The sequence below is a fragment of the Eretmochelys imbricata genome, chromosome 12 (assembly GCF_965152235.1).
Source record: "Eretmochelys imbricata isolate rEreImb1 chromosome 12, rEreImb1.hap1, whole genome shotgun sequence".
Lineage (NCBI taxonomy): Eukaryota > Metazoa > Chordata > Testudines > Cheloniidae > Eretmochelys > Eretmochelys imbricata.
In genome coordinates this window covers 1,745,155-1,889,034 of record NC_135583.1, presented here as the reverse complement: position 1 = coordinate 1,889,034, position 143,880 = coordinate 1,745,155, and the positions used below count along the sequence as shown (strand labels likewise).

The following is a 143,880-nucleotide window of genomic DNA, read 5'->3' as shown; positions in this document are numbered from 1 at the left end:
AGAGCGACATCATGCTTTGACTTTGAGAAAGGGATCGAGAAGACTTTGTCCGTTGGACCATATGAACTGGAACCATAAACTCACTGAACGTTAAATCTCACCAAATGAGGGTCAATCCATCATAACAGTATCCATTCATATTCCACACCTGAATGTAGCCATTATATGAACAACATATCCTCATAGCTCAATGTCTGTACTTTGCCCCGTCAACCTTTTACCCCCAATCAGGGATATTGCAGCTTATGTATTCCTTACGCCACCCGATCTTAAACTGAACTTTGCACCCCTTGATAATCTGTGCATTATTCCGTGATAACCAGAAACTTCTATGCTTAAACTCTGTACTGTTCATTTTTTTTAAACATCATCTTAATAAAATTTTTATATCTCATTGAAAGGTGACATAGGGCCAGAAAGAGTTATTAACTCACAGACTGACCTGACCCATGGCCGAACTTTGAAGACCTGTTAGGAAGATATGTAAATGAATAGAGCTTTGAAATGCAAGCCTGCATTGTTAGAGATAGAAGGGTAGCTGTTTGCTCAGGTCTTGTGATGTAAGCAAGCAAGTCTTGTCTATTGCCATGGCTTTGATTCAAAGATCAAAAAAGGAGTATTAACATTTAGGAAGACACTTGAGTAAAATAGTATTATTGTCTATATGTCTTGTTGAAGGTTGTGATAACCGGTGTCTGAACTGTTTAATGGATAAATTACCCTGGGCTAATTGCCATGATGTTTGGGAGAAGGAAAGTGAAACCTATTGTTTTCTCAGGCCAAAAGGCTGCTGGAAATGTATAAAAACCCGGGGACGTGATCCTTCTTCATCTCAGATCTGTTTGGGTTTCAAGAGGGAGAAACCTTAAATCACAAGGATTGAGATCCCCAGTCATCCCTGAATATGAACTTTGGACCATAACCTGTGGACTATTTGTAAAAGGACTTCTGGCAACTACAAACTCGTCTCTGCTACGTATCTGAACCTCAAGAATTGAATTTGTCTGTATATTGATCTTTTAACCAACACTCTCTTTTCTTTTTTTAATAAATTTTAGTTTACTTAATAAGAATTGGCTATAAGCATGTATTTTGGGTAAGATCTAAGTTATCATTTGACCTGGATCTGGGGCTTGGTCCTTGGGATCAGGAGAACCTTTTTTCTTTTACTGGGGTATTGGTTTTCATAACCAGTCTTCTGTGTTTGGCTGTGTCGCAGGGCTTCCCCCTGCTTCCCTGTAAGGTGATTGGGGGCATGGCTGAAACCCTTAGCAGGGAGCCCAGCTACAGGCCCTAACAAGGGTAGGCTCAGGGTGATCTGCTAAGCCAAGTGGAACCAGCTGGGTTGAGGACTGGGCAGGCATATAAACCCAGGGAGGAGCTCAGTGAGGAGAGGCTAGCCAGGCAGGAAGGTAGAAGGGTTGTGGCTCTATCCCTGCTGGCTGACACAAGCCTCAAAGGCCAGAGGGCCCAGTGAGGTGTCGGGGGGGAAATTGGGACTGTACAATCACTGTAAATAAAGAAACATTTGTGAAGCACCTGCAAGAGGTGTCTAAGACCCTTTCTTTTGCCAGCTCAAGCGCAGGGTGCAGGGACAAGGGGGAAGAAACCTGTGACACCTTGTGACAGGCTGGTTTGGTTTGCTCTGGTGTGCAAAGGAACCCCAGCCTGGGGCTGTGACTGCCCTGCTCTGAGCAGTTTGTCCTGAATTGGTACTCTCACTTGGCTCCCACCAAGGGCAGCATCGTTACACACACGTCAAAAACATGTTCCCAGAGCAGCTTGCTGCAAGAGGCATCTTTTGGAGATACCCAAGGAGCTGGGGGCAGGACAGGAACCCCTCTCCTGAAGTACTTAAGGAGCAACTAGGCAGCTGCTAGGCAACTGCCCTGCAGTGCGAGTCCAAGTCAGCGGCCAGAGTTCTTCCTCCTGTTGCACGAGCCTTAGTATGACACACATGGTCATATACAATCACATAACACACTCCCAGCAAAAGGAAGGTCACATGGCTCCGGAGATCTGCCAGCTCTGTTGCAGACGCCATGTGATTTAAACGAGTCAGTCTATCAAATGGGGATAATCCTTTCTTTTTCTCCTCCCCTCCGTCTGTCTCTCATCCAACTGGACTGCAGGATCTTCCAGGCAGGATCTGACTCAGTGCCTGTAAACGATGTGCAGCACCTGGCCCCATAGGGATTTAGGTGCCACTGGGACACACACACTGTAGAGTAGAGTTCAAAAACTCATCACAAGAACTATACAGTTGTGAGGTCAAGCTCTCAAGAGTCAGGAATTCAAGTTGTCTGTGCATCCATGGAAGACCCCTCATTACATGATATCAAATAGGGAAAGAAGAAGTGAAAAATGACTTAGGGCCTGGCTACACTTGCAGATGTAGAGTGCTGTGAGCTAAACCTGCCTTTGTAGAGCACAGAGGGAAAGCGCTGCAGTCTGTCCACACTGACAGCTACAAGCTCAGTGGAGTGGCCACATTTGCTGCACTTGCACGGCATTGGGAGCAGTGCATTATGGGCAGCTATCCCACAGAGCACCTCTTCCCATTCTGGCGCTGTGGCTTGTGGGAAGGAGGCAGGGAGTGCGGAGCATTCTAGGTCATGTCCCAATGTCCCGTGATGCATCGCTTCGCATCCCAGCATTCCCTGTGCTTCTGGCCACATTTGGTGCCATCTTTCAATGTTTTTTTGTACTGCGTGCTCTGTCTTCTCTTTTGTTCTGTGGGAATGAATCCCGAAGTGCTGAGGAATATGCTGATGGGTCTTGCCAGCACGTCACGTCTGGCAGTTGAATTACTCCTTAAGCTGCAAACTGACAGTGAGGAGTCCAATGATGATATCGACTAGAGTAACGCATATGACATGAGTTTGCTTGTGGCATTCATGGACATGCTCACCACCATGGAACACCGCTCTTGGGCTTGGGAAACAAGCACTGAGTGGTGGGATCACATCGTCATGCAAGTCTGGGATGACCAGCAGTGGCTGCAGAACTTTCGGATGAGAAAAGCCACTTTCATGGGACTGTGTGAGGAGCTTGCCCCCACCCTGTGGCGCAAGGACGCGAGATTGAGTGCTGCCCTGCCAGTGGAGAAGCGGGTGGCTATTGCGATCTGGAAGTTGGCAACTCCAGACAGCTACCGATTAGTCGCTAACCAGTTTGGAGTGGGAAAGTCAACCACTGGAATTGTGTTGATGCACGTTTACAGGGTCGTTAATCGCATCCTGCTCAGAAGAACCATGACTCTGGGTAACATGTGTGACACTGCGGCTGGCTTTGCACAAATGGTTTTCCCTAACTGTGGGGGTGATAGATGGGATGCATATTCCAATTCTGGCACCAGCCCACCTAGTCTCCGAGTACATAAATCGGAAGGGGTATTTCTCAATGGTTCTCCAGGTGCTTGTGGATCACTGTGGGCTTTTCATTGACATTAACGCAGGTTGGTTTGGAAAGATGCATGACACATGCATCTTTCAGAATACTGGCCTGTTCAGGAAGCTGCAAACCTGGAATTTCTTCCCAGACCAGAAGATCACCGTAGGGGAAGTTGAAATGCCCATTGTGATCCTTGGAGACCCCACTTACCTTTTAATGCCATGGCACATTAAACCCTACAGGGAGCCTTGACAGCAGCAAGGAGAAGTTCAACAACAGGCTGAGTCAGTGCAGAATGACTGTGAAGTGTGCTTTTGACTGTCTAAAGGCCGCTGGCGCTGTCTGTATGGGAAGCTGGACCTGACCGATGACAACATCCCTAAGGTTGTATCCATGTGCTGTACCCTCCATAACATTTGTGAAGGGAAGAGTGAAAGATTCACTCAGGCATGGACCTCGGAGGTTCAACCCCTGGAGGCTGAATTTGAACAGCCAGAGAGCAGGGTTATCAGAGGGGCTGCAAGGGTTAGGGATGCCTTGAGGGAACAATTTGAGGCTGAAAGCCACCAGTAATGTTTGGTGCCCTGCACGGGAATGAAGTGCAGTGGTTCCAATGTTAGTAGGAATCTGTGTTTGCTATGTATGATACACTGACTTGCAGTGTCTGTTGCTTTCCTGGGCTAAGGTATCTTTTACATTATGCACTAATAAAGAATGTTTTCAAAGCCAAAAAATGCATTTATTGAAAAGAAACTGCTTTGGAAACACAAAGGGCAAGGGGGTGGGATGGGGAACGGTACAATCACAGATTTGTGTATGTCCTGTTATTATACTCAGCCTTCCTGTCTGGAGTGCTGTGCAATGAGTGCTGCACTTCTGGCTGGCTAAAATGCATGGTGATGAGGGTTGAGTGCAGTGAGTAACAGTCACAGTTTGCAGGGCTGGGTGGTGAAGCTACAGGTGTTGGAGGCATCTGGTGGTGGTAAGAACCCGGATGTTGGGGAAAGTGGGTTGGAGGTGACATGGGGGCACAAGGGAAAGAGTTTTGGGACAAGGGCTGTGGGGGGTGGGGTGGAAGTGCTCCGCCTGCATTGCTACGAGCACCTGTATCGAGTCCACTTGGCGTTCCATGATGCTTAGCAGCTGCTCCGTGCTTTGGTGCTGGCAATCTGCATTCTGCTGGCGGACCCTCCTTTCACTCTTCCACCACTCCTGTGCTTTTTGATTTTCTTTAAGGGACTGCTGCATTACTTCATGCAGCATGTCCTCTTTGCTTCTACGTGGCCGCTTCCTGATTCTTTGGAGTCTTTCAGCCATTGATAACAAGGATGGCTGGGACCTCAAGGTTGCAGCTGTAAAGCCAAAATGCAACACTTAACACAGGCAGCATTGTTCAGACTAGACAGAGCACTGATTCCCCCATACTTAAGGGCAAGCACAGTCTACACACTAGCACATAACCCACAGGAGCCCCAAAATGGTGAGTAAGCACAGGGTCAAGTGTGACTGATTGTTTCACGGCTGTACTGTCCTCTGGGGTTCTGTGCCTTGGGGAGAGCCAACAGTGGCAAGGGGCCCCTATACTGAACCTGTCCCCACATTTTCCACAGGCATTCCTCCTGGAAGATATTTCGCTGCTGAGGGTGACCAGGGAAGCAAGGGAGGGTCTTCTACCACAATGCGGCTTCCGCCCTGGCCCATATGCAGCTTGCCTGTGTGCAGCAATGGTCCCCCTGCCCTTCACCGCACAGTGGTGTGGACAAGTTAGCCTGACTGGGACAGGACTACAGCTGCTCTCCCGAGAAACCTGTGCAAGCGCATTGCCCAAGTGCTGGCTGAGACCTTTGAAGAGATCACTGAGGCTGATTACCGCAATGTGATAGAGCACTTCAACACCCTATTCCGCATCTAGGCATGAATGCAGCCCTAACCCTCCTCACCCCAAAAGCCTGCACCAAACAACGTCCTTCCCAAAATAAAAGCTGCTTGCTGGGCACCTCCTTTGGTGTTTGTTCTTCCCCAAGCACCGGGTGCTGTGACTGGTTCCCTTCCTCCTGGCTTGAGAACAGCTCCTCGCTGCATGCATCTAGGGATGCTGGGGTGTCTTCTTCCGCCTCAGCACCCTTGTGCCCACTTTCCTCCTCCTCCCACCTTGTTGCACTGGGCTGTGACGTGTCCATGGTGGTCTTCGAAGTGGAGGTGGGGTCACCCTCACGTATTGCGTCCAGCTCTTTGTAGAAACGGCAGGTCGTGGGGGCAGCACCGAAGCGGCAGTTCGTGGTAGGCATTCCGCAGCTCCTTCACTTTAACCCTGCACTGTAGTGCATCACATCATGGCCCCTTTCCAGCATGACCCTTGATATCTGCCCGAATGAATCATAACTCCTACAGCTGGAGCCCAGCTGGGACTGGACAGCTTCTTCCCCTTAAACACTGATGAGGTCCAGCACCTCACCATCCATACTGGGGATCACCTGGTGCCTGGAGGCATAGTCACCTGGAAAGATTCACTGAGAGCACTCCACACCTTGCTGAGCAAATAGGAAGGGGATTTTCAAAATTCCCAGAGAATTTGAAGGGCGGGTCTGATGGCTGGTCACCTGAGGGCAGGGCAGTAGAGTTCAAAGTGATGACCAGAGGGGCTAGAACAGGCATTGTGGGATACTTGTGGAGGCTGATCAGAGCGCATTAATAGACCAGGGCGTCCACACTGGTGCTGTGGTGCTCCAGCCGGGGTGCATCAAGCTTTATTCTTCTCATCGAGGTGGATCACCAGGAGCACTCCAGCTGCAGATTCCGGGCACTCTACATGCCTTGCTAGTGTGGATGCATCATGAGTTAGGGTGCCCAGGGCTGATTTAATGCACTCTAACTCGCAAGTGTAGCTAAGCCCTTAGACAAGTTAGATGTCTTCAAATCAGTAGGGCCTGATGAAATGCAGCCTAGAATACTCAAGGAGCTGACTGAGGAGATATCTGAGCCATTAGCAATTATCTTTGAAAAGTCATGGAAGACGGGAGACATTCCAGAAGATTGGGAAAGGGCAAATATAGTGCCCATCTATAAAAAGGGAAATAAGGACAACCCAGGGAATAACAGAACAGTCAGCTTAACTTCTGTCCCTGGAAAGACAATGAAGCAAATAATTAAGCAATCAAATTGAAAACACCTAAAAGATAATAAGGTGATAAATAACAGTAGGCATAGATTTGTCAAGAACAAATTTGGCTCCTTACCTGTAAGGGGTTAAGAAGCTCAGATAAGCTGGTTGGCACCTGACCAAAAGGACCAATGGGGAAAGAAGATACTTTCAAATCTGATTTTACAGAGGTGCTTCTTTTACTTTTTTTTCTTTATAATAAAGTTCTGTTTTTTAAGAATCTGGTTTCCCTATTTGGTTGGAGTATTATTCTCAAGCCTCCCCAGGAAAGGGTGTGAAGGGGCTTGGGGGGATATTTTAGGGAACAGAAACTCCAAGTGGTCCTTTTTCTAAATCTTTGTCTAACTCACTTGGCAGTGGCAGCAGTAGCCATCCAAGGATAGGGAAGGATTTGTGCCTAGGGGAAGTTTTTAACCTAAGCTGGTAGAAATAAGCTTAGGGGGTCTTTCATGTGGGTCCCCACATCTGTACCCTCGAGTTCAGAGTGGGGAGGGAACAGAGTCTGTATTGCTCTGATGGGGCTAAAACATTGTTGCGGGTGGTTCTGGGTACATATCGTCAGGCCCCCCTTCCCTCCCTCCCCCCCTCTGTGAAAGCAAGGGCAGACAATCGTTTCGCGCCTTTTTTCCTGAGTTACCTGTGCAGACGCCATACCACGGCAAGCATGGAGCCCGCTCAGGTAACCGTCACCCTATGTCTCCTGGGTGCTGGCAGACGCTGTACTGCTTTGCTACGCAGTAGCAGCAACCCATTGCCTTCTGGCAGCAGACGGTACAGTACGACTGGTAGCCGTCCTCGTCGTGTCCGAGGTGCTCCTGGCAACGTCGGCTGGGAGCGCCTGGGCAGACATGGGCGCAGGGACTAAATTTGGAGTGACTTGACCAGGTCATTCTCTTTAGTCCTGCAGTCAGTCCTATTGAACCATCTTATGGTGAGCAGGCAGGCGATACGGATTGCTAGCAGTCGTACTGTACCATCTTCTGCCGAGCAGCCATGAGATGTGGATGGCATGCAGTCCTTCTGCACCGTCTGCTGCCAGCCAAAGATGTAAAAGATAGATGGAGTGGATCAAAACAAGAAATAGACCAGATTTGTTTTGTATTCATTTGCCTCCTCCCCTGTCTAGGGGACTCATTCCTGTAGGTCACACTGCAGTCACTCACAGAGAAGGTGCAGCGAGGTAAATCTAGCCATGTATCAATCAGAGGCCAGGCTAACCTCCTTGTTCCAATAAGAACAATAACTTAGGTGCACCATTTCTTATTGGAACCCTCCGTGAAGTCCTGCCTGAAATACTCCTTGATGTAAAGCCACCCCCTTTGTTGATTTTTAGCTCCCTGAAGCCAATCCTGTAAGCCGTGTCCTCAGTCGCCCCTTCCTGCGTCAGAGCAACGGCAAACAATCGTGCATCTTAGAGTGCTGTCCAGAGCAGTCACAATGGAGCACTCTGATGGGACTAAAACATTGTCACGGGTGGTTCTGGGTAGATATTGTCAGGCCCCCGTTCCCTCCCTCCCTCCGTGAAAGGAAGGGCAGACAATCGTTTTGCGCCTTTTTTCCTGAGTTACCTGTGCAGACGCCATACCACGGCAAGCATGGAGCCCACTCAGATAACCGTCACCCTATGTCTCCTGGGTGCTGGCAGACGTGGTTGCTACACAGTAGCAGCAACCCATTGCCTTCTGGCAGCAGATGGTGTAGTACGACTGATAGCCGTCATCGTCATGTCCGAGGTGCTCCTGGCCACGTCGTCTGGGAGCGCCTGGACAGACATGGGCGCAGGGACTAAATTTGGAGTGATTTGACCAGGTCATTCTCTTTAGTCCTGCAGTCAGGCCTATTGAACCGTCTTATGGTGAGCAGGCAGGCGATACGGACTGCTAGCAGTCGTACTGTACCATCTTCTGCCGGGCAGGCAAGAGATGAGGATGGCTAGCAGTCGTACTGTACCATCTTCTGCCATGCAGGCAAGAGATGAGGATGGCATGCAGTCCTTCTGCACCGTCTGCTGCCAGCCAAAGATGTAAAAGATAGATGGAGTGGATCAAAACAAGAAATAGACCAGATTTGTTTTGTACTCATTTGCCTCCTCCCCTATCTAGGGGACTCATTCCTCTAGGTCACACTGCAGTCACTCACAGAGAAGGTGCAGCGAGGTAAATCTAGCCATGTATCAATCAGAGGCCAGGCTAACCTCCTTGTTCCAATAAGAACAATAACTTAGGGACACCATTTCTTATTGGAACCCTCCGTGAAGTCCTGCCTGAAATACTCCTTGATGTAAAGACACCCCCTTTGTTGATTTTAGCTCCCTGAAGCCAACCCTGTAAGCCGTGTCGTCAGTCGCCCCTCCCTCCATCAGAGCAATGGCAGACAATCGTTCTGCGCCTTTTTTCTGTGCGGACGCCATACCAAGGCAAGCAAGGAGGCCGCTCAGCTCACTTTGGCAATTAGGAGCACATTAAACACCACACACATTATCCAGCAGTATATGCAGCACCAGAACCTGGCAAAGCGATACCGGGTGAGGAGGCGACGTCAGTGCGGTCACGTGAGTGATCAGGACATGGACACAGATTTCTCTGAAAGCATGGGCCCTGCCAATGCATGCATCATGGTGCTAATGGGGCAGGTTCATGCTGTGGAACGCCGATTCTGTGCTCGGGAAACAAGCACAGACTGGTGGGACCGCATAGTGTTGCAGGTCTGGGACGATTCCCAGTGGCTGTGAAACTTTCGCATGCGTAAGGGCACTTTCATGGAACTTTGTGACTTGCTTTCCCCTGCTCTGAGGCTCATGAATACCAAGATGAGAGCAGCCCTCACAGTTGAGAAGCGAGTGGCGATAGCCCTGTGGAAGCTTGCAATGCCAGACAGCTACCGGTCAGTTGGGAATCAATTTGGAGTGGGCAAATCTACTGTTGGGGCTGCTGTGATGCAAGTAGCCCACGCAATCAAAGATCTGCTGATATCAAGGGTAGTGACCCTGGGAAATGTGCAGGTCATAGTGGATGGCTTTGCTGCAATGGGATTCCCTAACTGTGGTGGGGCCATAGATGGAACCCATATCCCTATCTTGGCACCGGAGCACCAAGCTGCCGAGTACATAAACCGCAAGGGGTACTTTTCGATAGTGCTGCAAGCTCTGGTGGATCACAAGGGACGTTTCACCAACATCAACGTGGGATGGCCGGGAAAGGTACATGACGCTCGCATCTTCAGGAACTCTGGTCTGTTTCAAAAGCTGCAGGAAGGGACTTTATTCCCAGACCAGAAAATAACTGTTGGGGATGTTGAAATGCCTATATGTATCCTTGGGGACCCAGCCTACCCCTTAATGCCATGGCTCATGAATCCGTACACAGGCAGCCTGGACAGTAGTCAGGAGCTGTTCAACTACAGGCTGAGCAAGTGCAGAATGGTGGTAGAATGTGCATTTGGACGTTTAAAGGCACGCTGGCGCAGTTTACAGACTCGCTTAGACCTCAGTGAAACCAATATTCCCACTGTTATTACTGCTTGCTGTGTGCTCCACAATATCTTTGAGAGTAAGGGGGAGACGTTTATGGCGGGGTGGGAGGTTGAGGCAAATCGCCTGGCTGCTGGTTATGTGCAGCCAGACACCAGGGCGGTTAGAAGAGCACAGGAGGGTGCGGTACGCATCAGAGAAGCTTTGAAAACCAGTTTCATGACTGTCTAGGCTAAGGTGTGAAAGTTCTGTTTGTTTCTCCTTGATGAAACCCCCCGCCCCTTGGTTCACTCTACTTCCCTGTAAGCTAACCACCTGCCCCCTCCTCCCTTCAATCACCGCTTGCAGAGGCAATAAAGTCATTGTTGCTTCACATTCATGCATTCTTTATTCATTCATCACACAAATAGGGGGATGACTACCAAGGTAGCCCAGGAGAGGTGGTGGAGGAGGGAAGGAAAATGCCACACAGCACTTTAAAAGTTTACAACTTTAAAATTTATTGAATGCCAGCCTTCTTTTTTTTGGGCAATCCTCTGTGGCGGAGTGGCTGGTTGGCCGGAGGCCCCCCCACCGTGTTCTTGGGTGTCTGGGTGTGGAGGCTATGGAACTTGGGGAGGAGGGTGGTTGGTTACACAGGGGCTGCAGTGGCAGTCTGTGCTCCAGCTGCCTTTGCTGCAGCTCAACCATACACTGGAACATATTGGTTTGGTCCTCCAGCAGCCTCAGCATTGAATCCTGCCTCCTCTCATCACGCTGCTGCCACATTTGAGCTTCAGCCCTGTCTTCAGCCCGCCACTTACTCTCTTCAGCCCGCCACCTCTCCTCCCGGTCATTTTGTGCTTTCCTGCACTCTGACATTATTTGCTTCCACACATTCGTCTGTGCTCTGTCAGTGTGGGAGGACAGCATGAGCTCGGAGAACATTTCATCGTGAGTGCGTTTTTTTTTCTTTCTAAGCTTCACTAGCCTCTGGGAAGGAGAAGATCCTGTGATCATTGAAACACATGCAGCTGGTGGAGAAAAAAAAAGGGACAGCGGTATTTAAAAAGACACATTTTATAAAACAGTGGCTACACTCTTTCAGGGTAAACCTTGCTGTTAACATTACATACATAGCACATGTGCTTTCGTTACAAGGTCGCATTTTGCCTCCCCCCCACCTCGTGGCTACCCCCTCAACCTTCCCCCCTCCCTGTGGCTAACAGCGGGGAACATTTCTGTTTAGCCACAGGCAAACAGCCCAGCAGGAATGGGCTCCTCTGAGTGTCCCTTGAAGAAAAGCACTCTATTTCAACCAGGTGACCATGAATTATATCTCACTCTCCTGAGGATAACACAGAGAGATAAAGAATGGATGTTGTTTGAACGCCAGCAAACATACACTGCAATGCTTTGTTGTACAATGATTCCCGAGTACGTGTTACTGGCCTGGAGTGGTAAAGTGTCCTACCATGAAGGATGCAATAAGGCTGCCCTCCCCAGAAACCTTTTGCAAAGGCTTTGGGAGTACATCCAGGAGAACCGCGAATGCCAGGGCAAAGTAATCCTTTCACATGCTTGCTTTTAAACCATGTATAGTATTTTAAAAGGTACACTCACTGGAGGTCCCTTCTCCACCTGCTGGGTCCAGGAGGCAGCCTTGGGTGGGTTTGGGGGGTACTGGCTCCAGGTCCAGGGTGAGAAACAGTTCCTGGCTGTCGGGAAAACCGGTTTCTCCACTTGCTTGCTTGCTGTGAGCTATCTACAACCTCATCATCATCATCATCATCTTCTTTGTCCCCAAAACCTGCTTCCGTATTGCCTCCATCTCCATTGAAAGAGTCAAACAACACAGCTGGGGTAGTGGTGGCTGAACCCTCTAAAATGGCATGCAGCTCATCATAGAAGCGGCATGTTTGGGGCTCTGACCTGGAGCGGCCGTTCGCCTCTCTGGTTTTCTGGTAGGCTTGCCTCAGCTCCTTAAGTTTCACGCGGTACTGCTTCGGGTCCCTGTTATGGCCTCTGTCCTTCATGCCCTGGGAGATTTTTGACAAAGGTTTTGGCATTTCGAAAACTGGAACGGAGTTCTGATAGCACGGATTCCTCTCCCCAAGCAGCGATCAGATCCCATACCTCCCGTTCGGTCCATGCTGGAGCTCTTTTGCGATTCTGGGACTCCATCATGGTCACCTCTGCTGATGAGCTCTGCATGGTCACCTGCAGCTTGCCACGCTGGCCAAACAGGAAATGAGATTCAAAAGTTCGCGGTTCTTTTCCTGTCTACCTGGCCAGTGCATCTGAGTTCAGAGTGCTGTCCAGAGTGGTCACAATGGAGCACTCAGGGACAGCTCCCGGAGGCCAATACCATCGAATTGTGTCCACAGTACCCCAAATTCGAGCTGGCAAGGCCGATTTAAGCACTAATCCACTTGTCAGGGGTGGAGTAAGGAAATCGATTTTAAGAGCCCTTTAAGTCGAAATAAAGGACTTCATCGTGTGGATGGGTGCATGTTTACATCGATTTAATGCCGCTAAATTCGACCTAAAGTCCTAGTGTAAACCAGGGCTGGATCTCTGAGCAATCAAAGCAATCTCTTACATACAATGCAACTCCTCCACCTTTCCTCCCATACCTGTCCTTCCTGAACAGTTTATACCCATCCATGACAGTGCTCCAGTCATGTGAACTGCCCCACCAAGTTTCTGTTATTCCAATCACATCATAGTTCCTTGATTGTACCAGGACTTCTGCTTGTTCCCAGGCTTCTTGCATTCATGTACATGCACCTAAGAAAACCTTCACTATGAAAACCTTCAGGATGTTTAATGCCGTTTGTTTTTTAGTAAGAGTTTCCTTTCACTTCCTGCCCAAGTGCTGGCCAGTGGGTGGGGGACCCTGATCCCCACAGTGCCCCCAGCAGCAGGTGCCTCAAATAGGGTGACCGAGTGACTGACCGGGCCGTTGACTGTGTGGGCCTACCAGGCTCCCTGCTGCTAGCTTCTGTGCTCCAATGGGAGCTGTGGGGCGGCACCTGAAGATGGGGCAGTGGGTAGAGCCACCTGGCTGTGCCTTCACGTAGGAGCCACAGGGGGAAACATGCCGCTGTTTCTGGGAGCTGCCCGGAACCTGCACTCCCTGATCCCCTTCCATACCCCAACCCCCTGCCCCACGCCTGATCCCCCTCCCACCCTCCAAATCCCTCAATCCCAGCCCAGAGCACCCTCCTGCACCCTAAGCCCCTCATCCCCAGCCTCACCCCAGAGCCAGCATCCCCAACCCAGAGCCCCCTCCCACACTCCGGAAGACCCCTTCTTCTGACCTCCAGAAGAAGAAGGGGGAATGTCCGGGTTCCAGCAACGTGGACACAAGTAACTAACCGCTTTCATGTTCTCTCCACAGGTACCTTTGCGGAGAGTGGACCAGATGATATGTCTGGGGGGAGAAAGCAGAAGGAGACTCCGCTGGTTGGAAGGCATGAGATGCACTGTCCTGAGATGCGGGGGGTTCCACGACCACCACTCCCAAGAGAAGGAGGCGGGTGGTGGTGGTTGGGGACTCTCTCCTCCGGGGGACTGAGTCATCTATCTGCCGCCCTGACCGGGAAAACCGAGAAGTCTGCTGCTTGCCGGGGGCTAAGATTCGCGATGTGACAGAGAGACTGCCAAGACTCATCAAGCCCTCGGATCGCTACCCCTTCCTGCTTCTCCACGTGGGCACCAATGATACTGCCAAGAATGACCTTGAGCGGATCACTGCAGACTACGTGGCTCTGGAAAGAAGGATAAAGGAGTTGGAGGTGCAAGTGGTGTTCTCGTCCATCCTCCCCGTGGAAGGAAAAGGCCGGGGCAGGGACCATCGAATCGTGGAAGTCAACGAATGGCTACGCAGGTGGTGTCGGAGAGAAGGCTTTGGATTCTTTGACCATGGGATGGTGTTCCATGAAGGAGGAGTGCTGGGCAGAGACGGGCTCCATCTTACGAAGAGAGGGAAGAGCATCTTTGCGAGCAGGCTGGCTAACCTAGTGAGGAGGGCTTTAAACTAGGTTCACCGGGGGAAGGAGACCAAAGCCCTGAGGTAAGTGGGAAAGTGGGATACCGGGTGGAAGCACAGGCAGGAACGTCTGGGAGGGGAGGGCTCCTGCCTCATACTGAGAATGAGGGGCAATCAGCAGGTTATCTCAAGTGCTTATATACGAATGCACAAAGCCTTGGAAACAAGTAGGGAGAACTGGAGGTCCTGGTAATGTCAAGGAATTTTGCTGTGATTGGAATAACTGAGACTTGGTGGGATAACCCATATGACTGGAGTACTGTCATGGATGGTTATAAGCTGTTCAGGAAGGACAGGCAGGGCAGAAAAGGTGGGGGAGTAGCACTGTATGTAAGAGAGCAGTATGACTGCTCAGAGCTCCGGTACGAAACTGCAGAAAAACCTGAGTGTCTCTGGATTAAGTTTAGAAGAGTGAGCAACAAGGGTGATGTAGTGGTGGGAGTCTGCTATAGACCACCGGACCAGGGGGATGAGGTGGATGAGGCTTTCTTCCGGCAACTCGCAGAAGCTACTAGATCGCACGCCCTGGTTCTCATGGGTGACTTTAATCTTCCCGATATCTCCTGGGAGAGCAGTACAGCGGTGCACAGACAATCCAGGAAGTTTTTGGAAAGCGTAGGGGACAATTTCCTGGTGCAAGTGCTAGACGAGCCAACTACGGGGGGAGCTTTTCTTGACCTGCTTCTCATAAACAGGGAAGAATTAGTGGGGGAAGCAAAAGTGGACGGGAATCTGGGAGGCAGTGACCATGAGTTGGTTGAGTTCAGGATCCTGACACAGGGAAGAAAGGTAAGCAGCAGGATACGGACCCTGGACTTCAGGAAAGCAGACTTCGACTCCGTCAGGGAACGGATGCGTAGGATCCCCTGGGGGACTAACATGAAGGGGAAAGGTGTCCAGGAGAGCTGGCTGTATTTCAAGGAATCCCTGTTGAGGTTACAGGGACAAACCATCCCGATGAGTCGAAAGAATAGTAAATATGGCAGGCGACCAGCTTGGCTTAACGGTGAAATCCTAGCGGATCTTAAACATAAAAAAGAAGCTCACAAGAAGTGGAAGGTTGGACATATGACCAGGGAAGAGTATAAATATATTGCTCGGGCATGTAGGAATGAAATCAGGAGGGCCAAATCGCACCTGGAGCTGCAGCTAGCAAGAGATGTCAAGAGTAACAAGAAGGGTTTCTTCAGGTATGTTGGCAACAAGAAGAAAGCCAAGGAAAGTGTGGGCCCCTTACTGAATGAGGGAGGCAATCTAGTGACAGAGGATGTGGAAAAAGCTAATGTACTCAATGCTTTTTTTGCCTCTGTCTTCACGAACAAGGACAGCTCCCAGACTGCTGCGCTGGGCATCACAAAATGGGGAAGAGATGGCCAGCCCTCTGTGGAGAAAGAGGTGGTTAGGGACTATTTAGAAAAGCTGGACGTGCACAAGTCCATGGGGCCGGACGAGTTGCATCCGAGAGTGCTAAAGGAATTGGCGGCTGTGATTGCAGAGCCATTGGCCATTATCTTTGAAAACTCGTGGCGAACGGGGGAAGTCCCAGATGACTGGAAAAAGGCTAATGTAGTGTCAATCTTTAAAAAAGGGAAGAAGGAGGATCCTGGGAACTACACGCCAGTCAGCCTCACTTCAGTCCCCGGAAAAATCATGGAGCAGGTCCTCAAGGAATCAATCCTGAAGCACTTACATGAGAGGAAAGTGATCAGGAACAGTCAGCATGGATTGACCAAGGGAAGGTCATGCCTGACTAATCTAATCGCCTTCTATGATGAGATTACTGGTTCTGTGGATGAAGGGAAAGCAGTGGATGTATTGTTTCTTGACTTTAGCAAAGCTTTTGACATGGTCTCCCACAATATTCTTGTCAGCAAGTTAAAGAAGTACGGGCTGGATGAATGCACTATAAGGTGGGTAGAAAGTTGGCTAGATTGTTGGGTTCAACGGGTAGTGATCAATGGCTCCATGTCTAGTTGGCAGCCGGTGTCAAGTGGAGTGCCCCAGGGGTCGGTCCTGGGGCCGGTTTTGTTCAATATCTTCATAAATGATCTGGAGGATGGTGTGGATTGCACTCTCAGCAAATTTGCGGATGATACTAAACTGGGAGGAGTGGTTAATATGCTGGAGGGCAGGGATAGGATACAGAGGGACCTAGACAAATTGGAGGATTGGGCCAAAAGAAATCTGATGAGGTTCAAAAAGGATAAGTGCAGGGTCCTGCACTTAGGACGGAAGAACCCAATGCACAGCTACAGACTAGGGACCGAATGGCTAGGCAGCAGTTCTGCGGAAAAGGACCTAGGGGTTACAGTGGACGAGAAGCTGGATATGAGTCAGCAGTGTGCCCTTGTTGCCAAGAAGGCCAATGGCATTTTGGGATGTATAAGTAGGGGCATAGCGAGCAGATCGAGGGACGTGATCGTTCCCCTCTATTCGACATTGGTGAGGCCTCATCTGGAGTACTGTGTCCAGTTTTGGGTCCCACACTACAAGAAGGATGTGGATAAATTGGAGAGAGTCCAGCGAAGGGCAACAAAAATGATTAGGGGTCTGGAACAGATGACTTATGAGGAGAGGCTGAGGGAACTGGGATTGTTTAGTCTGCAGAAGAGAAGAATGAGAGGGGATTTGATAGCTGCTTTCAACTATCTGAGAGGTGGTTCCAGAGAGGATGGTTCTAGACTATTCTCAGTGGTAGAAGAGGACAGAACAAGGAGTAATGGTCTCAAGTTTCAGTGGGGAAGGTTTAGGTTGGATATTAGGAAAAACTTCTTCACTAGGAGGGTGGTGAAACACTGGAATGCATTACCTAGGGAGGTGGTAGAATCTCCTTCCTTAGAAGTTTTTAAGGTCAGGCTTGACAAAGCCCTGGCTGGGATGATTTAATTGGGAATTGGTCCTGCTTTGAGCAGGGGGTTGGACTAGATGACCTCCTGAGGTCCCTTCCAACCCTGATATTCTATGATTCTATGATTCCGAACTCCTCAGCCCCAGTCTGGAGCCCCCTCCTGCACCCCTAATAACTCATCCCCTGCCTTACACCAGAGCCTGCACTCCCAGCCAGAGCCCTTACTCACTCTCACATCCCAACTCACTGCCTCAGCCTGGAGCCCCCACCCTCACCCTGAACTCCTCATTTCTGTCCCCACCCCAGAACCCTCACCCCCAGCCAGAGCCCTCACCCCCCTCCTGCACCCCAGCCCCTGAGCCAGCCTGATGAAAATGAGCAAGTGGGGGTGAAGGTGAGGAGAGTGAGCGACAGAGGGAGGTGGGGTATGGAGTGAGCGGGGGCGGGGCCTCGGAGAAGGGGCATGGCATGGGTGGAGTCTCAGAGGAAGGCAGAGCAGGGCAAAGGTGTTTGGTTTTGTGTGAGTAGAAAGTTGGCAACCCTAGCTTCAGAACAGGGCAGCCTTGTGCACCCCCCCCGGGGGTGAGGGCTTCTACTGGCCTGTTGGAACCTCAGCTACCCCTGGGGGGACCCACTCTCATCTCCCCACCAGTGCCGACCCCCAGGCGACTGGGATCATGTTCTCCATGGGTAGCCTCATGCCCTGGGACACACACCAGCAGAGTAACAAGCTCAGTGGTTAGACCAAGTGAAGATGCCCCAGGCCTGGTGCCTCAGGGACGCAGAGCCCAGGGTAGATGGCACCATCAGGGGGAATCAGGGTTGGGGGCTGGCGGTGGAGCAGGCCTCTGCAGCATGGCCACACCAGACAGCAAACCAAACACTTATGGGAGGCGAGTGGCAGCTGGCAGGATGTTGTGGGTGGAGATGTGTGCTCAGCCCTGGCCCCACTCATGCTGGGGAGCATCCTCTGAGGAGTAAGATGCTCCCTGTGGGCTGGCCCTGGCTCTTTTCTCCATTCATAGAATCATAGAATCATAGAATATCAGGGTTGGAAGGGGCCTCAGGAGGTATCTAGTCCAACCCCCTGCTCAAAACAGGACCAATCCCCAACTAAATCATCCCAGCCAGGGCTTTGTCAAGCCTGACCTTAAAAACTTCTAAGGAAGGAGATTCCACCACCTCCCTAGGTAATGCATTCCAGTGTTTCATCACCCTCCTAGTGAAAAACGTTTTCCTAATATCCAACCTCAACCTCCCTGTCATAAATATAAAGGGAAAGGTAAACCCCTTTAAAATCCCTCCTGGCCAGAGGAAAAATCCTCTCACCTGTAAAGGGTTAAGAAGCTAAAGGTAACCTCGCTGGCACCTGACCAAAATGACCAATGAGGAGACAAGATACTTTCAAAAGCTGGGAGGAGGGAGAGAAACAAAGGGTCTGTGTCTGTCTGCATGCTGCTTTTGCCGGGGATAGACCAGGAATGGAGTCTTAGAACTTTAGTAAGTAATCTAGCTAGGTAGGTATTAGATTATGATTTCTTTAAATGGCTGAGAAAAGAACTGTGCTGAATAGAATGACTATTCCTGTCTGTGTGTCCTTTTTGTAACTTAAGGTTTTGCCTAGAGGGATTCTCTATGTTTTGAATCTAATTACCCTGTAAGGTATCTACCATCCTGACTTTACAGAGGTGATTTCTTTACTTCTATTTCTATTAAAAGTCTTCTTATAAGAAAACTGAATGCTTTTTCATTGTTCTCAGATCCAAGGGTTTGGGTCTGTGGTCACCTATGCAAATTGGTGAGGATTTTTACCGAACCTTCCCCAGGAAGTGGGGTGCAAGGGTTGGGAGGATTTTGGGGGGAAAGATGTGTCCAAACTACTTTTCCCAGTAAACCCAGTCAGGGTTTGGTGGTGGCAGTGGAGATCCAGGGACAAAGGATAAAATTTATTTGTACCTTGGGGAAATTTTAAACTTAGCTGGTGAAAGTAAGCTTAGGAGGTTTTCATGCAGGTCCCCACATCTGTACCCTAGAGTTCAGAGTGGGGGAGGAACCTTGACACTCCTCCACTGCAACTTGAGACCATTACTCCTTGTTCTGTCATCAGCTACCACTGAGAACAGTCTAGATCCATCCCCTTTGGAACCCCCTTTCAGGTAGTTGAAAGCAGCTATCAAATCCCCCCTCATTCTTCTCTTCTGCAGACTAAACAATCCCAGTTCCCTCAGCCTCTCCTCATAAGTCATGTGTTCCAGTCCCCTAATCATTTTTGTTGACTGTAGCATTCATGCAAGGTTCATGCACTTGGCAACATTCAGGGCACACCCAGAGTGTTGTGTAGGAGCAGTGCACACACCGCTCCTCTCAAGAGCATGAACTTTGGAATCTCGCCCAGATGACATGAACCGTGGGAAGCCTCCCAGGACTGGGCTCAAGGCCCGAGAGCAAGGAATGCGGTAGATAGATATTGGTAAATAAGAATATTAAACAAAGCCAGAGTATTCCTTTTATCTGTTGGAGTATGTAATGCGGGGGGGGGGGTGGAGAGAAAGAATAAAAGAGAGGGTGGAAAGCTGACAGGGGACCAGCCCGTTGGCAGACCAGCCTGCTTGCTTGCTTAAAGCCTTGTTCTGTCTTGTATTTGAACTGCAACAACTGGTGCCCAAACGTGGGGCCCTCAGCACTCACCTCGCCCGGCAAGGGTTTCAGATGCGTCACTCATCCGCTTCGTATGGGATGCTCCCTCTCTGCTTTGCAAGTGCAACACCTCAATGAGCTACAGTATTTGCTGTGTAAGGCTCAGCATGACTGCCCCACTCGAGAACTCACTCTCCTGCTACAGGAGGTGAGTGCCCAATGCCCGTGGTACCCTGAAGCCAGAACCCTTAAGCTAGCGGACTGGGAGCGGTTGGGCCAGACATTGCACAAAGAGCCTCGGGCGCCCGTGCAGGCTTTACATGCCTGGCACCTCTGCCGCGACGCGATACAGCGTGTCGCCTCGGAAAGGCCCTCCCTCGCACCAATAGAGAGGCTGGTGATCTCGCCACCCCCGTCCGCTCCTGCAGCCATCCCCCCTCCTGGCGATGCAACACAGCGTGTCACCTCGGAAAGGCCCTCTCCCGCGCCAACAGAGGGGCTGCCGATCTTGCCACCCCCGTCCGCTCCTGCAGCCATCCCTCCCCCTGCTTCGTCCCCAGTGCCTCAATTACCGCTGCCTCCTTTGTCTTCCCCTCTGGAGCTGGTGAGTGGTCACCGTCCCCCTGTGGGGCCACATGCTCCGGGGCCCCCTGGGGGGTCATCCGCATCTGCTCAGGGGCTTTCGATGGTGCAACAAATGGTTCACGCAGCGAAGACTCGCCCAGATCTTACAGCAGAGGAATTAGCTGATCTGGTCTCCGTTTGCCCGGTGACCTGGCAGGATGATGGCCGGGGCAACCAGCTTGCAAACTGGGTCAGTTTGCCTTACTCGGTGATCAGAGAGGTAAAGAAAGTGATTTGCGAGTTCGGCCTCACTAGCAAGTATGTACGTGGTCTCCTTGAAGGGCTAGGTTCTGGGTACACCCTGGTCCCTGAAGATTGGAAGGCGCTGTTGCGCATGATGCTGACGCCCAGTCAGTATGTTATTTGGCTTAGTGAGTATCGGCAGATGGCGGAACGCCAAGCCCAGGTATATATAGCGCAAGGTGTTACTTATGAGCAGTTAGCAGGGGAGGGCCCGTTTGCTACCGTTCAGATGCAGTCTCAACTCCAGCAGGCCGCCTTCCCCATTATTTCTGCCTGCGCCCAGCATGCTTTCTGGAAGGTCCCGGATTCAGGCAAGCCTACCAAAAGCTTTGCCAGTATCCATCAGGGTGCATCAGAGTCCTTTATGGATTTTACCAACAGATTGCAGGAGGCTATCCTCCGACAGGTGGATAACCCTGCGGCAGCTCAGGAGATTCTGTTAAAAATGGCGGTTGAAAATGCGAACGAGGATTGCCGCCATGCTCTCCAGGCGGCACAAGCCGCTGGCATTCTAGAACTGTCAGACATGTTGCGGGCATGCCAAAACATCGGCACACAAGCACATAAAGCTGGGGTTCTGGCAGCCGCCCTGCGGAAAAGCGGGAAGGAGGGGAAGCGTTGTTATCGCTGTGGTAAGGAGGGTCACTTTCAGCTGGAGTGCCGCTCATTGACGGCGCCCGCCTGCCCCTCAAAGAAGTGCCCCAAGTGAGGGAAGGGCTATCACTGGGCTAATCAGTGTCGTAGCGGGTCGGGAAACCGCACAACGGGTCCTCCCCGAACCCAGGGCCAAACGGTGGTGTTCCCCACTCAGACAACTGTTGCTCTGCCTTAAAATCCATAGACTCCTTGAGGGCGGCGACTGCCGGAAGTGCAGGGCTTGATTTGATTATGCAGGAGGACGCTGATTTTCAGTTATCGGGGGAGGTTTGCGCCATACCTACACAGGTGATGGGACCTCTCCCTGCCGGATTTGTGGGTCTGGTTCTCCCTCGCTCACACGCTGGGAAACAGGGTTTTTTTGTCATCCCAGGGGTCATTGACGCCCATTACACTGGCGTTATTAAGGTTCAGGTGTGGACCCATCTTCTGCAGTCGCTCCCGCGTGGACGGTCAATTGCACAATTGATTTTAGTCCCCTATCAGGCGCCAGCCGCAGAGGATTGAGCCCGGGGTGGAGGTGGCTTTGGATCGACGCTGTCTCAGTCGCCGCCTCACGACATGTCCTCTCAACTTGTTGCTCTAACAATGTCGCTCTGCCCCTCGAAACCTCAGTTAACACTTCTTTTAAATAATTTTCCTTTTACAGGGCTGGTGGACACTGGAGCTGACATTACGGTGATTCATGATCAGGACTGGCCTGTCAGTTGGCCAACAGTTCCTTCTAAAGAGTTGTGGGGGATCGGGGGTAGAAACCCGGGTGCCAAAATTTGTCTTGGATCACGGTCTCTAAACCAGGCCGTGCCCTTGCTACGATCCGCTCTTTTGTGCTCCCTGTCCACCTCAATATTTGGGGCCGTGACTTACTTGTAAAGCTGGACACCACCCTCGATATTAATATATAATGGCCCCAAACCCTCCCCCCCCCACCTTGCCCTCTGCATTACCATTGGTATGGCAATCCTTAGAGCCCGTGTGGATTGACCAGTGGCCCCTCCCCCTAGAAAAGCTGAAAGCGCTTCATTCGCTTGTGCAGCAACATTTGCATGCACAGCGCTTGGAGAGCTCCACTAGTCCCTGGAACACCCCCGTGTTCGTTATTAAAAAAAAATCTGGTGCATGGAGGCTGTTACACGATTTAAGGGAAATAAATAAACGCATCCAACCCATGGGCCCCTTGCAGTTTGGGTTGGCAAACCCGAATTTAATTCCTCAAACCAATCAGCTTTGTGTGTTAGATTTAAAAGATTGTTTTTTCACAATCCCCCTTTGCCCACAAGATTGCGAAAAATTCGCATTTACGGTGCCGGAATATAATAATCAGCGACACTCTCAAAGGTATCAGTGGAAGGTCTTGCCCCAGGGAATGCAAAATAGTCCAACCTGGTGTCAACTTTTTGTGGATCGGGCCCTTTCCCCTTTTCGTGCCCAATACCCCACACTAAAGGTCTACCATTATATGGATGATATTTTGCTTAGTGGTCCCCAGGTCAAGGCACAACAGCTTGAATATTTGTCTCAGATTCTCGGCCAAAATGGCCTGCTAGTGGCACCAGAAAAAATTCAACGCTCTTATCCCTACCAATATCTCGGGCATAAGGTTTTACAAACCTATGCTGCCCCTGTTCGCCCGGAAGTGGTCCTACCCCAACCCCTAACCCTTGTTAAATTACAACAAATTTTGGGTCATTTAAAATGGATTCGACCCTATTTCCGTCTCCCCACATCGATGCTGCAGCCGCTGTTTGAGCTCCTATGTGGAGCTCGGGCACCGGGCGCAGTTATTGCCATCATTGAGGAGCACATTGCCTGCATTCGACAGATCAATGCAGTGTTGAGTCAGCAGTTTGTGTATAGACTCACTGAGGTTCGTCCCCTGCGGTTGGTTCTCCTTGCCACCCCTCATACGCCTACTGTGGCTCTGTTTGTACCTCGTACAGACACAGCCGTCTCTATCATAGAGTGGATATATTTGTCTTCCACTCCTCCTCGGAACATTTATCCTTATTTAGATGCCCTCTCCGACCTTGTTCGTAAAGCCTGCCACCGTGCAGTGCAACTCACGGGCACTGATTTAGTTGCCATTGTTTTCCCCTTATCACGTAGTGAATTTGATTCCTTGTACCACACCTCCTTGGCCTGGCAGGTTGCTCTTTGTGATTATGTGGGAGAGATCTCTTATAATCCCCCAAAAGATCCTCGGTTGGTGATCACACAAAAGGTGCCCCTAGTTGTTCATCGTCTTAGCCGCTCTCGACCTATTGTTTCAGCCGTCACTATTTTTACTGACGGCTCTCCACATCGCGGTGTTGTCACCTATCAATTAGGTGACCCCCCTCGTTGGCATTCTAATTTTACGCTGCCTCAGCGTTCCGCGCAGCGCTCAGAACTGGCTGCTGTTATTTTGGCCTTTTAACTGTTTGCTGATTGTCCCTTTAATTTAATTGTGGACACCCATTATGTTTATCAGGTAATTGATCATTTACCCCTTGCCCTCATTACCCCTCAGGTCAATGCGGACCTTCTTTGCCTGTTTTTGTCCTTACAGTGTCTCCTCACCACTCATAATTTTCCCTTATTTTGTTGCTCATATTTGCAGTCATACCCCTCTGCCTGGGCTACTTACTGAAGGCAATGCGTGTGCTGATCGCACGTTACGTGGTCAGGTAAATTCCCTCTTTTCTGACCCCATTGAAAGCCATTCTTTTTTTCATCAGTCTGCCTCTGTTTTGGCCCGACAATTTCACATTCCTGCTGATCATGCACGTTCTATTGTTTGTTCCTGCCTCCACTGGGCTGCTGCTGCCCCTACCTTTTCTTATGCCTTTAACCGCAGAGGTACCGCAGCGAATCAGCTGTGGCAAATGGATGTCACTCACGTGCCACAATTCCGTCCCTATTAGTTTTTACATGTTTCCATTGATACCTATTTGGGATTCCTCTGGGCGACCCCACAGCGTGGGGAAGCCACTCCCAAAGTTATTCACCATTTGCTAGCCTGTTTTGCTGTTATGAGTCGCCCGACCCAGATAAAAACGGATAATGCCCCAGCCTATTGCTCTACAGCCCTCTCCACCTTTTGTGCCCAATGGGACGTCCATCTTAAACACAGGATCCCTTATAATTCCACAGGCCAAGCTATTGTTGAACGTGCAAATCGCACGCTAAAAATCTTGCTTGACAAACAATTAAAACAAGGGGAGCTGCGTCTCCGAACCTTAGGAGACATTCAGCAACAATTGCATGTCCTTTTGTTTACTTTAAATAATTTAACACTGAATACAGATCAGCAGACCCCCGCGGATTGGCATTTTCATAAGTCCGAGGTACTGGAAAGACAACGTGTCTATTACCGTCAGCTGCCCGATCCGCAATGGTTGGGCCCAGTACCTTTAATTACTTGGAGTCAGGGATATGCTGCTGTGTCTCTCCCTGCAGGACCGTTGTGGGTTGCAGCCCGGTGTGTGCAACCGGCACTGAAACAGCATGGCGTGGCACCAGGGGCTGTCGAACCCCATACCGGAGTTTCAGCTGACCTTGGAGGAGAACGCGGTGCCTCCTGGGTCGACAATGGCGGGACGGAGACGGAGGAGACGTAGCGTCCCAAGCCAGCCCGTGACATGGGGAGCAGTGAAAGCATTGGTCGCTGCGGCTCAACGAAGACTGGCAGCAAACCAACAGCCAGGGACTCCTGAGACTCTATTTGTGGCCATTCTCGCCCAAATCACTGCTAATTCTGTATTGATTGTGTGCCTTATGTGCCTGCTATTTCCTGTAGGGGTTGGCTCGGGAGCGCTTCCTCCATTACGGGCCCGAATGACATATAACCTATGGGAAAGATTGGCTTCAATAGCAAATGTTACCCACTTTTGTTTATCTGATTTTGTAGCAGCTGAAGAATTGTTAGGGTGATGACATACTGGAATAAGGCACGTACCTGAGGAAATAGGGAATGAGATGATGCTCGCTGCTTACACGAACCTCTCTTCCCAGTACTCTAGCATGGCTAATTGGGACCCAGCCAACTACACCTTACCTTCTTGGGCTTATTTTTTGCTGTTGCTGTGTGCAATGTATTTTCTTTTTGTTAAGGCTTTGTCGAGACCCGCCCTGGCAGGCTCCACGAGTTATGACCTTGTCTGTCCGGGAGTTAATTGGCTTGCAAAAGCAAATTGATGGCTACCATGAGATGGCCGAGCACAAATAAACAAAAAAGGAGGGGATGTAGCATTCATCCAAGGATCATGCACTTGGAAACATTCAGGGCACACCCGGAATGTTGTGTAGGAGCAGTGCACACATGGCTCCTCTCAAGGGCATGAACCTTGGAATCTCACCCAGATGACATGAACCGTGGGAAGCCTCCCAGGACTGGGCTCAAGGCCCGAGAGCAAGGAATGCGGTAGATAGATATTGGTAAATAAGAGTATTAAACAAAGCCAGTGTATTCCTTTTATCTGTTGGAGTATGTAATGTGGGGGGGGGGGAGAGAAAGAATAAAAGAGAGGGTGGAAAGCTGACAGGGGACCAGCCCGTTGGCAGACCAGCCTGTTTGCTTGCTTAAAGCCTTGTTCTGTCTTGTATTTGAACCGCAACAGTTGACCTCTGCTGGACTCTTTCCAATTTTTCCACATCCTTCTTGTAGTGTGGGGCCCAAAACTGGACACAGTACTCCAGATGAGGCCTCACCAATGTCGAATAGAGAGGAACGATCACGTCCCTCGATCTGCTGTCAATGCCCCTACTTATACATCCCAAAATGCCATTGGCCTTCTTGGCAACAAGGGCACACTGTTGACTCACATCCAGCTTCTCGTCCACTGTCACCCCTAGGTCCTTTTCTGCAGAACTGCTGCCGAGCCATTCGGTCCCTAGTCTGTAGCAGTGCATGATTCTTCAGTTCTTCCGTCTTAAGTGCAGGACTCTGCACTTGTCATTGTTGAACCTCATCAGATTTCTTTTGGCCCAATCCTCTAATTTGTCTAGGGCCCTCTGTAGCCTATCCCTACCCTCCAGCATATGTACCTCTCCTCCCAGTTCAGTGTCATTTGCAAACTTGCTGAGGGTGCAATCCACACCATCCTCCAGATCTTTTATGAAGATATTGAACAAAACCGGCCTGAGGACTGACTCTTGGGGCACTCCACTTGATTCCGCCTGCCAACTAGACATGGAGCCATTGATCACTACTCGTTGAGCCCGACAATCTAGCCAACTTTCTATCCACCTTACCGTCCATTCATCCAGCCCATACTTCTTTAACTTACTGGCAAGAATACTGTGGGAGACCGTGTAAAAAGCTTTGCTAAAGTCAAGGAACAACACGTCCACTGCTTTCCCCTCATCCACAGAGCCAATTATTTCATCACAGCATGGATTCACCAAGGGCAAGTCATGCCTGACTAATCTAATTGCTTTCTGACTGTTCCTGATCACTTTCCTCTCCTCTAAGTGCTTCAGAATTGATTTCTTGAGGACCTGCTCCATGATTTTTCCAGGGACTGAGGTGAGGCTGACTGGCCTGTAGTTCCCAGGATCCTTCTTCTTCCCTTTTTTAAAGATGGGTACTACATTAGCCTTTTTCCAGTCATCCGGGACCTCTCCCAATCACCATGAGTTTTCAAAGATAACAGCTAATGGCTCTGCAATCACATCCGCCAACTCCTTTAGCACTCTCGGATGCAGCGCATCCAGCCCCATGGACTTGTGCTTGTCCAGCTTTTCTAAATAGTCCTGAACCACTTCTTTCTCCACAGAGGACTGGTCACCTCCTCCCCATGCTGTGCTGCCCAGTGCAGTAGTCTGGGAGCTAACCTTGTTCATGAAGACAGAGGCAAAAAAAGCATTGAGTACATTAGTTTTTTCCACATCCTCTGTCACTAGGTTGCCTCCCTCATTCAGTAAGGAGCCCCCACTTTCCTTGACTTGTTGCTAGCATACCTGAAGAAACCCTTCTTTTTACTCTTAACATCCCTTGCTAGCAGCAACTCCAGGTGTGATTTGGCCTTTCTGATTTCACTCCTGCATGCCTGAGCAATATTTTTATACTCCTCCCTGGTCATTTATCCAATCTTCCACTTCTTGTAAGCTTTTTTGCCTTTAAGATCAGCAAGGATTTCACTGTTAAGCCAAGCTGGTCACCTGCCATATTTACTTTTCTTTCTACACATTGGGATGGTTTGTCCCTGAAACCTCAATAAGGATTCTTTAAAATACAGCCGGCTCTCCTGGACTTCTTTCCCCCTAATGTTATTCTCACAGGGGATCCTGCCCATCAGTTCCATGAGGGAGTCAAAGTCTGCTTTTCTGAAGTCCAGGGTCCGTATTCTGCTGCTCTCCTTTCTTTCTTGTGTCAGGATCCTGAAGTCGACCATCTCATGGTCACTGCCTCTCAGGTTCCCATCCACTGTTGCTTCCTGGTTTGTGAGCAGCAGGTCAAGAAGAGCTCTGCCCCTAGTTGGTTCCTCCAGCACTTGCACCAGGAAACTGTCCCCTACACTTTCGAAAAACTTCCTGGATTGTCTGTGCACCGCTGTATTGCTCTCCCAGCAGATATCAGAGTGATTGAAGTCTCCCATGAGAACCAGGGCCTGCAATCTAGTAACTTCCGTTAGTTGACGGAAGAAAGCCTCGTCCACCTCATCCCCCTGATCTGGTGACTCCGACTCCGACCACGACATCACCTTTGTTGCTCACACTTCTAAACTTAATCCAGAGAAGGCCAAGGCACAATTGGAGTTGCAGCAAGCAAGGGATGTGAAGGGTAACAAGAAGGGTTTCTACAGATATGTTAGCAACAAGAAGGTGGTCAGGGAAAGTGTGGGACTGTTACTGAATGGGTGAGGCAACATAGTGACAGATGATGTGGAAAAAGCTGAAGTACTCAATGCTTTTTTTGCCTCAGTCTTCACAGACAAGGGCAGCTCCCAGACTGCTGCACTGGGCAACACAGCATGGGGAGTAGGTGAGCAGCCCTCAGTGGTGAAAGAACAGGTTAAGAACAATTTAGAAAAACTGGATGTGCACAAGTCCATGGGTCCAGATCTAATGCATCCAAGGGTGCTGAGGGAGTTGGCTGATGTGAGTGCAGAGCCATTGGCCATTATCTTTGAAAATTTGTGGTGATGGGGGGAGGTCACGGATGATTGGAAAAAGGCAAATATAGTGCCCATCTTTAAAAAAGGGAAAAATATAGAACCCGGGGAACTACAGACTGGTCAGCCTCACTTCAGTCCTGAGCAAAATCATGGAGCAGGTCCTCAAGGAATCCATTTTGAAGCACTTGGAGGAGAGGAAGGTGATCAGGGTCAGCATGGATTCACCAAGGGCAAGTCATGCCTGATCAACCTTATTGTCTTCTGTGATGAGATAACTGACTCTGTGGATATGGGGAAAGCGGTGGATGTGATCTATCTTGACTTTAGGAAAGCTTTTGATACGGCCTCCCACACTATTCTTTCCAGCAAGTTAAAAGAGTATGGATTGGATGAGTGGACTAAAAGGTGGATAGAAAGCTGGCTAGATCATCGGGCTCAACGGGTAGTGATCAATGGCTCCATGTCTAGCTGGCAGCCGGTATCAAGTGGAGTGCCCCAGGGCTTGGTCCTGGGGCTGGTTTTGTTCAACATCTTTATTAATGATCTGGAGGATGGTGTGGATTGCACCCTCAGCAAGTTTGCAGATGACACTAAAGTGGGAGGAGAAGTACATACGCTGGAGGGTAGGGATAGGATACAGAGGGCCCTAGACAAATTAGAGGATTGGGCCAAAAGAAATCTGATGAGGTTCAACAAGGACAGGTGCAGAGTCCTGCACTTAGGACGGAAGAATCCCATGCACTGCTACAGACTAGGGACCGAGTGGCTAGGCAGCAGTTCTGCAGAAAAGGACCTAGGGGTTACAGTGGACAAGAAGTTGGATATGAGTCAACAGTGTGCCCTTGTTGCCAAGAAGGCTCATGGCATTTTGGACTGTATAAATAGGAGTATTGCTAGCAGATCGAGGGAGGTGATCGTTCCTCTCTATTCTGCATTGGTGAGGCCTCATCTGGAGTACTGTGTCCAGTTTTGGGCCGCACACTACAGAAGGGATGTGGGCAAATTGGAAAGAGTCCAGCAGAGGACAACGAAAATGATTAGGGGGCTGGGGCACATGTCTTACAAGGAGAGGCTGAGGGAACTGGGGTTATTTAGTCTGCAGAAGAGAAGAGTGAGAGAGGATTTGATAGCAGCCTTCAATTACCTGAAGGGAGGTTCCAAAGAGGATGGAGTTTGACTGTTCTCAGTGGTGGCAGATGACCGAACAAGGAGTAATGGTCTCAAGTTGCAGTGGGGGAGGTTTAGGTTGGATAGTAGGAAACACTTTTTCACGAGGAGGGTGATGAAGCACTGGAATGGGTTACCTTGTGAGGTGGTGGAATCTCCTTCCTTAGAGGTTTTTAAGGTCAAGCTTGACAAAGCCCTGGCTGGGATGATTTAGTTGGGGATTGGTCCTGCTTTGAGCAGGGGTTTGGACTAGATGATCTCCCAAGGTTCCTTCCAGCCCTGATATTTTATGATTCTATGAAGGAAGACTCCCATGCACTGCTACAGGCTGGGGACAGACTGACTAAGCAGCAGTTCTGAAGAAAAGGACCTGGATTACAGTGGATCAGAAGCTGGATATGAGTCAACAGAGTGCCCTTGTTTGCAAGAAGGCCAAAGGTATAATGGGCTGTTTGAATAGGAGCATTGCCAGCAGATCGAGGGAAGTGATTATTCCCCTCTGTTCAGTACTGGTGAGGCCACACCTGGAGTGTTGCATCCAGTTTTGATCCCCCCGCTACAGAAGGGATGTGGACAAATTGGGGAGAGTCCAGCAGAGAGCAATGAAAATTATTAGGGGGCTGGGACACATGACTTACGAGGAGAGGCTGAGGGAACTGGGGTTATTTAGTCTGCAGAAGAGAAGAGCGAGGCAGGATTTGATAGCAGCCTTCAACTACCTGAAGCGGGATTCCAAAGAGGATGGAGCTCGGCTGTTCTCAGTGGTGGCACTATTTCACTAGGAGGGTGATGAAACACTGGAATGTGTTACTTAGGGAGGTGGTGGAATCTCCTTCCTTAGATATTTTTAAGGTCAGGCTTGACAAAGCCCTGGCTGGGATGATTTAGTTGGGGATTGGTCCTGCTTTGAGCAGGGGTTGGACTAGATGACCTCCTGTGGTCCCTTCCAACCCTGATATTCTGTGATTTTATGGTGAGAGACTGAGCGGGGACGTAGTGGCACTGGTAACACCTGTACTGCATGGGGGCCCAGAGAGGGACCAGCCTTTGGGTCCCTCTGGCCCTGTGTGGCAGCAGGTCTGTCAGAGTGTGTATTGCCATTAACGTGTGATCTTGATGATGGTTTTTCCCCCTCCCCCAGCACCCTCTGGTTTTCCATGTCAAAATAGGTCAGCCCTGTGGCCCCAGTACAGAATCAATGCTGCTTGCCTTGATTCTGGTGTAAGCAGTGTCAGGATGAGCTCCACCCTGACATCTGGTGGTGAGGTATGGCAAGTTGTGGAAAAGAACTTCAGGGGCTGATCTCATTTGCATAGGCACACCCACCCCGCCTAGAATGAGACCATAGCTGCCCAAATGGTCACTTTGGCTGCTGTGGGATCCCCAGTGTCTCTGTTATTGGGGCAGGAAGAATAAATTGTTATTACCCTGATTATGCGAACTGTGCTTGGAACTGTACTTGGCCTTTTGTTATGATGGAGGGATTCACCATCAACTAAGTAGCACTCGCTAGGCAAGGGTCATGGGTTCCAAAACTCTGTGAATTAAGGGAGGCTGGGGACAAGTATTAATATTTGGTGGTATGGGCCCCTTGGTGAGGGCCTTATATGCTAATTGCACTTCCTCCTCTCTCCACTGTGGAATATCAGAGCTAATTTTGATTTCATTAGAAGTCTAGTTATAGGCTGCTGAGCAGAATTCACTTTGGGCTAACAGTGCACCAGCACTGGGGCTCCCCTACTACAAGCTGAATTCACCAAAGAGCTGAAATCCCTGAGTGTTGTGTTAAGTAGTGGGGAAACCTGAAGATATATTGTGGAGCAGTTTGCAGGACGGCTGGAGTGCCTTGTGGACAGGCTGGTGAAGCAGTTCGACGGGGAGCAGTTTGTGGACGGCAGGAGCTGCTTGTGGGCCGCGGAGCAGAGCTGAGCGAAGGAGTTCATGGGGCGGCTGGCGGAGCGGAGCAGAGCGAAGCTATGGAGCTATGGGGCGGTCAGCTTCAGCTCATGTAAGGTGCCTCTTACCCCTGTCCCATCTCCACCCAGGTTGGGAGGTAAAGCTCCACAGATAAACTTTTGAACTCTGGGGCTGCCCTGACCAAGGACAGAGACTTTTGGGTCTTTGGACTTTTGGGACTTTGGGTTGCTGGACTCAAAGAACCAAAGGGAAAGGACATGCCCCAATTTGCTTGGGGTGGGTTTTGCTCATGGGCTGTGTTATGAATCCTGTTGGTGGTGTTTCCCCAACATAATGCCACATTTTTTCTCTCTGTTATTAAAAGGCTTTTTGCTACACTCAGACTATGTGCTTGCGAGAGGGGAAGTATTGCCTCTTGGGGGAGCGGTATGTATTTGTCCCAGGTCACTGGGTGGGGGCTCGAGCCGGTTTGCATTGTGTTATTGGAATGGAACTCCTAAATATTGAACCCGGCCCTTGTTGCTGCCAACTCTGACGGGCAGAAGGGTTACACTAGGATTTATCCCTGTTAGCGTGTGGTGTAAATACCCCTCCTGCGAGTGTTCCTGTGGGTGGAAGCAGACTTGCCCCCTCAGGTATCACAGGGTGCTGATAGCGGCTGGAAAGGGCCTCTCTTGTGATCAGTGCTGGGCTGGATGCAGGGTGGAGTCTGTGTTCCAGGTGCCCAAAGGCATTTTGGACCTTAGCTTTGAATACACCTCTAAGATTGTAGTTACAGCAGGTGGGCACAGGGTGGCACTAACACACCATGTCTCCCAAGGGCCCAGTCTGTTCTGGGGGCAACCTGCAGCCAGAGAGGGGGTACTGCTGCCCTTCCCCCCGTCAGACCTGATACACTGACTCTGGCCTGTGTTTGAAGGCACACTCGTGTCTAAGTTAACACACAGCACCGACCTGGGAGAATGAGCTAGTGGCTGAGACTGGGACCTGGGGGTGCAATGCTGGCTATTGGCTAGAGCAAGAGAGATGGGCCATCAGGACCTCTGGGTTCTAGCACTGGCTCCGGCACTGACCTACTCACTCCACTGAGCAGCGGCAGAGTCTCTGTATGTCGAGCTGCCAACTCCCCTTTCTGTTAGATTCCGACTACTCAGCGCTTGCCTGGCCCCTGGACGGTACCAAGTGTGAATAAAACAAAACAGAACCTTGCCAAGGCTTTTCCTGCTCCTTCTCACTCTTGCCCGCTCACTAGTTTTGCAGACTCTTTAAATAATAGGACCCCCCCCCCACACACACACAGTTGCACCGCTATCCCCACCTTCTGCCTGGGTTGGTAGATTTCCAGGTCAGAAAAGCGGGTCCCTCCTGCAGCATCTCTCCATCATTCACCCAGTAACCGCTGCATCCAGTCCAGTTGCCTGGGGTCAAAATAGAGCATACCCTTTAGAAAGGCCTTGCTGCGAAGACCCCACAGGATGGAGAATCTGCAGCTACCCCCACGTCCAGCACACAAAAGCCCTGTGTCCAAGGTGAGAAATAAGCTGCAGCCAGCTTCTTTAGTTAGGGGGAGGCAACCGCAGGGGTCAGCAGAGCTCATGGTGCACCGAGCTGCTGAGTCAGGAGCAGGCTTTCAGCCATGCCAGCTGCCTCGGCTCAGCCATGGCAGGGGCACGGGCCCACTGCACCTGGTGGGCAGGAAGGAGAGGGCTGGGCTGCGGGCAGGTCAGCTGCTGAACTCACTGCATGGGTGAGGGGCCATGGGCTGTTGCCCTGCACACCTCACCATAGGATGGGTTTGCTTCCATTTCATCCCTCTGCCCTAGTTAGACAGCAGCACGCCCTTGCCCTAGGGCCATCCTGTTAACCAGCATGGGCTACCCCTGACGGCTATTACAAGACATTATAGCCTGAACGCTAGAGGCCAAACCAGTAATTCTCCTCCAACCCCAAATCCACCACCATGCTGAAGTGCAGGCAGCCCCTGCCAGCCAGTTTGCTGGGCTGTGGTCAGCAGTTACACGGGTGAGACCCCCCACAGATGGACTCAGGGTTTCACACAGGATCGCACTTGGGGCGGTTCACCCCCCTGCTGCTCACGCCACCACCGCTACCCTTCATTCTTAGCGCTAGTCTGGGTATGTCTCTCCAGTGCCGATGCAGGCTGACTCATGGTTGCTCCCCATCTCCCCCAGTGATTGGCACAAGTCCAGGGAAAACCTAGGTACTCCCACCCCATTCATGGCCAACAGGGATGCCCAGACGTCTGAAGGACATTCAGTTCCCCCAGCTTTGCTAAGAGCTGCTGCTCTGCAGGTGCCACGGCTGAGCACTTTGCCTTGTCTCAGGGGACGGGGATGGAGGATGGTGAAGCGGGGAAAGATTCCAGGGAAATTCCTTCTAGAACTGCCTGCTTGGAGACATCTGAAACCACGCACCAGCACTGGTACCTAGGAACCACAGGTAGATGTGACATCATGGGGCTTCAGCCTTGGGTGTGGTCTCTTGTTAAGGTAAACCAGTCTAGTTGCCCTCCCTCTGGGCTGGGAGCATCCCAAGAAGTCACACATCCACACACTTTTTAAACATTTTTTTCAAAATATACAGTTTATTTACAATTATGTCATGTCTACAGTTTTATGGATAACTTTATTTCAAACCTTTAAATGTCAGCAGGAGACATTAGGGAAAAGCAAGTCATAGGATCATCAAAAGTAAGAGGCCTCTTAGCAATTATATTCATTGGAGTTTAAGTTTCAAGTAGCCAATGTCTACAAAAAACATTAACAGGATAAATCTGGCAAAAAAGATATTGTACACTGGGTTAGAAGAAGGCAAGACACAAACCTGCAAAACCTTTACCGCTGGCTCAGCTGGGCTCCCTGAGCAACTCCCTCCCGCCCCAGCTGGGATCCCCCCAGATCCCAGCTGGTGGGGTGGGGGTGACTTGAAAAAAGCCCCCTCTGAAGTGATCTGGTCAGAGTCACAAGTGCTACATGCCTCAGATCTTGGAGTGGGGAAAGCAGTGCCAGGGCACAGCCTAGTTTGCAATACAAGAGCAGTCATATGAAAATGAGAGAGGCTCCCACCAGGGGTTAGTCAATTGAAGGTTTGGCAAGCACATTAGCAGCAGCTTCCAGACTCTAGGAGCTTATTTAACATCAAGGTCATGAACACTGCATGATGCTTAACATTAACGTCCTGGATTCCTCCGACCAAGCTGGGGGGGAGGGGGGGTATTGGACGCCATATGAACACTGTCTAGCAGTCAGTGCGGTCTCCTGGGGGCGAGGACGCTTTGGAGGCGGCTAGCTGCACTTTGGATGCTCTGGCGGCTGGGTGCTCTTTCCCCGAGCTGTGGAGCAAGGTGCCGAATTTGGGGAGGAGACACATGGCAAGGGGACCCAGAGAGCAGCAGGAGACTGCTAGGCCAGCAAGGCAGAGGGAGAGCTAGAGAACATGTCCAGCCGAGGAGGAGCAAAAAGCAGAGTGGGAATGCCTGCAGCAGCCCCAGGAACAGGGAGGGCAAGAAGCCTGAGGCGGGCGCATGTTTGGCACTTCATCTATCAGGGCATGCTGTGCAGCAGATTCCACCCGTGCATCAGTGGCCCACCATGGGGGAGGGGAAGGAAAGTCTGGGGATCTAAGAATCCCCTACCTTGGCAAGTCAGCTGTGGACAGTCTGGCCCACTGTGAGAAAGGCAGAGTTCTCAGGGCCCCCCCCAGCCCACTGGCCCCAGCACCAGACGTTAAGCTAGTTCTAAGGGGAGCAAGACTTCTCCTGGAACTCTGCACACTCGCCCGCTGTCATGTGTCTCCAGGACGGGACTGGGCAGAGGTGGCACTCGCAGAGAACACAGACGGCACCTCTGCTCCTGTAACATCTGGCTCCCACAAAGAGCAGGGACTAAGCCAGATGCTTCTGAACCAGCCAGCAGCACAAGGGATCTGTGCTGAGCAGCAGACGCAGAGCAACCGTCTTGGGGTAGGACCCAGGGGCCAGGAGAGCCCTGGCAAAGGCTGCCGGCTCCATCACTTGCTTTGTGGCCAAATGACCGAGCCGTACAAGCCCCTTCTCATTTCCCTCACCCCTCTCTTCCCGCCTTACCGGAGGGGACAGGTAAAGGCGTGGAGCTGAGAGCCAAGGGGAAAGCGGAGAGGAAAGTTAAAGACAGCAGCACTGCTTTCCTCTTCTACGAGGGAGCCAACAGCCCAAAGGCATGCCACAGCACTGAGTGCCCATTGGGGAGTCCCAGCACCCCACCCAGGGGTCACTCGCTCTGTGTCTGTGCTCAGCTGCCAGTGCCAGCCACCGGGCAGAAAGGGCAGGGCTAATAGAGGCAAGAGACAGCAGGCGCTGCCCAGCCCGGATGGAGCTGGAAGGGCAGTTCCGGCTCCACAGGCCGTGCGGTGGCCCAAGAGCTCAGCCGGGTTCAGAGGGGCCCCCAGCGGCTCCTGGTGTCACCGGCATCCATATTCCAAACACCCCATCCAGCCAGAAAGGACACCGCCATTCTGGAGCCCCAGAGGAAAGCGCATGGCCCCCCAGTTGGGGAGGTCAGATGGGAAAGGAGGGGGTTCTGCTCCCAGCAGGCCCTAGGGCGGCCATTCACTGCAGCACCCTCCTCCTCCCCTGGGCTCAAGGACTCCTAGCTTCCAGTGGGGCTGGCCTGGATAGGCAGTGTCCCTCACTTTGGCTGTTACAAGGATTTGAGTTGGGGCAGGGAGAAGGAACATCCTACCCTGCCCCAACAAACCCGACAGACAGAGGGAAGGGACCTGAGCTGGGGCAGAAGCCGGAGTATCATTACTGCAATTCCTCTCCCGCTGGCCATCATGTCCAGAGAGCCTCCAGCCATGGGCCCCTCTCCACTCGGACACCAATGCAGGAGATGTGTCAGACTGGCAGTGCAGCGAGCTGGGATACTCTGCCCTCCGGAGGGCAGGCAACCCCCCAGGAAGAGGCTGGATCTCCTGGTGCTTTGGCACACGGTGGAGAGCAGGGGGACGACGGACTGGCTGGTTCCAAGGTGGGAGGGTGTCGCAGGCACGATTTTGCCATGTGGCACCAAAGCCAAAAGCTTTGTACCCAATGCACCTGTGTGCTGGGCAGGCGGGATTTTGACTGCACGGCCAGTGCACTGGGGAACAAATGGCAGCACACCTCCCACCGGCCCTGACTGCAGAGCAGGCAGTGAAGCTGCAGCCCCACCCCCTCCTCAGTGTATTGTCATGCTTTACTTGGAATTAACAAGCCCTCAGCGGTGGGGCCAGCCCCTGGCATTTGGAGAGCTGAAGCGTCCATCCCCTCACTCCAGTGCCAACAGCTGGGCTGCGTGTGCCTGCCAAGTCTTCCCCTAAGGCCCAGACTCCCCTTTTCCCACCTGTAATGGGGAGATGCCGCCCATAGAGAATACAGGTCCCAGCATGCAATGCTTCCCCTTGACCAGAGCCAGGTCAGCACTGGGCCAGGACAGTCTGATGTTGAGTGCAGTGCATCATGGGATCCGAAGTCTCCCTGGCTGCAGCCTGCTCTGGTGTTTACAAGGCAGGTTGCTGGGATAGTTTAGATGCACCTCTTGGCTTGGCAGTTAGTTCTTGTCCCCACTCCTCCCTCCCTCCTTGCTGACGAGCTCAGAGCAAAAGAAACCCAGAGCGTTTACACAGCAGCCACCTTGTCTCCTGGCAGACTCACTGCAAAAACACAAAGTTGCTCCTCCACACTGAGTGGTGTGACAACCTTTCAAGCATCATTAGAGAACGCTGTGCAGATCCCTCTTGGGACAAATACCTGCCTTTACCTCCCAGGAGCCAGGCAGAGTGCCGTGAGGTTGAAGCGACAAAAGCCAGCAACACAGGGCAGTCTTCTCCCTCTGCGGTCAAGGGGCTTTTACTCCCAGTCATTCAGTTCTACAAAGGTGGGCGCCCTCCCGACGTCCTGCGGCTGGTGGAAAGGGAGGTGGCAGCGTGATGCACCAGGGACACGGGAACCAGATGCCAAGCGGGGGAGCCACGGATGTTAATCCTCTTCCTCAAAGGTTTCCTCCGGGATTAGTGTTTTAAATGGACGGTCCCAAAATTTACTAGTGATGCCAAAGCCTTGGGGGAAGAGGCAGGAGAGGAGAGAGAAAGGCTGTGTGAATTGGCATTCAAAAAAGGGTCACCTGACCTGTCTTATATGGCCCTCGTCATTTCTTGTCTGAGCACCTCACTGTCATTAATGGAGCCCGAGTGGTGGGGAAGGGTCCCCATTGTAGAGCCTGGGAGGCACAGGATAGAGTTAGGAACTCGCCCAAGATCCCGCTGAACTAGGAATTGTCCCATTAGGACCCCTGCCCACCCCGCCTCAGTCAGTGAGAGCGGAGACGCCCAGGGAGCACAGACCCTGGGTCAGTATATGGTGACCCCAGGCCAGGTGCATTCTGGGTGGAATGCCGCTGCTCCTCAGAGGCGAATTTAGACTAACTGCAGCCACCAGCGGATTCTGAGGCAAGTAACAACCGAAGTGCTGGGCCGCCAAGGCGATGGGAGGGGAGTCAGGCCCGCGCGCCTCAGCCCCCAAGTGTGAGCTGCCTAGGAGCAGCTGTCAGTCTGAGCCTTCTCTGACACAGCATCTCGGGGACATTTCCCTCACACTGCCAGCTCCCAGGAGCAAGGGGTGAGCTGCCCACGCTGGTGCCAGGTCCCTGTGCATTCCCAGAGAATGTTTACCTGGCACAGGCACCGTATGTGGTGGCTCCTGTTTGGAAGGGGTTTTCCTGGCTCAGGCGGAGGGAGGGAAAACATTATGAAATCGGCTGCATCTCCCGCCCTCCCCCCAACTAGATATTCAGTATCGACAGTCAGGGAAGCTGTGGCAACAAGTGCTCTGCACCAGTCTGTCATGCTAAATTTCCATCCGTATCTTCAACTGGGTTTTGTAGTGTTCACTTCCTGCCTAAACTGCTGTGTGCATCAGCTGCTGCACTCTCCCTCAGAGGTGGTTGCATTTCAGTGGTGGGAGAAGGAGCCATAGCTCAGAAAGCTGCATGAGCACTAGTCCCCCCACCAAATGCAGGCATGTCTGAGTGCTGTTGAGTGCTGCTCCAAGGATCATTGCTGCTTTGCTGAACACGGCAGAGCGCTGGGGCACCATCCAGAGTGTTTGCTCATTTTGCATTTGAAGATTAATATTAAATTTAGTACAGATCCTCCCATGCTCCAGGCCCATGAGCCCACTGGGGATCCTGCGTATGTGCGTGGGTTGCTAGCCGGCGTCAGGGTTCATGCCACTGCATCTTCTGTGCCATGGTTACTCACAATACCCAATGAATATTCTGCACTGGACTAGTGTACAGGGCTGGGCCTCCACGCTCCCCACCGCTCCCAGTGGAGCGAGGGCTGTAAGGGGACTAAGGCCTTGCTAATGGGGAGGAATACCTTTGGTTTATGGAATTCATTCCATTTGAAAGAGACACTGGTAAGATGCAAGGGAGTTTTTTTAAAATCCAGCACTGGCCTTTGGGGCTCTGCTTGGACAGCGGGAGAGGCAGAGCGTTTCCAGGGAATTGCAGGAGTTCCTGGGGAAAGCTGGAGGGTTTTTAAGCACGTTGGTGACTAAAAGCAGCCATGGAATGAGAAGCAGAGGAGGGACCACCTCCCTCCCTCTGGGCCCCAAACGGGTCACCACTAACACAGCCAACCCTTGCCAACCTGAACAACCCAGGTCTCCTCTAGAAACAGCCCCCGACCGCGAGCGCTGCATGGATCAGAGAACCCACGGCCTCAGGAGAGGGGAGGAGCGCAGGGGCCAGCTGCCTGTGGGAGGGGAGCATTTGCAGCCAATGTCCTGCCGTCAGGACGGCAACAGCTACCCTATGTACAGCACTTTTCTCCTGCCTGTCTGGAGACCTCGGCCCCGCCGCAGAGCATGGCATGAGCAGCATGGTTTTAGGGTGCCTGTACTGTGGGGACAGTGTAGCCTTGGGAAAATCATTTAATCCCAGTGTGCCTCAGTTTCCCCATCTGGAAAATGGAGATAACTGCTGCGCTCCTGGGCCAAGGATCACTGGAGAAGCAGAAAGGGGTACCCTGGACCCTGACCTTTCCCCCAGCATGAGGCAGTAGGGATGTGCCTCTCTATCTGCATATCCTGCAGGCAGCTCGGGTAGCGCATCCTTACTGGCTAATGGAAGAGGAAGATGCAGAGAGCCCAGGGCTGGTCAGATAATGCTGGCTAGGCAATGCCCGAGGATATAAGCCTCATACTCCATGCTGCAGGCTACATCTGAGCTTTAATTTCTATAAGAACCTTTCACCCTAATTGAAACAGTGGCAGGCTACATCTACAGTGCACACCACCAGCGGCCGCAGCACATGGGACATATGTAGCTTCACACCACAGCGTGGATGCATCTTGTTTGTCACTGCGGCGTGTAGCTACATGGGTCAGTGAAAGGCTTTGGCATGGGGGAGGCAGCGAGGAAAGGCTCCGGCTCCAGCACCGGCAGCATCTACACTGCTCTTTGTGCGTGGACGAGTGGGGCATGCAGTGTATGTACTCGACACATCCCTATAAAGAGTGCTCAGAGGAGACGTAACCTCAGAGCTTTAACAAAAATTTGTTAGAGGATTGGGTCCTTCTCCCACCACTGAAATGCAGCCACCTCTGCGGAAGAGTGCAGCAGCTGATTCACACAGCAGTTTAGCAGGAAGTGAACTCTACAAAAACCCAAGCGAAGTTACAGGTGGAAATTTAGCATGACAGACTAGTCATCCAAAGGGCTATTTTAACCGGTCGTTGGGGCCAACACCCTGACCCCTGCCTAACATTTAAACAGGTGCTTTAATTACCAGAAGCAGTCAGGACTTGCCTTATACCCCATCAGAAAGGCTACAAGCCCAGTGGGAGAGTGCCCTTAGCACTGCTGCATTTTAGTGCCAATTCAGAAAGCAGCACCTACTTCTTAAAACCTTTGGACACACTTCTCAGCACCTAGATTTTCCCATCCACATACCTGTCAAGCCCTTGCAGAGCTGCAGCTGACTAGATGGCTTAATTTCTAACAAAGAGGAACATTATTGAAATCCACCCAGCCTCTACATGACCATAGCTTCATTTACAGGCTTAAAATCCTCCCAAGTGCAGAAGTCACGGCTGAATGCACCACTTTAACTCCGCCCTCTTACACCAATAGAATCACACAAGCTCAACTTCACCTCGCATACTAGGGCTCTGGTAACAAGGAAACTTTCTACAACTTCAGGTACACGTGTGCATCTGTGCACAGGCCCTGTTACCTATGTCTGCACACACAAGGGAGTAGCTAAGGCTTGTTTCAAATGTAAAAAGCTCTGAAATAGGATTCTTGGTAGACTAGGAAGCATCTGTTTGCAACTGATTCAAATTAATTTTTTATATATGTTTGTATGTAATTGTAGAGTATTAAAACCGCACATTTAATAAATCAAAGTAAGTTTTACGACTCAAGTACACAACTTGTCTTAATTTTTAACCATGTGCTCATATACTGTGCAGTATTAAGACTATTTCAAGGCACATACACACGGGGCAGAGTTAAGGCTCAGTAGAGTCAGCCATATGCACTGGAATTTCCTGAGCTTGATTTCAGCCCTGATTAACGTGAATCAAGAGGGGGAAAAAGCATCCCACGTTTTCTTCACACGTCAGACAGTAACTGGAGGAAAACGGACTGACAAGAGAAGGTACCACCACCATTTGCAAACCCATGGTGGGGTGTGGTGTGTGTGTGTCAGAGCCATAACCGCCAGTCTGGAACGCCTCCACTGAGTCCGATTCAACTTCTCCGCTGCATGTGTAAATCTCCTGGAAACTCAAAACTGGGCCCATGCTTTTAATCAGATGTGCCTAACTTTAGGTACCCACGGCCACATTTAGGCACCACAATAAGTGGTTGCTGAGAACTTGCAGCTTTTCTTGACCCCAGTAGGGGCTGCCAGGGCTCAGAATCTGTGAGGATCAGGCCATGTTTTTCTTTGCCTAAATGTGGCTTTGGGTACTGAAAGTTAGGCCCCTGTGATTAAAAGCGTGGGGCCAGTTTTAAGTCTCCAGGAGGTTTACGCACACAGGCGTGGAGCTCCAGTTGACTCAGGGAGAAGAGCAAAGACTGGGGGGGGTTAGGAGATGAACAATGGTTCAGAGACACGCCATCCCCAGCCCCAAGGCATGGATGATGCAGACCTAACGAGCACAGTCTGACCTCGGCTCAGCCATGTGGTCTCAGGCTCCCTGGGGATCAGTGGTGTTCGCTGGCCGCGTGTCTGTTCCGAGGCACAGCGGGAAGGAGGGGAAAGGGGCAGGTACCTGATTTTTGGTGTTCGAAATGGTGCTTCACATGATAAGCCTTCAGTCCATACAGGTAGGTGCCTTTCTTTGGCGAGCCATAGTGCAGATAGTAATGAGTCATGTCGTAGACGACGTAACCAAACAGCCCGCCAACGAACATGGAAATGCCGACTGCTTCAGGCAGGAGCAGGCGCAAGAGAGTGTAGAAAAACCCGATCACCAGCGATGCAGGCACGGGAGGGAAGACCAGACGGGAGCTGTCGAATGGAGACTGTAAGCAGAGGAGCACAATGGGCAGGGTGAGTTCCTAGCGCGTTTAAGGAATCCAGGTGGGACACTCTCCTGGTTCAAGCGACCCAGAGAGAGAGAGGGGGCAATATGAACAATTAGCATCAGATCAGAAGCTACAAACACATCTGCCTCTGCTCCTGTGGTCTACAACCAGCTACGGTGGAGCCCCTCACCGGTCAAAGGAGCTGTGTTTAAGGCATCATGAGGGAGCTTCCGAGCAGCGTCAGCAGCGTCAGAAGCGTCTACTAGCGCCTGTTGCAGGTGCAGGGGCGGTAGATTGGCTACGCTGGCCAGCTCCCAGGGGAAGCTGATTTGGATCTTGGCCCCTCCGCCTTTCAGGGGGTTAGGGTTCTTCTAGCTGCAGCAGTGGCCTCTTCTAAAGCTACTCTGCCACCATTCCCAACACTAACAAAGCTAGAGGTTGCCAAGGCAGCTCAGGTGCCCACAGAAGGGTAAGTTTGTTAAAAGCTACTTTTAACCATCTAAGTCTCAACTTGGTCAGACCCCTACCTGGTGCAGACTGGCATGGCTCCTTGGAGTTCAATCGAGTGACGTTGATTTCCACCAGCCAAGGAGCTGGCACTGCATTCATGGATTTGGGATATTAAATCACAAATCAACTCGCCCAACTTCTAGTTATCCGACAAGACTCAAGGCTTCCGCATTTCCCCATCACTAGGGCTAAAGCATCTACTGTCTTAGAAGGGACATGGCGCCTCACCCTGCTTTGAGTCATTGAGAAACAACCCTGCGTCTGCAGGTTTCACAGGTGCTAAAGCGTTTCCAGTCACCATTGAGAAACTCCAGGCAAACGCCCCTACATCTGGAGTCCTGCTGCATATGGCTTGAAATGCCACGTGCCAAGAGACTGGCAGGTTGCCACTGGAGCTGGCCCTGTGCGTGTCTAAGCACGGCTCTGCAATGTCAGTCAGACCTTGAATTTTAGCTTTCGTGGCAAAACCGTTGCTCTGGGCAAGTGTAATAGCACTGGGCGGTGCTCCTTTTCTAAGCAGAGAGAGGACACGAGTCACTGACATGCATGACTAGGTTCCACAATTCCCATGCCCGAGCCTGTTATCTCCAGAGATCCGTTGTGTCTCTCCCTACATTGCAAGCAGGGGTGAGCACTACTCACCTTGTGATGCTGGCCGTGCAACAAGAAATGCAGTGTGATGAGATAATAGTTACTAGCAGGAGGCTTCATGTGGAAGAGAAACCGATGGATGAGATACTCTACTAAGGACCACAGACACATTCCCAGCACGAAGATGAATGGGAAGAAGTACTTGTGCACAGGGATGGAATACTCTACATGACAAGGAGACATGCAGCTATCAGCAACCATGCATCACTACCACTGCTAGCAAGCAAGATAGGGGATCACGTCACATTTACTTTGTACTTCCCAGATTTATTGTATTTCCCCTTTAGCAGCTTCAGACATATCCATCCAGACCCTCTTGGAGAGCCAGGAGTCTCCTCTCCTCTCCCCTGCCAGCCAGGCTCTGTTCCGGCAATAAGCTAGCCTTACTGCTAAAGCCTGCTTCATGGCCATGGGTCATTTCTTGACTTGGCCACTGCAAACACCTCTGGTTTCTCAGTTCTCCACCCTCCAAATGCTGTCGTCAAGATTCTCCTCCTCCCCTTGAGCAGCACTGACCATGTCCACCCGCCCTGTCCCTGGGGCTCAGATGCTTTCAGTGATCTCCATTCCTTCCGCATCTCCTCCTCTCTCCAGACTCTGCCAGCACACCCCATCTCTTCCCTCGCACCCCCTGCGCCCTGCCCATTGCACCCTCTGGCTCCTTCACCCCCCCTTACTTCCTGATACCCCTCGCATTAGAAAGGGCCAGAGCCCCTCTCAATCTGCTTCCAGCAGCAGAACCACCATCTGCACCAGGGAGTCTCCCAGCTCAGACTGAACCCCCTACCCCCAAGCCAGAATTTTAATTGAGCAGCTGATGCTTCTGCCATCATCTTCTCTGGGCATTGAAGGGGAAGGTGGCATGGAGGCTGCTGCCAGGCTGGAGCGCTTTCCCATTGTTCCATAGACAGATCTGCCTCTATCAGGACGCCGGGAGCTAGGCAGAGCACATCAATGGGAGGGCTGTTTTCCCATGGTGTGGCTCAAACACGCATCTTCGTATGATCCCCAGTCATTTACTCTGCAGAAGCAAAGCTAGCTCCTTGGGCTGTGTGTGCGGGGGGGATGTTCACTGGATTATAGTGAGAGTCCCTAGCACTCGGGCCATGCGGTACCTACCCACTTCCCCACTAAATGCTGCTGTAGTTCGTACTTCTAGTGACACACGCAGCCCTCAGTCTCAGCCTGGAGTATGCTCCCACGGTGCCCCCCAGCCCCGTTCCCTAGGGGATGCTTCCTGCAGACAGCAGTTCTTACTGAAAAAGGAACAAGGTAACCCCCGCCCACCGACACAGACTGTTCAACTTGCTACCAGCTGAGGCCAGGAATCCGACTACTACTGGTCTGACACTTCAGATCTTTAAAATGGGCGTGTGACAAGCCCCTCCTCTTGTGACGGACGACCTGTCACAGATCAGGCCTCAGCCAACGGCACAGAAGACTCACAATTAGCTTTGGGGACGAGGGGGGGAAGAAGGGGAGAAAGCCTCAACCCAGAACAAATCGGTTGCCCAGGTGACTCTGCGAATGCGTAGCGGTGCTCTCCCTAGCTCTCCCTAACCCAGCAGAGAGCACAGCAGAGCGAACACTGCAGCGGGCGGGGGGCACCAACAGACACACATGAGGAAGTCTGCTTCGTGTCACAAAGCCTTGGCAAGAGCTGCTGCTGCCCCTCCTGGCTGGCTCCTAATGCAGGGCACTTGGATCCTCTCAACAGGCGGAGATCTAGCTACAGGTTTGACTGGACTTCCTGAGCCCTGCGTCACTGGCTGTTTGCACCAAGCTGTTCCCTGCCTCATGGTCTTTTCACCACAGCTTCATTTCACATCTGCCCTTCTCAGGCTCTGGCTCTTGCCCTGTCCCTGCTCTTTCCATTTAGCTGATCCCCCAGTCCCTAAAATAATAACAATTATGGCATTACCCTGCTCTAGGCTGCCATCGCACTGTTCACCCTGCTCATGTGTTCTAGCCCTTCCCCCACCCGCATTTGCCTGGTCTATTTCGGCTGTAAGCGCTGCAGGGCAGAGACTGTCTGCTACTGTGTTTGTACAGCACCTGGCACAGTGAGGGCCTGTTCTTAGCTGGCCCTTGGGCACTGCTGCCATAAACGCGATTGTTCATAACAAAGGCGCAAAGGCCGGCTGGAGGTGGGGCACAGGGGCAGCACTTCAAGCTACTTTTGACTAGCTTTTAAAAAAAACAAAAAACCCCCAAACCCCCCTCGATTCCAAGCTGAAGGGGTCCCTTTAAGACCCCAGCTAACAGCATTTGCCAATGATCTTCTCCAAATGCAGTGCCCCCTCCAGCTCACTGAGTTGCACCCGCGCCACCACGGCAGGCTCTGGTGGGGCATGGCCATATGACACCAGGTCAGCCTGCCAAGAGGAGGAGGAGGAGGAGCGCCCCCTCCAGCCTCCCCCTGCTGTTCAGCCGCCCCTGGCCACAGCCCACGCTGGTACCAAGTAGCATCTCCAAAGGAATGCAGCTCAGGGAGGAAAACAGCACATTGGAAACAAAGGCGGCAACATGGTCTGGCTGCAATTGTTGCTGGCAGGAGGGTGGCCAGTGGGGGATTTCACACAAACAAGCCACGCACTGTGCGAGGCTTGTCCAGCACCAGCAGCACTGCGGATGGGCTTGTTGAACAACCGAGCAGGGCTGCAGACTTACAGCGCTGGCTGTTTCTTTTGCTTCTATTCAGCTGCAGAAGTGGGCAAGGATGAGTTGCGAGCAGCATGCCCCACAGCAGGTTAAAGGCCACTGGAGATGGTCTCTGCAGCCCCCAAAGCGCCATAGTTGTGGGTCCCCTTCATTTGGGGGACCCCAAAAAAGTGGAATCTCAGCTTTTATGCAGCTGAATTTCTTGCCTTTTTCCTTGTAAAGATAACTAGACAGTGTCCATGCTGGAATTGTTGCAAACTCCTCCCAGGAGCTTGTCTCCAGTTCCTACTAGGAATAAGGCTACGATTTAATCATGGCGATCACGGCAGTCATGGATTCTGTGACTTAACCGGACCTCTGGGACTTCTAGGACTTCAGGAGGCAGAGGCGCACACCCATGCCCTGCAACTGGGGTTGGCTAGAACCAGGACCCTGCAGCCCCAGTCCCGCGGCTTCCGCCAGGAGCTGCAGCCCCACACCATCCTGGGCTTGGTGGGGGCTGCAGCTGGAGCCATGCACCCATCCTGCAGCTGCAGCCAGCTCCAGAGCGGTGGCTGTTCCCTCCCACCCCCCCCCGGCTCCGTCCCCTGCTGGAACTGGGGCTGTGCCCCTTGCTATGGCGTGGTGGGGGGGAGGCTTGGCCTGTCAGTCCCCCCCACGGGGCTCCATTCCTCCCCCCTACCTAGCCTTGTCCCCCAGTTATTTTTAGTAAAGTCATGGACAGTCATGGGCTCTGTGAACTTTTGCATATTACCCGTGATCTGTCCGTGACTTTTACTAAAAATAACCAAGATTTCAAGTTACAGAGACGCCACTATTTACAGGGTCAGACGGGACTGTACTTGGGTGCCTGCTGCTATTTTCAGCATGGTAGCTCCAGCAGAGTTAGCGCGTGAGTGTTTCCCCAACCTGGAATTACATCTCCCCCCTACTGTGTAGAGGCACCCGGAAGGGCTAGACAAGGTGTTCTAGTAAAGTGGGCCAAAGAGGAAATGGCTTGCATCTTTGCTCAGGATCCGGCCATAGGGAGCTGGATAATGCAGGCCTGCCGGGTGTGTCTGGAGTGAAGCACCACAGGAGCCGAATCTGGCTCCAGCGCTGCAGCCCATGGGCTTGCGCTCGGTAGGAAGCTTTGGGGGCTGGACAGACGACAGAGAAGCGTTGCGCGCTTGGCACAAGTCACTGGACTGGTACAATATTTTCTTCCTCTGATATGCCTTGCCCAAAAGCACCACCGTGATGGATGGATTACAGCTGCCCCAGACCACAGCCCCCAGCAACCGGACTTCTGCAGCAAGCCAGTGATCTGGTGCTGCTCACCAGCTGTAACACTTAGCCCAGAGCGTGGGATGGATGCAGGCAACCATGGCTGTGACTGGGTTTAAAGGAGACCGGATGTTATTTCTAACGCTGTACTTGACAAAAAGGGTTAATTTGCTACTGTTCCATGCAACTAATTGTAGCTTCAAACATGCACCAGTGTGGTGGGATGGTGGAAAGCAAGCCAGCCAGCCCCCCATCCCCATGGCCCTGCACACGCACAGATTTGACCCCTTCATGCTAGTGGGATAGCTTGTGCCAAAGTACATGCTAGTGACTCCCATCAGGAAAGCAGGACTGCTAGGATGCAGGTGAGTGCAATCGCCTTTCCGGGACTTAAGGGACCCGGATTAGACAGGGACAGGTGGAACCGTGCTGGAGTTGAGTACCTGTTGTGAATGACGAGAAGAGTCTGGTAGTTCCCTGCGCAAGAGATGTGTAGCAGAACCAGCTGAGATACAGCACCACGGGGATCCACACCATGATAACGATGTACCTAGAGGGTGGAAGAGAGGAATTCGTTTGAGCAAATTCACAAGCCTTCTCCATGCTCTACGGCAAACTTAGGGCTTGTGCACACTACCACTGGTATTGGTAGAACGTATGTCACTCAGGAATGGGAACAAGCCGCACCCCTGAGTGACGTAATTTACACTGAACTAAGCGCCAGTGTGGACAGTGCTATGTCGGCAGGAGAGCTTCTCCTGCAGACGTAGCTACTGCCTCTCCTGGGAGTGGAGTTCTTGCACCAGCAGGAGAGCTCTCTCCCATCAGCATCCAGCGTCCTCCCCAGATGCGCTGCATCAGTGCAGCTGGGCCACTGTGGCGTATCTAGTGCAGACTAGCCCTTAGCTATTCCAAACAGGGCACGTGCTTCGGGGGATATTTGGGCAGCTGTACCAGTGGCCCCAAGACCAGCGTTCTAGCTGTTCTACACTTCATAGGCCCTCACCTCCTGCTCAGGCTCAACAGAGAGAGGGAGGAGGAGACCCAATTCAAACTATTTGGGAGAACAGCTTTAGGTGGCAGCCATCCTACATCCTAAAGGAGCAGGCCCTGGTACCAGAGGCTGCTTTGCAGGGGAGTGAGCCCAGTGGCTTGGGCTGTGCACAACTGCAGCAGAGACTCAGGCTCAGTGTCCACGTCTCTTGCTTCCCATCCTAGGAATGCTGTGGAGGAAGCACTTCTCATTGCTCTGCAGCTGCTCCCCTTCGCTTCATCTCCTGAGGGGCACTGAGGGATGCGGGAGCAAGTCTCACTATGGTCACTGTGGACACAATATTGACTGGAGGATAGTAGGTGACAGAGTAGAGAGCGCGAGGGCTCCAGCAACCCCTGGATGCTCCAAGAAGCTCCCAGATGGGATGTGTCTTATTATCTGAGCTCGGCCCATTGTGGAGTCACCGCACTGAGCTGGCTTTCCCTGTCGGACCCCAGGAGCTCCCTGTGTATCCAACAGGCCCAGCTTCCCTCCCCTTTCCCTGGGGACATGGTCGCACAATGAACGTCTGTATTGAGATTCTGGTCTTGGAGGTGCCAAGAAGCACAAGCCCTGGGGGAGGGTCAGACAAGGCCAGACCTGCTGCAAGCCTCCCTCAGGCAACACTTACCATGCTGTTTTAGAGAGGGACTCTATGAAATCCGAGTGGAACAAGCGAATTGGCCGGTCCACAGGCTGATGCACCCACTCATCATATTTCTCCCCCAAATGGCCCACCTGCCAGAGCAATGGTTTGTACCAGTCCACGAGATCCTAGGGGAGCAGAGAACAGGGGGCAAGAACCTTTAGAACCAAGTCGCTAAGCCATTTTACATTCCTCACCTAGCACAATCCCTTACTGAGTATTACTGGGTGATGTCCATATCTCCCATGGAACATCAGGGTGAGCCAGACAGCTTATTCAACCTGCATCCAAGAACTTCTCCCCTATACAGAGCAACACCTAAGGGGCTTTACCCAGGCTCAAGGTTAAGATTGCTATATTAATATGAGCTAGGACACTTCCCCAGGCCGGGGAGCTGACCGGCTATGCAAATATTAAAAACGGTAACATTGTATGTCCATCATAGACTGAGCTGTTTGGTTCAAGGAGCTGAATCTATTAGAGTTAGGTGGGAAGAAAGGACCTCTTTCTTCCCCCTACTCCCCCTGCCCCACCAGCGACTCCTGCAGTGAAGCTCTCAATTGTTGGTAACCCAGGGGTCACTTTCATATTTGATTTTAAAAGCTGCCACCGAACTACCACAGAACTTTCATCCCTCTGCACAAACCCCCAGTGGCTGCAGAGGGAAAGACTAGGGGGGTTCGTAAGCCCAGAGGGTGCAGGAGAGATATCGTACTGCTGGCTAAACAATGGCAGCACAGAATTACAATCAGCTCTCAGTACTGGAAATGGTGAGTGCTGCTCACTTTAATACTCATGTTATTATTTGAGCTCCTCTGTGGGCCAGAATTTTTTTCTCCCTAGCATTAGAAGTATGGAAGTGTCCAGAGAGTTTTTTGTAAGACACTGTGTTTACCTGCACTGAGATACATGAGAGACACACACACCCCCCTCCCTCGCACTGTGATCAGACAGGCAGATCCCTGTGGCAAGCCGGCCCCCTAAATTATGCAGCAAAGCCCTCTGCAGCCCTTGGGGGTTTGTGCAGAAGGATGAAAGTTCTGTGGCAGTTGGTGCCAGCTTTTAAAATTGAATATGAAAGTGACAACTGAGAGCTTCACTGCAGGAGTCGCTGGTGGGGCAGGGGGAGTAGGAGGTTTGGCAGCTGGGTGGGGGACAGGGAAGACAATTTAGGGTGGGGATGATCAGAAGTGCTCTGTGCTGGCCTGATGTTGCTTTCCCTGAAGTCAGTGGAGCCAGAGCTCACTGGAGGCTGAGCACTTACTAACGCCCTCACCCTTGCTTTATCACAGGCAGTGAGTACAGGAGACCAAGGTATCGTGGCTAGATCGCTGGGGCTGCTCAGGTTCCCTTGCTGATTCTCTGTGCCAGGAGGTGCTGCACACCATAATCCTCCGAACTGTTTGAATGCCCGGATCTCACAGGAATGATTACACCCTGGTTTACGCTCTCCTAAGCGAGCTGTGCTGTGCTTTCGCTCAGAGATGACACTGCAGCACCTGCCACCTCCTGCTGTCCATCATGCCATCCTAGTGCTGCACCGGAAGTGAGCAGGAGACATGTGGGAACGGGGTGGACCAGCCATTCCAGGCTGCCACACACGAGAGCAGCTTACTCTGCAATGTCTTCATTCCCCCTTTGCAAAGATATTTGGTGCTTACCAAGAGCAGGCGAGGGACACATTCGGGAGGTATTGCACCAATTGGTGACTCCAGATGAACAATTACTGAAAGGACAGCTGGAGTGAGAGCTCCGGTGGGCGAGGAATGGAGCACAGCAGGGACAAGAGGCAGGAAGGGGAGTAGTGTTTTTTTACGTCCTGGGTGAAGAGACTGTAACAGCCATAGTGGAGTCACTCAGGCAGCCCTGGGTGTGCTCTACCACAGCACTGAGAGCCAGAGAAAGAAACACGTTAGTGCAGAAAAATCCAACTGTGTCTGAGAAACTCTGTTCGCATGGCATAGTCTGAGCAGCCTGAGACGGCAAGGAAACCCCTGGGCCCTTGAAGCCATCCATGCCCCCTGCAGAGGCATTTCTGTACCCTGGGCGCTAATATAGACCACAAATTGGAATTCCAGGAGATCTGAAAAACAAGACTGCAGCTGCTTCACGATGGCAGGTGGCCCACTGGCTGCATATCCAGACCCTGCCTGCCTGGGCACAGTCGAGAAAGTACCCCTTCACATAGAATCATAGAATATCAGGGTTGGAAGGGACCTCAGGAGGTCATCGAGTCCAACCCCCTGCTCAAAGCAGGACCAATCCCCAACTAAATCATCCCAGCCAGGGCTTTGTCAAGCCTGACCTTAAAAACTTCTAAGGAAGGAGATTCCACCGCCTCCCTAGGTAACGCATTCCACTGTTTCACCACCCTCCTAGTGAAAAAGGTTTTCCTAATATCCAACTTAAATCTCCCCCACTGCAACTTGAGACCATTACTCCTTGTTCTGTCATCTGCTACCACTGAGAACAGTCTAGATCCATCCTCTATGGAACCCCCTTTCAGGTAGTTGAAAGCAGCTATCAAATCCCCCCTCATTCTTCTCTTCTGCAGACTAAACAATCCCAGTTCCCTCAGCCTCTCCTCATAAGTCATGTGTTCCAGTCCCCTCATCATTTTTGTTGACCTCCGCTGGACTCTTTCCAATTTTTCCACATCCTTCTTGTAGTGTGGGGCCCAAAACTGGACACAGTACTCCAGAGGAGGCCTCACCAATGTCGAATAGAGGGGAACGATCACGTCCCTCGATCTGCTGGCAATGTCCCTACTTATACATCCCAAAATGCCATTGGCCTTCTTGGCAACAAGGGCACACTGTTGACTCATATCCAGCTTCTCGTGCACTGTAACCCCTAGGTCCTTTTCTGCAGAACTGCTGCCGAAGCATTCAGTCCCTAGTCTGTAGCAGTGCATGGGATTCTTCCGTCTTAAGTGCAGGACTCTGCACTTGTCCTTGTTGAACCTCATCAGATTTCTTTTGGCCCAGTCCTCTGATTTGTCTAGGGCCCTCTGTAGCCTATCCCTCCCCTCCAGCGTATCTGCCTCTCCTCCCACTTTAGTGTCATTTGCAAACTTGCTGAGGGTGCAATCCACACCATCCTCCAGGTCATTTATGAAGATATTGAACAAAACCGGACTGAAGAGCTCTGCCTTGGTACACGCAGCGGGGTTGCAGAGATGCAATCTGTGCAGTCAAAGGGCATGTCTACGTGGCAAAAAACAAAACCAAACCCATCCCAGTTGCAGTGAGTCTTAGATCCCGGGTCATCTGCCTGGGGCTCATGCTATCGGGCTAAAAATAGCAGCAGAGCTGCTCCCGCTCGGGCTCTAAGTCCCACCCGCCTCGCTGGGTTTCAGAGCCTGAGTGGGAACGGCTACGCTGCTATTTTTAGACCTGTAGCAAGAGCCCGCAGCAGCTGACCTGGGCTCAGACCGGCTGCGGTGGGGTTTTGGGCAGTACAGGTGCGCCCAGAGATGCTGCAAGTCAAGTTTGCAGGTTTGCTTCCAGAGCAGCAGCCTCAGAAGGGGCCAGTGGCTCTGACATTGGAGCCTCCTTTTCCGGCTCTAGGAGCTGGGAAGCCTGGCACACACCCGCTCCAGGCACACCTTAGCTCAGAGCTGCCAGGTGTGCTATACGCACAGGGTTCCAGGGCTGCCCAAATGAGTCCTTCCATCCAGTCCCGCACAGTGGCCCCTCACATCCTGCTCCACTGACACGGACAAGGTGCACGCAGCATGCCCAGAGCATCGTCCTTGTGCACAGACACACTCCATATGTCTGGCGAGGCCGGAGGGCTCTGCCTGGGTCACCCTGAGATGCCCATATCTAGTTGGGGCAGCTTGATTAGGCAGTGCAAGCGTGCAGCGGTTTCTTCTGTGGGACTAATGCATCTCACAGCTGCAGGGTGTTTCTAGATGGCAGCCCAGTAGCACACGGTCCCACCCAAAGCCAGCAGCAGTTTCATGCGTTAGCCAATTCTGTTATCCTTTGTGGTATTTGGGTCAGGGCAAGGAAGCACAGGTGGCTTGATGGTGCCAGGTGGGAGGTGGTGGAGGCCCACTGCACGTCAGCGAAGCCAACCACGATGCTAACCCTCTCTCCCACAAACAGCAGGGTGAGCCAGATAACCTGCGGTGCTCATGTGCAAACACAGCAATGCCTCAGGTGCTTTCCACAGGCTCAAGGTGAAAGCTGCTGGATCACTAGGGGCTGGAGCACATTTCCAGGCATCCAAACCCTGACAGGACAAGGAAACAAACTGACAGCAAAGGTGCCAAGAGCAGCCTGAGATGTTTCATTTTACAGCCACTTGAAGCAGTCAGCAGCCAGCACAACTTGAAAGAACCTCTTCTAGTGACCATTAGATTGGCCTTCCGGGACCCCAAGGAGAAGGAGCTTACAGCATTCCCTAGAGTTTGTAGTTTCTTGACTGCAAAGAGCTCCCAGCACATTTGCTGAAGGGACAGAGTTTGTTCCCCGAACCGTAGCTATAACTGTGTCGCCCAAACTGAAGGGCGCAAAAAAAGGTTACACATGCCAGAAGCAAGTGCCATGGGATTCGCTTCCCTCCGTGTGGGCGAGAGGCTCCATTTCTGAGACAAACCAGTAGTCAGTAAAAGAGCATGTGGAGTAGAGGTAACTTTGGGACTCTCAGGAGAGGAAGAGTCGAGCTGCCAGCACCCGTTTCTGCCTGCTGAAGAGAGCTGGTTAATGAAGCCGCCTGGCTGCTGACCATGACTCATGGTACTGACTGTGTGAAAGGCGAGTCAATCTAGGGAGATAAATATCGCTTCCTCCTTTATCCCTCCCATGCCTCAGGACAGATTCTGCTCCGGCCCAGCTACTTGGCTAGGCATTGCTCAAGGAAGTCAGAGTGTCGCTATGACAACATGGCATCCAAGCCATGTTATGAGTCATTCGGCTTATCTGATGGACTGTAGTGTCACATACCAGCTCATTACAGTGCCTGCCTGTGCCACTCCCCAGGGCGCCCTGGGTTGTGAGCATAGGCGGCAGATATTGTAGGCTGGAGAAGTCTGTGCTCCCCCAAACAGCCTGGTGTGGCCCTGCTTACGCTCCATCCCCAGGTCTCCTCCTGCCTGCTGTTCCCTTCTGTTGGCAAGAGCTGCGGTGCACACAAGACCCCCAGGCTGGAGACATGCCATGCCACCTGTCCTCCCAGTGCTGGAGCTGTGCTGCCTGGTGCTCTGGGGCCATACCACCTGGAGCTCTGGGGCTGGGGACAGGTGAGGGGGTGCTCCAGGGGTGGAGGGGGACAGATGGGGCGGGGCCTTGTGCAGACGGGGAGGGGCCCGGGGCTAGCCTCCCCCAAGGGCACGTTCACCCACCACCCACGGTTGGGAGGCACCTCGCCAGCACCTGCCCTCAGCATGAGACAGCTTTGTCCCCAGCCTCTGGTAGCACAAACCCTGCCTTCCAGAACTCCACAGGCCTCACTTTTTCTCTTCCCTCAGAGACAGGGAAGTGTTATTGCCATTACACAAGCATCTGGAATATCGCGTGGTGTTCTGGTCTCCCAAGTTTAAGAAAGATGAATTCAGACTGGAACAGGTGCAGAGGATGGTGATCGAGGAATGATAAACCTACCTTGTAAGAGGCGAGTCAAAGAGCTTGGCTTGTTTAGCCTCACCAAATGAAGGCTGAGGGGAGATAGGATTGCTCTCTATAAATACATCACATATACAAATACCAAGGAGGGAGGGGAGTTATCTAAGTTAAGCGCCAATGTGGACATAAGAACAAATGGATAGAAACTAGCCATCAACAAGTTTAAGCTTGAAATTAGATGAAGGTTTTTAACCATCAGAGGAGTGAAGTTCTGAAGCAGCCTCCCAAGGGGAGCAGTGAGGGCAAAAAAACCTAACTGGCTTCAAGACTGAGCTTGATAAGTTTATGGTGGGGATGGTGCGATGAGACCGCCTACAATGGTATGTGGCCCATCGGTGACTGCCTGTAGCAAAAGTCCCCAACAGCCAGAGACAGGGCACTAGATAGGGCAGGCTCTGGGTTACTAAAGAATTCTTTCCCAGGTGTCTGGTTGGTGGGTCTTGCCCACATGCTCAGGGTCGAATGGATAGCCATATTTGGTGTTGATAAGGAATTTTCCCCTGGTCAGATTGGCAAAGACCCTGGGGTTTTTTTTGCCTTCCTCTGCAGTGTGGGGCACGTGTCACCTGCAGGTTTAAACTAGTGCAAATGGTGGATTCTCTGTAACTTGAAGTCTTGACTTAAAGATGTGAAGATTTCAGTAACTCAGGGCTTGTCTACACTGGCAAGTTTTGTTGCCAAAAACTGCCTTTTGGTGACAAAACAGCAAGAGGCTACACACTACACTGGCTCTGTGAATGAGGGGAAAGCAGTGGACATGTTATTCCTTGACTTTAGCAAAGCTTTTGATATGGTCTCCCACAGTATTCTTTCCAGCAAATTAAAGAAGAATGGGCTAGACGAATGGACTATAAGGTGGATAGAAAGCTGGCTAGATCATCGGGCTTAACGAGAATTGATCAATGGCTCCATGTCTAGTTGACAGCTGGTATCAAGTGGAGTGCCCTAAGGGTCAGGCCTTGAGCCGGTTTTCTTCAATAACTTCATTAATGATCTGGAGGATGGTGTGGATTGCACCCTTAGCAAGTTTGAAGATGATACTAAACTGGGAGGAGTGGTAGGAGGGTAGGGATAGGAATCAGAGGGACCTAAATAAATTGGAGGATTGGGCCAAAAGAAATCAGATGAGGTTCAACAAGGACAAGTGCAGAGTCCTGCACTTATGAAGGAAGAATCCCATGCACTGCTACAGGCTGGGGACCGATGGCTAGGCAGCAGTTCTGCAGAAAAGGACCTAGGGATTACAGTGGATAAGAAGCTGGATATGAATCAGCAGTGTGCCCTCATTGCCAAGAAGGACAATGGTATATTTGGCTGTATTAGTGGGAGCATTGTCAGCAGATAGAGGAAAGTGATTATTCCTCTCTATTCGGCACTGGTGAGGCCACACCTGGAGTATTGCATCCAGTTTTGGTTCCCCCACTACAGAAGGGATGTGGAGAGAGTCCAGCAGAGAGCAATGAAAATTATTAGGGGGCTGGGACACATGACTTACGAGGAGAGGCTGAGGGAACTGGGGTTATTTAGTCTGCAGAAGAGAAGAGTGAGAGAGGATTTGATAGCAGCCTTCAATTACCTGAAGGGGGGTTCCAAAGAGGATGGAGTTTGGCTGTTCTCAGTGGTGGCAGATGACCGAACAAGGAGTAATGGTCTCAAGTTGCAGTGGGGGAGGTTTAGGTTGGATATCAGGAAACACTATTTCACCAGGAGGGTGGTGAAACACTGGAATAGGTTACCTAGGGAGATGGTGGAATCTCCATCCTTAGAGGTTTTTAAGGTCAGGCTTGACAAAGCCCTGGCTGGGACGATGTAGTTGGGGTTGGTCCTGCTTTGAGCAGGGGGTTGGACTAGATGACCTCCTGAGGTCCCTTCCAACCCTGATATTCTAGGATTCTAACTTGCCAACACAGGAGGCTTCACTCATGCTACAGTGACAACAGCTTCATGTATTGTAGTTGTCAAAGGGCCTGGCCACAGAGGAAATCACTCTCTACCTCCCCCATCCCTCCCAGTCCCAGTAGGTGAAACCTACAAGAACAGGAGGATGGGAAAGGCCCATCTGCACAAGACCAGTCCACGGAGTTCACGTCCAGAACTCCTCTTCCTGGCCCCTAGACTCATTTGTACATAGTCACTTGGCAGCGCAGTGCAGCATGTGTTAGCTGCCAGATCTCGGAAGCAAGTCAGGGACACTTGTTACTCAAATAGGGACAATTTCCCTCCCATAACCCTGGCCACAGAGAGGTTCACACAGTCTCAGCATAACTGCCATTGTTGCCCCAGTCAAATTTGAGCACCAATTTGATTTCCTCCAGCCCCTGCCTCTGACAGCAGTGCTTGGGGAGCAGCCAGTGGGACGGTGTGGGCGAGAGATGTGGGGAGGCCCACACAAGAGCTCAGCGCAGAGGAGGCAGATGGTGGAGCAGCGTGACTGTGGATGGAGAAGGGTGCTGGCTGATGGGAGGTGCGGATTCCATGGGCCAGAGTGCAGTGAAACAGGAAGGAGAAAGGAGATGCAAGGGGAGGACAGAGCCATAGGACAGCTATATAATTCTCTTGGTAACTTCTGCCTCATGGTCCCCTCATCCACAGCTGCATGCCTAGGTAGTAGATCAGACACTAGCGGAAAAGTTTGATGTTCCCGACACCGTTCTTGCTCCAGAGTTCCTGCCACCCGGGACAAGTGTTTACAAGCAAGCATCAGCCCAGCAAATAAGGGAGAGAACATGCAATTTGCTTTAAAAAAAGCACTCAGTTCTAGACACCTGCAGACCCTAGCAGAGCAGTCTGCCAACACGATCTTGTCTCCTCAGTGCAAGCAGAAAGTGGAAATGTATGCAGCCCTCATGCTCTTGCAGAGAGTAAGGGAAGCTTGTAGGGGACTTCCTATGTCCACAAGCAGTCTCTGCTCGAGGCTGTCTGTCACGCGACTGCGGCAGGCAATTCCAATCATACACTCATATTCCCTTGCCTGCAGCGAGACAGAGGCTGGCCAGTCACTTGAGCCCAATATTTAGGGGGTTTCTGATCCTATCAGGCTGTGGAAGTTCACACCCCAGAGAGTGGTTTCCATGGAACCAGTCCCTTCTGGAGCGGTGACCAGAGGCAGCTAATGGGAGTTTTGGAGGGAAAAAGCTGCAGGCTCCGTGCTGGGAGGCAGCGGGACGTGGTGAGTGGCGCGTTTGGGCCAGCTCTGGGTTGCTCTCTGTGTACAAGCTGTGGAGCTGGGCTGTGAGGCTTAGCCCTTGGAGCTTTGATTCCCTCCTCTTCCCCCAGATCCAATGGCTGGGAGTTGAAGCTAGACAAATTCAGACGGGAAACAAGGTGTACATTTTTAAGGAAGAGCAATTAACCACTGGAACAATTTACTAGGGGTCATGGTGGATTCTCTATCACTGACAATTGTTAAATCAAGACGGGAGGTTTTTCTAGGAATGACTCTGCCTAGGAATGACTTTGGGGTGGGTCTCTGGCCCGTGCTATACAGGAGATCAGGGTACATGATCACAGTAGTCCTTTCTGGACTTGGAATCTATCACCAGCAAAGCAACCAGCACACCAGTCTACACTGTCAGGGCCGTGGCACTCCAACCCAGGGGAGAATGGGCCAAACATTAGTGACAGAGGATGTGGAAAAAGCTAATGTACTCAATGCTTTTTTTGCCTCTGCCTTCACTAACAAGGTCAGCTCCCAGACTGCTGCGCTGGGCATCACAACATGGGGAATAGATGGCCAGCCCTCTGTGGAGAAAGAGGTGGTTAGGGACTATTTAGAAAAGCTGGACGTGCACAAGTCCATGGGGCCGGACGAGTTGCATCCAAGAGTGCTAAAGGAATTGGCGGCTGTGATTGCAGAGCCATTGGCCATTATCTTTGAAAACTCGTGGCGAACGGGGGAAGTCCCGGATGACTGGAAAAAGGCTAATGTAGTGCCAATCTTTAAAAAAGGGAAGAAGGAGGATCCTGGGAACTACAGGCCAGTCAGCCTCACCTCAGTCCCCGGAAAAATCATGGAGCAGGTCCTCAAAGAATCAATCCTGAAGCACTTACATGAGAGGAAAGTGATCAGGAACAGTCAGCATGGATTCACCAAGGGCAAGTCATGCCTGACTAATCTAATTGCCTTCTATGATGAGATTACTGGTTCTGTGGATGAAGGGAAAGCAGTGGATGTATTGTTTCTTGACATTAGCAAAGCTTTTGACACGGTCTCCCACAGTATTCTTGTCAGCAAGTTAAAGAAGTATGGGCTGGATGAATGCACTATAAGGTGGGTAGAAAGTTGGCTAGATTGTCGGGCTCAACGGGTAGTGATCAATGGCTCCATGTCTAGTTGGCAGCCGGTGTCAAGTGGAGTGCCCCAGGGGTCGGTCCTGGGGCCGGTTTTGTTCAATATCTTCATAAATGATCTGGAGGATGTGTGGATTGCACTCTCAGCAAATTTGCGGATGATACTAAACTGGGAGGAGTGGTAGATACGCTGGAGGGCAGGGATAGGATACAGAGGGACCTAGACAAATTGGAGGATTGGGCCAAAAGAAATCTGATGAGGTTCAATAAGGATAAGTGCAGGGTCCTGCACTTAGGACGGAAGAATCCAATGCACAGCTACAGACTAGGGACCAAATGGCTAGGCAGCAGTTCTGCGGAAAAGGACCTCAGGGTGACAGTGGGCGAGAAGCTGGATATGAGTCAGCAGTGTGCCCTTGTTGCCAAGAAGGCCAATGGCATTTTGGGATGTATAAGTAGGGGCATAGCGAGTAGATCGAGGGACGTGATCGTCCCCCTCTATTCGACATTGGTGAGGCCTCATCTGGAGTACTGTGTCCAGTTTTGGGCCCCACACTACAAGGAGGATGTGGATAAATTGGAGAGAATCCAGCGAAGGGCAACAAAAATGATTAGGGGTCTGGAACACATGACTTATGAGGAGAGGCTGAGGGAACTGTGATTGTTTAGTCTGCAGAAGAGAAGAATGAGGGGGGATTTGATAGCTGCTTTCAACTACCTGAGAGGTGGTTCCAGAGAGGATGGTTCTAGACTATTCTCAGTGGTAGAAGAGGACATGACAAGGAGTAATGGTCTCAAGTTGCAGTGGGGGAGGTTTAGGTTGGATATTAGGAAAATCCTTTTCACTAGGAGGGTGGTGAAACACTGGAATGCGTTACCTAGGGAGGTGGTAGAATCTCCTTCCTTAGAAGTTTTTAAGGTCAGGCTTGACAAAGCCCTGGCTGGGATGATTTAATTGGGGATTGGTCCTGCTTTGAGCAGGGGGTTGGACTAGATGACCTCCTGAGGTCCCTTCCAACCCTGATATTCTACGATTCTATGAAACTGGGCAGAATATTAGAGCTCAGCTAATAAATAAAGTGATCACACCTGGCTGATACTGCCCTTATTTAGGTAAGGGAGGTTTCATCATTTATAATCTTTCACATTTAAAAGTTTTAAGAACAAAGTCATCAAACCCTTCCCCCTAACGTAGATGAGTTCATTCATGAAATACAAGAGCTGGGCCCGCTCCTTTCTGTCCCACCCTGGCTTCTGCCTGCAGTCCCCCACTCCAGTAGGGGAGCCCGTTCCTCCCCAGAGCGACAGGCAGTGCTAAAATGCCCAGACATTGTGTCTTCCAGACCAGCAATATTTCCTTGGGGCTTAAGGCAGCGACTACACCAGGAAGTGTCTAGCTGTCTCATCTGCTCCTCCCCAGAATCACTTTGCAACCGCAATCTGGTTCAGCCACATTTCAAACACTGTCCAGGCTGCTTTGCTCCAGGCAGTGTGGGTGGGTTAAGTGCTTCCCCTCAGCCACTCCCTTCTCTCCCCTGAAGGTCCCAGGGAAGGAGAAAGCTGGCCCAGCCAGCAGCTGAAGTTCCCTAGGGAAAGGTGGGGATGAGTTGTCAGAAGCTGTACAGAGATATGCCAGGAATGACACAGAAGAGGAGAGGACAAATGGCTTCCCAGGTAGAGAATGGCGCCAGGATGGGGAGAGGGAAGGCTGCAAGCTCTGCCCGCAGGATGGGCCCTAGGAGCTCTCACGGACTAGATCCAATTTGCACCAGCTGCTTTAAGTCTGGCTGCTTCGGACAAATTGGAACCAGCTCTGTGTCTGCAGCGTCACTCCCAGCCATGTTTGTGGCCCGAGCGTAAGTGGCCGAAGGGAACGTTCTGCATTTACCACCTTCCTTCCCTGGTGAAGGGAATTTCCTCTCCACAGCCATTCACTCCCAGATGGCTTTTAAACACAGCCAGACACCATGATTACTGGTGCTCACAAACCGGGTAGAATTAGTGGGGGAAGCAAAAGTGGATGGGAATCTGAGAGGCAGTGACCATGAGTTGGTTGAGTTCAGGATCCTGACGCAGGGAAGAAAGGTAAGCAGCAGGATACGGACCCTGGACTTCAGGAAAGCAGACTTCGACTCCCTCAGGGAACGGATGGCCAGGATCCCCTGGGGGACTAACTTGAAGGGGAAAGGAGTCCAGGAGAGCTGGCTGTATTTCAAGGAATCCCTGTTGAGGTTACAGGGACAAACCATCCCGATGAGTCGAAAGAATAGTAAATATGGCAGGCGACCGGCTTGGCTTAATGGTGAAATCCTAGCGGATCTTAAACATAAAAAAGAAGCTTACAAGAAGTGGAAGGTTGGACATATGACCAGGGAAGAGTATAAAAATATTGCTCGGGCATGTAGGAATGAAATCAGGAGGGCCAAATCGCACCTGGAGCTGCAGCTAGCGAGAGATGTCAAGAGTAACAAGAAGGGTTTTTTCAGGTATGTTGGCAACAAGAAGAAAGCCAAGGAAAGTGTGGGCCCCTTACTGAATGAGGGAAGCAACCTAGTGACAGAGGATGTGGAAAAAGCTAATGTACTCAATGCTTTTTTTGCCTCTGTTTTCACTAACAAGGTCAGCTCCCAGACTGCTGCGCTGGGCATCACAAAATGGGGAAGAGATGGCCAGCCCTCTGTGGAGATAGAGGTGGTTAGGGACTATTTAGAAAAGCTGGACATGCACAAGTCCATGGGGCCGGACGAGTTGCATCCGAGAGTGCTGAAGGAATTGGCGGCTGTGATTGCAGAGCCATTGGCCATTATCTTTGAAAACTCGTGGCGAACCGGGGAAGTCCCGGATGACTGGAAAAAGGCTAATGTAGTGCCAATCTTTAAAAAGGGGAAGAAGGAGGATCCTGGGAACTACAGGCCAGTCAGCCTCACCTCAGTCCCTGGAAAAATCATGGAGCACGTCCTCAAAGAATCAATCCTGATGCACTTGCATGAGAGGAAAGTGATCAGGAACAGCCAGCATGGATTCACCAAGGGAAGGTCATGCCTGACTAATCTAATCGCCTTTTATGATGAGATTACTGGTTCTGTGGATGAAGGGAAAGCAGTGGATGTATTGTTTCTTGACTTTAGCAAAGCTTTTGACACGGTCTCCCACAGTATTCTTGTCAGCAAGTTAAGGAAGTATGGGCTGGATGAATGCACTATAAGGTGGGTAGAAAGCTGGCTAGATTGTCGGGCTCAACGGGTAGTGATCAATGGCTCCATGTCTAGTTGGCAGCCGGTATCAACTGGAGTGCCCCAAGGGTCGGTCCTGGGGCCGGTTTTGTTCAATATCTTCATAAATGATCTGGAGGATGGTGTGGATTGCACTCTCAGCAAATTTGCGGACGATACTAAACTGGGAGGAGTGGTAGATACGCTGGAGGGGAGGGATAGGATACAGAAGGACCTAGACAAATTGGAGGATTGGGCCAAAAGAAATCTGATGAGGTTCAATAAGGATAAGTGCAGGGTCCTGCACTTAGGACGGAAGAATCCAATGCACCGCTACAGACTAGGGACCGAATGGCTAGGCAGCAGTTCTGCAGAAAAGGACCTAGGGGTGACAGTGGACGAGAAGCTGGATATGAGTCAGCAGTGTGCCCTTGTTGCCAAGAAGGCCAATGGCATTTTGGGATGTATAAGTAGAGGCATAGCGAGCAGATCGAGGGACGTGATCGTTCCCCTCTATTCGACATTGGTGAGGCCTCATCTGGAGTACTGTGTCCAGTTTTGGGCCCCACACTACAAGAAGGATGTGGATAAATTGGAGAGAGTCCAGCGAAGGGCAACAAAAATGATTAGGGGTCTGGAACACATGACTTATGAGGAGAGGCTGAGGGAGCTGGGATTGTTTAGCCTGCAGAAGAGAAGAATGAGGGGGGATTTGATAGCTGCTTTCAACTACCTGAAAGGGGGTTCCAAAGAGGATGGCTCTAGACTGTTCTCAATGGTAGCAGATGACAGAACGAGGAGTAGTGGTCTCAAGTTGCAGTGGGGGAGGTTTAGATTGGATATTAGGAAAAACTTTTTCACTAAGAGGGTGGTGAAACACTGGAATGCGTTACCTAGGGAGGTGGTAGAATCTCCTTCCTTAGAGGTTTTTAAGGTCAGGCTTGACAAAGCCCTGGCTGGGATCATTTAACTGGGAATTGGTCCTGCTTCGAGCAGGGGGTTGGACTAGATGACCTTCAGGGGTCCCTTCCAACCCTGATATTCTATGATTCTATGATTCTATGATTAGACTTTGCACTTCCAGCTCTTCCTATTCAAAGCACTTGCAGGCCTCTGGAGTCTCCCACCATGGTCAGGTATATCACCCTGCCTCATAGCACATCTGCTTCATCGCTGCAAAGGATCTATTCTGGGAAGCTGCGTGTTACTCTCAGTTCAGAGCCCGAACAGCTAGTGAGGTCAAATTGTTTGTGTGGGGGTGGAGATGTAACCCTGCCTTCCCCCAGGTCCGTTAATAAGGACACTTGAGAACCATATATCATGAGGGGACATCTGAAGCTGAGGGATGTAACCTGCATATTGAGCAAAATCTACTTGCCCAGCCCTGGTTATGGTAAGGGCGTGCGTCTAGCTGGAAACAGACTGTTGCACATTGGCAGGCTGAGCAGGGGAGAGGGACTGGCCACATGACAGGGAACTGGAGTCTGGAACAGTGAGGGAGGCTCAAAGGAGGAGAGCAAGCATCTCCTTGTAAAGGGGGGAGACAAATGAGGCAGGTCTGGCAGGATTCTGGAGTTAGGGTTCTCACACTGGGGGTTGGTACCCTTCAGGGGGTCACAAGGTTATTACATGGGGGGTCGCGAGCTGTCAACCTCCACCCCAAACGTGGTTTGCCTCCAGCATTTATAATGGTGTTAAATATATAAAAAAGTGTTTTTAATTTATATGGGGGGTTGCACCCAGACTTGCTATGTGAAAGGAGTCACCAATACAAAAGTTTGAGAGCTACTACGCGAACAGTTAATACGCGAGTGTGTTCCAGACTGATTTTCCAGGCCTCAGGTGCCTCCTGGCTCTCTGCAGGGGCGCAAAGAGATATTGGTTTAGCCAGGACGCACTGGAATATGTGCAATTCTGGATACCCACAGACACATTAAAAAACACAGCCACCAGTCTACAGGGGACTCTGGACAATGGGGTCTTATCCATTAAGGAGCTTGAACTGCCTCTCACTAGCTGTCTGGGGCAGCAGCATCTCACTCCAATAATGAACCATCCAGGGGTGTGAGGCTATGGGCTCATACTCAGCCTTTCACCCCTTTTGGCTCCAGGCACACTGGGGGAGATCTACTTTGGAGAGATGTTTGTGTATCAGGATCCTGCCTAGGACAACCCTTGCGTCCTATGGGGGAGGACGCAGCCAAAGGTTTCTTAGGTGGGAGGGCTGGAAAGGAGCTTTTGGGTCATTCAGCCAGTCCTCTTCCAAACAACACCAAATATGAGCCCCAGGAGGATACAGGATGGATTGAAGAGGATTACAAGGGAGAACAGGAATGGAAAGAACTTGCAGCCAGAGGGAACAGGGGATAGACTGGAGAATAGCACCATCACCAGGAAAAGGCAGGTCTATGTGATCGGGGACTCTTTACTGAGAAGAATAGACAGGACTGTAACCAGAGCTGATCCAGAGAATAGGAGGGTGTGCTGTCTTCCAGGTGCTAAGATACAGGATGTAGACCTGAGGTTGAAAAGGATTCTAAAGGGAGCAGGAAAGAATCCCCTAATTATCCTTCATGTGGGAACAAATGATACGGCTAGATTCTCGCTGGAAAGTATTAAGGGAGACTATGCTAGGCTAGGGAAGACGCGTAAGGAAAATCGAGGCTCAGGTGATCTTTAGTGGGATTCTGCCTGTTCCTAGAGAAGGGCAACAAAGGTGTGACAAGATTATGACTATCAACAGATGGCTTAGGCAGTGGTGCTATAAGGAGGGCTTTGGGATGTATGGCCACTGGGAGGCATTCATGGACAGAGGACAGTTCTCTCAGGATAGACTTCATCTGAGTAGGGAAGGAAATAGACTTCTAGGTTGGAGGCTGGCACAACTGATTAAGAGCTTTAAACTAGGAATTAGGGGGAGATGGTTTGGAGATGTCCAGGTAATCTCCATGCCGGATTTCAGCATTGAGAGGAAAGAAAACGAAGTAAGAGAAGATACAGCCGTGGGTAGGAGGAAGGGCAGTGTAGATACCAGTCTAATAGGTTCTACTGGCTGTAGAATGACCGTGCCTAATAGGGTACAGAATGTGAGTGAGGCCAAACAGCAAAAATTAAGATGTTTGTACACTAAAGCGAGGAGCCCAGGTAACAAAATGGAGGAACTAGAGCTACTGGTGCTGGAAGTGAAACCAGATATTCTAGGGAGAACAGAAACATGGTGGAATAGTCGTCACGACTGGGCTACAGGTATTGAGGGGTATGTGCTGTTTAGGAAAGACAGAAATAAAGGTAAAGGTGGTGGAGTAGCATTGTAGATCAATGATGAGGTAGATTGTAAAGAAATAAGAAGCGATGAAATGGATATGACTGAGTCCGTCTGGGCAAAAATTACATTGGGGAAGAAAACTATTAGAGCCTCCCCTGGGATAGTGCTTGGGGTGTGCTATAGACCACCGGGATCTAATCTGGATATGGATAGAGTCCTTTTTAATGTTTTTAATTAAATAAATACTAATGGAAACTGTGTGATCATGGGAGACTAACTTCCCAGATATAGACTGGAGGACGAGTGCTAGTAATAACAATAGGGCTCAGATTTTCCTAGATGTGATAGCTGATGGATTCCTTCAGCAATTAGTTGCTGAACCGACTAGAGGGGATGCCATTTTAGATTTGGTTTTGGTGAGTAGTGAGGACCTCTTAGAAGAAATGGTTGTGGGGGATAATCTTGGCTCAAGTGATCATGAGCTAATTCAGTTCAAACTGAACGGAAGGATTAACAAAAATAAATCTGCAACTAGGGTTTTCGATTTCAAAAGGGCTGACTTTCAAAAATTAAGGAAATTAGTTAGGGAAGTGGATTGGACTGAAGAATTTATGGATCTAAAGGTAGAGGAGGCCTGGGATTCTTTTAAATCAAAGCTGCAGAAGTTATCAGAAGCCTGCATCCCAAGAAAGGGGAAAAAATTCATAGGCAGGAGTTGTAGACCAAGCTGGATGAGCAAGCATCTCAGAGAGGTGATTAAGAAGAAGCAGAAAGCATATAGGGAGTGGAAGAAGGGAGGGATCAGCAAGGAAAGCTACCTTATTGAGGTCAGAACATGTAGGGATAAAGTGAGACAGGCTAAAAGTCACGTAGAGTTGCACCTTGCAAGGGGAATTAAAACCAATAGTAAAAGGTTCTATAGCCATATAAATAAGAAGAAAACAAAGAAAGAAGACATGGGCTGCTAAACACCGAGGATGGAGTGGAGGTCAAGGATAATCTAGGCATGGCCCAATATCTAAACAAATACTTTGCCTCAGTCTTTAATAAGACTAAAGAGGATATTAGGGATAATGGTAGCAGGACAAATGGGAATGAGGATATGGAGGTAAATATTACCATATCTGAGGTAGAAGAGAAACCTCAAACATCTTAATGGGACTAAATCAGGGGGCCCAGATAATCTTCATCCAAGAATATTAAAGGAATTGGCACATGAAATTGCAAGCCCATTAGCAAGAATTTTAATGAATCTGTAAACTCAGGGGTTGTACCGTATGATTGGAGAATTGCTAACATAGTTCCTATTTTTAAGAAAGGGAAAAAAAGTGATCTGGGTAACTATAGGCCTGTTAGTTTGACATCTGTAGTATGCAAGGTCTTGGAAAAAATTTTGAAGGAGAAGGTAGTTAAGGACATTGAGGTCAATGGTAACTGGGACAAAATACAACATGGTTTTACAAAAGGTAGATCGTGCCAAACCAACCTGATCTCCTTCTTTGAGAAAGTAACAGATTTTTTAGACAAAGGAAACGCAGTGGATCTAACTTACCTAGATTTCAGTAAGGCGTTTGATACCGTGCCACATGGGGAATTATTAGGTAAATTGGATAAGATGGGGATCAATAGGAAAATTGAAAGGTGGATAAGGAATTGGTTACAGGGGAGACTACAACGGGTCCTACTGAAAGGTGAACTGTCAGGCTGGAGGGAGGTTACCAGTGGAGTTCCTCAAGGATCGGTTTTGGGACCAATCTTTTTATTACTGACCTTGGCACAAAAAGCGGGAATGTGCTCATAAAGTTTGAGGATGATACAAAGCTGGGAGGTATTGCCAATTTAGAGAAGGACAGGGATATCCTACAGGAGGATCTGGATGACCTTGTAAACTGGAGTAATAGTAATAGGATGAAATTTAATAGTGAGAAGTGTAAGGTCATGCATTTAGGGATTAAGAACAAGAATTTTAGTTATAGGCTAGGGATGCATCAATTAGAAGTAACGGAGGAGGAGAAGGACCTTGGAGTATTGGTTGATCATAGGATAACTATGAGCCGCCAATGTGATATGGCCGTGAAAAAAGCTAATGCGGTCTTGGGATGCATCAGGAGAGGTATTTCCAGTAGAGATAAGGAGGTTTTAGTACTGTTATACAAGGCCCTGGTGAGACCTCACCTGGAATACTGTGTGCAGTTCTGGTCTCCCACGTTTAAGAAGGATGAATTCAAACTGGAACAGGCACAGAGAAGGGCTACTAGGATGATCCAAGGAATGGAAAACTTGTCTTATGAAAGGAGACTCAAGGAGCTTGGCTTGTTTAGCCTAACTAAAAGAAGGTTGAGGAGAGATATGATTGCTCTCTCTAAATATATCAGAGGGATAAATACTGGAGAGGGAGAGGAATTATTTAAGCTCAGTACCAATGTGGACACAAGAACAAATGGATATAAACCAGCCACCAGGAAATTTAGACTAGAAATTAGACGAAGGTTTCTAACTATCAGAGGAGTGAAGTTTTGGAACAACCTTCCAAGGGAAGCAGTGGGGGCAAAAGATCTATCTGGCTTTAAGATTAAACTTGATAAGTTTATGGAGGAGGTGGTATGATGGGATAACTTGGTTTTGGTAATTAAATATTCATGGCAAATAGGCCTGTGATGGGATATTAGATGGGGTGGGATCTGAGTTACCCAGGAAAGAATCTTCTGTAGTATCTGGCTGATGAATCTTGCCCATATGCTCAGGGTTTAGCTGATCACCATATTTGGGGTCGGGAAGGAATTTTCCTCCAGGGCAGATTGGAAGAGGCCCTGGAGGTTTTTTGCCTTCCTCTGTAGCATGGGGCATGGGTCACTTGCTGGAGGATTCTCTGCTCCTTGAAGTCTTTAAACCACGATTTGAGGACTTCAATAGCACAGACATAGGTGAGAGGTGTTTTGCAGGAGTGGTGGGTGAAATTCTGTGGCCTGCGTTGTGCAGGAGTTCGGACTAGATGATCATAATGGTCCCTTCTGACCTAAATATCTATGAATCTATAAGAGCAATATCAGCCTCTTGTTTACTGCCAACCTTTCTGTCAAGTTAGGAGCACTCAAACTTCCAGAGCCACTGGAGAAATCCATTTCCAGGGCTTACAGCTCAGGAAGGGCTATGGGCCAGTAACCTAGCTAACGATGCATTGCACTGCGGCACCACTCGTTATGAAGTGCCTACTGCCTGCTCCCAGAGAGTATCTGCACCGACTGCAGGAGTACATGGCTCCACACCCCAGGACAGCAACCCTGCATTGATATAGCGCAGCCCTGCAAGACTAGGCACACTTTCTCAAGCAAGTTATGCCATTTCTTTGTGGTCTGTTTTCAGTTCTCTTGGAGACGGGGAGAGAGAACACGTGTCCTTTCTTTCTCCGAAAGAACTAGAGGCTGAGCTTTAAACACCAAGCAGTTTGTATGAGTACACGTACACGCCCCCCCCCCCCCACACACACACCTTTAGCCAACTGCCAAAAGGACTACACCCTACTCACGCCCTGTCCTCCCACTCCACCTGCTGCGGGCACCTTGCCCAAACACCTAAGTACATCTGACAAGTTATTATGCAGCCAGTTTAACCCCACTCTGGTGAGACTCCTTGCATCTGCAAGGGTCTTAAATGCTGGACAGCCGTATTGATTTCTCTGGTTAGAAGTGTGCGCCTCCCAAATCATGGCTGTACAGTATAAAATGGCACCTGTGTCCCCGCAGCTGGATTTGTGGCCAAACTGCCAAGCATAGCTGCCAACTTCTCCTGGCGCCGCTGGGTGCTCACGTCCCCCTACCCCCGGCCCCGACTCCACCCCTGTCCCGCCCCCGCCTGCCCCATTCCAACTACTCCGCCAAAGTCCCCACTCCAACTCTGCCCTCTCCCTGCCCCTATTGGGCTCCTTCCCCAAATCCCCACCCTAGCCCCGCCTCCTCCCTTGAGCACGCCGCGTTTCCGCTACTCCCCACTCCCTCCCACAGCTTGTTTTGCGGCGGCAAGCACTGGGAGGAGAAATGGGGAAGGCACGCTCAAGGGTGGAGGCAGAGTGGAGGTGAGCTAGGCCGGGGGGGCAGGGAGCTGCCCATGGGTGCAGAGCACCCACCAATTTTTCCTCCTTGGGTGCTCCAGACCCAGAGCACCCATGGAATCGGCGCCTATGCTGCCAAGGTAGATTACCCAGAATTTAACATATCTAGATGCTTCCCTCCACACTAGGTCACTCTCACTGGATGTGGACACAGCTTTGGGTATCAGGGGAACCTTTACTTTTCAAGTCCACACCATTTGGACAGCGGAGGGTAAAGCCCTAGCTTTGATCTCCTGGGCGTGGGCATGTTTTCTAGAAAAGCACTGCTCTATTCCACACCCTTACGCTAGTGACCCTCATTTTCAAACAGCCTCAGCTTTGCAGAGCAGAGCACCTAGGAATAAATTCAGCACCTTCATCTTGGAGCAAAGGAGCTGGTTTTAAATCACTTTTCAGCTTAGAGAAGTCAGATTGCACTTTGACTCCCTTTATGTACACACTGAAGGATGACAGTCAGAACAGCTGTGAAACACCGATAAAGCTGGGAGCAAGCTTGCAAGACCATGGAGGAGGGGACTGGAATCATCATTCACTTCCCCACTCTTCAGCCCTTCTTTTTTTTGTTATTGCCGTATCTGATAGTGCTGCAAGGAGTGGCCTCCACAGGGAGCAGGGTTTTGCCAAGGTGTGATGCTTAACGCCTGAGGGTGGAACTGATCTGGTAAGAGCCGTAATGACTATCGTGGGTGTTCAACTTGATGCAAATGCACCTCTGTTGCCTAACACATTGTATGACCTAGGGCTGGGGTTCTCAAACTGGGGCGTCAGGACCCCTGAGGGGGTCGAGAGGTTATTACATGGGGGGTCACGAGCTGTCAGCCTCCACCCCAAACCCCGCTTTGCCACCAACATTTATAATAGTGTTAAATATATTAAAAAGTGTTTTTAATTTATTAAGGGGAGGGGGGGGGTCACACTCAGAGGCTTGCTATGTGAAAGGGGTCACCAGTATAAAAGTTTGAGAACTACTGACCTAAGGCAATGGTTCTCAACCAGGGGTACGCATACCCTTGGGGGTACGCAGAGGTCTTCCAGCCGGGTACATTAACCCTGAGATATTTGCCTGGTTTTACAATAGGCTACATAAAAAGCACTAGTGAAGTCAGTACAAACTAAAATTTCATGTGGATGACTTGTTTATACTGCTTTTATATACAATTCACTGAAATGTAAGTACAATATTTATTTTATAATTATATAGTAAGAATGGGAAGAAGCAATTTGTCAGTACTAATGTGCTGTGACACTTTTGTAGGTTTAGGAGGGATAGCTCAGTGGTTTGAGCTTTGGCCTGCTAAACCTAGGGCTGTGAGTTCAATCCTTGAGGGGCCCATTTAGGGATATGGGGCAAAAATTGGGGCTTGGTCCTGCTTTGAGCAGGGGGTTGGACTAGATGACCTCCTGAGGTCCCTTCCAACCCTGATATTCTATGAATCGGACTCCTGAAAGGAGTACAGTAGTCTGGAACAATTGAGAGCCACTGACCTAGGCAGTGGACAGTTCCATGCATCAGAGCGACTCTGGACAAACAAGACTGCACCTCCACTCCAAACGTGAAGTCTGCTCCCCTGTGGCTGTCCCTCTGCATGGGAGATGGCCAAGGGCAGATCGGAGTCTGAGCTCTGCTCCAGAGTGGGAGGCAGGGAGGGGAGGATTGGGGTTTTGGTGGAGGTGTTGCTTAGGCTGGGGTTCAAAGGAGCCAGAGGCTGAGCCATATTCTTAGTTAGAAGTGACACAGCCTGGCTCTGCAACACGGGTCTCATTGTGGATGCCCAGAGTTAGCGTGCAGGGGAACTGCACACAGGGAGATGCAAGGCTGCTGCCAAAGAAACCACCTCCTGCTAATCACTCCTGCTGCATTATTTAGCCACACCTAGGTGACAAAGCATAAGCAGCCCCATCGGCTGGGGGTGGGCAAGTTGACTCATTCATGTAAATTTCAGATAGTGCCTTCTCAAGATAAACAAGACACACAGCAGCTGCTGCCTGGCAAATCTCAAGCAGTCTGGAAACAGCCATGAACTGCAATCCTGCTTCTGCCACCAGAAAGCCACCTCCAGTTAAACCAGGGAAGAAAGTGCTTGGGAAAGGATCAAAGATGGGCAGGCCACAGCCTCCTGCCGAAAGTGCCTTATCAGAATTGTAGCATGCTGACTCTCTGGAGTGGATGGGTGTGGAGGAGGGAAAAGCCTCTTACACGCTAACTACATACATCACCGAGAGAACAACCATATCAGTGTATAACTTGCTTGCCTGAGTCCAGGCAGTCAGTCACGGGTTCACACCTTGTACAACGACTTACGTTCGTATCCAGTGGTGACGCTGGAGCATGGTACAGAAGGAGGGGCACACTGCATTTTAAGAGGCGTTTTCTATGCTTGAAGGGTAAAAGCTGAAGATCAAAAAAAGGTACACGTCAAAGGGGAATAGCATCCTGGCCAGCATTCCCCAGCAGTTCTACCCAGGCTCCAGCATCCAAGATGGACAGAGCTACTGGAGAGCACTACACAGGCCGGGCAAGCCTAGTGCCTAACGTCTGTAGCAGTTTGTACACTGCAAAGGAAAGTAAATCTTGTCCCACGTGCAGGGCGGCCAGCTGTGGATCTACATGTGCATCTGCTAATCACAGAACTCCTGTCCTAGCAAGGTCATTGTATCCATTCAGTCTCTTGCACACTAGCAGTTCTCTTACCGAACATCAGGACCAACCCACAATGTCCATCGTGGTGAGAGGCTTATTCTTAGCAAGTTCAAGTGTCAGTCCGAGATGAGGGCTGGCAACAGGGAATGCAGTACATAAGCAGTCAACTCAAACTCAGCTCAGACAGGAACAGGGCGATACTGGTGGACAGAGGACAAGCAGAAGATCCCGCAAACACTAGGACCTCAGTATGTCTGTAGAACATCAGGAAGGTGCAGTGTCATTCTTGGCTCTGCGCTGTGTCTAGAGGCACAAACTGCAGAAGTGTCCAGGAAGGCCTCTTTCCACCTCCAACTGATCAACTGTGTGCCCACTCCTCATGGGCAAAGCCCGACCTCAGTGGGGTAGGGGAAGTCACACAGACACTGCAGGCAGTTTCAAAACATGGCAGTAAATCCAAGTAGGACAGGTAAATGAGAACAAGTCACACCAGAGCTCCCTCACACTACCCTGGACCTTCATTCATATTTGATCCAGTTCAAGGTCATCTTCAAAGACCCCAATGGGCTAGTCTGCCGGATACCTAAATGGACCACCACTGCTTCAAGACCCTCTAGAATGCCGCAATGAACAAGGACGCTGCAGCCAGCAGCACCTGGGCCAAGCATTCTTGGCTCTGAACTCACCACTGCAGGAGCTCAGGATGAAACTTGGGCTAAGCCTCCCCAGCTGCCCTACACATAACTTACATAGTTATCTGCAGGTTATCTGGAGCTCATGAATTTGGGGGACCTGAATCATAATTTTTGAATGCCCGGGGGTTGGCAACACAGAGCCTATGGAGGCCAAAGCATTTTATGGAGTTCCAAGGTTCTTTTGAAAGGAAAAGGCCATTTCTGAAATGCAACAACTTAGAAATTTCCTTCTAAGAGGTAGTGGATCAGGAGACAATGGCTAATTCATGTGTACAACAAAAAACATGGAAATTTTTGGGTATTGAGGATTGAACAAAACGAAGTACCAAGCCGTGACTCTTGCTGTCTGGACACTAAAATATCACCTTGTATTATCAGTCCATCCTGCCCTTCACAGCTCTGTTTCTACGAGGAACCCTCACAGCCTCCTCTTCTCCCACCAGATGCAGTTTTTCCATAACCTTCTTATGGAAGTCAGTCTCTGTTGCACTCCAGCTGCCCTTGTAATAAGAGGACTAGAACAGTATCCTGGATTCCATTTGGGCCATCACTATATTCTCTTCTAGTCCTACAATAATTTTCTGTCATTTACGTACAATGCCGCCACTGTTTACATATCCCAGAGTGGTGTTTGCTGCCCAGTCGGCTGCTCTATTATGGCACAACGGCATGGAGCTGCACAACAGTGAAGAAAGCTCTCCTTCACACAGTCACATGTGGACAATTCGTGAGCACGTAGAACATGCGAGGGTACACTATGACCTCCAGGACTGCACTTGGGATACTGGAGCACTCTTCCAATTAATCTGGATTTACCATTGTGACAAAAGAAGCATATTTGGATGTTGGGGAGGGGAAGAAGAGGCAGAAGGGGGTACAGAGCCTTTTACCCTAGGTCAGCAGCTCAAATGCAGCCCAGGCAGCTAGTGATTATCATTCATTGCCTATTTGGTGGCCTACAAAAGCTAGCGTGTGGATCGCCAACACGTAGCGCCCCTTTGCTAGTGTGCACTTCTCAGAGAGGCCTTGGTTTGAATGGGCTTGGAAAATGCATGCCCTCCTCACTCCAAGAGATGGTGGCATGGCACGTTGCTAGGGCAGCACAGAGGAAGCTTTTGTGGCTGGTCTGGAGGAAAAAGACGTCAGTCTTTAATACTTTTGATAAGCATGCTAATTACGTTCACAGAATGTCAGAACCAGCAATGGTACTGTGTGGTATCCCGCTATGGGCATAACCCTCACCCGTGCCCATGGTTCTCACGCTAGCCCTTCTAATGGAGATGCTGTGACTCCAATCCAGCTTCGTTCCTGCAGGATCTAGATGATCTGTGCAAAACTCCATTCTTGTCCTACCTTGTGTTTATTTGGAACATCTCTGCTCCTGATCTGGATTTGGACTGTGTTCCTTCCTTACAGGTTTGAAGGAAGATTTCCATTTTCAGACACAGAGAAGAGTGATCAAACATGTTAGCTTCTGGAGATCATTTGAACAAAGTAACAGTGTTCGAGAAGCCAACATGCTTCTGCAAATACTATACAACCAGCTCCTTACCTTATCTGGATCTACTGTTTTACATCTAGGATCCATCCTATGGTTCATTGTTCGAGCTGTGGAATTTACTGGTTTCTCTGTCTCAAGAAGGCTCTAGAGAAGAACAAGAAACAATTAAATCCATAAGACATCACTTGAATTTAGTCCGGCAGCAATAAAACCTGAGGCGTATAGCTAAGACCCACATATTAAGCAGCTAGTCAGGATTTTTACTAAGTTCCCGCAGCAGATTTCATATGCATCAGGGAAGCACTAGCTTTATGCTGTCAGAAGTCTAGAATCTTTGTTCTTTGGTACATGACAAATGGCAAAACACCACTAACCCCTCACAATCATGTCAGTTATATACATACATACAGGCTTTACACAGAAGTCATTGAGTTCTGATAAAAGAAAAGGAGTACTTGTGGCACCTTAGAGACTAACCAATTTATTTGAGCATGAGCTTTCGTGAGCTACAGCTCACTTCATCAGATGCATACCGTGGAAACTGCAGCAGACTTTATATATACACAGAGAATATGAAACAATACCGCCAATTGTTTCATATTCATAATACAATTACCAGCAGGACAGTGGGGTGGGAGGAGGTATTGTTTCATATTCTCTATGTATATATAAAGTCTGCTGCAGTTTCCACGGTATGCATCTGATGAAGTGAGCTGTAGCTCACGAAAGCTCATGCTCAAATAAATTGGTTAGTCTCTAAGGTGCCACAAGTACTCCTTTTCTTTTTGCGAATACAGACTAACACGGCTGTTACTCTGAAACCTGAGTTCTGATAATGTTTTTTCCTGCAACTGTATTCACGTGGGCCAAGATTTTGGGCACCTCCATATTTTTAGTGTCTAACTTGAGAAACCTTAAAGAGGCTTTCCCAAACTTCAGAGAGTGGGTGCTCTGTATTTTCTGAAAATAAGTCCCATTAAGGCTGCTCAAACGTTGGACCACCAAAAATCACTAGTGTCATTTTTGAAAAATCTTAGCCATGACCTGTGTGTGTGGAATAGCCATGTGTGGAACAAGCGCTCCCAGATTAAATCCTGATGCTTGGCGGCATGTGGTGTCCCAGGCACACCATTATCAGAGCACCAACGAGCATCACTTTCCACTTTTTAAAAATCTTGACGTGCAATTGTATTGTCCAGAGAAAAAACATTTCTACTAAACCTGCTTGGGAAACAGTTTTTTTGTCCTTCAAACATCTGATTCGAAAAAAAAAAATTCCAGCCCAAAATTGGAATGAAGAGTCAAAAAAACCCCTCAATTTTCACACCCCAAAAATCCAAACCATTTTTGGATCGGGTCAATCAAATTATGGATTTCAATTTTGACTTTTGTCTTTACCATCAGTTTAGTTAAAAAAAAAACACTTAATTTTGAAACCTAACTGAATTTGTCATTTAGAAAACAAAATGGGATGTTTCAACAATTTCAGAACTCTCACTGCAATGAGCTTCTGAAATAGGAAATTTCTTGAAACTGACCCATTCCCACAAAATTTTTGGTTTCAACTAAAACAGTATTTTCCGATGAAACAGCATTTAATCAAAGAGTTCCCAGCCAGCTTTAATTTCTACTAACTAGGCCATCAGTTCACTCTCAGCATTGCAAGCTAGATACCAAGTGACCAAGGTGGCTACCCTGAGGACACCTTTCAAGCAGCAGCACCATCCACCCCCAACACATCTGCAGACAGGCATTTTGACATCTTTGGTTTCAGAAGCACAATGCTCCTGACAGGCATCGCAACAGCAGAAGTGGAAGGTTGAGGAGCTGCTGTGGACAACGGGGGGGGGGGGGGGGGGTCACATAAGCAGAGACGATGAGCAAATAAGGAGAACCGCTATGAAAAGCAGCTGGAAACCCACAGCTCCAAATAGCCAAGTAAACTGGAAGTAAGGAGAGATCACCTACTTATAGCTCATGAAGAATCAGCCAAAAAGAGAACTAGACTAGGGGGTTACAGTCAGGAGAGCAAATTTTCTTGTTTATTTCTTCTTTCAAGCCATGTGTGCTTCAAAGGGGTTTACACACAAGCATTGGAAAGATGGGAAATCCAGCATTAAGGTTAACACTGGGGGAAAGTAGCAGACTGTATGGAAATGAATAGCTCCAGACAGACAGACAGCCATCAGCAATCAAACCCAGACACTTTCAACACAGTTAGCCTCATACACCTACCACTGCACCATGGCTCATTTACCATCAGCATGGCCACAACCCATGGCCAGTTCACTTCCCTTTGGCAAGAGCAATGCCAGCCTCTGCCCCATTCCCCGTTTTGACCCCTTGTTAGTATATAGGCTTCTTTGTTTGCCTGAAATAGAATTTTGGGTTTGACTTTGATACTTTTATATTTTTATTAATATGTGGATAAAACAAAGACACTGTGTTGCATTCTTCACAACCAGACGGGGCTTTTAGTACAATGGGAAGAGATAAGGTATAGAGCTAGTGTGTTACAGGGTATGGTGGGAGTGCAATGTATATGAGCATACACTAAAAGGCTGCCTGGCTCCTTTCTCAAGCCAAGGTCAAGCAACCAATTAGGAGGGGTAAGGGAGGATGGGGGGAGGCATAAGAAACACTAAAAGCCAAAGAAAAGCCTGGCCTTGGCCAGAACACAACCTCACCCCTCCCATAATATAAAAAAGGTGGAACGAAGACCCCAGACTCACAACCCTCCAAAACAAAACATGACAATACGTTCTAAGGAGAGTAACTAGGGGCGTGCCCTGCAGGTATATTTGGGCCTGCTAAGAAGGAGGAGGTGGGAATGGGGAGGTGGGACACAGGCAAGGCTCTGCAGTGTCACAGCTGGGAAGGGGGACCCAGGGGAAATGCTCTGCGGCATCAGAGCTGGGAACAAAACACTAGGAAACAGACTCTGCGGCATGTAAATCTATGAAGATGCTTGCTTGAAGCTTACCCCAACAAACATCGCAGTGCCTGCACTTTGGACTTCTGCTTTGTCTGTGTGACAAGAACCGGGGGAGGGGGTGAGGGGAAAGCCCTCTAGCACCCCTCACACCCAAGAGTGGAAGCAATGCACCAACTGGGATTTTATCATGATCCAAGAGTGAACTAGCCATCTTCCAATACAAATAGGAAGGCCATCCATAATCACTCCCAGACCCTGCCAGCCAGGCTTCCAGGGAGACCAAGGACGCTCTGTATATCCCCACACATAGACCGTTACATAAACCACTGTGTGATGGCCACAGACTAAGGCCTTTAATAACTGTCTACTTTGCAACGTGTACAAGATTCGTGGCCAAGCCGCCCATCTGGAGACTGTTATAGGGGTACCAACTAACTGCTATGCTTGTCAAAGACTTAAAATCATACAGTCATAGGGTTAGAAGGGACCGCAAGGGTCATCTAGTCTAACCCCCTGCCAAAACGCAGGATTTGGCTTTACTCAATACAAAAGTTGCACAGACAGTAGTAAGACAGAGACTTTTGAGGTAGAACTCCTCCCCACTCCATAGTATTTGAAGCGTAATCTTAAACTTTATATTTATATTATACTCACACAGGAAATTCAGAGTTATTTTACATTATTCCACATACACCCCCAATCCCCCAGCACACACCATTTGTTTGCAACTAACTACATCTTAGCAGAAGAGCTTTAGCCTGTGAATTCTTCCTCCAGCCTTGGAGCAAGTTTTAGAGTCAGCAAACCCACCCAGATGTCTCCAAGGAAGAGTCCTCCTCGCATATACGGTCCTGGAGGTGGAGGGGGAAGGAAAGGGAATGCGGGAGTTAAATTATGTAGATGTAGGCCAGTAGAGTAGCCTTCACTCCCACAGAGATATGAGTTGAGTCCCAACTTGGGAAACAAGTCAGTTCCAAAAATAAATCAGGGCACTGGACATAGTTGTCAGAATCCTTGAGAAGCCCATAACAGCTATCTACATCAAAAGCTATTCTTAGTGCTTGCCTAGAGCCAGTGCTTTCATGAGCATGAGCTTCCTCCACCTATGCCAAATACAGAGATAAAATAACCTCTTTACTCCGACTCAACTTTCCCCTGGATATGTATCCCAGGATTGCATTAGTCCTTTTGGCCACAGTATCACACTGGAAGTTCATGTTCAGCTGATTATCCACCATGACCCCCAAATCTTTTTCAGAATCACTGCTTCCCAGGATAGAGTCCCCCACATCCTGTAAGCATGGCCTACATTCTTCATTCCTAGATGTATACATTTACATTTAGCTGTATTAACATGCATATTGTTTACTTGTACCCAGTTTACCAAGCAATCCAGATCACTCTCTCTCAGTGATTTGTCCTTTTCATTATTTACCACTCTCCCAATTTTGGGGTCATCTGCAAACTTTATCAGTGAAGATAAAGCTAATTAATAAAAGTTGTTAAGCAGAATAGGGCCGAGAACCAATCCCTGCAGGATCCCACTAGAAACACAACTGTTTGATGATGACTCCCTGTTTAAGGTTACATTTTGAGACCTCTCAGTTTTCCAGCTTTTAATCTATTTATGTTGACTGGCATTAATTATATTACCCTCCTTTAAGTCTTGATTAATCAAGTCCCATGTCAGTAGCTCCATTATGTTGTCTGGGATTGGGGTCAGACTGACAGGCCTATAATTACTTGGGTAATCCTGTTTATCCTTTTTAAATATTGGCACAACAATAGCTTTTTTCCACTCTTCTGGAAATTCCCAGTTTTCAAGAGTTATTCGGAGGGGGGGGGGAATAATTAACATTAATGGCCCCGTGAGCTCCTTAGCTAGCTCTTTCAAAACTCTTGGATGCAAGTTATCTGTGTCTGCTGATTTAAAAGTGTCTAGCCTTAGCAGCTGCTGTTTAACATCCTCGAGATACTAGTGGAATGGAAAGAGTATTAGCATACATTATGACATATGTTTATTTCCCAAATACAGAATAGAAATATTTATTGAACATTTCTCCCTTCTCTGTATTATTGATCATTCTACCATTTCCATCTAGTAATGTACCAATTCCATTGTTAGGATTATTTTTGTTCTTAATATACTTAAAAAATCTCCTCATTATCCTTAACTCTGCAGGAAATAGATTTCTCCTTGTGTCCCTTTGCTTCCCCTATCAATAGTCTGCAGTTCCTAGCTTCTAATTTATATTCATTACTATCAACTTCCCCTTTCTTCCATTTGTTTATATAATAAATTTATGATTTTATTTTATTATATATATATCATTTTGACCAAAGAAGAAAGTCCAGCTCCTAGTATAGACCTAGTAGAGGCATGATTAGTTTAATAAACATTACCTTTGCCATGCTCTAGAATAGATCCATTCATAGGTGCTGACTCCATGGGTGGTCCAGGGCTGGAGCACCCATTGGGAACAATTTGTGGGTGCTCTGTACCCACCGGCACCCAAGCTCCCCCTCAGCCCCCGCCCCACCTCCTCTCTTGAGTGCACTGCAACCCCGCTCCTCCGCCCATCTCCCAGCATTTCCTGCCTGTGGCAGCATTAGCACGCTCCGGGGTGGGGAAGGAGTGGGAATGTGACGTGCTCAGGGGAAGAGGTGGAGAAGAAGCGGGGCAGGGATTTGGGGAAGGAGTTGGAATATTGGCAGGGAGGGGGGGGAGTTGGGGCAGGGACTTTGGGGAAGGGGTGGGAAGCACCCACAGGAAAGAGGGGAAGTCAGTGCCTATGGATCCATTACAAGGTTCTCCACAAGGGAGAAGGCAGAGAGGCCTTGCACCTGATTAAAACTGAAGGATTTAATTCCTCCTGCATTCACTGTCCTTTCTCCTAAAGTTTCCCACCATTGCTACTGGCCCAATGGTGGGAGCACTAGTCCCAAGAAACTGACAGAGGGTGCCAGAGTGTTTCCCTGTTATCTAAACCCTGCCAGCTCAGTGATGACACGATGGTTACAGTAAACAGTGACAACCTACACGCTAGTGTTCCCACCCCACCCATTGAGCATTAATGCCAGAAAGGCCTATTTCTAGCCAAACATAGCTAGGAGCAAAATGCAGAAACATTTAATTGCAGAAGCCAATGCTTCCATGCGGAAGAAAGCCTCCAACTAAACTCTTGCTCAGCATTTAGGAAAGGGTTGGGAAGGGAAGAGTGTGCGAATCGTGCTTTTGTTCTGCTTGGCAATTCATGCAGCAGGATGCTGGACGCTCCCAATCCCCTCCCCACTCTGCTCCCAGCTGCAGTAAATCACCTTCCCCCAGGCTGGAAACCAGGCAGGCACCAGGCTGAACCAGCTCCACTGCCACTATTTAAGAGAAAGACACTTGTCAAACATTGCACACTACCCCACCCTAAGCTGGAGGGTCCACCACTCCTGAACGAGGGCTGTGACAACGTTACGACCCTCCACAAGGCCAAGTATTATAAACGCAGATCATGGGAGGTGCATGAACTGCCAGCTCCTAGCTCCTGCCCTGCCCCTTCTGCTCCTCTCCCCCGCCGTAGCATAGCCAAACACCCCCCCGCCCCCGCCGCCTCAACGCCTCCAGGCTCGCAGTGCTGGCCAGGCAGGCAGCGCAGCTCCCCGTGCCCCCAGCCCCAGAGCACCAGGAGGGTGGCGCAGTCCCCAGCAACACCCAGCCCCAAGTGGGCGATGTGAGCACTGGCCCCAGCCACCTGGAGTCCTGCACCGCAGGTTGGCCATGAGGGAAGAGCACCAGCAGGAAGCAGGAGAGGCTCTGGGGGTGGAGCATGGGCAGGGCCATGCAGGGCTGTTTGGGGAGGCTCAGCCTCCCCTGGCCTGTGATTCCTGCCGCCCGTGATGCAGGTGCTCGCAAAGTGTTGTTCCCTGCTAGCAGGCTGCTGGAACATACAGGCTGCTGCTCTCAACAATGCTCAGAGAACAGGATGTTTGACGGTCACCTGCCTGCTTAGAAAGTTCGAGGGCAGAGTGGAGGGTGGCATGACACCCACATGCACCCGGGATTTGATGGGGGTGGTGGGAAAGGTGGGAATTTAATGACGCATCGGCTCTGGTTTAGAAACATTCAGTAAAACACAAGAGGTGCCATTAGAAAGCAAGTTAAAGGGTGCTAGAAGGGCACACGTGTGCCAAGGTTAGAGAGACGCGTTAGCAGCCTCTTTTATCGCACATACTGCACGGAGGGCATGTTTCCACCCTGGTACCGTCTGGCAGCGTTATCACAGCGCAAGTTATCAAGAAGTCAAAGCAGAAACACCCAGCCCACTTCATGAATTCAGATTCCTCAGCCCAGCGAGAGAGAGGCGCTGCAGTTTGTCCTCCCACGCAGGGTGTCTACCCATCTATCAAAACCCGACAGATGCTCCTCCACCAGCAATCCCTGCTCAATGCCCCATCCTGTACCTCCTCCCCGTCTCTTCTGCAAGGCACTGTGCGCGCGCGTTATCTGAATATGAATCAAGTAAGATCCAAGATTCTCACCCTTCTGTCAGTCCCATGAGACCATGGCCCCACATGGCAAGTTTCCAGGCTCAGGCTAAGGCGGATGTTATGCCCTGGGAAGATCCCCAACCCAGACTTCACAGTCAGCTTCCTTGGCTAGGAAAAGTCTAAATGTTTTTCCTCCAGCGCCGCAGCTGCGCCAGACTCAGTGGTGCAAGCCATCGTGCAGTCTGGTGCAGAGGGGTTGCTGTCATCTCCCCTACCCCTGCTCTAACTAGCTATGCACACACTTTGCAACAACTAAGACTCCATCCCCAGCTTCCCTCCAGGCCTGTGAACAGATCCCAAGTTCTAGAGGTTTGGGTTTTTTTGAGGTATTCCAGTTGTTTTATGCCAGTCTCTGCCCATGAGCTGCTTGTGAAGTCTTTGCTCTGTGCCTTTAACTTACGGGCACTGTTCCCTCTAAGCTGTGAGCGTGCACACAGATCCTAAACCCTGCACACATGGCAAAACACTGCGTGCACAAAAATTTGCACAGAAGAAATTTTTTGTGCACACAGCCTGTCGAAAATTAGAGGGAACATTGCTTATGGGCTGTTTTGATTTGTCTGTGGTATGTTTGTTTGACTGAAATACACTAACTGGTGAAAATTTGGCATTTCAGGCAGCATTCCCAGTGAACTTGTTCATTCCAATGTCTGTAGAAAACAAACAGCTAAAGCAACTGTGCTTGAAAATGTGAATGAGTGCTCAAGTAATACAGCTTGGACTGTAATAATGCATCATTCTTTGTTCCTGTGATTCTTCTCAGTGCAAGACAGTAACTCAATGGACTCTGGATTATCCCATGGGCATACATGGATCACAAGCCCTATAGTTATTGGGCTACTGCAAAGGATCCATCCAACAGAAGGAGAGCTCACCAGAGTGCTCACTAACATGGGACACTTCAGCAGGTTGGACATCCTTCTTTGCTAGCCAACACCCTTCTCGGTTGCAGGAACTCTGGAACAAAGCGAGGATCCTAGCTCTGATAGGTGGCTGGTCATGTCACCTCATCTCTGCATCATGGCAAGCAGCAAAGGTCTCTTTTGTGGGAAAGGGTTCAAACAGGAGTTTACAAAACCCTCCGTGGCTAAATGTCCAGGATCCAATGCACTCCCAAGTATGGAGGAACGTACTAGTGCTTCCCCAAGCGAGGGCAGACCAAGGAATGGCCCTGCCTGCACCATCATGGCTATGAGAAACAAGGTCACAGTCACTGTTCTGACACAGCTCAAGCCCCCACAATAGGTCTTCATCAGGGCTGGAGGAGTTTTCGGAATCAAGCATGGGGAGAGTATGGAGAACAGTGGTGAGCTGCATTTATGACACAGTGAGGCAGACACTTCCTACGCGAGCGTCTGAGAGCCTCTCTCGGATCTGCAGAGGACCATCGATAGCTTCACTTCTTTTCATGTAAGGCTCCAAACCCAGCTGCACGTTTAGGACCTTGATGTACAACAATCACCACCTCCTCCGTAGGCAGACCTCCGTCAGGACGTCTGCTGTATCACTACCTCCATATGCTCATTTGCCTCTAGGAACAGGATGGCTTGGGGCAGGCAATGGGATGTAGAGGCCATCACCTCTAGGCCACTTGCGCACCTCAGTCCAAAGGCATTGCCATCGAATGGTCAAGTCAATCCACTTCCCAGCAGATGTGGGTCTGCTTAAAAGTCCCCAGTGCGATTGCTGTCCCCCGCCAGCGGCATCAAGACAAAACATCACCTCTGCAGCTTACACTGCTGCTGCTCAAGCAGTGAACAGAGAACTTCCACCTCCGGGTGCAAACACTGCTTCAGTAAGGGCGCTTTCCATTTAACTAAGGGCTCGTCTTCACTGCAATGTTCACTCGAGCTATAGCAAGCGTGGCCCCTACCGTGACTTCTGCCCACACACTGAATCCTTCAGCGCGAGTTCAACGGTGCTTTAACCTGGCAGGCCAGCTAGCTCCAGGGCGCATGGGGCGACACTAGGTGCTGACAACACCGGAGCTAGTTACGCAGCGGGGACTCAGCGGTTCTGTGATGCTAATAGACTCTGCAGTAATTCAACCACTGTAACCAGGAGGGGGCCGGCGGTGGCACCTTAAAGACTAACAGATTTATTTGGGCCTAAGCTCTCGTGGGTTAAAACCCCACTTCTTCAGATGCATGGAGTGGGTTTTTTAGCCATAAAAGCTTAGGCCCAAATAAATCTGTTAGCCTTTAAGGTGCCACCGGACTCCTCGCGGTTTTTGTGGCTACAGACTGACACGGCTGCCCCCAGATACTTCCAACCACTGTGCAGCTCCAGTGGTGTTCTGGAGCTCGGCCAACTCCAGAGGCATTAACAAGACAGCAGAAACAAGCCCTAGATGTCTGAGCCCCTTGACAGACATGGGAGCAACAGACCAGCTGCCAAGTGCTCTCAGGATGGGCAGGGTCTCCAGCCAATATCCAGTGACCAGGGTCCTGATAGGTACTATGCAACGGCCACACCTAAGTACCAAGTGCCATAGGTGGTCTGGGCGCTCTGGCTCTGGCTGCCAACTGAATTCCAAAGCCGGGAGATCTGCCTCTATATTCAGGTCAAGATCCTTCACTGCTCTATCATATCTAACCTGCATGCGCAAGCCCACAGCCAGCCGCCCCAGCAAGGAAGAGCAGAACTGAAGGCTGGCTCTCTGAACAGCAGCCTAAGTATGCCCTTCCTCCAGGTATGTCACATGGCGTCACCCATTCACTAGACAGCAGGCAACTGCACAGCCAGGCGCATTTCACTTCATCAGCAGCGCTGCCTGGGTAATGGCTGTTTAGTTTTCCAGGTGCGTGACTTCTGGAGAGCAGCAGTTCTCAGCCAGCCATGCCCAGCTGTCAGGGACAATGCAGGCATCAGTCCCCAAAGGAGGAGCTGCTGGCTGCTCCCCACTCCAGAACTCCTAGGACTCCCATAAACCTCTTAACCATCTAGACCAAAGACAGAAAGCTCCTGTGTGTGCAATCCATGACCAACTCGCCTCTGCCAGGAGTTTCACTGGTGTAAAACTGAACCACCAGCAAGCTTCAGACAGCCTAGAAGTCAGCCAGAGTAGCAAACAGAAGGTTAGAATCAAAGAGAAAAAGTATCTGAAGAGAGGAGAGCAGTGCAAGGGGGTTGGGGTACAGGGTGCAGCAGGGGGCTCAGGGCAGGGAGTTAGGGTGTGGGCTCCGGCCTGGCGCCCCTTACCTGGAGCGTCTCTGGAGTGGCAGCAGAGCGCACCTGGGCCAGGGCAGACTCCCTGCCTACCTGCCCTGTCCCCGAGCCATGCCGCTCTGGGAAGTGGCCGGCCCCATGTCCCTGCGGTCCGTGGGGGGAGGGGGGACAGAGGGCTGAGCACGCTGCCCTTGCCTGTGGGTACCTCCCCCGAAACTCCCACTGGTCGCGGTTCCCTGTTCCTGTCCAATGGGAACTTCGGGGGAGGTACCTACAGTCAACAGCAGTGCACGGAGCCCTCTGTCCCCCCTCCCCCAGGGGCTGCAGGGACATGGTGCTGGCTGCTTCCCAGAGCAGAGTGGGGCCTGCAGCTCCACAGGGGTGGCAATCCCGCGGGCTGGATCCGGCCCGTGGGGCATAGTTCGCTCACCTCTAGTTTAGTTATTCAGGTGACCTTGAGCCCTGGGCAGTGCAAGCGTCTCCTTGCTTCCTCAGAGTCAGACACGCTGGGAGGCTCCCTCCTGCTGCCTATTAATTTCATTTGGTAACCCCTAGTTCTTGTGTTCTGAAAAGTAGTAAAAAAAAAAAAAAAAAAAAAGAGACACCACTTCCTTCTCTACACCAGTCATGATTTTATGGACCTCAAATCATATGTCCCCTTAGCCCTCTCTTTTGCAAGCTGAAAAGTCCCAGTCTTATTAATCTCCCCCCATATGGCAGCTGTTCCATACCCCTAATCATTTTTCTTTCCCTTTTCTGAAACTTTTCCAAGTCCAATATATCTTTTTTGAGATGGGGCGACCACATCTGCATGCAGTATTCAAGATGTGGGCGTACCATGGATTTTTATAGAGGCAACATGATATTTTCTGTCATATTATCTATCCCTTTCTTAATTATTCCCAGCCTTCTGTTCGCTTTTTTGACTGCCGCTGCATATTGAGTCGATGTTTTCAGAGAACTATCCGCAATGACTCAAAGATCTCTTTTTTGAGTGATAATAGCTAATTTAGACCCCATAATTTTATATGTATAGTTGGGATTATACTTTCCAATGTGCATTACTTTGCATTTATCAACATTAAGTTTCATCTGCCATTTTGTTGTCCAGTCACCCAGTTTTGAGAGATCCTTTTGTAGTTCTCTGCAGTCTGCCTGGGTCTTAACTATCTTTAGTAATTTTGGATCATCTGCAAATTTTGCCACCTCCCTGTTTACCTCTTTTTCCAGATCATTTATGAATATGTTGAATAGGACTGGTCCCAGAACAGACGCCTGGGGGACACCACTATTGACCTCTTTTCATTCTGAGAACTGACCATTTGTTTCTACCCTTTGTTTCCTATCTTTTAACCAGCTACCAATGCATGAGAGCACCTTCCCTCTTATCCCATGGCAGCTTACTTTGCTTAAGAGCCTTTGGTGAGGGACCTTGTCAAAGGCTCTCTAAAAATTTAAGTACACTATCTCCACAGGATCCCCTTGGTCCACATGCTTGTTGATCCCCTCAAAGAATTCTCGTAGATTGGTGAGGTATGATTTCCCTTTACTAAAACCATGTTGACTCTTCCTCAACAAATTATGTTCATCTATATATATCTGACAATATTGTTCTTTATTATAGTTTCAACCAGTTTGCCCGGTACTGAAGTCAGGCTTACAGGCCTGTAATTGCTAGGATCACTTCTGGAACCCTTTTTAAAAATTGGCGTCACATTAGCTATTCTATGAATGAAATACTTCAGATACTACTAGTTGCATGTTGGGTAACCAACCATTTCCAGAAGGAAACACTACACAGTGTCTGATTTTTGCAAGCCAGGCACGCATGAGAAGTATGCATGTACTCTCAAGCAGCGTTTTACTCCCTTGGGTATCACATTCCACTGGGCTGCTCTGGCCTATGAAGTGATTAACCTAAGTAGAACAAAAGAAATCCAAAGCAGCACACACCCAGAGATATCTGCTGTTGACATTTTCCCTGCCAAACTAGCTAGTTAGAGCTTTTTAGATTTAAAGGGAGGCAGCCTCTACTATGGTGCTGAATTTGGGCAGTTGCATTGATTACCATTACTACAAACAAGCGTCACAAAGATCATTAAACAGCAGCAAAGAACAATGCCTGCTAGATAAGGTTATTGAACAATTGCACGTTTTCCCACTACTCCCTTCCCTCCTGAGGAGAGAGAAAACACAAAAGCAGAACATGTTAAAAAATGTGTGAAGCCTGGTTCTTCATGACAGAACGTTGCACCTTTCACGGCTTCTCATCTGGGGTAGATTTTCCTCAGAGGTATGCACTGCTCAGGGTGCAAGGCTCAGTCTATCATTATCACAGCTTTATTGCAAAGAGCCAGCACCTGATAAGGGCTAGTCCATGGTAACCTGTGAAGCTTCTACTGGCTTTTTCTGTTTCACTTTCCCAACTCAGTAACCGCTTCCAACAGACAAGCCAGAGATGGAAGGATGCAAGGGGGGGGGGGGGGGGGCACACAAACCTAAGAGAAGTGATGAGGTGCTGACAATGGGATCAAGAGCTTCTCTTCGCTAGGTGACTCATTCAAATGCCGCGCCGGCCTGCACTGACGAATAGTGGGACAATCTGTGTGTTCAGTGTTTGTGTGCCTAGCCCAGTGGGGTCCCATGCCATGACTAGGGCATACATGGGCCTGCATTAAAGAGATTTCATTGAGAAGACTGCTATAATCACAGCACAAAAGCCATCTTCACTAGCCTTGCTGACTGCCTGTCAGTAGAGTGACTGGGTCAAAACAACTGAATTCCCTTGGGACGTCTAGATATGCCCCCTCCAGGTCAGATTTATGGTGCATTAGCAGAGGTAGAGCGCGCGAGATGCTTGCCGGTCCACTATCCATGCAGTACCCGTTCTAGGGCTAGCAGCCTCTAGCCTCCAAGGTTGTTCCAACCCGATACCACGTGCATTGTCGAGCATTCTGAAGTTACTGGGTGCTTTGGTAATGGAAGGAAGGGCGGAGTATTTCCACAGTACTACAAGCGGAGCCAGACTTCCTAGAGCCCCCTTCCCTTCGGGATTCAGATTAAAATCTTCCCTAATATTTTACTGGGCTCGGGAAATGGACATTAACTGAGGGCCCACGCAGCCGTCAAGGGTAGGTAGGTGTATTTGTGGTGCACCGACAGAGCATGTGCCACGCTGTGAACAGCACGGAGCGGGACTAGGTCTCGTCCCCTACCCTGAGGGAGCAGAGATGACTAGACAATCATTCAGACAAAAAGGCACTACCGGGGCCAGCAGGCGGACGCAGCACAGAGCAGGACAGGAGCCCCTCACACAGATGAATCCACCACACACTGAAATGCTTGTAACACGGATGGGCTTCCAGAGGCCATGTGTTTTGAGGATTTCTCCATTTAATATGTGCAGAGGGTGTCTGGAAAGGCTTCTGCTAGTAGCAGATTGTGTTAAGACACAATCACATCCTCAGTAGCCTCCATGCTGTCCCTTCCGTGTTCATGGGAGCAACTAGCCCCGAGAGAGGATGGCCCACCAGGTAAGGAGGTCGAGTTGTGCTGTCGCACACTCTAGAGTAGACAGGGACAGGACAGAACTGAACTGGCTGAGAAGAGTTAGCGCAGGGGTGGGCAAACTCTTTGGGCCGAGGGCCACATCTGTGTTGGGAAATTGTATGCAGGGAAGGGGCAGGTGGTTGGGGTACAGGAGGGAGTGTGGGGTGCAGGAGGGGTGCGGGAACGGGCTCAGAGCAATGGATTGGGGCAGAGAAGGGGTGCAGACGGTGGGAGGGAGCTCAAGGAAGGGGGTTGGGGTGCACAGGGTGCAGCAGGGGGCTCAGGGCGGGGGGTTGGAGTGCAGGAGGGGTTCAGGCTCCAGCCTGGTGCGCTTACCTAAAGCGGCTCCAGGGTGGCAGAGGCGTGCACCAGGGCCAGGGCAGGCTCCCTGCCTGCCTGCCCAGGCCCCACACCACTCCGGGAAGCGGCTGGTACCACGTCCCTGCGAGGCCCCTGGGGGGGCCCCCCCACAGGGCTCCACGTGCTGCCCTTGCCACACCTCCAGGTACCTCCCCCAAAACTCATTGGCTGCGGTTCCCCATTTCTGGCCAATGGGAGCTGCAGGGGGCAGTGCCTGGAGGCAAGGGCAACATACAGAGCCCTCTGCGGCACCCCCCCCACCCCCCGGGGCCCCAGGGCCATGGTGCCGGCCGCTTCTGAGAGCAGTGCAGGGCCTGCCAGACCACAGTGGGCAATCCCGCAGGCCGGATGCAAACCCTGACAGGCTGGATATGGCCCATGGGCCATAGTTCGCCCACCCCTGAGTTAGAGACTCCTACTTCTCACACCAGAGGGGAGCCCTAGAGTTCTGACCCCCAGCCTGGCAAGAATTCCATGCTGCCCCCTCTCCATCCTGCAGTTTGTTTGCACCCAACCAAACTCATATGTGCAACACTGACATAGAGAAGCTGGAAAGTCACTTAGTATCTCCTTCGGCATCCTCCCTGCGGATGCAGTCTCCATTCCTCCCTCCTCTGACACGCTTGCATGGCTGAGATTTGTAAGCCCAGATGGACGCCCACACAGAGCTGCCAAACGCTGCTTCAGATCAGATGCTCAGATTTAGTGGGCGTGGTCACACCAATTCCTCCCAGCCACAAACATGCCATCTTAAAAAACACAAAGGCAACTCCAGTCCCAAGACTGATTTAGACTGTATTTCCAGAAGCCAGCCCCACGCCTTCAGTTGGAATGAGCAATAAAGTAGGAGTCAGCCTTCAGTTGGTCCATTGTCCAGCAGTCAACAAGCTAAACTCTAGTTACAAACAAGGGGCCTGAGGCTCCAGTACATTAATCCAGTTCTGCGCTGGTGTAATTCAATCAATTCAGTTACAGTGGCGAACCAAGCCCAGGAACTGCTGCTGTAGACTGCTCATCCAGCCACTACAGCATCTCTTGCTAGCTGCAACCCCATGTGTGATTTCGCCTTCCTGATTTCACTCCTTTAAGCCCAAGCAATATTTTTATACTCATCCCTGGTCATTTGTCCAATTTTCCACTTCTTGTAAGCTTCTTTTTTGTATTTAAGATCAGCAAGGATTTCACTGTGAAGCCAAGCTGGTCGCCTGCTATATTTACTATTCTTTCTACACATCGGGATGGTTTGTCCCTGTAACCTCAATAAGGATTCTCTAAAATACAGCCAGCTCTCCTGGACTCCTTTCCCCCCTCATGTTATTCTCCCAGGGGATCCTGCCCATCAGTTCCCTGAGGGAGTCAAAGTCTGCTTTCCTGAAGTCCAGGGTCTGTATTCTGCTGCTCTCCTTTCTTCCCTGTGTCAGGATCCTGAACTCGACCATCTCATGGTCACTGCCTCTCAGGTTCCCATCCGCTGTTGCTTCCCCTACTAATTCTTCCCGGTTTGTGAGCAGCAGGTCAAGAAGAGCTCTGGCCCTAGTTGGTTCCTCCAGCACTTGCACCAGGAAATTGTCCCCTACACTTTCCAAAAACTTCCTGGATTGTCTGTGCACCGCTGTATTGCTCTCCCAGCAGATATCAGGGTGATTGAAGTCTCCCATGAGAACCAGGGCCTGCGATCTAGTAACTTCTGCAAGTTGCCGGAAGAAAGCCTCGTCCACCTCATCCCCCTGGTCTGGTGGTCTGTAGTAGATTCCCACCACGACATCACCCTTTTTGCTCACAGTTTTAAACTTGATCCAGAGACTCTCAGGTTTTTCTGCAGTTTCATACTTGAGCTCTGAGCAATCATACTGCTGTCCTCTTTCTCTGCTCAGAATTTGGAATACAGAGTGGCCCCATGCGGAATTAAAGAAACTCCTCTGACTTTGAGTAGTTAGCACAAGCTGTATGGAGCGTGGGGAGCCAAGAAGCAGCTATTTAGAAGACAGAGGGTGGGGAAGAGGAACAGGAACATACAAAATATCTTCAGAATAAAACCCATTCACTCCACACATGAGCAATACTAGAATCAAGCATCAGAAGAATCTAGCCACTTGCTGACCAAGCATCCCTTTCTCCCCAACCCCTGTGCTTAAAGAATGAATGAAAATTTTTTGCATTAGATTTAAGTTTCCTCTTCCAGAAGTTTGAGGCCCCTATTCGGCCAATAATCCAGACCAGGGAACTAGGGCTGTCAATTAATCGCAGTTAACTCACGCGATTAACTCAATTTGCACTGTTAAACAATAGAAATTGAAATTTATTTTTGATGTTTCTACATTTTCAAATATATCTGAAAGCGAGAACAGGTATTTGCATGGCACTGCTGTAGCCGGCATTGCACGATAGTTACGTGCCAGATGTCTAAAGATTCACATGTCCCTTGGTGCTTCAACCACCATTCCAGGGGACATGCGTCCAGGCTGATGACGGGTTCTGTTCGATAACGATCCAAGCCTTAGCTTTTGGAAGTCAGAAATTCAGGGACATCCAGAACACGGGGTTGTGTCCCTGACAGACCTATCCTCCATGAACTCACCTAGTTCTTCTTTGAACCCAGTTATACTTTTGGCCTTCACAACATCCCCAGGCAACAAATTCCACATGTTGACCATACATTGTGTGAAGAGGCACTTTCTTTTGTCTTAATCCTGCTGCCTACTAATTTTGTTAGGTGACCCCTGGTGTTACGTGTTAGGTGTTACATGAAGGGCTAAACAACACCTCCCTACTCAGAGTCTCCACACAAGTCATGATTTTAGAGACCTCTATCAGCTCCCCACTTAGTTGTCTCATTTCTGAGCTGACCAGTCCCAGGCTTGTTGTATCAACCAGGCAAGGTACTAACAAGCTTCAACAGGACTTTATTTTCAAAGTGGAAACCTCTTTACCAAGAATGTTACCCACTTCATCCGATGAAGTGAGCTGTAGCTCACGAAAGCTTTTGCCCAAATAAATTTGTTAGTCTCTAAGGTGCCACAAGGACTCCTTTTCTTTTTGCAAACAAAGAAAGTTCGGGATGAACTCTAAAATAAGGCAGCAAAACTAGGTCAAGGTTTTTAGGGTGACTGGGCCACCTTTGTCAGAAATTCCCATAGTTTTTGTTGAACTGGACACGCTGAACAAGCAGCTTGAAATTGTTCCCTTGTAACTGCAGTGAGAGCGCTTGTAATAAGTGCGCCATGACAACGTCATCCTCCGGTGGACCATCTGGTGAAGGCAAAGGCAGGCGGGAAAGGCAATCAGCAACCACATTTTGGTTTCCAGGCTTATATTCCAGTTCATAATTGAAAGAGAGTAGTCTTCCAGACCTTCTAGCAATACGGTATCCTGCTCTTCCCAGTCCTTTCATGGTGAGCAACGTTGTCAAAGGGCTGTGGTCTGTGCGCAACTTGAACGTGTGGCCCCCACAAGTTCTCCATTTTTCAGTAGCCCAGACACAAGCTCTTTTTTCGACAGTAGAATATTCTCTCAGCATTACTTAGCGTCCTTGAAGCAAATGCAACCATCCTCTCGGTGTTGTCCTCATGCAGTTGTGTGAGAACAGCCCCAAGTCCATAATCAGAAGCATCAGTAGTTACAATTGTGGGCAATGCAGGACTGAATAGTGCAAGTACTGGACTATGTACAATCAAGTCTTTCACCGTTTCGAAACTAGCTTGTGGGGGGGGGGAGGGATAGCTCAGTGGTTTGAACATTGGCCTGCTAAACTCAGGGTTGTGAGTTCAATCCTTGAGGGGGCCATTTAGGGATTTAAGGAAAAACTTGGGGATTGGTCCTGCTTTGAGCAGGGGGTTGGACTAGATGACCTCCTGAGGTCCCTTCCAACCCTGATATCCTATGATCCGTTGTCCACACTAAGGTTGAACTTCTCCGTAGTAATTCCCATAACGGTTCAATGACAGAAGCATAAATGGGAATGAATTTTGCATACCAGGAGGTAAGACCCAAGAAGGAATGTAAGGTTTGCAAATCTGTTGGAGGAGGAGCATTTGAAATTGCCAGGATATGATCTGGATCAGGTTTTAGTCCAGCCTGTGAAATTGTATGCCCCAGAAAGGAGAGATCAGTGTGTCTAAATTTGCATTTGGACCTATTGAGCTGGAGGCCTGCTGTGCTGATGCAGTTTGGTACAGACAGCAGGTTATTGTCATGCTCCTCAGAAGTATTTCAAAACATGATAATATCCAGATAGCACTGAACTCCGTGTTGATTCTTCAGAATCAATGACATTTTTTGAAAGGCACTTGGGGCAGATGCGAGACCCTATGGAACACATTTAAAATGAAATAGTCCCTCATGTGTAATAAATGCTGTGAGGTCTCTGCTATCTTCATGCAACATAACCTGGTGGTTGCGCTCTGCAAATCAAGAGTAGAAAACACCTTTGCTCCACGGAGTTCTGCAAATACTTCTTCTAGGTGAGGAAGAGGATGGCTGTCAATCACAAAAGCTTTATTTGGCTCCCTTAAAGTCCACACAAAGGCAAATGCCTCCACCCTTCTTCTGTGTCACTACTGTAGGTGAAACCCATTCCGAGGAGTCGATCTCTTCAATAACATCCTTTTGAAGAAGTTTTCTAAGTTCCTCTGAAACAGCTTCCCTGACTGAAAAGGGTAAGCGCCGTAACTTCTGTCGTACAGGCATCACATTATTCCGCATTTTAACTTTATGCGGAAACCCATAAGCACAGTGGAGTTTCTCTTCAACCTGGTGTTGGGTCCCAGCTGAAACTGGTGTGTGTACCGCAAGAGTGCTTTGCTGAGGAAGATCAATTCATCCATTAACTACCCTGAGATTTAAAGCAGCCAATAAATCTCTGCCAAGGATAGGAGTGCCTTTGTGGACAATGTAGAACTCTGCAGTTACACAGCAATCACCAAAAGTAACTATTACCGGCAGGCAGTCATGTACTGGAATATGGTTTTTCAAATAGCACACCAAGTGAAGTTTGGGTTCAGTAAGAGGCATATCTTTAAAGTAATGCAGATAGATGGAATCAGGTAGTATAGATACCGCTGAGCCAGTGTCCAACATTAGCTGGATAGAGTGTGGTTTGCCTGAGGGTACGGTGGAAAGGTTTACAGTGCACTTTATCTGTTCTGGAATATGTGCAGTAGTGATTTTGTCCACGCTCAGCACAGTAACATCTGGTATTGTAACTGCATGCACCTGTTAATTGAACTGGCTACATTGACTGAACTGTCGCATACTTTAGCAAAATGTCCAATCTTTTTGCAATGATTGCAGTGAGCTACTTTTGCTGGACATCCTGTGTAGCTTGCAAGGTGTTGTGGGGATCCACAGCGAAAACATGCTTCTACTGTATTTTGAATTTGCTGATTCAGTGGTTTTTCATTAGTTTTCCTCTTGCAATTGTGTGTCTGCAGTGGTAGTGAACTTTTCTGCAAAGGAGTCACAGCCTGGACGATGCCTCCTGTATCCAGGCTCATTGTTTTGGCTTCAGCTGTAGCTGACTCAATCTGAGTAGCAATGGTTATTGCTTTTTCTAGTGTAAATTGTGGCTCTAGAAGTAAGTGTTCTCTTACATGAAGCATGTAGAGATCAGTCTCAATGAGCTGATCTCTAATCATCTCATCTGCCATATTCCCAAAGTCACAAATTACAATCAGACTCCTCAGGGAAGCAATATATTTCATTATAGTTTCCCCTGGTTTCTGCTCACACTGGCAAAATCTGCAGCGATTAGCTACTACATTCACTTTTGGCATAAAAAATTCCTTTAATGCAGTGAGTGCAGTCTCATTTATCATCTGCAAAGGGAAAAGTGTAAAATATACGCTGTCCTTCTGTGCCAAGGCAGTGGATTAGCAGAGCACGCTTTCTTACTTCAGAAATCTGTGTAGCACTGATTGCAAGCAGATAAGTCTCAAACATATGGATCCAGGTAGTAAAAGCAATTGGAGGCTCACCTGGGCTTTGCAGAAAGGGCGTAGGTGGGTTCAGAGGCAGAAGATCCCACCCTCGTCGCCAAAATGTTGTAGCAACCAGGCAAGGTACTAACAAGCTTCAACAGGACTCTATTTTCAAAGTGGAAACCTCTGTACCAAGCTGCTGCTGCCTGCACCTGCTGTAGCTTTCTCCCAACCTCTCAACTCCTCCCCCTCCGTCCTGTTTTCTGTCCTTTCAGACTCTCAGCCAGTGATCCCGATTCTAATCATTACAAGCAACATCTAAAGACCACATGGCTCTCCTCATGTGGAAGCTGTTCCAAACACCCCTCACCATTTTGTTGCCTTTCTCTGCCCTTTTCCAACTCTAATAAAAAGGGAACAGAAGTCTGAGGCTAAGATGGTCTGCCCATACCTCCCAAAGCTAGGGGAATACATTAGTCATGGAGATGCTCAATATGAGGCAAGAGCTAAAGTTTGTTCATTAATTCTCCAGCATTAATGTTAAACTAATTGGCATCATAGGGATGCACAGTGCCTCACAAAAGAGTCTAAAGTGCCTCAGGCCAGGGACCTGCCCAGGCAAAGACAGAAAAATGCAATGCAGATAATTCAGAGGCTGAGGAAGGAGGGTGGTAGTAGCAGATCTCCTTGGTCTATTGGCCATGGGAGACGGGGCAAATATGGAATGATCCTGAATGCCAAGACAGCAGGTGCTTGGAGGCTGGGCAGAGGGAGGCTGTTCCAAGCATAGAAGGCAGGGCCGTAAATACAGCAGAATTAAGAAGGGGACAGATGATGAGGCTGTTGAAGGAAAGAACACAGATTGATGAGCAGGGGACCAAGGACTGAACTCTTAGGGACATCCAGAGAGACGGGGCTAGAAGAGGGCATGGGACCCCCAAAGGAGGGACTGAGGAGACCCTTTGCTTTGGCCACGCATTGCTGGTCATTGCCCTTAGCAAGGTCACTGGTTTCAGCAGTGCCAAGATGGTGGAAGTCAGACTAAAGGAGAGAAGGAAGCGGAGTCAGAGAGAAAAGAGAGCACACGCAGGCCCTGTGGGGAAGTGGGGTCAGGGAAGTCTCCCTTCAGGAATAGTGAATGAGAGAGGGGGGTTCTTTTAGGAGAAAGGACCCAGAGGTTGCGAGAAGGAATGAGAGGAGAAGGGAAACAAGAGGGGCAAGGGCCTGGACCCTCAGATTGTAAATTCTTCAAAGCTCCTGATGGGTCTGTGTGGAGCTAGCACAGGGGGCTCCAGTGCTAACTGGGGCACTCATGCCCAGAGGCCCCAGCACCGGTCCAGCCCTCCAACATCACCTGAAACTGGACAGAGGCAGCAAGCTGTTGAGTGACATAAAGCCACTGAGGCAATATAACTGCCTCCCAGCATGGGGATCCATCACCCTGCTATGGTGCAGATGGAATCTGCAGGTCTCAGATGCAATTGCATGATTATTTCCATGGCAGCCAGGAACAAGGCTCAGTGGAGGATTGTGGTTTTCAACAACTGGGTAGAGCAGCAGGAGTGGATGAGCTGTGAAATAATGGGTGATGCTCAGACCCCAGTGGTTCAGGAGCTGAATTACCAATCTACATTACCCAGAAGAGCTACAGGAGTGTGAATTCATGGTCTCATTTACTACAGTGCTATAGATTCATAGTGTCATAGTATGCCCAGGGAAATATTTTGTGTGTGTATGTATATATACACATGCAAGGGGTGTGTGTGTGTATATATATAACTATTCTCTCAGCAAAATGACTGACCAAGTATTATTTCATCAACTACAATTGGTTAATAACACAGTAAAAGCCTTCTGATTGGTTAATAAATTAAATCAGTGTTTTAATATCGTGTGCTGCAAAGAGCCACAGGAGACACATTAAAGAGCCACTTGTGGCGCACGAGTCTCAGTCGCAGTATCACTGCCCTAACGAATGATGAAAAGAGAACTACAGACTGAAAAAGCTACCTAATTTAAGAACTAGTTTTCCATGAGTCGCCAATACCCCCATGGAAGCTCCGATTTTGATTTCCTTAAACACATGCTTAGAAACAGACGCCTTCTATGTTACTTAAGACCACCGCCACAAGTCTTCCCAATAACCACAGTCTTATCAGCCTCCAATAACCCTGTCCCATCTGGGTCACCGTCTCCTCTCCATTAATGTAAACTGAAAGCTCTTCGGGGCTGGTATTCCATTTCTATTCTGGTACTCCACAAACACAGGTGAAGCTTTACAAGAAGTGAACAGCAATTCAAGACAAAGACACAAAATAGTCTGAGGCATGTTTGATTTATGAGCATCGTGCCCCGTGTCATCAATATCATAATCTGCTCCAAGAAGGGGTTTGGGAGGCATCCTGCTCTCCGAGTTTGCTTAGCCAGAGAGAGCTTGTTTGAACGATGTAGGAAGCTGGCTCTGATCAAATCAATAACAACTTCACCGAGGCCAAAGGTGCTAGTGCGCTGACTCAAAAATCAGACCTGCAGACGTTGTGACTTTCTCTCCCTATTCGAGGTTCGGTGGGCAGAGAACAGAAAAAAGATGACTGGAGAAGAGAGTGAAAACTCGGGAGTGCCGGCTGAGCCAGAGGATGGTGGGCCATGGACAGCAACACCCACTCGAGCAAAGGTTGCAAGGCAGCTTCCATCGCAGCTGTGATTTCACATGCTCATGCGTGTCCTAGAGCAGTGGTTCTCAGCCACTGGCTGTCCGCAGCTTAAGACTAAGGGATCCACAAAAGACAGACTGAAAACTGAACAGAATTTGACTCTATATACAGACAATAGATGTCCAAAGAGGTCCACACCTCCAGTTGACTTTTTTTTTTTTTTAAGGGTCCGCAAATGAAAAAAAGTTGAGAACCACTGGCCTAGAGCTCACTGCAGCCCTCCTGTAATTTGAGTCATTAAGGTAGATGGAAAGTTTTATGATTTGCCCCCAGACTTTCTATCATCTCTGACCCCCACAAGGGAGTATTAGATAATGAAGGTCAACATAAACATGCTCATGACGTGCATAGCCAGCATATTAGCTAAATCCACGCACTACTTGCATGAGTGAAGGCAACATTGCTCCAGCCTCATCATGACAACACACGTGGCCACCAAGTGAGGTCTCATGTTCCTGCGAAAAGAAAACCCCATAAAACTGAAACAAGGAAACACAGCCAATGTCGTCTTCATCCAGACCTTGCAAGGGGAGAGCCATTTCCTGTTGCACCTGGAACAGTCCTTTCTGAAGGATTATAAATTGCATTCACATGATGCCTATGGTTAGTCCCAATCAGACCAGGGCAGGACTACGCAGATAAAGTCCCACCCACTAGCAAATGTGATCGCTACGCACGATTTATCATTGTTTATTATGTTAACGCCAACCAAGATAAAGATCAGGGTAGGCACTGCACAAGCAGTAATAGACAGTCACTGGCCCAAAGAGCTTGTAATCTGAACAAACATCACACACAAGCAGAGTGAAGGTTCACACACATCATGTTAGTTTGGTTTGATTTATTTAAATTTTTGAGGGTAAGGTTTAGAGAAGAGATATCAGGAACTGGAATTAAAACGAAACAAAACAAAAAACATAACCCAAATCAAAATGTCTGACAAGCTTCTGCTACTTGAAAGCAAGAGGCTGGGGGTGGGGGGGGGAAGGAAAGGGGAGAAAAGACCACCCTCTGCCAGGAGCTTCCAGAGGCCAATTGTACAGACATAGCTTTGGTTTTCAAAGGAGTTGAGCTCCTGAAATCCACTTGTGGAGTTAGGACCCAAATACCATAGAATCTAGCTCATCTGCTCACTTATGCAAATTGAGGGCATCTCCCCACCACTCGGTCCTAAGAGTGCTGTAGTGAGGGCTCAAATTATTCTCAGCCTTGTTTAACTTCCCAGAATGAAGTATTAGCGCATGGTACGCTCGATGCCGTAAAATTTTACGGCATCAACGTCAAGACTGAGGCTCTGATCTCAAACATCCTACAAACACACAGGCCAATTGAATTGCAGCTGTCAAAAAATAAACCAGCCTGATTCATTGTCCTTGCTTTATTTGGTTTATTTAATAACTGCTGGCTGGTTTGCCAGTTGTTAGTAAGGTCCTGCCATAGCTGTTTTGTTGTCAGCTCTTACGTAAGAAGAGAAGGATGGGCCAATGGTGGTGGGAAAACCCAGGTTCAGCTTCCTGCTCTGCCATGGACTTCCTACATGACCTTGGGCAAGTCACTTAGCCTCTCTGGGCTTCAGTTTCTCATATCTAAGATGAGAATAACACTGCTTCCCTACCTCAAAGGATAAATGCATTGCAAGATTGTGACTCTACTGATGAAAAGCGCTACATAAGAAAGAGAGACAAGGTGGGTGAGGGAATCTCTTGTACTGGACCAGCTTCTGTTGGTGAGAGACAAGCTTCAGATCTTACACAGAGCTCTTCAGGTCTGGGAAAATAACTCGGGGCTTGTCTACACTACCACTTACTTTGGTATAATTTACGTTGCTATGGGATGTGAATAATCCCCACCCCTGAGTGACATAAATTACACTGACCTAAGCACTGGTGTGGACAGTGCTATGCTGACCTGAGAGCTTCTCTTGCTGACATAGCTATTGCCTCTCGCAGAGGTGGAGTAATTAAGTCGACAGGAGAACCCTCCCCCGCCCCGGGGGGGGCTTAAAGCGTCTTCATCAGACACACTACCACAGCGCAGCTGCAATCGTGCAGGTATGTCACTGTGGCTGGCATAAGCACTCATGTGCACAGCTATCACCTCTCATTTAGGTGGTTTTATTACGTCAATGGGAGATCTCCCCTCAGTTGCATAGAGCAGCTACACGAACGATCTTACAGCATCAATACAGCTGTGCCTCTGGGAGTTCGCTAATGTAGATATGGCCTTAGTTTCCCAGACCTGAAGAAGAGCTTTGTAAACTCAGAAACTTGGCCATCTCTACACTATTACGTCGACATACAGCCAAGCACAGTTATTAAATTGCTTCTGCGCGCACGCTTGGCTCCTTGTGTCTGCATCATCACCAGGAGCACTTCTACTGATTGTATTGTCCATGTGGGACATTGTGGGACAGCTCCCGAGAGCCAGTAACAGTCAACGTGAACCATTGTTCACGTTTAGGGTCTACACTGACAGGGCGTTGACCTAATTACATCGACCGTGACTAAGCCGTATGGGGAGGTGTGTAACTAAATTAGTGTAGAGAGGCATTTATGTTGGCGGGAGCCAAATTTAAGTGAAGAAATTTCCACATCTAGCTTGACGCAAGGTACTTATGGCAACCTGACTCTGTAACATAGGCCAGGCCTTCATCCCTCTCAACAACAGAAGTTGGTCCAATAAAAGTTATTACCTCACCCACCTTCTCTCATATCCTGGGACCAACACTACTACAATATAACTCTATATAAGAAATTATTGTTGTTATTAATGAGGAAGAGCTCTCTCTGCAGCTCAAACCTTTCCATTGTTTCAGTTTCCCTCTGGTGATATTAGGAGCCCTATAAGAGTAAATTCACACTCTTGGCTTCTACCACTTCACTTCCTACCCTGCCCTTGACCCAAGGAGCCGGTTCTGTAGGTAGCTGAGCTGTGGCTGGCTTGCGACACTCATGGTTTAAGATAACCAGTCTTGAGGGGTGGGATTCAAGAAGTAAAATACCAAATTCAAGATAAGGGGACGCTGCTACCCAATCCTCATCACAATGCACCCTTTATTAGTTACCTGTGCTTGCGAGAGATCATGGATTGGACAAACTGGAGCATAAGTGAGATTTGTACCCCGAGAATGTCAGGCCCCAGCCCTAACAGAACCTTGCTTCCCTGTCCCCAGATGGGTTCTTCCCCTGCACCACAAGATAGAAGGAAGACAGAAGACTAGCAGAGTCCTTAAAGCTCTTGTCCTCTTCAGCCATCCAGGAGGCCACAGGACATTAAAGCAACATACGTTAATTAGAAGTGTCATTAAACATTTGGTGCCTTTGTGAGGAGATGAAGAAGAATAAGTTCAATCAGCAACAAAAAGCATCATGAAATTTACAGCACTTCTGAATTGAACATGAGATCTTCTTTTGTAAGGGAGGATGCAGGCAGTTCACCCCTACCCATGCCAAGCCAAGGAATGTGATAGAACAGGGGCTTTTTACTGACACAGCAGCATACCACCAGTGATGCCTTGATCAAAGTGTATTTTCCTTAAATCAGAGACTCAATTATATGATTTCTTCCCCCTCAATCTAGCAAGGCTGTTACCCAGACTAGAGACTAGATTATAATTATCCCACTTAGCTTTGATTTCTTTCTATTCTGATTGCAAAACTAGTGATGTTTTATTTCAGATAATTGGGTTTATTGATTCATCCCAGGATATGTGCCAGGGAGCGGCTGTCTGGAGGACACATACTCAGGACCCACAGAAGCATGAGCAGAAATGGACATGCCTGCCTGAGGCACTCAAATACCTGGAAGCCCAAGCCCCAGAAGTGCTCCCTGGAAGCTGGGACATGGGAAACGCTTTAACCCCAAAAGGGTGGCACGCATGGGACACCAACTCTGAAAACAGCAACTAAAAATTAGGGAATCGGGAACCCTGATTAGAACATGCAGTAGCCAAACAACAACATTCACGCAGGCCGCTGCTCAGAGACCCTTGAGTCTCATACAAGGCAGAGAGAACTAGACCACTTAAGCCTACAAAAGTCAGTCACTTTAGACAGGGAGATTCCAAGACACCCAACTCCCAATGCATTTCGATGGTATATGAGCACCCACCTCCATTTGGAAAATCCCATTAGAACTGAGTGATGTAAGCTATGTTTCCAACATCATTCATGCCCAAGAAAGTTGAGTAAATACAGCACTATTTAACATCCCCATACTCAATTTCTGTGCAAAATTTTGGACTTGTTGGATGGGGGCCCAACTTTATGCCTTGTTTATAAATGCCCTATTTTATAGCTCTGGACTCCAGTTCTTGCATCAGCCAGGCTGTGGATTTTAGAGAATCTTCTACACAGTTCAGGCTACTGGTTCCGAATCTACCGCTTCACCAAGAAGTGCCTGCAATGCATCTGGTAATCAGAACTCAAAGACTCTCTAAGGACTTGCTAGTGAAAAAAAGCAGAATGCCTCTTAACCTTCAGTCAATGTGATATAGTGGCAATTGCCGAACTGGATAACATGACTATCTGGGATCATTAGACTCAATCCCAGAGCAAGCCACTCTGCAAGTTCAAGTGAACAAATCAGCATACGTTCTAGGGGGCTTCTGCCTGCATTTCACAACTACTGTTAACTAATTCTGCCTGCAAGAGCTGTGAGAGGCAGCAAACCCCAGTTCCAAGTGCACACCCAGTCCTCCAGCCTCTTTGCTGTCAAAGACCTTATCTTTATAAGAGACACAGGGCCAGAATGTGGTCAAACAGGTTCAAGCCATTAACAGAGACTGGAGAAACCAGCATTAGATTCATCCAAGTTCTATGCAGCATTCCTCAAAATCCTCCCTCTCCAGGATGTGTCTCCTGTCTCCAGTCTTCAGCCATACACACCAACCCTCCTAGACGTCCAGTGAGCTGACCTAGAGCCTACATTCCAATGATCCAGGGGAGACTGAATCACCCAGAGACATGACAAATTTCTTTTAGCTGCATAGGGTGTCCTTAGCACAGGATTGTGGCAATAGGAGATAAGCCTAAGTTGCAGGCTTGTTCTTCCACTGGAACCATTTGGAAGGTGCTTATTGGAAATCATGCAGGTCCCATTTCACAGAGCTGTGGGCTGCCTGAGCATCCTTTGAGTACACCAGGCATTCCCACCCTTGGGAAACAAGAGCAAAGCTCCCTCACAGAACAGAGCAGAGCAGTAACCCCCCCAGCATCACCGAGATCAGAACTGGTGTCTAAGTCTACGGTAGAATCCAGACTTATGCGAGAAGGATTTGCCTCTGCTTGGGGGCAAACTGAAGACACGCCATGAGGTCATGGGGGCCTTAAAAAGACAGACTTAGGCTGTGTCTGCACTGCCACCTTCACGGCTAAAACCTTTGTGAAAAACACCCCCCGAGCGACAAACGCTTTAGCGCTGAAAAGCGCCAGCAGAGACGCTTTGTCCCCAGGAGCTACACTCCCAGCAATAGGGCAGCCGCCCCTCATTCGGGGTGGGGTTAGACTGCCAGGAGAGCACTCCCCCAGCGATAAAGCCTCTCTACACGACCCGCTTCACAGCGCTGCTGCGGCCATCCCAGCGTGGGCAGTGTGCACACACCCCAAATGCTCAGAGTGCGACCCGCAGGCCACGTCGCAGGTGGAGATGAGCCTCCCCTAAAGCCCAAACAGCTGCGGTGTCTGCACAAGGACAGGGTCATTTACAGATGGAAAAAACGAGAGGAGGTGGAGGAGGTAATCTGTGGATTACAGTATGCATCCGATGAAGGGAGCTGTAGCTCACGAAAGCTTATGCTCAAATAAATTGGTTAGTCTCTAAGGTGCCACAAGTCCTCCTTTTCTTTTTGCGAATACAGACTAACACGGCTGTTACTCTGAAACCTGAATATTAAATCTCACCAAAGGAGGGTAAATCCATCCTCATCATCATATCACTCATTCTACTCCACACCTGAACAGAGCCATTGTATGAACATACCCTCGTGTCTCCATGTCTGTACTTTGACCCATTAACCTTTCAGCCCCAATCGGGGCTATTGCAGGTTATGTTTTCCTTATGCCATCCGATCCTAAACCGAATTTTGCACCCCTTGATAATCTGTACCTTATTCCCTGATAAACAGAAGCTTCTACACTTAAACTTTGTACCTTTTTTATTTTAACATCATCTTAATAAAATTATTAAATCTGAACGGCATTCCCCTCCAGAACAGGCTGCAGAATAGGAACTTGCTTGTCTGGCTAGCTCGTTGGGAGCACGGGGGAGGGGGCTGGAAGGGGAGTGGCATGGGAGAAAGGAGAAGAGTCTCCAAACTGGGGACCATTTGCTCTTTCAAGGATTTGGAAGACTGAAGAATTTTGTTTCAAAAATGCTAACAGGAGCCCTATGATACCAAAATTCAGACGATTTACAAAGCCGTCCCTGAGAGACGGCTGGTGCACGGCCCTCGCTGCTCCATGCTGAAACACAAGGGCTAAACTAAGCCAAGAAAGCAAAAAAACAAAACAAAACAAAAACAAAACAAATTAGCCAAACAGAAACCTTGCACCCCATGGCAAGGTCACTAAACGTTGGCTCTGGCACCCTCCCCAAGGGAGAGCAGTCCAAAGGAAAGGGAGGAAGCCTTGGTTATGAAAGACCTGCCACCAGTTCAGGCTAGATCACTTCCAGGGGTAGGCAGCAAGATTCCAGCTGATATTAGCTGCTGTGAAGGGGGTGCAGAGTGCTAAGGGGGTCTCTGGCAAGTGTCCCCAAACAGGGCAGCTTTCAACAAGGGAGCCCCTCCACACTCCAGAGAGAAGACCCTTGGAATGACCTACTTGGATTATAACCCCGGCCTCTCTTTATCTGAAAGCAGGAGACAGGAGATGAGAAATCAGCCAGCAAGCGGACAGAGCCCCAGGCCAGCAGTGAGTGGAACCACTACTGGGTGACCTGCAGGAGGAGCAGAAGAGAGAGCCCTCATCTTCTGCTCCCTTGGCCTGTTGTGTTGGCTCTTTTCTACACCTCCGCATCCCTGGATGGCAGTGGCAAGCACCCTCTCTGCAGGGGAGTAGTTAAGGAGCCAGGGAGGGAGACGGATGGACATGACCAGCAGTGGGAAGTGAATTGGACTGCTACTTTCCCCACTGGGGAGGTGAGGGCATTAGGGGAAGGAGCCAGCTCCCTAGTCTCAGGAATTGCAGAGGTTAAAGGCCCCCCTCCCCACATCGGTCTTGTGATGACTGTGACAGGGTCAGGCCAGATGGCTACAGGAGAGTGTTTTGTTTTAGTTTTTTCAGGAGAAAAGCTTTTGTTTAAGTATAAATCTGGAACGCTCTGGTGAAGGAGGCAGACTCAAACTGGAGAGGGCACAGAGCGATGGAAGCCATGGGTTGGCCCAGAGGCTGTCACAGAGGAAAGAGGATGAGGAGTGCCACCATCAAACAGAAGAGTCCCATGGCCTTGGACAGGGCAAAGCCCAGGATGGCGTAGGAGAAGAGCTGCTGCTTGAGAGGGGATTCCTGGCATGGCCGATGATCAGCTGCCAAACCCTGTTCCAATACCTGCTCTTGAACCAGTCCACCCCCCGTGGCAGCACCCGCACCATCGAACTTAGCATCAATATCCCTGGAGCTAGGGCTCGTTTGGAACGCCCGGTGAGCCGGCTGCAGATGGGAAACACCAGCGAGCCGCACAGTCCGAGTCTCAGGCCTGCTCAGTACAGATATGGAAACCAGCCTTGCCAGAGCCCTGGAACAGCAGCGGAAGCAAGGAGAGCCACTGGAGTCTGCATTTTGACTGATCTGTGGACGGTCGCCCCCACGCAAGCCCCCAAGCTGCTGCCCTTTGAGATAGATTAGTCCCAGATTAAGCAGGTCCATTTTCCCTGGGTAAAGTAACAGGCAGTTCCAGAACAAGAGGGAACTTGCTGGAACAAATTCAGGCAGGCAGGCTAATTAGGACACCTGGAGCCAATTAAGAAGCTGCTAGAATCAATTAGGGCAGACTGGGTAATCAGGGCACCTGGGTTTAAAAAGGAACTCACTTGAGTTGGTGGTGTGTGTGAGGAGCTGAGAGTGAGAAGGCGTACTGCTGGAGGACTGAGGTGTACAAGCATTATCCGACACCAGGAGGAAGATCTGTGGTGAGGATAAAGAAGGGGTTGGGAGGAGGCCATGGGGAAGTAGTCCAGGGAGTTGTAACTGCTGTGCAGCTGTTCCAGGAGGCACTCTAGACAGCTGCATTGCACAGGGCCCTGGGCTGGAACCCAGAGTAGTGGGTGGGCCTGGGTTCCCCCCAAACCTCTCAACTCCTGATCCAACACAGGAGGAGTTGACCTGGACTGTGGGTTCCCCCAGAGGGGAAGGTCTCTGGGCTGTTCCCCAACCCACATGGTGGATCGGCAGGATTGTTGTTCTTCCTTTTTCCCCATGCTGGCCAGTGATGAGGGTAGCTGAATGAACGGCAGGTTTGAGCCACTAGCAAAAGTGGCCAAGCTGAGGGCTGCTATGAATCTCTGAGGCAAGCAAATCCACCAATAAGTGCAGGATCCACCAAGGCAGAGGAGGAACTTTGTCACATGACTTAGGAGCTCTTTGTACTGGATAAGAATACTGTACATGTCGGTTATATGGACACACTATTTATAGCCTCCTTAGGTAGCTGCTGCCTTGCTTCCAAGTGCTTGAGTTTGGTGAGAGATGCACTGGGTAACTACCCTCACATCTCACCCACAACTAGCTTCTGAGAGCATGTTGCTTGCGGTTTAAGTTTTAAACAAGCATTGGACGGGTCGCTGGCTCTTTAAATTGAAGATGTGAGCATTGCTGGCCAAGCTAATGAGGACTCCTTGGGAGCACTGCCTGATATGCCATTTCACCGTACAGCTACCATGCACGCACAGAACAGCCCACCTTCACTCCAACATTGGCAAAGGTGTGTGGGGAGGGGGAGGAGAGACTAAAAGTAAGAGTCAAAGTAAGCAAGGATTAAGACCCTGGCTCTTGACTCGAGAGGCTTTGTGCCTTGTCTGAAAGGGGTGGCTAACAAAGCTGTGTGGTGACGTACGGCTTCTCCAGCTGTAACATTCAAGCACATTTACAAGGGAGAATAAGCATTTAAGCATTCTTGACCCTGCCGCAGCTGGGGTGGAGGGGTGGGTCGGACTAGATGAACTCTCACGGTCCCTTCCAGCCTTACGTTTCTCTGATTGGCTTGATTTACAACTAGCGCTGCTACCAGCTGCTGGCATTTACTGTACATTTGAGAAGTTTCTTTAGCTGGTTCAGAGGTGGATGGTGGAAAATCTTCTGTTGCCATAAGATCTCTCTCCAGCAGCTTCAGAGGGAGTGAACCAAGCCTAGTTTTCAAATAACTATAATTTAACCATTTTTCTATCCCTGCCCTAGAAAGCTGGCCTGCATTTGAGTCAGCCTCCAAAGTTACCTACCGCACCAATGTTGTGGCACAATGTGGTTTCGTTGTGTAGACAGAGGGACACTAGTAGTATTAAACGCTTGAAATTTCAAGGAGCCATTTTTGGATCTTTTCATCTCAAGCCAAGTACTTCCTCCATTTAATCCCCATTTCAAGCACAGTCTACTTGCCAGTGAGACTCAAACCTACAAATATGGAAGCACAAGGATCACTACCCCACAGTTACAAGGGGGAAATCAAAGTAAGTCTTCTAAAGGCACCACATCTACAGTCTTTGTAACCCCCCCAGACACTAACCTCAATGCCCTGTGGCTGCTTTCCCTCCCAATGCAACCATGCCCTGGCTACAACAGAACCTTCTCTCCCAAACCTAACCTTCTCTCCCAAACCTCTTCCCCCCACCTCGAGCACCCCCTTCACTGTAACGGCAGGCAGCACGCAGGCCTTCCCAACAACCTGGTGCATATGGCGCAAGTGCGCTTTGACGCCTCCCTCTCCTTTGCCCTACCTGTCTGAACCCTGCTGCCTCTTCTGCCATACAGCTAAGATCCATCTTTCTTTCTATTCCCACGGCAGGAACTCTGAGCCAGGACCCAAGTATCCAGCTGTGATTACTGCAGACTCTTCTCCGACTCCCTACTTTATGTTGCCTCCAACACTTGATACAAAACACTGCTAAAATTGCATTCCTTGGCCACGATCTTCCCTATTTAGCACCTCCATCCCTGCTGCGATCCCAATACTGCCAGTCTCAGTGTGACTCTCTGTTCTGCTGCTCCAGCCCAGGTCACCACGCCACGTCCCAGACATGTTTCCTGAGTCAGGTGGTACAGCTACTATCCCCTCCTGAACACCCATTTCTATCACGGCTCCTACAGGGATAACAGCAGGGCTCTAAGCTAGTCCAATATGTAGTTTAACATGATTACACATTCAAGCTGTATTTCATCAACATGTAGCCTGTCATCACCCAGCCAGCTTACCTGTCTCTTGTCCCCTGCTCTCCCCTACCCTCCATCTCTGCCTGTTGTCTTTTTGAAGTGTAAAGCTTTTGGGCAGTGACTCCCATGTTGGGAAGATGCCCATCACATCCCATGCCTGCTAATGGAAGCGAGCAACACATAGTACAGAGTTGGCATTAGCAGCAGGGTTGGGCCCGATCTATTGCCACTATTGTGAATAGTGAGGATTAAGCAAAACTTTTCTTTAAATCCAGCTGGCACATGAATTGAAGGGGATTTAACTTTAGGGAAAGTTTGCAGGGACAACAACAAACAGAGCTTGGTGAACAGCTGATGTTTTGGTCCAGTGCCAGTAGAGAATTTTTTTAAAAAAAATCAATTCAGTCAAACCAAATAAAAATTCAGAGTGTGATTAAATCAGAAGATTTTGTTCTGGCTCTGTTCCAGAGCAAGGGTTTGAACCTGGTGTGTCATACCCCTGGTGAGCACCCCGTCATTGATCTTCGTGGTCAGCTGCAACTGTATTTTTTAGCAAATAAAGTACTTGTAAGAAAACCTGAATTTAGCTCTAGTAACCAGCCTTTTCCCTCTGGAGGGGATAAGAAACCAGGAAACAGACAGGAATCAAGATTTAAAAATCAGGGTAATTATTTGAGAGACTAGTTACTCAAAACCAGTTGAATGGATTTTCTTCAAAAATACTTTTACAAAAACATTGCTCTTCGCCTTCAGAGGAAGTCTGGTAATTTCTCAGACCTGACCAATTTTTACTGCTGAAGTTCTGGTGCGTCAGTACACAGCTTTATGACAGAGGCTGGGTGCGAGCTCACGAGACTAGCTCACTGTTCCTGTACAATCATTGACAGCGTAGCATTGAGCAGGGAGGGCAGTGCCATGCAGTGACGGGAGTGTAGCATTTGCTCTCGCATCAGCTGTTAACCACCCCTCCCGCCTCCGCCCCTTTAGCCCGTGCACAGAAATGAAGCCTTTCAAAGCCGCACACAGGCTATCTGAGAACGGAATTAATTAATTGAGAACCAGGATCTCTGCATGAAGAAATGAAGCATTTTTCCTCCCACTTCTGCGAACAATTTTGAAATTTTAAACCCTCAGTTTAGCCTAAAGGAAACAATTATTTCATTCTTAGTGGTGACATTCTCTGAAGTTTGTATGGATGGGGGGAGGCTTGAGGGGGATGTATACAATGCAGCCCACCTCTAGGCACCTCCTGCTGGGATTTGTGCCCTGCCACTGATCTTCCTTCCCTGGCATCCAGGAACAACTGCTCTACCTCTGGGAGTATCCCCACCAACGCAACACTTCAGAACTGAGCAGAGATTGCAAAAGGGATTTGCTGTGAGCTAAGGCGGGGCTAGTGAACCACAAACCTTGTGTTGTTACTCCACCCCCACCCCCCCATATTTCCACATCCCAGTAAGAACAGAGGGGAAGAGGATGGGGGTAGAGCTGAAGTTCAGAAGATGAGCAATAAGCCAGCATGGAAGTGAAAGGGGGGCATGTAGGTGACAGGTGAAGGGGGTCGGGTGTGCACTGCAGGAATAGGGGGCAAAGGAGAAGGGAGGGGAACCGAGGGAGCGGCCAGGTTGCAGAGGCAGTGGCCTAGGGATAGATGCAGGGGGTAGGGGTATGCACTGCAGGAATAGGAAAGGGAGGGGGGCCCAGGGAGGGGCCAGGTTGCAGACGGCAGAGACAGGGGTCTGGGGGACCGGGGTGCAGAGGTCAGGGATGGATGCAGAGTGTAGAGGGAAAAGGGGCAGGGAAGGGAGCCCAGGGAGGGGCCAGGGTGCAGAGGGCAGGGATAGGGATGGATGTAAGGGGTAGGGGTGTGCACTGTAGGGGTAGGGCACAGAGGGGCAGGGAAGGGAGTGGAGCCCAGGGGACCAGGGAGTAGAGGACAGGGACAGGGTACAGGGATGGGTGCAGGCTGGGGGTGTGCACAATGCTGGGATGGGGCACAGAGGACGGGGACAGGTGGAACTGGGGGCAGAGACAGGACACAGAGCAGCAGGGAAGGAAGTGGGGCCCATGGTGCAGAGATGGGACTGGGGTGTAGGAGGTAGGGACGGGGCACAGGGATGGGTGCAGGCTGGGGGTGTGCACGCAATGCAGGTATGGGACAGGGGGACAAGGACAGGGCACGGGGGGGGGGGAAGGGAGCTGGACACAGGGTGCAGAGGGTGAGGATGGGGCCTGAGGGACCGGGGTGCAGAGGGTGAGAACGGGGCACAGGGATGAGTGCAAACTGGGGAGGTGTGTGCAATGCAGGGATGAGGGGCAGGGAAGGGAGCAGGGCCCAGGGTGCAGAGGGCGAGGACAGGGGCCTGAGAGACTGGAGTGCAAAGGGCAAGGACAGGGGCAGGGATAGGGACAGGTGCAAGCTGGGGGGGTGCAGAGGGCAGGGATGGGGTACAGGGACTGGCACAGGGATGGGAGCAGGCTTGGGGGAAGCGCAGAGGGTGGGGACGGGGCGTGGGGAGCGGGCGTGGGGGGGGCAAGCCGGGATGGGGCAGGCATGCTGGGACGGGGCGGGCAGGGGCTACGAGGGGACGCAGGGCACGCCGGACGGGGGGGAGCTGCGGGGACGGGTGCAGGCTGGGGGGGGGGCGTAGGGACGGGGGGGTGCAGAGGGCAAGAACGGCCAGGGGGCGCAGGGGCAGGGCATGCCGGGCAGGGATGGGGGGCGCAGGGGGCAGGGCGCGCTGGGCAGGGATGGGCACAGAGGGCAAGGATGGCAGGGGGACACAGAGAGCAGGGACGGGTGCAGGCTGCGGGGGAGGAGGGCGCGCAGAGGGCAGGCTGTGGGGGGGGAGGGTGCCGGGCAGGGACAGGGGCAGGCTGCGGGGGGGGGCGCAGGGGGCAGGCTGTGTGGGGGGGTGCCGGGCAGGGACAGGCTGCGGGGGGGGAGGGACGGGGGGGCGCGCTGGCTGCAGATGACAAGGACGGCGGGGGGGGGCGCAGAGGGCAAGGACGGGTGCAGGCTGCGGGGGGGGGGGCGCAGGGGGCAGGGATGGGGGACAGGTGCAGGCGGGGGTCGCACAGAGGGCAGGGACAGGTGCAGGCTGCGGGGGGGGGCGCAGGGGGCAGGCTGTGGGGGGGGAGGGTGCCGGGCAGGGACAGGGGCAGGCTGCGGGGTGGGGGCACAGGGGGCAGGCTGTGGGGGGGGAGGGTGCCGGGCAGGGACAGGGGCAGGGACGGGGGGGGCGCGCCGGGCAAGAACAGCGGGGCGCGCCGGGCGCAGAGGGCAGGCTGTGGGGGGGGGAGGGTGCCGGGCAGGGACAGGGGCAGGCTGCGGGGGGGCGCGCCGGGCGCAGACGACAAGGACGGCGGGGGGGGGGGGGCGCAGAGGGCAAGGACGGGTGCAGGGATGTGGGGGGCAGGGACAGGTGCAGGCGGGGGGGGGGCGCAGGGGGCAGGGACAGGTGCAGGCGGGGGGGGCGCACAGAGGGCAGGGACAGGTGCAGGTGCAGGCGGGGGGGGGGCGCAGGAGGCAGGTGCAGGTGCAGGCGGGGGGGGCGCACAGAGGGCAGGGACAGGTGCAGGTGCAGGCGGGGGGGGGGCGCAGGAGGCAGGGACAGGTGCAGGCGGGGGGGGCGCAGGGACGGGGAGGCGCGCCGGGCAAGAAGAGCGGGGCGCGCCGGGCGCAGAGGACAAGGACGGCGGGGGAGGCGCCGGGCAGGGACGGGCGCAGGCTGCGGGGCCGGGGGGGGGCGCAGGGGGCCGGGGCCGGGGCCGGGGCCGGTACCTGCGGGGCGGGCGCCGGGCGCAGCTCGCCCAGGTAGTACTGCTCCAGCCAGCGGCGCGCGTTGCGGGAGTGCCGGTGCGGCGGCCCCTCCAGCGCGGCGCTCACGTCCCCGCCCGCCCGCTCCCGCAGCAGCTGCTCGCCGCCCGGGTGCAGCCGCACGAAGCCGCTGAGGTCGTAGAGGCGGCGGCCCCGCAGCACCAGGCAGGCGCCCTGGGCGCAGCGCTGCCGCAGCTCGGCCGGGCTGTAGGCGCGGGGCGGCGGGGCCATGGCGGGTCGGGTCGGGTCGGGTCCGGCCGCTCCAGCTCCAGCGCCAGCTCCGCTCCTCGGGGCACCCGCAGTCGCCAGCCCGGCACCTGCTCATTTCCATATCATGCATAGGCATGAGCGCCGCCACGCCCCCAAGCGGCGCCTCATGGATATTCAGCAGGCGCGCGGGGCTCTGATTGGTGGCTGGGGCGGCGGGCGGGGTGAGAGCGGCCAGGTGCGGGCGGGGCCCAGAGCCAGACCCGCCTCTCCCGGGGGCGGCCGGAGGAAGGGGGGGACCCAGGTGCTGGGGGCAGCTGCGTGTTATTGACAACGCCCAGCCCCCTCTACCGGCAAAGCACGTCAGACAGGTGGGCAGGAACGGTAGCCCCATTTTACAGGGGGGAAACTGAGGCACGGAGTGGGGGCTGTGGCTTGCCCTAGGTCACCTGGCAGGGAACAGGGCACAAAGCCCAGCTCTCCTGCCTGCCAGTCCGGCTCGCTCCTCCCGAGACACACGCTGCCTCCCTCGCCTGGGTTATGGACAAGATGCCCCACCCACAGAGGACAGGAGAGCTGCCTCGAGGGGGGTTGGACACCCAGAAGAGGGTGTGAAGCCACTTTGCGGAAGTTTTGGAGACCTAGAAAGGGAACACGTGACTGTTATTAGTAATAATTACCCATTATAGTTAATAATTAGCCCTATTCACTAAATAGGGCTAATTATTAACTATAATGGGTAATTATTACTAATAACCCATAACAGTCCACAAAAAGCTGCTTGGTTTATAACTGTGCGTGTCATCTTCCAGGAAACCACATTGGCAAGGTACCCAGGGCCCGCCCCAAAGTGCAGGTTAGCTACAGCTAGGTTGAGAATACAATGGGCCGGATCCTTGGTCCCTTTGCACTGCTTTGGGGGCCCAAAGCAGCATGAAACCTTGCCTGAGAATCTGGCTGAGGATGCTCAGGGGACCCCAGTACAGGGGGTGTTTTGGGGATGAAGCATGGCCAGAAGAGGTTGCATTCAGACAATCCCCAGCTTCCATAATGGGGGCTGTTGCAGACAGCCATAAATTAGAGCAGCCCTGAGGCTGCTTATGATGGTAGCTGAACTGGACCTTGGCAAGCTTGGCCTGGGGTATCAGGGGAAAGCAATGATAGTGTAAATCCACCTTCTCCTCCCTTGGGTCCTGCACTGAGCCTGACACAAAGATCTGGGCCATTTTCATTATTATCAATTGTTTGTATTGTGGTAGTATGCAGGAGCCCAGTCAGGGACCATGACCCTGTTGTGCTAGGCGCTGTACAAACAAACACAGCCTGCACACCAGCTGCCTCACCCTTGTCAAGCTTTTTGTGAGCAGCATCCCAGCCAAGGGGAGTTTTAAGGAGGGATTTGAAGGAGCACAGTGAGGGAGCTTGGCAGATGATTGCAGAGAGCACCTCCCACACATAAGGGGCAGTATGGGACACAGCACAAGGGTGCTTGTTGGAAAATGTAACAAGTGGACAGTGAAGCCTGGTGTCATGGGCTGGTCAGAGGTAGGAGTCATTGTTCCCCTAGTGTATGAGAAATAATACATAGGGTGGGGGCAAGCCACAAAGAGCCATAGCATGGATAATAGATGATAATGGTGCGAGGAAGAGTTTGGAGCACAGAGGCACACAAAAAAGGGAAGGGGATACTGGGACACGGGTGAGGTGGGGTTGTGCTTTCCCCCAAAGAGAAGAACATGAAACTCTGTGTGACACAGATTTCCTATTAGTTACTTTACTGTGCTGATAAATATCTTTGTGACTGAAGTACCTTTCTCTGAAAAATTAGCATTGGAAAATTAGCATGTGCAGAATAAGGAAACACTGGCTGCTCAGTGAACAAGGAGAGGGGGACAGACCCAGGCCTATGGGACAGCACAGGAGAAGACCAGAGGAATGGAATGAGGAGAAGATGAGGAAAGGAGTGGTTAGGCAGGAAGGTTATGGGGAAGAGAGGGGGATAGGGGGCTATGGCTAGTTGCACATGTCCTCATGTTTTTGTTCTCCACCAAAGGCTTTTAAGCAAAGTAAGCCACCATGGGATAAGAGGGGAAGTCCTTTCATGTTTTAAAAGATAGGAAATAAATGGTCAGTTTTCACAGGGGAGAAAGGTAAATAGCGGGGTCCCCCAGGGATCAGTATTGGGACCAATGAGGTTTAACATATTCATAAATGATCAGGAAAAAGGTGAGGTGGCACCCAAAAAAGCCAACAACAACAACCCAACAGCGCAGTGGCAAAGAGTTACAAAGGGATCTCACAAAACTGGGTCACTGAGCAACAAAATAGCAGATGAAATTCATTGTTGACAAATGCAAAGTAATGCACATTGGGAAACATCTCAACTGTTCGTACAAAATGAGTCTAAATTAACTGTTACCACTCAGGAAAGAGATCTTGGAGTCATCATGTATAATTCTCTGAAAACATCTGCTTAAAATGCAGTGGCAGTCTAAAAAGCTAACAGACTGTTAGGAACCATTAGACAGAAAATATCACGTCACTATATAAATCCCTGGTATGCCCACACGTTGAATACTGCGTGCAGTTCTGGTCACTCTGTCTCAAAAAAGATATAATGGAAAAAAGTACAGAGAAGGGCAACAAAAATGATGAGGGGGATGGATCAGCTTCCATGTGAGAAGAGTTTAATAAGACTGGGACTGTTCAGGTTGGAAAAGAGATGACTAAGGGGGATATGATAGAGGTCTATAAAATCATGAATGGGGAAGAGAAAGTGAATAGGGAAGTGTTATTTACCCCTTCACTTCACACATGAACCAGGGGTCACCCAATGAAATTAACAGGCAGCAGGTTTAGAACAAACATAAGGAAGAACTTCTTCCCACATCGCACAGTCAGGCTGTGGAACTCATTGCCAGGGGATGTTGTAAACGTTAAAAGTGTAACTAGCTTCAAAAGAATTAGCTAAGTTCATGGAGGATAGAGCCATCCATGGCTATTAGCTGAGATAGTCAGGGACATAACCCCATGCTCTAGGTGTTCCCAAACCTCTGATTGCTAGAAGCTGGGGCTGGATGAAACAGGTTGGATCACTCAATAAAGTGCTTTGTTTTGTTCATTCCCTCTAGGGCACCTGGCATCAGCCACTGTCAGAAGACAGAACACTGGCTGGATGGACCAGTATGGCTGTGCTTATGTTCTTATGTTTATATTCTTATGTGTACTGCTAACAGATGTACCTCACACTTGCACAGAGAGTCCAAAATGCCATGCTGGGCATTGGTACATGCTGTGTACATACTTATGTCTGCTTCCACACTGCCCCTCCTTGGTACGTGATGTTAGTTCTAGCATTTCCACGGGGAGACACTCTAGGAATCGCCTTCCTGCGTGTTGCTGGTACTGCATGCTGCCTTCACACATTTGACAATGGCAGGTCCCACTCCTCTCTCCCATCTGCCAAACTGGGTGGAAGATGTGGAGCAAGTCCATGATGCTGTGGCTTTTCTCCTGCTTCTGAGACAAATGTCCACGTGCTGCAGTGCTGCGTACTGAACGGAATAAGTCATGCTCTCAGGCAGTCACTAGTGCAGCTGGTGGCTGAATGCTTTCAGGTCCAGCCTGGCGCCATAGCCCTGGCTCCTCTCTGGGAACACATACCTTCTCCTTCTTTTCCTCTTTCTGCTGCTCCTCCTCCTCCTCCACCGCCAGCTGCTGCCCATGCTGCTGTTGAGCCAGTGGCTCAAACCCTGCTCTCTGTGCCAGGGAGGAGCCTGCTAGATGCCCAGTGCAGCATCCTTGACCAGCACCTGAAAACCCTTGCAGGGGACCCCCCCAGAGCATGCAGGAGGGGAACAGTGAGCCCAAGCCAGTCCCTGTGCAACCCAGCCTGTGTCTGGCCCTCAAACTCCACGCAGCTGACAATTCCCACTTGTCGCCCTCCCCCACAATATTCCACAGCCATTCCCCCCGGCCAGGAATGTTTGTACATTTCACAGGGTATTTGACTTATTTTTTGTTTATTTCCAGTTCCTGTTGAACTGTTCTAGTTCTGTCCCCCATGATTCCCTTTAAATAAAAGTTACTGGTCATTTAAATTGTGAGTGCGATCAATGGGATGTTTGCCACATGGTTTGAATGGGTTGGCAGGATTTACAGCTTATGACAGTGATTTCTGTAACTGTCCGATGCCATACAAATGCAATGAATTCTCTCTCTCTTCCACATCCTTTTTTCCTTCCCGCACCCCCCAGCCATTCCCAATCTTAAAAAAAAAAATCAACAACAAAACCGTGGTTCATGACGATGAGCTAAGTTTGTAAATATCTATTGCGGTCCACAGCAGCAGAATGCAGAGCAAAAGTGACATGTACATGTATGCCTTCATGCCTTTGTAAACAATGCAAGTGACAACATAGAGAAAGGAAACAAAAGTAAAAAAATGATTAGTGCAGAATGCAGACATCTGACCCTGAGCTGTGCTTTAACAACTCCTCATCGGGGCACTGGAACAGGGGGGCCAAGGAGCCATGCCCCTTCCACTTTCAAAAGTGGATGGGCCTCGTACCTCCACTTTTTGCCACGGGCCTGGCCCCCTGCTCCCCCTCTTCCCTCCGAGGCCCCACCCCTTAGCCAGGCCAGAAGCTGGAGCCTGGTCCAGGGAGCCTGGGCAGCTGTGGGGAGCCACAGACCCTCCTCCTGCCCGGGGTGGGAGGATCAAGAGCAATCCATGTCCTTGCCCCCCGGACCCCAGCCCAGAACAGGTGGAAGGTCTGCAGCTCCCCACAGCTGCCTGGGCGGCTCTTCCCATGGCCTGACTGTGGGTCTTCGGCCCCCACCCTCAGGTCAGGCCAGAAACCAGAGCCAGGTCAGGGTAAGAGCCATGAAGAATCTGTCACCCTTGCCTCTCTTCCTCCATCCTCAACAAGCATTCATTGTTTGCAATCTTGGAAGTGCTGTGGGCACTGGCGGCAGAAAAGGGTGGGAAGAAGGAATGTGCGAAGCCCTTCCCAAACCTTACTGACCTGTTTTCAGGTATTTTACCAAAGATTGGTGCTCACCAAAAAGCACCCTTAAACAGAGCTGTTAACATGTAACAAAAACATTTCCACACCCCTATCTGTCATCTAGCACCCCACAATGGAAACCCCACAGGGTATCATCAAACTACAACTCATACTCAATCAGAACTCCATCTGGGAAGAAATCTTTCCTGAACCCCCTCTTCTTGCCTTCAGACAACCCCCCAGCCTCTCCAAGCTCCTCATCAGAAGCAAGATCCCCACAGACCAGGACACACCAACTCAAAGCTGCACCAGACCCTGCCAGAATAACAGATGCAAAACCTGCAAACATATCTCCACGGCTACAATGATCAACAGGTTACACCCTGAGCCCTAGGAACTGGGTTAGGGGGCATATTAAATTAACCAGCTTGTGCCCTGAGTCCTAGGAACTGGGTAAGGTGGCATACTTAAATTAATCAGGTTATGTCCTGAGTCCTAGGAACTGGGTAAGGTGGCATACTTAAATTAACCAGGTTACGTCCTGAGTCCTAGGAACTGGGTAAGGTTAGATTCTTTTTGCACAGAGCTCTAAGCACTGGGAAAGGGTGGGAGTGTGTAAATTAACCAGGATACACCCTGAGCCCACGGAAGGGAAAGGTGGGTGCCCTAGAGTGTGTGGGTAACACCAAGGACATACCTTTGCAATCCCAGCGGTATTCAACACATCTGTTCCATGCGAGCCCACTGGATCTTCATTCACCCTCTCGGTCAGCCGTCTTCAGTGTCTCAAATATTCCATCCAGTATCCGGTACTGCACCATGAACATTTGTGCTGTGAGCAGGAGCAGAACCACATTGTCAGGAACTTGCTCCAAGTCTTCCGCCTGTTAGTATATAGGCTTGTTTGTCAACCTGATACACAATTTTGTGTTTGACTTTTTAATACTCTTGTATCTTATACCAATATGTGTGAAGAACAATGAACAAAGACACCATGTGTTGCATTTCCCACAACCGGATAGGGCTTTTAGTAAAATGGGAAGAGATAAGGGATAGAGCAGTTAAAGTGTTACATGGCTGATGGGAGTGTAATATATGAGCGTACACTGAAAGGCTGTCTGGCTTCTTTCTCAAGCCAAGGTCAAGCAACCAGTTAGGAGGGGCAAGGGGGAATGGGGGGAGGCATAAGAAACACTAAAAGCCAAAGAAAGGCCTGGCCTTGGCCAGAGCACAACCTCACTCCTTACGCCTCCCATGCGGTGCAAAAAAGGTGGGACAAAGACCCCAATTCACAACCCTCCAAAATGGAACATGACCATAAGTTGTAAGGGGTGTGAGTAGGAGTGTGCTCTGCAGGTATATTTGCGCCTGCTAAGAAGGAGGAGGTGGGCATAGGGAAGGGGGAATAGGGACTAGGGAAGGGGGAACAGAGACACAGGCAAGGCTCTGTGGCGTCAGAGCTGGGAAGGGGGACACGGGGTAATCGCTCTGCAGCATCAGAGCTGGGAACGGAACACTAGGAAATAGACTCTGCCGGTGTTTAGAGCTATGAATATGTTTGCTTGGAACTAACCCCAATAAACATTGCATTGCCTGCACTTCAGACTTCTGGTCTTCTGCTTTCTGTCTGTGTGACAAGAACCAGGGGAGAGGATCAAGGGAAACCCTCTGACACCGCCCAGTTTGGCACATGGAAGAGAGGAGCAGGATCTGTCATCACGGTATGTGTGAGGGCGGCTTATGATACCAGCAACACACAGCAAGGCAGAACCAAGAGTGTCTCCTGTGCTGCACTGAATTCTGGGATACTTCCCCGGAAATGGTAGCATTAGTATCGCATACCAAAAAGGGGCAGCGTGTACACGGTGGGTGTACATGGTGGGTATACGTGTGTACATGGTGGGTACACGTGGGCATATGTGTGTACATGGTGGGTACACGTGGGCATACGTGTGTACACGGTGGGTACACGTGTGTACATGGTGGGTGTACACGGTGGGTGTACACGGTGGGTATACGTGTGTACACGGTGGGTGTACACAGTGGGTGTACGTGTGTACACGGTGGGTGTACACAGTGGGTGTACGTGTGTACACGGTGGGTGTACACGGGTATACGTGTGTACACGGTGGGTGTACACGGTGGGTGTACACGGTGGGTGTACACGTGTACACGGTGGGTGTACACGGTGGGTGTACACGTGTACACGGTGGGTGTACACGGTGGGTGTACACGTGTACACGGTGGGTGTACATGGTGGGTGTACACGGGTACACGGTGGGTGTACATGGGTATACGTGTGTACACGGTGGGTGTACACGGGTATACGTGTGTACACGGTGGGTGTACACGGTGGGTGTACGTGTGTACACGGTGGGTGTACACGGTGGGTATACACGTGTACACGGTGGGTGTACACGGGTACACGGTGGGTGTACACGGGTATACGTGTGTACACGGTGGGTGTACACGGTGGGTATACGTGGGTATACGTGTGTACACGGTGGGTGTACACGGTGGGTGTACACGTGGGCATACGTGTGTACACGGTGGGTACACGTGGGCATACGTGTGTACACGGTGGGTGTACGTGTGTACACGGTGGGTGTACACGGTGGGTGTACGTGTGTACACGGTGGGTGTACACGGTGGGTGTATGTGTGTACACGGTGGGTGTACACGGTGGGTGTACGTGTGTACACGGTGGGTGTACACGGGTACACGGTGGGTGTACACGGGTATAAGTGTGTACACGGTGGGTGTACACGGTGGGTATACGTGTGTACACGGTGGGTGTACACGGTGGGTGTACGTGTGTACACGGTGGGTGTACACGGTGGGTATACGTGCCCAGCACAGCACAGGTGGACGCGTTGGGTATGGGGTGCCTGTGCTATCATTACAGGACAAGTACCCAGGGACACGTGCAAGCGTAGACATAGCCTTACGGCTGCGAGCAGAGAACACAGACTGCATGCCCTCCCAAGCATGGATGTAAATAGCACTGTACATGGAGAGGCATGGCTTCAGTGAAGAAAGACACCCCAGAACCTTAGGGTAGATACCCTACACAGCTCTCTACATACCCAAGGGGTGCCTCCCGTATCTACACTGCTATTTTTCACAGTGTTGTGTCCCGCTGCCTCCCTGCTGCCAGAGCCTTTCACTGCAGCGTGTGGCTACACACCAAAGTATGGCTGCAGTCAGTTTTTACTGCAGTGATGCATGAAGATACATATACCCTACACGCCTCCACCGATGGTGACAAGGCCAAAGAGTCACAAATGGAGTTGTGTACAGTCTTGGCCATGAGGACCAGCAGTCTGAACTAGATGCAGAAGGCAATGAGTAGTCAGCAAAGTGATTCAAATAGGGGAGTGATGAGGTGGAAGCAGTGGGAAAGGAAACTGAGCTCAGCAGTTGCACCCTGGATGGGCTGAAGGAGGAAGAGGTCAGAATCAGGGAAGCCAAAGAGCAAAGGTGGGACATGGACAAGGGCCATTGCTATAGCAATGGAGACAAAAGCAGAGCTTAGAGAAAGAAGCAACAGGATTTGGTGACACCAGGAATACGTGGGGAGAAGAGAAAAACGGGACTGGGACACCAGGGTGGTGTGCTTGGATGGCAGGAGGGAAAGGGGTGCCACTGGCAGTAATGAGAAGGAGAAATAGCTTTGGCAGAAGAGGGGGCTTAGCTTTCAGTGTGCCGAGACTGAGCAGCTGGTGAGCCACCAGGATGCTACCTCAGCTCGCATCTGCACTGCGACTGTGGGTGTCATTTCCAGCTTGTGCCGATGTACGTGTGCTAGCATTGATTGAGCTAGTGCACTACACATGAAGTGTCGCCGTGGAGCTGCAAGTGGTGGGAGGCCCTGGCTGCCCAAGGACCTACCCAGGGTTTTAGATGGGATTGTACTCAGGGCAGCAAGCCAGGGGAGAGGCAAAGAGGATGAGACAAAAAGAGAGGCCACTGGACGTTGCTAGGAGAAGGGGGATCTTAGCAAGGGCACATTTAGTTGAGTGGAAGGGGTGGTGTGACGTTTCACTCCATATTCTTTGTGAAAAATATGCTTATGATATGAATATGGTATAACTGAGGTGTACTTTATGCAAGATGGGTCTTGTAAGGTATCATTAGAAAGGTTATGATTTACTGAATGTGATTATCCAATTTGTATGCTGGTATCATTTCTGTATCTGAAGTTAGGAATATTGACTGTGTATCTGTATTTCAACTATGCTGCTTTGGGTGACGCCCACTTCTACCACTTCAGGTGCCACAATGGAAAAGCCAGACAGGGCGGAAGGCCCATCAGTAAGGACAATGGACTGTGAAAAGCTTGGCCCTTCCTGCGGATGCTCCATACTGCCACTGGCTTATGGATGCTGTGATCCTACAGAATTAAGTGGTCTTGTCACCTGATACTAAGGGCTTGGCTACCCTTGCATTTTATAGCTCTCTAATTTGCTGGCTCAGGGGTGCAGCAGTCTGAGCGCTTTAAAGCACTAGTGTAGACAGGCTCCGAGCGCTGGGAGCTAATCCCCTCGCGGAGGTGGATTACCAGGAGCTCTGGGAGAGCTCTCTCCCGGCGTTTGTGCGCGACCACACTCGCACTTCAAAGCGCTGCCATGGGAGCGTTCCTGTGACAGCGCTTTGAAGTTTCCAGTGTAGCCATGCCCTAAAACATTACCTGGAACTTCTTGTAACTTTCCACTGTAAGGGCAGGGGCGTCAAGTTTGGGAAACAAAGGATTCCCGCTTTATGTAAATCCTATTTAAGGGCAGGGAGGAAGGCAAATGGGTCTCCTCCTCCTCTCCATAGGCCTGTCTGCCCAAGAAGAAAGACTGCTAAAGCCACCTGAAGGGAAGGCGGCGGGTCAGGGTGGGGGAGTCCAAACTGAGACAGGAGTCCAGTCTGAAAAGAAATATAACTGGAACTCTGAACCACAGAAACTTTGCAAGCTGCCTAAAATAACATTTAGGGTAAGAAATTGCGTTTTGTATCCTGTTTCTTAAGTATATTGAGCTTAGCTTGCGTACTTTGTTTTATTTTCTCAGAAATCTGCTTTGTTCTGTCTGTTATCTCTGATATTCACTTAAAATTCACTTTTGTAGTTAATAAACTTATTTCTTTTTTATAATGAAACTCAGTTTATGCAATTTCTAACTGGGGGTGGGGTGGAAGAAGTTGTGCATATCTCCCTCCACGCTGAGGTTAGGGGGAAAATTTCATAAAACTTTTGGGTTTGTACCCCTTAAAGGGAGTGGGAATCAGAATGTTGGGGCAAGCCCCTAAGGCTGAATCTTTCCAGAGTGGATCTCTGTCTCTCTGTGCAGCTGGGTGTGGCCCCGCCTGTGTGTTTGGCTGGAAGAGGTTTAATAGCCTAGCTGAGCCAAACAGGTAAAGAGGGTGCCCAATCTGGCATAACAGGCTGGCTCAGTGGTATCTCAGCACGTCAGGTGATACCCAGTGGTGAGCTGGAGCCGGTTCGCGTGAACCAGTTGTTAAATTTTGAAGCAGTTTTAGAACCGGTTGTTCAAAATTGTTATGGCTCCCTGAGCTCCCAGCCGGGGAGGCTCCCCCGGCCCCTCCCCGGCCTTCCCCCCTCTCGCAGAGCCACAGCGTGCCACACTGCCGGCACCAGCTCTCTGGGCCACTCAGCAGCTCCTGCCACGTTGAGCGACATGGTAAGGGAGTGGGGCTGTGAGCTCCAGCGGGCCGCACGACATCCAGACACACTGCCCTGAGCAGCATGGTAAGGGGGCTGGGAGGAGGGGTTGGATAAGGGGCAGGGAGCGGTAGGAGGGGGCTGAAGTTCTGGGGCAGCGGTCAGAGGATGGGGAACGGAGATGGGTTGGATAGGCGAGGGAGTTCCAGGGGTCTGTCGGGGTAGTGGTGGATGGGGTCGGGGCAGTCGGGACAGGGAGTGGGGCAAGTTGGGTAGGGGGTGGGGTCCTGGGGGGCAGTTAGGGTGGGGGGTCTCAGGAGGTGATCAGGGGACAAGAAGCGGGGGGGGGGTTGATGGGTTGCAGGTTCTGAGGGGGGCAGTCATAGAATCATAGAATATCAGAGTTGGAAGGGACCTCAGGAGGTCATCTAGTCCAACCCCCTGCTCAAAGCAGGACCAACCCCAACTAAATCATCCCAGCCAGGGCTTTGTCAAGCCTGATCTTAAAAACTTCAAGAGAAGGAGATTCCACCACCTCCCTAGGTAACACATTCCAGTGTTTCACCACCCTCCTAGTGAAAAAGGTTTTCCTAATATCCAACCTAAACCTCCCCCACTGCAACTTGAGACCATTATTCATTTGCAAATTGGATACAATTAACTTAGGCTTGAACAGAGACTGGGAGTGGCTTAGTCATTATGCAAGGTAGCCTATTTCCCCTTGTTTTTTCCTACCCCCCCCCCAAGACGTTCTTGTTAAACCCTGGATTTGTGCTGGAAATGGCCCAACTTGATTATCATACACATTGTAAGGAGAGTGATTACTTTAGATAAGCTATTACCAGCAGGAGCGTGGGGTGGAGGAGGTATTTTTTCATGATTTGTGTGTATATAATAAGATCTGCTACACTTTCCACAGTATGCATCCGATGAAGTGAGCTGTAGCTCACAAAAGCTTATGCTCAAATAAATTGGTTAGTCTCTAAGGTGCCACAAGTACTCCTTTTATTTTTGCGAATACAGACTAACACGGCTGTTAGTCTGAAACCTTCCTTAGAAGTTTTTAAGGTCAGATTGGTCCTGCTTTGAGCAGGGGGTTGGACTAGATGACCTCCTGAGGTCCCTTCCAACCCTGATATTCTATGATTCTATGACCTGGAAGATCATCATCCAACATGGTCTAACCAGCGTAGTTTCTACCAAGTAAAATGCATCGCACTATTCTTGTAAATTTCTTTGAATGTGTCAGTAAATTAGCAGATAAAGGGGAACTGGTTGACAGAAACTGCTCAGACTCTCTTCTTTTAGTGTCCACTCCACAGAATTTAGTCATGGCCCCTCCACTAACACCTGCACAGTGTAACACAACAATTCTACTATCTATGACCCTATTTAGGGCATAAGCACAGCCATACTGGGTCAGACCAAAGTTCCATTTAGCCCAATATCCTGTCTTCCAACAGTGGCCAATGCCAGGTGCCCCAGAGGGAATGAATAGAACAAGTAATCGTCAAGTGATCCTTTTTATTGCCTTCAGCCACTGTTCATCAAAGCCCTGAGAGGAAATCTCCCTTCCTTGGGATCTCCTTCTGTCTGAGCCGAGCTAGCCTAGCCTAACCCTGCCTTGTCCTGTCTTCTTCCCCCTCCCCTCTAACACTTCCTTCCTGCCTTTTTTCAAGCTAATGGGCCTGTTTGTTCCTTACCTCACCCAGCTTCCCCATCTGATTAGCTAATTCCTCCCTAGTTCCTCAACCAACCATCTCTGGGGAAAACAAATGAGGCTACTGTCAAGGTTCCTTCCCCACTCTGAACTCTAGGGCACAGATGTGGGGACCTCCATGAAAAATCCCCTAAGCTTATCTTTACCAGCTTAAGTTAAAACTTCCCCAAGGTACAAACTATTTTACCTTTTGTCCCTGGACTTATTGCTGCCACCACCAAGTGTCTAACAAAAATAACAGGGAAAGAGCCCACTTGGAAAAGTCTTTCCCCCCAAAATCCCTCCAAGCCCTACACCCCGTTTCCTGGGGAAGGCTTGATAAAAACCCTCACCGAATTGCATAGGTAAACACAGACCCAAACCCTTGGATCTTAAGAACAATGAAAAAGCAATCAGGTTCTTAAAAGAAGAATTTTAATTAAAGAAAAAGTAAAAGAATCACCTCTGTAAAATCAGGATGGTAAATACCTTACAGGGTAATCAGATTCAAAACATAGAGAATCCCTCTAGGCAAAACCTTAAGTTACAAAAAGACACAAAAACAGAAATATACATTCCATTCAGCACAGCTTATTTTATCAGCCATTTAAACAAAACAGAATCTAATGCATATCTAACTAGATTGCTTATTAGCCCTTTACAGGAGTTCTGACCTGCATTCCTGCTCTGGTCCCGGCAAAAACATCACACAGGCAGAGAGACCCTTTGTTTCCCCCACCCAGCTTTGAAAGTATCTTGTCTCCTCATTGGTCATTTTGGTCAGGTGCCAGTGAGGTTATCTTAGCTTCTTAACCCTTTACAGGTGAGAGGATTTTTCCTCTGGCCAGGTGGGATTTAAAGGTGTTTACCCTTCCCTTTATATTTATGACAGCTACAATGATCAGAGTACTAGGCCACAGCACTTTGTCCCAGGGTCTCATAACACAAGACATTCAATGAAATTTGGCCAAGTCACGAGCCTCTGAAAAGCTCACTTTGCACATGCTTCGTAGAGACTTGTCAGAGTCTGGCACCTAAATTCTCTGACGATTCCATCTACTCTGAACATGCTCCAGCCCTGAGATGCAGGGGCTGAGCAGGACTTTTCCTGAAATTGCTTGTCCCCACTGTTGGGCACAGGAACTAAGAGCTGACACTGTCTCTTCTGTGCTCACACTCCCCCTCGCCTCCTGCTGGTTCCAAGGCCATGTGGAGGAGAAAGAAGAAGCACTCTGACTGGAATGAGGAGCCAGGCCTGTGGGAATGGTGAGTAGGGAGACTGGGACAAGAGTCCCAGGGTGTGTGGGGAGACTGGGACAAAGAGCTATGTGGAGGTATGGGGTTGGGGGAGAAGACTTGCCAAGGACAGGTTAGAGGAGGCAGGGACAAAATGGGTCAGACTTCTGGGAGATAGGGGCAGAAGGGTTTGTAACTGATAGCGTACAGTCCCGTCAGAACCTGGAACAGAACCCAGGATTCCTGAGTCTCATCCTTCCCCTGCTGTCAGCAAACACCTGTGAAAACCACGGGCAAAATGTGTGCCCCATCCCCCTCTAGTGCTGGTCCACACAGAGGGTGACAACCTACTACTGCTAAAAGTTATTCCATCAGCTCAAGCATCAGAGATCTGGGTGGTGGATCTCATGGTACTAACCTGATGACAAATCAGGTCACGGGCTCGCCCACACTCATCCTCTGTCAGACAAGGCCTACCAGCTTGCAACACTTAGACGGCGCCCCTCCCTGATATGGCACCCTGGGGGGTCCAAATTACTGGTGGGCTTGCATTCCACCTTTGTCTTAGGTGGAGCTGTTTAGCGGTCTCCAACAGCTATCTTAAATGCGGGGTGGAAGTCACAACAGTTATTAAGACATTTAACCCAACTCACTTAACAATACAATACAATGCTGCACAAGTGACCTGTGCCCCATGCTGAAAAGGAGGGCAACTCCCTCCCTCAGTGTCTCAGCCAATCTGTCCCAGTGAAAAATTCTTTCCTGATCCCAAATATGGTGATCAGTTAGACCCTGAGCATGTGGGCAAGCCTCACCAGCCAGACAGCTGGGAAATAATTCCCTGTAGCGACTCAGAGCCCTCCCCTTCTGGTGTCCCAGCTCCTCACCTAAGTAGCCCAGGTTTGTTGCATCTCAGAGAGTGCTGCAAGGCCTCTCTGTTTGCTTTGGCTTGGGGAGGGGGCTGCTGTCTGTGAGACAGAAGAGTTTTGATGGAGGAGGCAGTTTTGTGGGGTTCCATGGGCTGCTGGGCTCTCTCTTGATTCACTGTGTCTATAGTTAGTTGTGTCAAGGACTCCTGGAGCAAAGGGTTGGAAATCAAATGGATCCAGGATGCTAAGAAATAAATTGTTGCCGAGGCATATAAAAGAGCAAAGAGACCGAAGGGTGAAATCTGCTGACACAGCACTCGTTGCGAAACCGTGTGTCGTACCCAGGTTTCAAGCCAGAATGGCTCCAGCCATGACTACACTATAGCAGCACAGCTATGGCACCATCGCTAGGCCACCGTAACCCTGCAGTGTACTCACTTACTATAGTGGTGGAAGGGTTCTTGCCATCACTGTAGGAAGACCATCTCCCCCAAGCAACAGCAGCTAGAGCAACGGAAGCATTTGCCCATCAACCCAGCTGTGTCTACACTGGGTGTTAGGATGACAGAGCTCCGGGGTGTGAGTTTTCACACCCTTGAGTCCTGTAGCTGCATTAACCTACGTTTTGAATGTAGTTCAGGCCAGACACTCCTGTTCACCTGGGACCCTGAGGTTGGCTTTAATCTCCCCTCTTCCTTTCACCCATTATAGAGGGGATGGAAGTGGCCAGCTATGGTAGAACGGTAGGATAAGCAACTGGTTATTTGTGTCTGTATCACGGGTGGGGTTTTCTGAAGAGTCTAAGGTACTTAGGAGCACAAGTCCCACTGTATGTCCGCAGAGCACTCACAAGATCCAGTCTTCAGTGGGAGCTGCAGGTGCTCACAACCCCAAAGATAAGGTCTCAGTAATTCTAGGGAGTGCAATCATTTTGGTGGAAGGCATCCGGGGAAAACCCGGTGCCATAGGCGCTGACTTCCTCTCTACCTGGGAGGTGCTTGAGCCCCCACTCCACCCCTTCCCCAAAGCCCTCCCCCTGCTCTTCTCACCCCTGCCCTGCCCCTGCCCTGCACCCCACTCCACCCCTGCCCTGCCTCTTCCTGCCCCCACCCCACCTCATTCCACCCTCTCCCCTGAGTGCGCCCCATCCCCACTCCTCCTCCTCCTCCTCCCTACCAGCGCTTCCTGCATGCCTTAGAACAGCTGATCCGTGGTGGGAGGAGGTGCTGGGAGGGAGGGGGAAGGGTTGATTAGCAGGGCCGGGGCGGACGGGAGGCACTGAGGGGGAGCTTGGCTGCTGGTGGGTGCTAAGTACGCACTAATGTTTTTCCATGGGTGCTCACGGAGTTGGCACCTATGCCTGGTGCACTGGGGGGCTTAACACGGCGGAATGGAGGGCTAAGGGCTTTGATCTACCCACAACCTGTTTCTTCCCCAGGGAGTTTTCCAGGGATGGGGCCTGGTGTCTTCCAGCCAAGCCTGAGGATTGTCACTGGGCCAGTTCCTGGCACAGCTCAATTGCATTTTTCTTCTCTCTTTTTTGAAAGGGCAATTGGCTGGTTAAAACCAGTTTCCCGTCTCAGAGAGGTTACAGTCACACCGATTGGACTCGTATTTCCAGCTTGTGGGTTACCACACCCATCTCATCTCTCCAAGGGCTGGTTTCTGCCTCAGGGAAAAAGTCTTCTGCAAGTTCTGAGCAAAAATAGTGCAGCTGGTTTGGACTGTGAGGGCAGAAATATGATTTAAAAATAGCTCTGAGCCTCAGCAGGGCAGGGCAGAGAGCCCCCAAATGTGGCCCAGAGAGAGGTTGCAGGGAAGGGATTCTCTCCACCTTAGACAGGGTCTGAAAGGGGGTGGGGAAGAGTCCCCCCAGGGCAGAAGCAGTGTAGGGCTGATATGATCAGCCCAGCATTGCAGCTCTTGCAAGCCCCAGCAGAGGGGGCAGGAAGAGGCACGCAGGAACGGGAGGGGACACCTCCATAGCACATGGCATGAGAGATTCCGGGTGATGGCTAGGCCCATATGTAATCTGGGTAAAGTGGCTGTAAATTAGAGCAACCCACTGGTCGGCTCTGGTGTATGCCAGGGGCATGAGCTCACAGCCATGGTGAAGGTTCACACTCATACTTGGCCAGTTAAGTCTGTACTTGAGGTGCCCTCTTCGTTTCCTTGCTAACAGTGAGTTCTCACACACCAGTGTCTGCAAGTAACCCCTTCCACCATCTCCAGTTGGCTAGGAGACGCCAATCCCATCCTGGCGGACAATGACCTGGCCTCAGTTCTTCACGCCTTTTTCACCTATGAGCTGGATGACAGCGATGCGATCTACCTGGCCATTAAACTTTCAGTGCTTAGGAAACTCCAAGTACTACAAAACACTGCAGTGCATCTCCTCAGCAACACAGGCACCGTGAGCCCATTGCACCTCTCTTCCACTCTCTGCACTGGCATCCCACAGAATGTCTAATCAAGCTCAAGGTCTTGGTCCTTATCTTCAAAGTGCTCCGTGGCCTAGGCCCAGGACATCTAAAAGACCATCTTAAGCTCTGGGACAAAGATCCAGAAATTCAAAGGTACAGCGCCAAAAGTGAAATCCCTGCACGCTGCATGGAAACTTGTTAAAGACACCATAACAGAGGCTGAACTTAAATGTACACCCCAAATTAAAAAACATAGTAAGAGAACCAAAAAAGTGCCACTGTGGCTAAACAACAAAGTAAGAAAAGCATTGAGTGGCAAAAAGGCATCCTTTAAAAAGTGGAAGTTAAATCCTAGTGAGGAAAACATAAAGGAGCATAAACTCTGGCAAAATGAAGAGTAAAAATATAATTAGGAAGGCCAAAAAAGAATTTCAAGAACAGCTAGCCAAAGACTCAAAAAGGAATACCAAAAAATTTTGTAAGTACCTTAGAAGCTGGAAGCCTGCTAAACAACCAGTGGGATCACTGGATGATCAAAATGCTAAAGGAGCGCTCAAGGATGATAAGTTTCAGAGTAACAGTCGTGTTAGTCTGTATTCGCAAAAAGAAAAGGAGTACTTGTGGCACCTTAGAGACTAACAAATTTATTTGAGCATAAGCATATTTGAGCTGTCGCTCATGAAAGCTTATGCTCAAATAAACTGGTTAATCTCTAAGGTGCCACAAGTACTCCTTTTCTTTTCAAGGATGATAAGGCCATTGCGGAGAAACTAAATGAATACTTTGCATCAGTTTTCATGGCTGAGGATGTGAGGGAAATTCCCAAACCTGAGCCTTTCTTTTTAGGTGACAAATCTGAGGAACTGTCCCAGATTGAGCTGTCATTAGAGGAGGTTCTGGAACAAATTGATAAACTAAACAGTAATAAGTCACCAGGACCAGATGGTATCACCCAAGGGTTCTGAAGGAACTCAGATGTGAAATTGCAGAACTACTAATTAGTTTGTAACCTATCATTTAAATCAGCTTCTGTACCAGATGACTGGAGGATAGCTAATGTGATGTCAATTTTTAAAAAGGGCTCCAGAGGTGACCCCGGCAATTACAGGCTGGTAAGCCTGACTTCAGTACCAGGCAAACTGGTTGAAACTATAGTATAAGAACAAAATGGTCAGACACATAGATGAACATAATTTGTTGGTGAATAGTCAAGATGGTATTGGTAAAGGGAAATCATGCCTCACCAATCTACTAGAATTCTTTGAGGGGGTCAACAAGTATGTGGACAAGGGGGATCCAGTGGATACAGTGTATTTAGATTTTAAGAAAGCCTTTGACAAGGTCCCTCACCAAAGGTGCTTAAGCAAAGTAAGCAGTCATGGGATAAGAGGGAAGGTTCTCTCATGGATTGGTAACTGGTTTAAAGATAGGAAACAAAGGGTAGGAATAAATGGTCAGTTTTCAGAATGGAGAGAGGTAAATAGTGGTGCCCCCCAGGGCTCTGTACTGGGACCAGTCCTATTCAACATATTCAGAAATGATCTGGAGAAAGGGGTAAACAGTGAGGTGGCAAAATTTGCAGATCATACAAAACTACTCAAGATAGTTAAGTCCAAAGGAGACTGTGAAGAGTTACAAAGGGATCTCACAAAACTGGATGACTGGACAACAAAATGGCAGATGAAATTCAATGTGGATAAATGCAAAATAATGCACACTGGAAAACATAATCCCAAATTATATATATAAAATGATGGGGCCTAAATTAGCTATTACCACTCAAGAAAGATCTTGGAATCATAAGGGCCGCCCGGGGCGGTGGGGGGGCCGCAAGCGGGGCAATTTGCCCCGGGCCCCGCAGACAGGGCGGGGGTAATTTCGGCTGCAATTCTGTGGCGGGTTTTTCAGTCCCTCTCTTCCTCATCAGCAGCACTTCGGCGGCAGCTCAATCGCTCTGCTTCAGTCTGCAGCAATTTGGTGACGGGCCCTCCTGTCCTCTTCTTTCTTCAGCAGCATGACTTGGGTTTTTCTTTTTTTTTTTTCTTCACCGCTTGGGGTGGCAAAACTAACTTTTTTTATGGAAGGGCCCCCCCGAAATTGCTTTGCCCCAGGCCCCGCGAACCCTCTGGGCAGCCTTGCGAATCACTGTGGATTGTAGATGGACCTTTGGTCTGACCCAGCACTCCCATTCTTACGTTATGTTCTTAAGAAGGACACTGCATTTGAACGCCGGGCAAAGGCTCCACCCTCTGTCATTTCTTTTAAACTTCCAGACGTGGTTCTAAATTTCAGGCAGAATTAATAGAGGCTGAGGGACACCGTATCAGGAGGCCTCTTTCACTACTGGTGCAGGCAGCTGCGGGCCAGCTGTGCTTGCAGGGGGCATTCAGAGGTGAGAGGGCCAGGGGAAGACAGCAATACAAGCCAGAGACCCTGGGTGACCGAACAGCCCCTTAGGGGGTGTTATCTGGCAGTACAAGTCACAGCAGCCCTGCGCCCCACTGGTCCCTTGACAACCTCCAGATTTGGGGGGGTGGAGAGGTGGCATGAAACCATCAGTGACCTGTTGTCCCCAGGTGCCAGGAACATGAGAATCCGTCCCTGCATGACCAAGGAATGCAGCTGGTAATACCAGTGTGCACAAACAAACAGCTGTTGCCCAGCTGCCTTCACCACGCAACCATGTGGTAGTACAAGCATACAACACACACACACCTTGCAGGTTGCAGGGCAGGATTCTACATTTTGTTTAGTTCTGCAGCAAGCCTCTCGGTAGCACTTGGCTACAGCTCTGTGTTGAATTGCACAGGACATGGAATTGGGTTGACTGTGTCACAGAGGAGAAGTGGTGTTGTGTGGAGGGTACAGACTGGGACTAACTACCAGCCAGCAATCCCTGACTCCGACACTAGCTTACTATATTGCCTTAGCCAAGGCATTTCACCTCTGCCTCAGTTTCACCAACCGCTAACTGGAGACACTGTTTGTTTACTCAGATGAGTGTTGGGAAGATCAGTTTTGCCATTGGTTACATGGCAACCATGTTCATTTACTCAGATGGGGAGGATAAGTTCATTTATCTTTGTAACGCTGTTTGAAGACGTAAAGTCCTACTGTCCATAATCACTCAGCGTTATGGCATGTTTGCTGTCAGAGATTATGGCTGAGGGGTGCAGCGGTGAGAACGGATGAATTGTGAGGTTTTGTGGACTTTTGCTTTAAATCCATAACAGGAGGGATCTGGGATGCCATAGGGAAGCAGAGAGAAACGGGTGGAGTAGCTTTAGGGAGGACTCTGCTTTCCTGGTCCCATTAAAGTTTCTTGTTCAGCGTTAGAAGAAAGTGATTTCAGAGTAGCAGCCGTGTTAGTCTGTATCTGCAAAAAAAAAACCAGGAGGACTTGTGGCACCTTAGAGACGAACATTTATTAGAGCATGAGCTTTCGTGGGCTACAGCTATCTTACTATACGTTCCATCCAATGCATCCGGTGAAGTGGGCTGTAGCCCACGAAAGCTTATACTCTAATAAATGTGTTAGTCCCTATGGTGCCACACGTCCTCCTTTCTTTTCAGAAGAAAGTGGCTTGCTCCTGGTTTCTGCACCATGGTCACATGACATGGGTTGGAGGCGGACTCCAGCAAGACACAAAGCGGCAAAGAACCTGCGGGAGGAAGTCAGCCTGGCCCAGCCCACAGAACAGCCCGCATGGAAGGAGCCCTTCGCCACAGCCAATCCCCAACAGAGCTGGGCACAGCGGAGAGCCCAATGAAGAGAATAACAGGGCCAGTTCTGCTGCTCATGCAGCCATCTGACCCACTGCCCTGTGACTGCACAGAGCTACTGCTTCGGAGCAGGACCATGTTGTACCCACACAAACGAGCACATTGTGCAGGGCAGGGCTGAACTGGGCCAAAGGCAGATCACACAAAACACGAGCTGAAGGCAGTTGGGCTTCTGGACTAAAATGAAAGAAAGGAAATGAATTCTCGCCCCTGGTCACATGACATCAGAGAAGCAGGTCAGGGAGCTTCATATTGGAAGCTGCAGCCAAAGAGCTGCTGGGAACCCAAGGATGGAAGTGCCAGTGTCCTCATCACAAAATGTCTGAGTCCTGCCTGACCACTGTCACACCTAGGTCACCCCTGACCTAGGGGTGACAGTGGACGAGAAGCTGGATATGAGTCAGCAGTGTGCCCTTGTTGCCAAGAAGGCCAATGGCATTTTGGGATGTATAAGTAGGGGCATAGCGAGCAGATCGAGGGACGTGATCGTCCCCCTCTATTCGACATTGGTGAGGCCTCATCTGGAGTACTGTGTCCAGTTTTGGGCCCCACACTACAAAAAGGATGTGGATAAATTGGAGAGAGTCCAGCGAAGGGCAACAAAAATGATTAGGGGTCTAGAACACATGACTTATGAGGAGAGGCTGAGGGAGCTGGGATTGTTTAGCCTGCAGAAGAGAAGAATGAGGGGGGATTTGATAGCTGCTTTCAACTACCTGAAAGGGGGTTCCAAAGAGGATGGCTCTAGACTGTTCTCAATGGTAGCAGATGACAGAACGAGGAGTAATGGTCTCAAGTTGCAGTGGGGGAGGTTTAGATTGGATATTAGGAAAAACTTTTTCACTAAGAGGGTGGTGAAACACTGGAATGCGTTGCCTAGGGAGGTGGTAGAATCTCCTTCCTTGGAAGTTTTTAAGGTCAGGCTTGACAAAGCCCTGGCTGGGATGATTTAACTGGGAATTGGTCCTGCTTCGAGCAGGGGGTTGGACTAGATGACCTTCAGGGGTCCCTTCCAACCCTGATATTCTATGATTCTATGATTCTATGATATTTCCTGTATCTCTTCTGGTACTGCCCACCCCGAGCAGTCACAAATCAAGGCTCAGGCCCTTCCTCCCCATAAATCATAAAATTCATTACTTTTTTTTTTTTAAATGTTGGTTCTTTGCCTTTTAGTTTCTGAGCCTTGGGGTTGCACTAGCTCAGTGGTCCCCAAATTTTGAGGATCATGCCCCCCCTTACCCCGTCCATGCCCCTGCCCCCGCACCCTCCCAGGGCTGGGGCTTTGGGGGAGAGGGCACGGACAGGGGTAAGGGGGCCAAGGCTGGGGCCACAGCTGGGGGTGGGTCTGGGGCTGGGAGCAGGACTGGAGCCACAACCAGAGGCCAAGACTGGGGGCAGCAGCAGAGCTGCAGCTGGGCTGCAGTGGGGGCCAGCAGCCAGGTCCACAGCCAGGTGCAGCTCTACTCCTGCTCCCAGCCCCAGCTGCAGGTGGAACCGGAGCAAAGGTCTTTGTGGGAAGGGGCTGGGTGGCACTCCTTCCCCACCCCACGTGGGGGCTGGCCTGGGCCCTGCTGTGCCCTCATAAGATTCCTCCACTCCCTCCTCTAGGGGAGCGCACCCCACAGTTTGGGGACCTCTGCACTAGCTTCATGTTGTCAAGCTTTTCTCTGCAACCAGCCAGGCTAGAAATTCACTCTTTAAAAAGGAAAGCTGATGGTTTGAGAAAATAACTTGACTCCAGGATCTGGGGCTTTGAGAAAAAACCCCACCAAATATCTTGAGATGAGTGATAAAATTGCGAGAGATAGCACCACAGAGAATATTGTCCCATAGTGTTTCCTATATCTTTCCCCAGAAGTCACTGTGCTATGGGCCAGGCTCCAGCATACCAGTGTACGTAAAGGAGATTTCAGATACTCTGCTCTAAACTGTGTCATCGCTCTGGGATTAGGTACCATTTAAATAAAATCTGGTTCCCAAGTTCCATTCATTTGGAAAACAAATGAAAGCAAAACAAGAAAATATTTAGTTTTCATTTTGGGGATTAATTCATCCCCTTTTCCAGGGTTTCTGTAGAAGGGTTTCTACAGGTATGTTAGCAACAAGAAAAAGGTCAGGGAAAGTGTGGGACCCTTAATGAATGGGGGAGGCAACCTAGTAACAGAGGATGTGGAAAAAGCTGAAGTACTCAATGCTTTTTTTGCCTCGGTCTTCATAGACAAGGTCAGCTCCCAGACTGCTGCACTGGGCAACACAGTATGGGGAGGAGGTGAGCAGCCCTCAGTGGTGAAAGAACAGGTTAAGGATATTTAGAAAAGTTGGACGTGCACAAGTCCATGGTTCCAGATCTAATGCATCCAAGGGTGTTGAGGGAGTTGGCTGATGTGACTGCAGAGCCATTGGCCGTTATCTTTGAAAACTCGTGGCAATCAGCAGATGTCTCAGACGATTGGAAAGAGGCAAATATAGTGCCCATATTTTAAAAAGGGAAGAAAGAGAACCCGGGGAACTACAGACCGGTCAGCTTCACTTCAGTCCCTGGCAAAATCATGGAGCAGGTCCTCAAGGAATCCATTTTGAAGCACTTGGAGGAGAGGAAGGTGATCCGGAACAGTCAACCTGGATTCACCAAGGGCAAGTCATGCCTAACGAACCTGATTGCCTTCTATGATGAGATAACTGGCTCTGTGGTGAGGGGAAAGCAGTGGATGTGATCTATCTTGACTTTAGCAAAGCTTTTGGTATGGTCTCGCACAGCATTCTTGCCAGCAAGTTAAAAAATTATGGTTTGGATGAATGGACTATAAAGTGTATAGAGAGCTGGCTAGATTGTCGGGCTCAAAGGGTAGTGATCAACGGCTCAATGTCTAGTTGGCAGCCAGTATCAAGCAGGGTGCCCCAGGGGTCGGTCCTGGAGCCGGTTTTGTTCAACATCTTTATTAATGATCTGGATGATGGAATTAATTGCACCCTCAGCAAGTTCACAGATGACACTAAGATGGGGGGAGAGGTAGATATGCTGGAGGGTAGGGATAGGCTCCAGAGTGACCTAGACAAATTGGAGGATTGGGCCAAAAAAATTGGATGAGGTTCAACAAGGACAAGTGCAGAGTTCTGCACTTAGGACGGAAGAATCTCATGCACTCCTACAGACTGGGGACCAACTGGCTAAGCAGCAGTTCTGCAGAAAAGGGACCTGGGGATTACAGTGGACGAGAAGCTGGATATGAGTCAACAGTGTGCCCTTGTTGCCAAGAAGGCCAATGGCATTTTGGGCTGCATTAGTAGGAGCATTGTCAGCAGACAGAGGGAAGTAATTATTCCCCTCTATTCAGCACTGGTGAGGCCACATCTAGAGTATTGCGTCCAGTTTTGGGCCCCCCCACTATAGAAAGGATGTGAACAAACTGGAGAGTCCAGCGGAGGGCAACGAAAATGATCAGGGAGCTGGAACACATGACTTACGAGGAGAGGCTGAGGGAACTGGGATTGTTTAGTCTGCGGAAGAGAAGAATGAGGGGGGATTTGATAGCTGCTTTCAACTTCCTGAAAGGGGGTTTCAAAGAGGATGGAGCTTGGCTGTTCTCAGTGGTGGCAGATGACAGAACAAGGAGCAATGGTCTCAAGTTGTAGCGGGGGAGGTTTAGGTTGGATATTAGGAAACACTATTTCACTAGGAGGGTGGTGAAGCACTGGAATGGGTTACCTAGGGAGGTGGTGGAATCTCCATCCTTAGAGGTTTTTAAGGCCTGGCTTGACAAAGCCTTGGCTGAGATGATTTAGTTGGGGATTGGTCCTGCTTTGAGCAGGGGGTTGGACTAGATGACCTCCTGAGGTCTCTTCCAACCCTAATATTTTATGATTCTATTATATGATTCTATGAAACATGGGTGAGAAAGCGAGGAAACTCCCCACTGCTTTATTTTTCAATTTCATCAGATTCTAAACAAAACTTTTCAATGGACATGAAAATCAAAAGTTTCTGCAAGACAAAAAAGGCTGCAGGAGACAGTACACGCCTTCACACCATGTGGAAATTATAGAATCATAGGACTGGAAGGAACCTCGAGAGGTCTCTAGTCCAGTTCCCTGCACTCATGGCAGGACTAAGTATTATCTAGACCATCCCTGCTAGGTGTTTGTCTAACCTGGTCTTAAAAATCTCCAATGACGGAGATTCCACAACCTCCCTAGGCCATTTATTCCAGTGCTGAACCGCCCTGACAGTCGGGAAGTTCGCTCCAAAGCTGGTCTCTTTCATCAACAGAAGGTTCAATAAGAGATAGTGCCTCACCCAAAGGGTCTCGCTGTTTCTGCTGGCGGTTATCACACGAGCAGCAGATGTCACACCCTGCTATCAAGGAAAGGAGTTGCATATTCCTTCCTGGCCATAAACACGCTCTCAACAGGGGTCATTGCTGAGACATGAGACTTATTTTTTGCATGACATCCTTATGTAATGTGGGACAAACAACTCTCAGTCCTGGAAATGAGATTCCATCCTGCACACGCAGCTCATCTTAAAATTTGAAAATATGTTTCTGCTCCTCCCAGTACTTGGCTAGTATCTTCTGGCCACACTGCCAGGATTGCTCTCTGGCCTGCCTGTAGTTGGATGGACTTTTCCAGAGCTTCTTTGATTTCCATCAGTTGCACTGCTGAAACTGGGAGATTGAATCCATTGACATGCTGCACTATTGCCTGACCCCTTTCCCCCAGCTCGCTGATGCTGGATCTATAGGCCTGCTTGAGGGATTGGCCAACACCAGTAATTGTCCTGGACAATGTCTGATCTCTACCTGGTAGCACCAAAGGTAGATCAACATGTGCTGCTGTCTCTTTGGACCATTAAGGAGGGGCTTGGCCATGATTGTCTGACTACACTATCACTGGGTGGCCATACGTACTGATGGGATCACCCCACTCCTAATACCACCACCAGAAGCTCTTCTTCTGTTTGGGCCTATCCCTGTTCAGTCTCTGCTGGCATCAGCGACCGCTCCTGCAAAAATGCTATACCCAATCCTACCTCTGCTGCATCACCCCGGAGAGTCAGCGCCTTTCCCAGCTGGTAGTACTTCAGGCGAGGGTGTACCAGTCCTATTCAAATAGCCGCCAGTGAGGATTCGGGATGTGAAACAGAAAACAAAGACATCGGCTCATGGAGAGCTACTTTGCAACATCTGCCATAGAGCTCTCTCCCTTTCCTCTCACTGCTCCCCAAGACATGGTTACCTGCGGGCTCTTTAGCTTTATCAAATAAGACCGAAGAAGGGGTGACCCTTCCTCAGCGAGGACAGAACACACCTGTAAGCAAGTCCTTGGGAGGAATGCTGGGTTCGGGTTTGTATAGAGTTTCAATGTCCATTGCCTACACAGTCACCCAGCTCTCAACTCTCCGGTGAAAGATGGCTTGTCTACAGCCTGGTTTCCCCTTCCTCTTCCATTGTTATAAGGACTCTGTGTTATCTAGTGGGAGGACCTCTCTCACTGTCCCTGTCATACACTTGGATTGGAGGTTGCCTAAGGGCCAGCAGTGGGGTGGTTCAATGGCCCTGAATTTCTGGACTCTTGCTCTAAAAACTTAGCTAGCGAATGCTTCAGGGCTCAAGGCTACACCCAACCTCTGAGTATTAAAAATGTTTTGAAGCCCTGTCCCAAGGCAAAGCCCACACCTTTCCCATGTACTGTGAAGACCAGGTCCAGTGACTCACTGTCTGAGATCTGAGTTCTTCCCTAACAGGTATGACATGTATAAGCAAGCTGATAAAGGCTTGGCGAGCCAAGACAAGGAGGGTCATCCTGGAATCATGGAAATGTCAGGCTGGAAGGGACCTTGAGAAGTCATCCAGTTCACTCTCTGTGCTGAGGCAGGACTGTTAAACCTAGACCAGCCCTGACAGGTGTTGGTCCAACCTGTTCTTAAAAACCTCCAGTGACAGGGATTCCACAGCCTCCATTGGAAGCCTGTTTCAGAGCTGAACTTTCCTGAGAGTTCGAAAGTTTTTCTATATCTAACCTACATCTCCCTGGCTGCAGAATAAGCCCATCACTTTTTGTCCTAACTTCAGCGGACATGGAGAAAAATTGATCCTTGTCTTTTTTATAACAGCCCTCAAGGTGTTTGAAGACTGGTAGCAGATCCCCCCTCAGTCTCCTTTTCTCCAGACTAAACTTGCCCCGGTTTTTAACCTTTCCTCACAGGGCAGGTTTTCTAATCCTTTTCTCATTTTTGTTGTTCTCTTCTGGACTCTCCAATTTGTCCACATTGTTCCGGAAATGCGGTGCCCGGAACTGGACACAGGACTCCAGCTGGGCCTCCCCAGCACCAGGTAGAGCAAGACAGTGACCTCTCATGTCTCACATACGACACTCCTGTTAATACTTCCCAGAATGATATTAGCCTTTTTTCACAACTGCATCACACCGCTTACTCCTTCAGTTTGTAATCCACTATGCCGGCCAGATCCTTTCCAGCAGCATTCCCATCTAGCTAGCTATTCCTTATTTTATAATTGTGCCTCTGACTTTTCCTTCCTGACAGAAGTTCTTTGCACTGATCTTTCATGCACACCTGAGGGACTAATTGAGGACGAAGTGCTCTCATAGGCCCATCTTACCATTTCCATGCACTGAGGTGTAGGGAAGAGGTTTGGACCTGCCAGTAATTGGGTCTAAAGAGGTAGAACAGTTGGATTCCAGCACAGCCCTCCTAGCTTCCCACCAACAGGAACTGTAGCCTGAGTCACACACCACTCCACAGGGCCCAGCCTGCCCCTTGGCCTCTCCGGACATTGACGGAACCAAGGGGAACTCTAACCTCTCGAATGTTCTCAGTGCTGACGGAATCTAGAGCACATGCGTTCAAAATCAGGCCACATGAGTTCTCCCAGCCCCAAATGGAGTGACTCATGTCCCCACTGGGCCTTTAGAGAACACAGTCAAGACTGTTCAGTCAGGCAGGTGGCTCAACTGGTGTAGGATTTGTAGAGGTCTAAATTATAGCAGTCTCCTGCTTTCAAACAGGTCGCAAAACAGTTTCCATTCTAAGCCCCTACTTTCCATTGTCTCATAGCTTTTCCAAACTGCCCAAAGGGGCACATGTATGGGAGTGTGAGGAAAATTCCTACAGTGGTTTATGAGATGAGAGAGTCTGTGGAAGGGGGGGCGGGAATCTTGCAACATTTTTGTGCAGTCAAGGATGACTGAACTTTTAAACTTCAAACACATTTTGTCAGCTAATCTTTCTCTTCTGCTTCCCCATTCCACCCAGCTGCCATGTCAAGTTCAAGCTAGTCCATCCATCAAGTTTGGATATGACTCTGCCTTGGTGTCTCTCTTGCCTCATCCCTTCCTGCTCTTTCTTACAAGCTTCTCTGCTGATGGCTTCCTTTGTCTCCTTTGCCCCCTTGTGACTTTGGGCCTTCCTTCATGCTGCCCCTTAAGCCCAGAATGTGGTCTTGACTGATGTTTCCTAGAGAGGGAGGACAATCCAGTGGTTAGGGGGGCTACTCTGGGACTTGAGAGACCATAATGCAGACCATACTTACAGGGCGGGGGACTCTACCCTGGGAAGCAGCGACTCTGAAAAGATTTGGGGGTCATGGTGGGTAATCAGCTGAACATGAGTCCCCAATGCGATGCTGTGGCCAAACAGACCTAATATGATCCTGGGATGGCTAAACAGGGGAATCTCAAGGAGGAGCAGAGCGGTTATTTTACCTCTGTATTTGGCACTGATGCATCCACTGCCGGAATCCTGTGTCTAGTTGTGAGGTGCACAATTCAAGAAGGATGTTGATAAGTTGGAGAGGGGACAGAGAAGAGCCAAAAGAATGAATAAAGGATTAGAAAACCTGCCCTATAATGATAGCGTCAAGGAAGTCAATCTATTTAGCTTAACAAAGAGAAGGTTCAGTGGTGACTTGTTTACAGTCTGTAAGTGCCTACATATTTAACAATCAGCTCTTCAATCTACCAGAGACTGGCATAACATGAACCAATAGCTGGATGTTGAAGTTAGACAAATTCAGACTGGAAATAAGGGGCACATTTTTAATGATGAGAGTAAGTACAATTTACCAAGGGTTGTGGAAGATTCTCCAGCACTGGCAATGTTAAAATCAAGATGGGATATTGTCTATCTGCTCATGGAGCTATTGTGCGGCAGGTCTCTGGCCTGTGCGCTACAGGGGTCAGACTAGATGATCACAATGGTCCCTCCTGGCCTTGGAATCTCTGAATCTAAACCCAGGCTCAGTTCCGGTCAGAGAACGCAAGCATGCGGGTGATAGCACCCACACTGGGAACCTGCCATTGAAAAGGAAAATCTAATGGGTGGGATTTTCTACAGCACCCAAGGGAGTTAGGAGCATAAGAGCCTCTGGGATTTGTGCTCCTAAGCCACCTAGCCATTTTGAAAGTCCTAGGCTAATTTATTAGTAGTAAGGCCCAATGGGACCTGCCACAAGTACCTAAGGGGGTAACGTGCCCAGCTGCCACTGAACAGCCCTGGGCACACAGATCACTTGGGCATTTTTGAAAATCCAGCTCAATATTGTTCAGACGTGGTTAGATAAGTTTAACTGTGTCAGCAATTCTGTGGGTGATACATAAGAAAGAACAAATTCCAGCTTCCTCCCCCTGTGGCCAGGCTGGCCCTGCAGGGCCCTCGGGGACGGGATCTGGCTCCCTCCCCCGTGGCTCTGGCTCCCTCCCCCTGGGGCCAGGCTGATGAGTAAAGTCTATTACTCTGCCCCACAGCAATTACCTCTCATTGATGCATACCCTGGCTGTGGCTGAGCTCTGCTTTCCCCCCACCCCCACCCCCACCCCCACACTTTAGAATCATAGAATCATAGAATATCAGGGTTGGAAGGGACCTCAGGAGGTCATCTAGTCCAACCCCTGCTCAAAGCAGGACCAATCCCCAACTAAATCATGCCAGCCAGGGCCTTGTCAAGCCTGACCTTAAAAACTTCTAAGGAAGGAGATTCCACCACCTCCCTAAGTAACGCATTCCAGTGTTTCACCACCCTCCTAGTGAAAAAGGTTTTCCTAATATCCAATTTAAACCTCCCCCACTGCAACTTGAGACCATTACTCCTTGTTCTGTCATCAGCTACCACTGAGAACAGTCTAGAACCATCCTCTTTGGAACCCCCTTTCAGGTAGTTGAAAGCAGCTATCAAATCCCCCCTCATTCTTCTCTTCCGCAGACTAAACAATCCCAGTTCCCTCAGCCTCTCCTCATAAGTCATGTGTTCCAGTCCCCTCATCATTTTTGTTGCCCTCCGCTGAACTCTTTCCAATTTTTCCACATCCTTCTTGTAGTGTGGGGCCCAAAACTGGACACAGTACTCCAGATGAGGCCCCACCAGTGTCAAATAGAGGGGGACGATCACGTCCCTCGATCTGTTGGCGATGCCCCTACTTATACATCCCAAAATGCCATTGGCCTTCTTGGCAACAAGGGCACACTGTTGACTCATATCCAGCTTCTCGTCCACTGTAACCCCTAGGTCCTTTTCTGCAGAACTGCTGCCAAGCCATTCGGTCCCTAGTCTGTAGCCGTGCATGGGATTCTTCCATCCTAAGTGCAGGACTCTGCACTTGTCCTTGTTGAACCTCATCAGATTTCTTTTGGCCCAATCCTCCAATTTGTCTAGGGCCCTCTGTATCCTATCCCTACCCTCCAGCGTATCTACTTCTCCTCCCACTTTAGTGTCATCTGCAAACTTGCTGAGGGTGCAATCCACACCATCCTCCAGATCATTTATGAAGATATTGAACAAAACTGGCCCCAGGACTGACCTTGGGGAACTCCACTTGATACCGGCTGCCATCTAGACATGGAGCCATTGATCACTATCCATTGAGCCCAACAATCTAGCCAACTTTCTATCCACCTTAGAGTCCATTCATCCAGCCCATACTTCTTTAACTTGCTGACAAGAATACTGTGGGAGACTGTATCAAAAGCTTTGCTGAAGTCAAGGAACAACACGTCCACTGCTTTCCCTTCATCCACAAAGCCAGTAATCTCGTCATAGAAGGCAATTAGATTAGTCAGGCGTGACTTCCCTTGGTGAATCCATGCTGACTGTTCCTGATCACTTTCCTCTCCTCTAAGTGCTTCAGAATTGATTCCTTGAGGACCTGCTCCATGATTTTTCCACGGACTGAGGTGAGGCTGACTGGCCTGTAGTTCCCAGGATCCTCCTTCTTCCCTTTTTTAAAGATGGGCACAACATTAGCCTTTTTCCAATTGTCCGGGACTTCCCCCGATCGCCATGAATTTTCCAAGATAATGGCCAATGGCTCTGCAATCACATCCACCAACTCCTTTAGCACTCTCGGATGCAGCGCATCTGGCCTCATGGACTTGTGCTTGTCCAGCTTTTCTAAATAGTCCCGAACCACTTCTTTCTCCACAGAGGGCTGGCCACCTTCTGCCCATGCTGTGCTGCCCAGTGCAGCAGTCTGGGAGCTGACTTTGGCTGATCAGATCCAAATTGAGACATGCTGGGTGCTTTTTCCACTTGTTTCTGGGGCTCTCAGCCATGGACAGAAGTTTGGTGACTGTAGCACCACTAAAAGGAGAAGGAGAAAAGCAGTTTGAAGGTTCACAAAAAGAAAAGGAGGACTTGTGGCAACTTAGAAACTAACCAATTTATTTGAGCATAAGCTTCATAAGCTTCATCGATGCATCCGATGAAGTGAGCTGTAGCTCACGAAAGCTCATGCTCAAATAAATTGGTTAGTCTCTAAGGTGCCACAAGTACTCCTTTTCTTTTTGCGAATACAGACTAACACGGCTGCTACTCTGAAACCTGTCAGTTTGAAGGTTAACTCCCAAGCCTTGAGGAGTTTCCCACCTGCCTGCTGTTTGCAGTCCAGAGGAGTGACTGCAGCTTGCAATGACACACTTGAGCTAGGTTCCCAAGCTAGCTCAGTAACCGCAGATGGGAAATCTTGGCAGCGGGGGGCCAGTCGTATATATATCCAGGGTCCTGGGTGTAGCTAGACCATGTGCCACCCATGCTGCTGCAGCTTGACAGCTGTTGTTCCTGGAGATCCTAGCTGGCTTGGGCATGTCGACACAAGCTGCAGTCAGACCTCCTGTGTGCAGTGTAGAGATACCCACAAACCATAGGAAAAGGAGAGTCTCTGGGATCAGTGTGAGGGCTCGAAATCTTGGCTCAATGTGTAGTTCAAGCAAAAGATTTGGGGAGGCATTTTCCTGCTTGTGTACAGTGCCCAGCGACCTCTACCCTCCCTGCCCTGCAGGCCCGGACTGCTCATAAGGAACAAGCTCTGTCTTACCATCTTCCCCACAACTGTAGAGGGGAACCCAAAGGAAGGGGCTGAGATGAAGCCTGCTGGGGGAGGGACAGCGCAATGGGGGGAGTAGAGGGAAATGGAAATGGTGTGAGGGGAAGGCAGGGATATGGAGAGACCAGAGAGTATTGATGGTGGTGGGAAGCTGGAGTGTTGGGACACAAGTTGGAGGAGTGTTGGGTGTCAGGAGAATTGAATGAGAGGGATGGGTGAAGTGGAAAAGGAGAGGGGAAATAACGAAGAGGGGGGAGAAAATGAAATGCGGGAGAGAAGCAGTGGAGAAAGAGCCCTGACCCTCGGAATTTGGATAGGATGAAAGTGCGGGGGGAAAGCAGAGTTCAGCCACAGCCA

At 50.1% G+C, this 143,880-nt stretch overlaps 1 protein-coding gene across 1 annotated transcript; it reads right to left on the bottom strand.

The window, feature by feature from the left end:
- Nucleotides 1-37,261: 37,261 nt before the first annotated feature.
- FA2H (fatty acid 2-hydroxylase) lies at nt 37,262-111,523 on the bottom strand. Its single transcript, XM_077831342.1, has 7 exons — nt 111,257-111,523; nt 73,983-74,075; nt 48,575-48,717; nt 47,354-47,460; nt 42,975-43,147; nt 41,567-41,819; nt 37,262-37,341 (listed from the first exon to the last, which is right to left on the bottom strand). Exons 1-7 carry the CDS (start codon nt 111,521-111,523, stop codon nt 37,262-37,264), a joined length of 1,116 nt encoding a protein of 371 aa, XP_077687468.1.
- Nucleotides 111,524-143,880: the final 32,357 nt, after the last annotated feature.

Excerpts from the sequence above, each read along its gene's own strand:
- FA2H (XM_077831342.1), bottom strand. The coding sequence starts at position 111,523 with ATGGCCCCGCCGCCCCGCGCCTACAGCCCGGCCGAGCTGCGGCAGCGC. Across the intron at positions 74,076-111,256 it reads GCCCGGCGCCCGCCCCGCAG|AGCCTTCTTGAGACAGAGAA; the intron begins GTACCGGCCCCG and ends GTTCTTCTCTAG. Across the intron at positions 47,461-48,574 it reads TCCCTCTCTAAAACAGCATG|GTACATCGTTATCATGGTGT; the intron begins GTAAGTGTTGCC and ends TCCACCCTCTAG.